Source organism: Phodopus roborovskii, unplaced genomic scaffold, assembly GCF_943737965.1.
Source record: "Phodopus roborovskii unplaced genomic scaffold, PHOROB, whole genome shotgun sequence".
Classification (NCBI taxonomy): Eukaryota; Metazoa; Chordata; class Mammalia; order Rodentia; family Cricetidae; genus Phodopus; species Phodopus roborovskii.
In genome coordinates, this window is record NW_026126599.1 from 1,716,875 (window position 1) to 1,838,770 (window position 121,896).

At 49.7% G+C, this 121,896-nt stretch overlaps 3 protein-coding genes across 12 annotated transcripts; 2 read left to right on the top strand and 1 right to left on the bottom strand.

Annotated features, from left to right (window-relative positions):
- The first annotated feature begins 6,183 nt into the window (after positions 1 to 6,183).
- Positions 6,184 to 51,667, top strand: Sun1 (Sad1 and UNC84 domain containing 1). 9 transcript variants are annotated; one of them, XM_051205417.1, is made up of 23 exons: positions 6,184 to 6,339; positions 20,127 to 20,223; positions 25,714 to 25,905; positions 27,716 to 27,900; positions 28,872 to 28,898; positions 29,001 to 29,180; positions 31,756 to 31,953; positions 32,838 to 32,903; positions 33,196 to 33,306; positions 35,202 to 35,300; positions 35,683 to 35,776; positions 36,358 to 36,416; positions 36,537 to 36,688; positions 37,109 to 37,348; positions 38,375 to 38,461; positions 39,811 to 39,854; positions 40,857 to 40,968; positions 42,764 to 43,018; positions 43,450 to 43,534; positions 46,930 to 47,045; positions 48,626 to 48,793; positions 49,885 to 49,977; positions 50,275 to 51,667. In XM_051205417.1, the coding sequence occupies exons 2-23, from the start codon at positions 20,147 to 20,149 to the stop codon at positions 50,386 to 50,388; spliced, it is 2,754 nt and encodes a 917-aa protein (XP_051061374.1). In that variant the 5' UTR covers positions 6,184 to 6,339; positions 20,127 to 20,146; the 3' UTR covers positions 50,389 to 51,667. The 9 variants fall into 9 exon arrangements, with proteins under 9 accessions (XP_051061374.1, XP_051061376.1, XP_051061379.1 ...); XM_051205419.1 differs by having other exon boundaries at positions 40,860 to 40,968; XM_051205418.1 differs by lacking the exon at positions 6,184 to 6,339 and adding an exon at positions 17,043 to 17,188.
- A 1,911-nt stretch (positions 51,668 to 53,578) lies between these two features.
- Get4 (guided entry of tail-anchored proteins factor 4) lies at positions 53,579 to 72,015 on the top strand. Of its 2 annotated transcripts, none has more exons than XM_051205400.1 (9): positions 53,579 to 53,823; positions 63,983 to 64,061; positions 64,372 to 64,450; positions 65,083 to 65,232; positions 67,185 to 67,323; positions 68,557 to 68,697; positions 68,775 to 68,850; positions 68,985 to 69,057; positions 70,935 to 72,015. In XM_051205400.1, the coding sequence occupies exons 1-9, from the start codon at positions 53,669 to 53,671 to the stop codon at positions 71,021 to 71,023; spliced, it is 981 nt and encodes a 326-aa protein (XP_051061357.1). In that variant the 5' UTR covers positions 53,579 to 53,668; the 3' UTR covers positions 71,024 to 72,015. The 2 variants fall into 2 exon arrangements, with proteins under 2 accessions (XP_051061357.1, XP_051061356.1); XM_051205399.1 differs by having other exon boundaries at positions 53,580 to 53,823; positions 64,369 to 64,450.
- A 1,831-nt stretch (positions 72,016 to 73,846) lies between these two features.
- Positions 73,847 to 121,630, bottom strand: Adap1 (ArfGAP with dual PH domains 1). Its single transcript, XM_051205393.1, has 11 exons — positions 121,268 to 121,630; positions 105,107 to 105,237; positions 99,647 to 99,738; positions 92,408 to 92,490; positions 81,545 to 81,657; positions 80,271 to 80,417; positions 76,540 to 76,623; positions 76,292 to 76,354; positions 75,599 to 75,670; positions 75,184 to 75,412; positions 73,847 to 75,021 (listed from the first exon to the last, which is right to left on the bottom strand). The coding sequence occupies exons 1-11, from the start codon at positions 121,347 to 121,349 to the stop codon at positions 74,993 to 74,995; spliced, it is 1,125 nt and encodes a 374-aa protein (XP_051061350.1). The 5' UTR covers positions 121,350 to 121,630; the 3' UTR covers positions 73,847 to 74,992.
- Positions 121,631 to 121,896: the final 266 nt, after the last annotated feature.

The window sequence follows — 121,896 nt, forward strand, 5'->3', positions numbered from 1 at the left end:
AAGGTTATATATAGCAAGACCTCGTCTCAAAACCCAAAACATAAACTAATATAATATACTGGTGCAAACATCAGGGAAGAAGGTAGGGAGAGCTCTGTTATGAGTCTCAAATGTTATCTGGTGACATTCTTAGCTTTGCATTAGGTGGAAGCCATTTCAAAAGAGTTTACCTAACAGGGTGTTAGGTCAAACAGAGGTGAGAAACAAATGCCTACTAAGGGGCTAAAAAAAAGGACAGATAATTTGGGTATGGATCTGCAACATTTCAACTCTATAATCATGGAAGCCTTGTAGACTCTTCAGCATAGGTGTGACTTTTTCCTTTCAACTTCGGGTCACAGTTTACTAAACTATTGTAGGTTCATACCTGTAGTTCCAGGAACTAGCTTTGCAGACCAGGCTGGGTCTCAAACTCAGAGATCCACCTGCCTCTGCCTCCTGAATGCCAGGAATGTGTGCCACCAGCTGAGTTCTGAATTCCTGACCAGCCTGGACCACAAAGCTAGTTCAAGGCCACAAAGGCTACACAGAGAAACCCTGTCCTGAAAAAAACCCAAAACAAAAACAAAATAAAAAATAAAAACTTGTGCCAGGTGTTGGTGGCGTACTCTTTTAATCCCAGCACTTGGGAGGCAGAGGCAGATGGATCTCTGTGAGTTTGAAGCCGGCCTGGTCTATAGAGCGAGCTACAGGACAGACTCCAAAGTTACAGAGAAACCCTGTCTTGAAGAAAAAACAACAAAACAAAACACAAAACCCCATAAAACATACCTGTAATTCTAGCTACTTGGAAGGTTGAGGTAGGAGGGTCACCTATTCAGGGCCTGCCTGGAATTTGGAGTGAGTTCAAGGCCAGCCTGAGTAACCTAGTGAAACCATGTCATAAAATAAAAAGCAAAGAGAGTTCTGTGGCTATAGCTCCTTGGCAAAGAGACCAACCCAGAATTCTCCAGTGCCGGTGCCTGTGGGACAGCTTAGCAGGCAAAGGCATACAACAAGCCTAGTATGTAATCAGTTCCTTTTTGTTTTGTTTTTGAAACTGTGTCTCAGTATGAAGTCCTGGCTTAGCTAGAATTCATTACACAAACCAGGCTAGCACTGAACTCAAGAGGTGTGCCTGCCTCCATCCCCCAACAGCTGGGATTAAAGGTTGTGCCACCAGGCCTGGATGAATCAGTTCTACTTCTGGAATTCTCCTAAAGGTAGGAGAGAAACAAGTCCAACAGTAGTAGTAACAATAAAGTAATTTGAAAACAAGAGTAGGGTGTGGTTCTGTAGCAGGGCACTTGCCTAAAATTCCCTAGTGAGAGGCTGGGTGTGTGACTCAAGCCATCTGGGGTTTATGGGAGGCCCTGGGTGCCATCCCTAGCCCAGCAAACAAAGACAGCCCCTTGTCAGTCATGATTATTGGCATGTGGGGTTTTGTTTGATCTCTGCTCTGGGTGCTAAGATGGATGAAACCCAGAACCGCTGTTCATGCACAGCAAAGGCTCTACTGCTCATCAGTAACCACCAGCCTGTGTGGGGCTCTGGATCCTGGTTTGGAACTGCTGTCAAGGCTAGGCTTCTCTCAACTTGTTGCTGTGCCCCTCCCTACCACACCCAGAACCACACTGGGACTAGGAAACGCCCTAGACCTCTGCGGGAACCACCGAGGGCAAAAAAGAAAGAAAGTTTAAAGAAAACCAAAAACCCACTTCCTTCGAGATGCCTCTGCCCAAGCCAGCCAGAAGGGAAGTCCAATTGCTTCCTTAAGGGAAAGGGGTTTCCTGGGCAGCTGACCCTCCTTTCAGCATCTCTGCCTGCCCAGCTTTCAGATCCCCATGCAGCCGGCCAGCTCCAGAGGCTGGAATCCTCCAGCTCAGGTTTCTGAACCTCCTCGCTATTGGAGTCAGGTTCTGTTTACAACTGAAACCGTGATCTGGTGCCAACGTTGAGGTGTGAACTCAGAGGGACTACCTTCACCAGTCAGCCGTGCTGGGCTAGGAGAAGCTACTCAAAGGCTGCTCTTCAAGGCAAAGCAAAAGAAAATCAAATACAAAAAGTCAGCTGGATGGTGGGATGGAGGGAGGGTAGTTCTCACTGGCATACAGAAGTCCCAGGTTCCATTCCCAAGACTCTGTAAACAAGGTGTGATGGTGCACATGTCTCTAATCCCAGGATTTGGGTGGAGGAATTAGGAGGATCAGAAGTTCAAAGTCATCCTCAGCTTCATAGCAACTTCTTCAAGGCTAGCCTGTGCTACATGAGGCCTCATTCCAAAAAAAATAAAGTAAAATAAAAATGTTGGTTTTGGCTATGACTATAGGTATGACAGCAGGAAGTGGCAGCTCAGGACACCCACCATTATTGCAGGTCACACTGATGCTGGACAGCAGGATCCTGAGGGCTATAATTATTACAGCTCTTTCTCTTGTTTCGCCTTTTTGAAACAAGGGCTTATGTAGCAGAAGCTGGCCTTGAACTCCTGACCCTCTTGCCTCTCCCTCTCAAGGGCTGGGATTCCCAGTGTGTGGTCTCATATAGCTCTCATATGCTCCTAAGAAGTTGGGGTCCCGCCACCCCCCTGGAAGCAGCTGGGGTTGCATTTTGAGGAAGGTCTGGAAGTTAAGATTCCATAACCCTCAACAGCCAGAATTCTAGCTCCCAGCTTGCGGTGTCAGGGACCCTTGGCCTTACTGGCTTGGCAGCTCTGTGGAACACTTCCTGCTACCGTGGCCTGTGGTTTCCCTTCTCTGGTCCATTGCAGACTTCTATCTTTCAACCTCTGCTCTCCACCTTCCTGGGCTGCTTCCGTCCTTTTCCTTCCTGTGCTGGCTGTACCTTGCCCCGTGGTTCAGGTGCCTCTTGCTACTGCAGCTTCTGTCATAGTTACTGCTGGTCTGGGGCAGTTTGCACCAGTTTCTGCTGCCACGCTACACACTCCGGCTGCCTCAGAGACTCAGTGCATGGCCAGGCTCTCTCGTTACCACCACCCGGTCGCTTCTATGGCTTCTGCGTCTATCATTCGGTTCACATTCACCCTGTACTGTTTAAAGCAGACAAGAAATGATCAGTGGGACACAGCTTTTTACTGGTTCTACTGTGACATCATAGGACACGGCAACACAGGACAGTGTCTTCTCCAGCTGGCCTGCCACAGGGGTCCTACAGCCTACTTGTGTTGCAGAGGAAGGGTGTTTGCACCAATCACAGGAAACCTCTTATGCAGATGAAACACAGCACTGCCATTGCATTAGCACCAGTCACCAGGTATGACTAAATGGGTTGCTGAGATGACAGGCCTGAGCCACCAGATGCAGTTGCTAATAAAGGATCAAAATTGGCCGGTGATATAGAGCTGGTAGAGTGCTTAGCATTGCCTAAGGCCCTGAGGTTAATCACCAACACACTGCTTAAACAGTGTGGCAGAATAGCCCTTTAATTTCAGTACTTCAGGCTGAAGGATAGAGTTCATATCAAATTTAAGGCCAGCCTGGGGAATATAAGACTGTGTTTCAGAAACAACAGGAAAATAAGCTAATTAAAAAAAAAACAAAAAACAAAAAATTTCCAGGTGTAGTGACTTACACTTGTAATTTCAGAACTTGGGAGGTGGAGGCAGAAGGAGGAGGGTCATGAAGCCAGCCTGGGCTACACTTTTGATTCCCTATTTTAAAAAAACAAAACAAAAGGCCAGGTGTGGTGTTGAATGCTTTTAATCCCAGCACCCAAAAGGCAGAGGCAGGTGAATCTTTGTAAATTCAAGGCCAGCAAGGTCTGCACAGCAAGTCCAAGGACAGCCAGGGCTACATAGACACTGTCTCAAAAATGCCAAAAAAAAACCAAATCCAAAAAAGTCTGAGCTAAAGAACATCAGTTAAGAGCATGTACTGCTCTTGCAGAGGACCCACGTTGAGTTCCCAGCATCCACAGGGTGACTCACAGTCATATAGTTCAGGGGGATCTGGTGCCAAGTTCTGATCTGTGTGGGCAACAGGAGCACACATAATGCACACACACAATGCAAATACGAACACACATAAATTAGAAAAAAATAATAAAGCAAGCTAAATAAAAAAAGACAAAGCTAAGCCAAATGTCCACACAGACTCCTGCCTCAAAACGAACAAGCGTTTCATTTATAACAGCTTCTACTGATGAAATCCAGATGTTCAGCTGCTTGCCCAGGGGTCAGTAAGCCATAGAGTCTGGGGCCTGTGGAGCCATCCAGCTGCCCTGCCAAACCCACCTACTTTACTAGTAGCGGACTTAAATGTTTGCCACAAATATCCTTGTGGCTGAAACCCTCTAATGTCTATTACTTACAGAAAAATCCCTCAATTTACCAATGGAGCAAATCAACACAATGTCAAACACTTGCCATATAAAGAAACAAGTGCATGTAGCACAGGTGACTATCAAAAGCCAGCAGTAGGCTGGATGCAGTGCTGCATGCCTGTAATCCCAGCACTGGGACAGAACATGAGGCATTCCAAAACAGCCTGGAAACAGAGTGAGACCTTGTGTGTGTGTGTCAATGTGTGTGCACTAGTGTCTTTCCTCAGGAACCATCCACCTTGCTTTCTGAGATAGGATCTCTCTCTCACCGGGTTGATGTTCCCCAAGTAAGTTACATTGGTGGCTAGCAAGCCCCAGGGATCCCAGTCTCTACTCTCCACTCCTAGGATTTACAAGCACATGGTGCTAGACTTTTTATTTTAAATGCGGATTCTGAGGTTGAACTCGGGTCTTGGATGGTTGCACTGCCAGCACTTTACTAACTGATCCATCTCCCCAGCTTAAAAGTGTAAAAACCAGAGCCTGGCATTGGTGACGCATGCCTATAATCCCAGCACTCCGGAGGCAGAGGCAGGCGGATCTCTGTGTGTTCGAGGCCAGCCTGGTCTACAGAGCAAGTTCCCAGTACAGCCAAGGCTACACAAAGAAATCCTGTGTCAGGGGGAAAAAAAAAGTATAAAAGCCAGCCAGACAGCCAGCATGGTGGTGTATGTCTTTAGTCCCAGAAAGAGGCAGGCAGATCTACATAGCAAGCTCCAGCGCAGCTAGAACTACATAGAGACCCTCCCTAAAAATAAATAAAGAATGAATAAATAAATAAATAGGAAGTAGAAAATCGAAAATCCAGGGCTGGAAAGATGGTTAAGCCTTTAAGAGCTAAGCGTTAAGAGCACTTGCTGCTCAGGAAGGAGGAAGAAAAAGCAAGAAAGAACACTTTGATCGTCCAGAGGATTGGGGTTTGGTTGCCAGCATCCACTTCTGGTAACCTGCAACCCTCAGCTTCAGGGGGCTTGAGGCCTTTGCAGACTGACAGACAGGCAGCCAGACAGACAGACAGACAGACAGACAGACAGACACACACACACACACACACACACACACACACACAGAGAGAGAGAGAGAGAGAGAGAGAGAGAGAGAGAGAGAGAGAGAGAGAGGGAGGGAGGGAGAGAGAGAGAGAGAGGGAGAAAAAGAGGGAGATGCATACATACACTTACATTACACATACATACACATAAACACTATAAAAAATAATAGTCGAAGCGAGCTGGCACTTGGTAGTAATCTCAGTGTTTGGGAGGATAAGGCAGGAGGATTGCTGTGAATTAGAAGTCAGTCTGAGCTACTGGGTCACAGTGAGACCCAGTCTAAAAGGAAAAACAAGTAAGGTGTGGTGGTGTATGCTGGAGGCAGAGGCAGGCTGATTTCAATGAGTTCAAAGCCAGCCTGGTCTACGTAGTGAGTTTCAGGACAGTCAAGGTTACAGACTGAAATTGTCTACAAACAAAACAAATGCAATTGAACAGTGTTTGCAAAACTCGTTAAGTGAGAGAGGTCAGATGGATTCCCCAAGGGAAAGGCCTGGCTTCCAGCCCGCAAGGCAGGGCGTCGGGGGGTTCCTCCAAACACTGCACCTAGGCAGCAGAGGAGAGGAAGGTGCCCGGGAGCCCACCGCATCTTCAGCTGGAATCGGATCTCCTGGGTCCACTGAGGCCCTGCCTGGAACTCAGCGCGAGCGCCTCCGCAGAGAATCCTAATCCTAACGCTACCCAAGAGGAGTAGGATCCTCTCCCTAGGCGTGGCCCCTCCTGTCCCAGCGCGCCCGCCCCGCCCACTGACGCCACACGTCCCGCCCTTTCCCCGCCCCTTGCGGGCCGCGGCGGGGAAGCTGCCTTCCCATTGGTCTGGAGCTTCAGCAGACGCGCCTGCGATTGACGGACATTTGCGTCGCTCCCGCCTCCGATCCCGGCGCGGCGCGCGATTGGCTGAGGCTATGGAGAGTCTTCGGTGCCCGGCCTGGGCGGCGCGGACGAGGCCTGAGGCGGCGGCGCGAGGCAGGTGAGCTGCGGCGAGCGGGCTGGGCAAGAGCGGGGGAGTAGGCGGGGGAGGGGAGGGGAGGGGGGTCACCGCGGTTGCGCCGCGGACATTGGGGGACTGTCTTGGGACCGGCCGGGATGTAGGTGGCAGGGACAGCTCGAAGTGGGAACCGCCAACCGGCCACCACGCACGCGACGCCCTTCGCACTGCCAGGCCGCGCGCCCGAGCCCAGTGTCCCTTGTACCTTGCACTGTAGTCCCACCTGGCCCCGGACCCTTGGCGTGTTGGGTTCCGGGGTCTCCTGCTACCAGTCGGCGCGCAGGCGCAAGCGCCAACCCGGGGGCGCGCCCTCCCGGGGCACAGGTGGTGTAGGTGCGGGGAGGGGCGCGGGCCGAGTACCCAGTACCTGCTGGTTATCCGGAGCCAGCTGCCTTTGCCCCCAGCACGGCGCACGGGACAGTGCCAGGCTGGTCCGCTGGAGCTTTGTAGGTTGGAGCCTGGGGACCCGTGGGCATCAGCTGGAGGAACTTTGCTGCTGCCGGCTGTGGTGTGAAGTGCAGTCCCGCGACGTGCGCTTCGCGCTTGCCGAGGCAAGACTTCCTAATTAGATTTTGCCGGGCATTTTAACTTGACTGTTGCATATTTTAGATCTCTCCGGAACTCTTCTGCTTTCTGAGCTCCAGCCTCATGTTAATTTTTTTTCCGTCCCCCACCCCGCGGCTCCTTTTGTGTTTTTTACAAGACAGGATCTCACTATGGTACTTCTATCTCTAGAGATCCACCTGCCTCTGCTTCCTGGGTGCTGGGGTTAAAGGCGAGCTCAACAAAGCTGTTTTTTTTCTCTCTCTCTTTCTGTCTCTTGTCTATCAATCATCTATTTATTTATGGGTTGGGCCTCAGGTAGCCCAGGGCCGGCCTAGAACTTGCTATATAGCAGAAGATGACCTTGAGCTCCTAATTCTCTGCCTCCACCTCCATAGTGCTAGGATTAGATTATAAGCATGCACAATTGCACTTGTCATTGTTGCTGGGCCTGGGTCTGAACCCAGAGCTTCATGAGTCTCAGCCCTAGCCACATGTTCTTTTTTGTTTGTTTGTTTGTTTGTTTGTTTTTGGTTTTTCAAGAGGGGGGGTTCTGTGTATAACAGTTCTGGTTGTCTGAAACTTGCTTTGTAGACCAGGCTGGCCTCAAACTCACAGAGATCCACCTGCCTCTGCCTCCCAAGTGCTGGGATGACAGGTGTGTACCACCAACAACTGGTTGAGTCACTCTTACAATGTGCAGGCTGTGGTACTCTGCCCAGGCTATGGGTGACATGCTTGAGCCTTTGCTCCAGTCACATGAGCTTCTGAGAGGACTCTCCTGTTTTAGTTACCTTTTGGGTTTTTGTTGTTTTGGCCAGATTTTTTTTTTTATAGCTCGGGCAGGCCCAGAGTTGAAATCCAGATCCTTATGCTTCCAACTCCCCAGGGTCGGTGTTACAAGTGTATACTACCTTACCCTACTTGAGAGTTGTGCCAGAGATTTGGGGAAATGCTTTTAGTTCCTGAACGTTGGCAGCCTCAGTTTATTTGCCCTTTGGTCTTTCTGGAAGAGAACAGAAAGGGGACGAATTCAAGGTAGCAAGCTGCTCTGTGTGTGTGTTTATGAAAATTTCCATTTTAAACTATATGCAGTGTTACGAAACCATCACCATTATCTAGTTCCACCTTTTTATCACTCTAAAGGGAAACCCAGTCAGTACCCACCAAGCAGTCCCTCCCATTTTCCTTCTCTCTATCCGTTAGCTGCAGCTGTGCTCATTCTGGATGTCATATTTAAGGCTCATCCATGCTGTGTAGCGGGTGTCCCTATTCTATTACTTTCTGTGGCTGAATAGTTTCCTACTGCATGGACCTATTAAGTCTTTAAAAAAATATTTTATTTGCATGTGTATGTTTGCTGAGATCAAGAGTACAACTTGCTGGAGTCTGTTGCCTTCTTCACCTGTGTTAAGTTCTAGAGGACTGAAGTCAGGTCATCAAATTTGGTAGCAGACAGGTCTAACCTCTGAGCCACCCTTTGTAATCTTGTTTATCCACATCATTGGACATTTGGGTTGTTTCTATCTGTTGGGTTATTTAACTAGTGTTTCTGGGATGATAGGAACAAGTTTGTACTTGAGCACCTGTTTCTGAATATGTGCATGCTTACATGCATGTAGAGGCCCAAGGTTGATGTTCAGTCATTCTTTTCCTTTGTTTTTGTTTGTTTGTTTTCTTCAAGACAGGGTCTCCTGGTACTGTAGACTAGGCTTCAGACTTAAAAGATTTGCCTGTCTCTTCCTCCCAAGTTCTGGGATTAGAGGTGTGCAACATCATACTTTTTTGAAACAGTGCCTCTCACTAGAACCTAAGACTCACCAGTTTGGAACAGACTGGCCACTAAGCTCTAGAGATTCTCCTGTCTCTGCCTCTCTGATGCTAGGATTACAGTTGCAGGCTGCTGTGCCCAGCTTTTTCTGTGGGTCCTGGGGGTCAGACTCAGGTCCTCATGTTATGTTTCCAGCTCTTTACTGGAGCCAGGCCATGACTCCAGCCCCCAAGCACCTGTTTTTAATTCTTGGAATATAGGTCTAGGAGTAGAATGCTAGGTCACAGGCTTATTCTATGTTTAACTTTGTGGAGAGCATCCAGACTGTTTTTTGCAATGGCTGCATGTTTTATACAACCACCCACAACTCGGGAGAGGCCCACTTTCTCCACATCTCTGCTAATACTTGTTTTCCTTCTGTCCACCCCCCTACCCCTCATTACAGTGGCTGTGAAGTATATCATTGGCTTTGGTCTGCATGTCCCAGTTGACACAAGTGATGTGTGTGGATTGTTGCTTCAGCTTCACTGTCATCTGTTGTCTGTGTAGACCAGGCTGGTCTGGAATTAATGATCACCTGCCTCTGCCTCCCGAGTACCATGGCCCTCACCATCCTTTTGATAGTGTTTTTGTTTTTGTTGTTGCTTGTTTGTTTTGAAACAGGGTCTCACTGTGTGTGTAGCTGTGGCTGGCCTGGAACCCACTCAGGCTGTCTCAAACTTGGGGATCCATCTGCCCCAGCCTCTTGAGTATTTTTAATGCTCAAAGTGATAAAGTCCAATCTATCTGCTTTTTTCTTTGGATGGGCATATTGCAAACCCATTTTACAAAGACTTGTCTTTATATGTTCTTTTAAAAAGTTTGATAGTTTTTGTGGTTTTATTTGGGTCCTTGACGTGTTGTGAGTTCATTGTGGGCTGTGATGTCTGAGGGTCTGACTTCATTCTTCCCTTGGAAGCTCAACTGTTCTAGCACTATTTGCTAAAGGGAACTGCTTCCCTTGTCAATTGGCTCCAGATGTAAAGTTTACCTTTGGCCCTGTATGTCATTTTATTGGAGCAGGATGTCTTTCCAGATTCCAGTACCACATTGGTTTGCAGCTGATTTTGAAATCCGAGCTCAGCTCCTTTTTCCAGACTTATTTGCTCTCTGGAAACTTCTGTGGTTCAGTGTAATTGAAGGATGCTTTATTCCAGGTTTGTAGAAAGGGCCCTTGAGGTTTTGATAAGGGTCGCAGTGCATTTGTGCACATTGCTTTTCAGGATAGTGAGTCTGTTCTTGGACTTTTTGGGCCTTTTTACATTTCCTTGTGGCTAAGTTCTGCCCTTGGGTGGTTAAATTGATTGATTCCCAAAGCTTTTTGGATGCTGTTGTAAAAGGAATTCTCAATTCCACTTGACATTGCTCATTGCTAGCCTGTGGAAGTACATCTGGCTTTGTGTGGCTCTGTACCTTGCAGCTTTGCTGACTTTATTAGCCATCATTCTTGGTAGTGCTTTAGGATATTCTGTGTATGGAATCTTGTCAGCTGAGAGTAAAGGTTACCTTACTGTTACTGCCTTTCGGCCTTTCCGGTCTGTGTGCCTTTTTCTCCCTTTCCTTGAGTAATGGCTCTGGCTCACACTTCAGGACAGTATCAGATAACAGTGCTGCCTGTCCTGTTCCTTTTTGATCTTAGGGAGCATTCTGTCTTTTCACCTTTGGGTGTGATGTTGACTGTAGGCTTTTCATGGATGCCTGTATGGAGTGTTGAGGATCTCATTTGTTGAAGCTGAGGACAACCATTAACTTTTGCTCTTCCTGCTTCTACCTCCTGAGTGATGGGATTACATCTGCACCACCACACCTGGTTTATGCAATGCTGGGGATGGCACCCAGGGCTCTGTGCATGAGAAGTGTGCATTGTACCAGCTGAGCCACACCCACACATTTACATTTATGTGCCTTTTGTTTGTTTGTTTTTGTGTGTGTGTGGGTTTTTTTTGTTTTGTTTTGTTTTGTTTTGTTTTTGTTTTGAGACCAGGTTTCCCTGTGTAACAGCCTTAGCTGTTAGCTGCCTTGGAACTTATTTTGTAGACCAAGCTGGCCTCGAACTCACAGAAATCGGCCTTGTTCTGCCTTCTGAGTGTTGGGATTAAAGGCATGTAGCAACATCACCCTGCTATTTTTATTTTCTTAATTTTTCAAGGTGGGGTCTGCTTTGTACCTCAGACTTGGAGTTCTACTTTCCAAGAGTTGGGGATACAGATGTGAGCCACCACACCTACTTATTGAGTGTTGTGTTATACATGAAAGAGTATGGGGATTCTCCAGTACCCCTTTCTGTACTCATTGCCATGGTCATGTGGTTTTGCTTTAGGGCATCTCCAACAGATTTCTGGTCTAGCCATTTCCAGTCTCTTAGTTTACCTGACACCCTCACTTGGGGTATTAAATGGGTGCTACTAGTTTTTGAGTCTTTAGGGTCCTTCGATGAAAAAACGGGTACTGTTCGGCATTGTTCATGCAGAAGCTCTCTGAGCCTTTTCTGGTTTGAGTTGCCTCTCGTTCATATGGGATCCAAAAGTTCCTTTCCCTTTGGCTCTTCCTTTCTGTTCCATGCATATTTGCCTTTCCATGGAATCTGACATCTGTGTTCAACACTTTATTTATTCCCTGTGTGGGTGTATGTGCCATAGCACCCATTTGGAGAGTAGAGGACAGCTTGCTCGAGTCCATTCTCTCCTTGTTTCTGGGTTCCTGGGATCCAACTCAGGTCAGCAGGCTTTGCAGCAAGTGCCTTTGCCTACTGAGCCATCTTGCTGGCCTTGTGCTCATCTGTCACAGGGACCAGCTGACTGGAGCTTACCGACTGACCTATTTTCAAAGAACACGGGTATTTAATGGAGTGTGCTTTCCCCCTCTGGGTTTGTGAGTCTCGAGTACTCTCTTAGACACTCTGCTCCTTTTGGGGTCAACATCCCTTAAACCAGGTCAGTCTGTATTTACTCCCAGTAAATAGTGGTGCATTTTTAGAAGTCCGCCTCAGGACTCTTGCTCTGCCTTAAAGGTCTCAAGTGAGGTAAGAGAGTCCCAGGGACTGGCAGGATGCCTCCCAGGGCATGGATCCCTCAGGCCGCTGCTTCTAAGTGCCTGGAGAAGGGAGTGCCCTGTTGCTCTGGTGAATGCTCAAGGGGACTGCTCATGGATACTGGCTGGAGGGTTGCCATGCCACCTTCTTGATTGAAAACACTCTCTTGTTTTCTCCTCCCTACTCCCCAAATTTGGAACTCACTGCCATTCTGGACTGCCTACCCCACTAGATTTTCCGATGGTGAATCTGAGAATGCTAGCTCTGCATCTGAAACTAGTCTCTAAACAGGTGACAGGAGCAGCTCTCGCTGTAATGCTGGTCTCTGATGGGCTCTGCTCGTCAGACAACACAGTCTGTGCTGGTCAGGCCAGCACTCCTCATTCTTTTGGAGGTGTGGGCCATGTTCCGTGTGGAGACAAGATCTCTGTGGCAGACACCTCCTGATCTTTGCAGAATTAAGCTGCAGGTCACAGACAGGTGGTGTGAAAGGGCTTGCTGAACTGGTGATTCCCCCAGCAGGAGAGAGGATTCCCTCAGGGCATGTGAGGTTTCAGAGAGCCTCTGTCCCACCTGCCCTGCTGCTGCTGCTTTGTGCTTTGTTCAGGGTTTTCAGTGTTGGGTGTTGAACCCAGGACCTTAGACATGCTTATTTAGTACTTTCACTGAGCTGTGTGCCCTGGTTGTAGTCCCCTTTGTTTGTTTTGTTTTTGGAGACAGGATTTCTCTGTGGCTTTGGAGCCTGTCCTGGAAATCACTCTGTAGACCAGGCTGGCCTGGAACTCACAGAGATCTGCTTGCCTCTGCCTCCTGAGTACTGGGATTAAAGGTGTGTGCCAGCCCCTCTTCCCTTTGTTTTTTTTAAAATACATTTTGAGATAGGACAGGATCTTGTTAAGTTGCTCAGGCTAGCTGAGTACAGGCAGGCCTTGAACTTGATCTTCCTGTTTCAGCCTTTCAAGTAGCTGGAATTACAGACCTATCCCACCACACTGTGTTATGGTACTGATGTTCTAAAATTGGTTTGTTTGTTTGTTTGTTTGTTTTGAGACAGGGTCTCCCTTTATAACCCGGACAGGGCTAGAACTTTCTGTGTAGACCAAGCTGACTTGGAACTCAGATATCCTCCTGCCTCTGCCTTCTGGGCGATGTGAATATAGGTGTTCACCACCATGCCTGGCTTTTATTTTTTTTTAAGATTTATTTATTATGCATACAATGTTCTGCTGGCATGTATATCTGTACTCATCCCAGGTGATGGTAAATCATCGAGGTGGAGATAGAACATATGGGTACATGATACATGTGCTGTGTCTGTGCTTCCCTGGTTCTTTAAGAAGGTCTTGTAGGGATAGATCAAGTGAAGCATCTGTCTGGAAGGGCTGGGGGAATGTCCACTATCAGGGTGTGATGGGGTTTCAGAGTACCACTGAGGATGAGGCCTATGACAGATAGTGCTTCCTGGGAACCTGGAGGAGGGCCTGGCATCCTGTACTCCTCACCCCCTTGGATTGTATTAGGATGAACTCTTAGACCTGAGTCTCTGGGCCTCAGTTGGTATAGAAAGTGATTTTAAGACATGCTGTGGTCCTTGTGATATGTGGTCAAAACTGTGGCATTGCTTGTTGGGTGTATTTTATTGACAGTGCCAGGTGTTGTCAACCCCAACTGCAGCATCCTCCACCTTCCCAGAGACAGAAGGAGGTGCTGCCATCAGTTTTTAAGTTTGCTTTTTAGGGTGTCTCTGAGACCAAGTGCTCTGTATTTTTCACATAGGATTTCGTCACTGTAGGTGCAGATCAAATCCCTTGTGTGGCCAGTAACCTCAGACCCAAGCCAGGCAGTTGTCCCCAGCTGTGACCAGTAGAAAGATTGTGCTTGTTTTTATTGGTGAGGTGCAATTCTGTTCTGTGTTTTAGGTTTGTGTTGTTTGCATGAAATTAATTTTAATTTATTCCTGAAAATTTCCTGATGTGTTTTCTGTTTTGCTGTGAAATAAATACAGGCATTCTAGGTGGCAAAGAGTCAGGTGACAGGGTGAAAGAACTGAAACTCACTTTTGACCAAAACAGACAAGACCTGGGCTTGGTATTTTCATCCTTAGTGTATGTGGATTCCGCAAGGGGAGAGTGGTGTTAAGTGAGAAATCAGTGTGGCTGAAGGATCCTGCTGAGGTATGTCTACTTATAAAAACACTTCAGGGCTGGTGATGTGGCTCAGAAGTAGGACATGTGGAGGCCCTGGGTTCAATCCTTGGTATTAGAGAAGGAACACAAATAGTAGACACTTCTTAGATTGGACCCAGAGCTTGCATCTGAACAGTTTCCTTCTCTGGCCTGTGTTCTCCTGGGCAGCATAGGCACAGGACAAAGGCAAGTCCTCATCTGGATGACTTGGAAAGCAGAGCTTCTTCTGTGTCAGCTTTCTCTGGAGCGCTGGCTCTCCACCTGATGTTCTCTGTGGGCCAGTGTGTTAGGTAGTGCCCTGGAGTGGAACCTGCACTCAGCTCCCGCCTTTGCCCCAGCACCAAGTTGACTTCAAGCAAATCCTTGTTTTAGAGGCCAGAGCACCGGTGAGGAGCATGGGATGAACAAACTCATGTCAGTGGTGACACTGGTTCAGGTCGCCAGAAAGGATGGAAGAGTGACAGGACCTCTGTGACCAACAGGTTCTTTACAGGGTTTTCTGATGCTGTTAAAAACAGTTGCATTTCTTGACGTAGAGTTTTGTTACCCTTTGGCCAATAGGAGCAGATCATTTCCCACCAGTCCCACAGACTGAGGCCCCACAGGAGGCAGACTGTGGTCAGCAGATGAGGGGACCTTGGAGTTGGAGCACTGTGGTTATGCTAAGCCTGTTCTTGGACACCAGAAGGGGGAGCAGCAGATTACATTTGGCCTGTAGGTGGTGGCATGAGCTTGTGAGGGTCCAGCCATAGTTGAGCCATCCATGCTGATCAGTGGACTTTTGAGTTAATCTTTCATCTCTGGGACTGCTGACTTAGGAGGAAACAAATCTTTTTTAAAAATTCATTTATTTTAAACTTATACATTCCTTTATTGTTTCTTTCTGTGTGTATGAGAGACAGACAGACAGAAGAAAGACACTCATGTGGTGGTGTGCATATGTGACGATCAGAGAACGGCTTGTGGAGTCAGTTTCCAGTTCCTTCCTTCTACCATGTGGGTCCCAGGGATTTGAACTCAGGTTGTTAGGCTTGGCTCCAAGTGCCTTGACCTGCTAAGCCATCTTGCCAGCCCTGACTGTCTGTCTGTCTGTCTCTCTCTCTCTCCAGCTGTGAGCTTGAACTAATTTGTTTCTTTTTAAACTGAAATATAGCTTATATTCCTACACAGTAATTGCAGCTAACGTTGTAGTGTGTCTGTCAGGCTTTGCCTTATGTGTACTAATTCATTCTGTCCTCTCTGGTTTGGTTTTTTTGTTTTGTTTTTCGAGACAGGGTTTCTATGTGTAGCTTTGGAGCCTATCCTGGAACTTGCTCTGTAGACCAGGCTGACCTCAAACTCAGAGAGATCCACTTCCTGATGCCTCCCAAGTACCGGGATTAAAGGCATATGCCACCACTGACCAGCTTTGTTTTGGTTTTATGAGATCATCTTACCTTCTCTATATAGCCCAGGCTGCCTATGTAGTTCCTTTCTGCCTCAGCTTCCTGAATAGCATTGATTACAGGTGTGTGCAATTGAGTAAAATAAATTTTAATGGTAACTGTTGTACTATAATTCAAGTCTGCAACAAGCTTGAAAAAGAGTGGGCTGTGCTCTCCTGTCTGCCAAATTTTGTACAGCACCTCCAGAGCCTTGTACTGATTTGACCTGTTGCTCTTTGGAGAGTATGTGTGTGTGCATGCTCATGTATGTGAACCTATGTGTACAGGCATGTTTTCTGGAGTAATTGCCTGGATCATCAGTAGACCACTGAACTGGTAAGTGTGGGCCCAGGGCAAGATGGGTCAGTGTCCTTACTAAGCAGTATTGGGAAACAGGAAGTGTGACGATGCTCTGCACACAGCTTTGTGTTTAGTAGTCTTTCTCTGGAGAATATGATCCCAGGGCTGTCTGGATTCAAGAGACATCAGGTTTAATGAGGGGAGGGTTAGGGTCTGCAGGCTTTCTCTCACAGTAATTGCTTCCTCTTTGTCCTGCCCCAGACCTGGCTGCCTGGATTTAGCTTATGTTCACGCTGATATTCTGTGTGGCATCACCTTTGCATCCCAGTTCATTAAAAACCTTTTCAGAGCCCACCACTCTCAGCTACAGGTCTTCTGCCCCCTTCTGTGGATCTTCCAGCTTTCTATGGGAAGCTGGCCTGTGGCCCCTGGTTTCCTTTGCTCCTGCAGATTTGTGCTCAGAGGAAGTTAGGTTCTCCTTGGATAGTGGCATATGGTGTTCCACTGACAGGGAACTGAGATGAGCTATGCAGGGGCCAGGGTATGCAGTGGATGTGTGGGCTCCTCTGTCCTGGAGCTTTCGTCTTGTTTCATGGATATGAGCATGCTGAGGTATTATCCCAGATAGAAAAGCATATGTTGTCTCTTACATGTTCCTGATCCCCAGCTTTGGAAACCAAGTCATGGCTGTGTGAGACTTCGTTGACGCACACAGGTGGCATGAGTGGGATGACAGGGCTGAGTCTCCCTCTGCTATTACCCCCAGTGATCCCTGTCTTCCATCCTTACCAGGCTTATAGGCATCCGCCATTGGATTTTGGCATTGCTCTGCATGTCCTGGGGGTTGAGCCAGGCCAAAAATGTCCCATCCACCAGGGTGTTTAGACTGCAGTTGTAGAGAACTTGATGAACGTCAGTGGTGGCTTTGGGCTCACGTCTGACCCTGCCAAACATTGCATTTTCCAGAAGACTGGGTAGTGAAAAGTCTCTTTGGGTTAGGGGCCCACTATTTTCCTTATCCATTAGACCACTGGAGCTTTTGATGGTTCAGCCAGTAAAAGCACTGACTGCTTTTCCAGAGGACCCAATTCAATTCCCAGCACACACATGGGAGCTCATAACTGCCTGTAGCTCTAAGATTTGACCCTCACACTGACATACATACATAAAATAAAAATACATTATTAAAAAAGAAAAGTCCCTTTGGGGAATGAAGGTAGGAAATTTGTTTTGATGTTAAGTGAATTACGGGATGACAAGAAGGAGTTGAACCACCTGTCCTGAAGAATGAAAATAGGAGTGTTTGCTGATGCTGTCACTTGGCCCAGAATGTTTTGGTTACCTGCTCAGAATCCATTGTTACATTCTACCAGGGCGGGGCCTGTTGGTCAGAGGTTGGGAGGCAGTGTTCGTGAGGCCCCCGAGCCAGCCAGGAGGTCGGAGCCAGTGAGGTGTCAAGTTCTGTGCCTTGACATTCTCCTTTGGGTCTCTTCAAGTGCCCCTAACATGCAAAGAGGGGGATGGAGAAGCTAAGCAGGTATCAGGAATTATTGGATTCAGCAGTTACTGTTATCTACAAAAGGTTGCCCACATGTCCCCTCACCTGCCAGGAGTGTGGCTGGCAGGCTGAAGTGTTTTGTCAGACACAGGTGTGCTGTGAGGTTCTTAGACCTGCTGGGTGTGTGACAAGTGTCTGCTGTCCTACCTGCTCAGGAAGCTGAGGCAGGAGGGTTTCTTGAGCCATGGGTTGAGGACAGCCTGGAAGACACCGTGAGACTTCTTTTCTTGGAGAGAGAGAGAGAGGTAGAGGGAGAGAGAAAGGGAGGGAGAGAGAGAGAGAGAGAGAGAGAGAGAGAGAGAGAGAGAGAGAGAAAGAGAATATCAGTGCTGTAGTAGCAGCAATGTATAACACAGTCTTACATCCTAGGCTTTCCTAGAACTCCTGATCCTCCTGCTTGTGTCTCCAAGATGTTGGGTTGATAAGCATGTGTCACCATAGAGATACCATATAGATATGGTAGCCCTAATGAGTGTCTTATTTTTAATGGAATATTTGGGCTATTTTAAGGAAAATAGTGTTAGGGCTCAGTGGGTAAGACTATTTCCTGCTCTTGCAGAGGAAGGACCCAAGTTTACTTACCAGAACCCACAGCCATGTGACTACAGTTCTATGGGCTACAACACCCTTATCTGGCTTCTGTGAGCACCAGTCATGCACATGGTGCCCATACATATATGCAGGCAAAACATTAATGCTCATAAAAAAATTAAATCTTTAAACAGAAAAGAAAATGTCAGCCAGGTGATTGGTGATAGCACAGGCCTTTAATCCCAATACTCAGGAGGCAGAGGCAGTCAGATCTTTGTGAGTCCCAGGCCAGCCTGGTCTACAAGAGATAGTTCCAGGATAGCTAGGGCTATACAGAGAAACCCTGTCTTGAAAAACAAAAACAAACAAACAAAAAATGACGTAATGACAGTGCTTTTCACTGTCATTCATATATAATGTAACATTTTATCATTGTTCAGGATAGTGCTATTTTCCATTTTATTTATTTGGTTTTTCTTTTTTTGTTTTTTGTTTTGAGACAGAGTTTCTCTGTAGTTTTGTAGACCAAGCTGGCCTCAAACTTACAGAGATTCATCTGCTTCTGCCTCCTGAGTGCTGGGATTCAAGGTGTGTAGATAGGGTTTTATCTGTAGCTTAGGCTGGCCTGGAGTTCACAGCACTCCTGCCTCAGAGTGCCAGGGTTGGCAGGTATCAGCCACCATTTCATTTCCCTAGATTTTCAATGGGTTATGATTCCCATTACTATGAGGAGTTGTTTCATTTTGTTTTGTTTTTTAGTTCTGGAGTAGAACCTGGGGCCTTGTGAATAGAAGGTGTGCAGTCTTAAGCATAGTCCTACTAAGCTGCCTCCCACCTTTACGAGAACTTTGAGTACATTCCATTAAATGTGTGTGTGCTTGCACACCTGTACTTTGTATTTTTAGCCAGAGGAAGATTTGAGTCATTATAAAGAATTGAAGATGAGAACTTGAGAAACAGTGAGCTCCCTACAGTTTTATGTTTGCCTAAGGGAGGAGGGTATAACAGTCTCAAACTTCTGTTTATTCCTCCCATTCTTTGCTGTTGGGTTTTCTTGTTTGGTTCTGAGATGCTTGTGCAGACATCAGCTTTGCAGCATAGTTTGGCATGCTGCTGTATGACCATAGGATTAAAGTTAGTCATCTTATCCAGAAGACTGAGAACATATGACACCTTCAAGAAATGGAAAGTCACAGGCCCAGTGTGGTGGTGCACACCTTTAAACCTCAGCTCCCAAGGAAACTGAGGCAGGGGGATCTTTGTGAGTTCCAGAACTACATAGAGAGACCTCTAAAATAAAATAAAAATCTTTTTAGCCAGGTGTTGTGGCTCACACTTTTCATCCTGGCACTTGGGAGGTGGCAGAGGCAGCAGATCTTTGTGAGTTCAAGGCCAGCTTGGTCTACAAAGTGAGTTCCAGGACAGCCAAGGCTCTGTTATACAGAGAAACCCTGTCTGGAAAAACAAAGGAACAAACAAACAAAACAGAGGAGGAAGAGAAGAAAGAAATGATGGCACTGGGTGGTGGTGGCACATGCCTTTAATCCCAGCACTCTGGAGGCAAAAACAGGTGGATCTCTTTGAATTTGAGGCTAGCCTGGTCTACAGAGCAAGTTCCAGGACATCTAGAGCTGTTAAATAGAGAAACCCTGACTCAAAATACCCAAAAAAGAAATAAAGAAAGAGATAGTCACATTTCAGCATTTCAAAAAAGGGCTTTGGAGTCACTGTCAGGTTTTCTTGGAAAGTGCCCAGTTTATGTCATTATAATCTGACCCAAGACTTCTCTTGCTAGTTTTTTAGTGAGGTTCTCACATGGTAGGCCTTGTTGGCTTCAAACTCAAAATTCTTCTGCTTCAGCCTCCCTAGTGTTAGGATTATAACCATGCCTCACCCACTTGTTACCTTTTGGTTTTGGTGGGGTGGAGGGGGTGTATATTTTGTGTGTGTGTGTGTGTGTGTGTGTGTGTGTGTGTGTGTGTGTGTACGTGCACGTGCGTGCACAGGTGTACAAGTGTGGATATCAGAGGACAGCTGCAAGTGTTCATGCCTTCCACCTGGAGACCGTGGTTGTGTACACCAGGCTGGCTGACTTACATACTTGTGGGAATTTTCCTCTCTTACCTCCCATCTCACCATCAAAACACTGGCATTACAGATGCACTTCTGTGTCTGGCTCTATGGGTTCTGGGATCCAGCCCTGGTGGAGTATGCTTGTGTGGCTGGAGTTTCTTTTTATGTGCACATTTGGAGCTGACACATGACAGAGCTTTTTGACTTGGGACTAAGAAAAACTTATCTGTTACAGTCAAAATGGGGCTGCTAGCTCTGTCTCTAGACCTCTGCTAACCCTTTAACACCTGGTCCTCTTCTGTTCCCTCTGCAGCATGGTCTGAGGTGGTGAACATGGACTTTTCTCGGCTACATACATACACTCCACCCCAGTGTGTGCCGGAGAACACCGGCTACACCTACGCACTCAGGTGAGTGAGTGTCCTGTCGTGGTCCAGCACCATGAGGCCTCAGAGCACACAGCTGTGTGTTAGTGTGACAGTCACACAGTGTTCTCTACAACCAAGTGGGCATGGAGGCTGTGAGTGGCTCCTAGGACTGTGGGCTTCTGAGTCACATCTTCCAGTGACTCAGGTGTTAGTCACTTTGAGTGACTCACTGTTTCAGGCTCTACCCTGTGGTCATGATTGGGAGCAAGTCTGAGAGTGTGACCAGTGTTTTGTCAGTAGTTTGGGCATCCCTCCGGAGAGACCCTGGTCTAGGGCCTGCCTTTGGAAGGCCAAATTCCAGGAGCATGGTCCAGACAGGATGTTCTTACTCTTTGGGTCCTTTGAGCCTTAGTAACTGCTTGCTGCTTTGTTCCTTTCCAGTTTGCCAAATGGAAAGGAAGATTGCAGAGGGTCTCACTGCAAGCTGTGGTATGTGCTGAGGAGAATCAGTTACTAGGTTAGGGCATGACTGGCAGGTAGGAAAACTTGGATGCGTGGCAAGACGTAGGAGGCACATGGAATGTGTGTGCTGAGTCATTGTTCAGTGGCTTCACTTATAAGGGTAAATCCACAAGAAAACCTGTGTGTGTATGTGCATATTTGTGTATGTGTGGGCATACCTGTAAGCTGGTATGTGTATGTGGAGACCAGAGATAGACAGTGGTTATCTTCCTTGTTTGTTCTTACCTGTTTCATTAGTGCAGGCTCTCACCAAGTTCAGAGTTCACCAGTTTGGTTAGTCTAGCTAGCCTGTTTGCTCCAGGGGTCTCTGTCTCCTGAGCACTGGGATTACGGACAGGCTTCCATGCCTTTCTCATGCCATGTTGGTGAGCACTTCTGAACAGTCTCGCCAGCCCCAAGAAGGTGCTTTTGGACAGCAGTGGTCAGCTGTGATGTGTGACAATTCTGTTTTCCATTCCCATCCTCAGTCCAGTTGCACTTGCAACTCAGTTTATGTTTTGAGACAGGTTGTCCCCATGTATCTCAGGCTGTCCTCAAACTCACAGTGTTTTGGCCAGAAGCCTATAGTATGTCAGAAGTAAATGAGTGGCCAACTCAGGTGACTTCCTTGAGCCTGTCTGGGAACATAGAAATAGTTATTCTTAGTGACTTATTTTTAGCCTTTATGACCTATTTTAAGTACAGTGTTAATCCATGTGTTCGGGGAAAGCTGTGCTTGGCTGCAGTGAAGTTTGACACCTTTGCTCAGTTAGGCTTGTGGGGCCTGTGGACAGTTGATGTGGAGAAATGGTGCAAGGTGACAGTGTGTTAGGTATGTAGACTGGGGTTCAGCTGAGGATTTAAATCCACAGAGCTGTGCTTATGTAGGGCTGAGTAGGCCAGACCTGTCTGGGAATACAGAGGCGGAGTCAGAAGAGACATGTGACTGTGGGTCTAAGCCAGTTACCAGTGGGTAGCAGCTAGACCCCGAAAGTAAACGAGATTGCCATAGGCCATGGATAGCATGGCCCAGCAGAGTAGAGCAGGCTTGGAACAGAGGAGCCAGTCTGACAGAGGTGAAGGGGAGACCCAGTGGTGACGGTCAACCTAGGCACAGCCATGGCACAGGCAGCCTGTGGGTACAGTTCTAGGCTTCTGGTCCCAGCTTCTCTGAAAACTTGTCATAGTGCCCAGCCAGATGCTCAGTGTGGCAGGAGGCAAAGCAGCTGCACCCTACTCTGTTCTGGTAACACCTGCTAACCCATTCCAGTGCTGGTCCAGCAGCTTCCATGTCTGAAATCTTTGCCATGTCAGTGACTGTTCAGACACTCCATGGGTTTAAGTAAAATGTCTTTCTCTTGGAAGATGCACTGTGAGAATTTGTAGGATGGAGAAATTGGTCTGCTGCCACCAGCTCCATCCTGCAGTGACACTGACTCCCTCATGCCTAGTTTTGGTGGGATGTGTTGACACAGGTCTTTAATCTCAGCACTCAAGAGGCAGAGGCAAATGGACTAATGTTTGAGGCCAGCCTGGTCTACATAGAGAATTAAAAAAAAAAAAAAAAAAGGTCTCCCAAATCTGTCTCCTTTTGTTCATAGTGAGTTTTCACATCACCCAAACATGTGATGTTTGAATAGCTCCTTTCTTCCTTGAGTGTTCCATATTTCCTGTGAAATGGTACTAGGTCTAGAAGTTTAAGCACTTATTGTTTGTGTGTGTACATAATACACGTCTGGGTTTTCATATTTCTGTGTCCTCAGCTGTATGTCTGTGTTGAGGCAAATATCAGCGTCAGGTATTATCTGCCTTTTTTTTTTTTTGAGACAGGATCTGAACGTGGGGCTCACTGACTCTGCGAGACTGTCTTCCCAGTGCTGGGGTTACAATCACAGGCCACCCACACTTGTTTATTTTTGTGTGTGTGGGTGCTGGGGATTGAACTCAAGTCCTTCCGCTGTATTTCAAGCACGTTAATAACTGATTTATCTCCACAGCTACTGTTTCTCTCCCCCTCCCCCCCAAGAGAGGATCTCACTAGCTTGGCACCGAAGTTCAGTTTTGCATCACCATACGGGCTCTCTTCGCTGGCGTGGCTTCATGCCCAGTGGTGTGATGGAGTCTTGTGTTGTAGTCTAGAGAGACTCGAGGCTCCTCTTGGAGATTTGAGGTAGCTTGTGTTGTTCCTTGATCCACCTGTTGTCAGTCTGGTCAGCTGCTCACAAGGGTCATGACAGCTGTTGATGGCTTTTGTCTCCCTCAGAGAGGAAGCCTCACCCAGAAATCCTCAGGCTTGGAGCTGTTTGCTCTGCCAGCAGTCACTGCTTTTTTTTTTTTTTTTTTTTTTTTTTTTTTTTTTTGTCTGTCAGGAGGGAGGCTACCTACAGGGTGAGAGGTGGCTGCAGTGAGCCACCCTCAGTGTGCCTGGGAATCAGGGGTCTGCAGCAGGCCAAGTGCAGTGGAAAGCCAGGCCTGGTGAGACGGAACATTGTTAGTCAGCTGCTTAAAGCCAGGGTCCTCAGGGAGTAGCTGTTCTGGTGGAGTTGGGCGTGAGATGGCCAAGTGTGCTTGTTACCTTTTGCTTTGGGCCCCTGCTGAGAGAGACAGTTTGGATGCTGTGGTGAGACCTAAGAGAGAATCTAAGGTGTGGAGAGTGGAAGAAGTGACTAAGAAGGAAAGGTCCCTGGAGGTTGGGAGGGACTCAGTTCAGGGCATAGAACATGGCTTCAGGAAGGAAGGGTGTGTGTCAGGCTTCCCTCTTTAAGGAGCTCTGTGTGTGTGTGTGTGTGTGTGTGTGTGTGTGTGTGTGTGTGTGTGTGTGTGCACGTGCACGGTGTGCATGCACACGCAGATGTTACTCAGGAGAGCAGAGGCAGTAGGTTTGAGACTTACCTGGCCTACATAGTGAATTCTAATGTCTGTGGAGAAGGCTTAGTGGGTTTATTCATGTGTTACCACCAAGCCCAGTGAACTAACTCCTATCCCTGGGACTCAAATGGTGGGAAGAAAGACTGTCCCTCATAAGTTATCCTCTGACCTGCACATACAAACCATGTGTGTACACAATGTTTATTATATAACTTGAGGCATCATGTAATATCCAAGCCACACACAGTCAACAGTTAGTGGAGCAGTTTCTGTTTTCTCTTAGCTTCTATGTGGTAGGCCCCATTTCTCTGGCTAGACAGTTCTCAGTTCTGGTCCTTTGCAGACAGAGTAAGCAGACAGCCTGTGCTCTGCCTGGAATCTGAGGCAGATTTCTTAGTCAATGTTCTGTTGTTATGAAGAAACACCATGACCAAAGCAACCTTTTTTTTTTTTTTTTTTTTTTTGTCTTTTTGAGACAGAGTTTCTCTGTATTACTTTGGAGCCTGTCCTGGAACTAGCTCTGTAAACCATGCCCAGGCTTGCCTGGAACTCACAGAGATCTACCTGCCTCAGCCTCCTGAGTGCTGGGACTAAAGGCATGTGCCACCACCACCACCCGGCTATCAAAGCAGCTCTTACAAACAAAAGCATATAATTGGGGCTTCTTAAAATGTCAGAGGTTTAGTCCATTATTATCATGGCAAAGCAAGGCAGCACACAGGCAGATGTGGCTCTGAAGAAGTAGCTGAAGAGTTCATCCTGATCTGAAGGCAGTGGGCAGAGGCTACTGGGCTTGGTGTGGGCTTTTGAAACTACAAAAGCCCATTCCCAGTGACACACTTCCTCCAACAAGGCCACACCTTCTCATCCTTCTCAAATAGCTCCACTCCCTGGTGACTAAGCATTCCAGTATGAGCCTCTGGAGACCATTCTTTTTGTTTTGTTTTGTATTTTGAGACAAGGCTTCATTGTGTGGCCCTGGATGCCCTTGAACTCACAGAGATCCTCCTGCCTCTGCCTCCCAAGTGCTGGGGTTAAAGGCTGCCTGACTTTGAAGATCATTCTTACTCAAACCACCACAATGCTGGTCCATGTCATAGATCAATTCTGATGTGAAATGTAATCTTTGTAAACTGAAGCCATAATTGTATATAGTACTCTGCTAGAAGGAAGCTGTCTAATTTTAGGGTTCACTTAAATTGGCTTGGCAAATGTTCTTATTGAGTACCCTGCTGTCAGCTCTTACCTCATCATGACCTGGCTTATTTGCTGGTGCACTCTGTCTCAAGCACCCTTGACACCCTAAAGTAAAGGCCTTGCCTGCTGACACTGCTTGAACTGCCTTCTGACTTGGTGTCCCACCTGTGAGATCTTACTTCACCCATGCCCTTGAGGCCACAGACCCTTGTGTTAGCAGGGCATGAGCCTGGAAAGACACTAGCTCCTCCTGGCTCCTGGATTGCCTATAGAGCCCAAGGTATCTGTCATTCCCCTGTCTACTTTGTCTTCTTTCATGTTCTTGTGAGGTGCCCAGCTGACATCACTCTCTTTGCCTCTTTTCCCAGGATGCCTCATGCTCATCTATTGTCACCTTTACCATGTGCAGCTTCTTTTCCAGGGTGACTGGGTTACTTGTGTCTTGATGAAGAGGGTTGCCGCAAATGGGGTTAGCATAGCCTCACCCTCAGGGTACCTGAGAGGGGAACCAGCTGGCTTCAGGCCTGAACAAACTGAATACACACAGAATGGTGTATCTTTCTATCCATTGCACTGATCTGACATTTGTGAGGGGGGCATTGGAAGTGACTGTCTTTGCTATGGCTCAGAAGGATTTTATGTTCATCTAGCTTCATTGTATGAAATGTGTGTTCTGGGGCTTTCCATTTTGTTCTCAAGAACATATTGCTGACCTCACTTTCAGTCCCTGTAGTGTCTTAGTGGCCCTGTCAGGATTCTAGGAGTCTTGGCCTGCCCTAAACTGTTCTCAGATGAAGTTCCAGGCCTCCCCACCTGGAGACCGCAGGTGAAGGGGGTTGGCAAAGGCCCATGCACAGCTGCCTTACTGACTGATGCCTGCCTTTGCAGTGCAATAAAGTTATCATATAGGAGTGTTTGGCTCCTGGCCTGGCAACCAGTGCTTCCTCCAGCCCTGTCTCTCTCCAGTTCTAGTTATTCTTCGGATGCTTTGGATTTTGAAACTGAGCACAGGTTGGAACCTGTATTTGATTCTCCGAGGATGTCCCGCCGCAGCTTGCGCCTGGTCACAACAGCAACATATAGCAGTGGGGACAGCCAGGCTGTTGACACCCACATCAGTACCAGCAGGGCCACTCCCTTCAAGGAGAAAGAAACCAGGTGAGCACCATGTGGCTTGTCTTCACAGCTTCCAAACCCACTGGCTTTCCAGCTTGTCAAAGCAAGCTGTTTCCCCCGAATTGTGTGTGTACACATGTGTTAATGCATAGATCTGTCCTGTGAACTGACTGAAATTGTCTTGGAGTGCTCAAAGTATCTGTTGTCTACCCAGGAATTGAGCTGATATGCTAATGTGCATGAGATGGCAATGTGGATGAACTTGTCATGGTCACAGACATAAGCTGCCTCATCCTGGGATGAGCTGAGCTTCAGTGGCCTACCAAATGTGGAGGGATGGAGTCTTGCTGCTGATCTGTCACAGCTGACTGAAGCCTGTCTGTGACTTGTGTCAACTGTGTACCTATGCACATACAGTATACTAGGACTGCCTAGTATATTTTGTCTCTCTACCTTCCATGCTTTAGTCTTCACTGTAGCCAATGGCAAAAGTTCCCACCATCTTGCCTTTCTGAGACACTGTATATTAACACTGCCTTTCACCACACCAGGTTCCTGGAGGCAGTGGTTTGATGCTTTGTTGTTTTTGTTTTTCAAGACAGTGTATCTCTGTGTAACAGTCCTGGCTGGCTGTACTGGAACTTGCTTTATAGTCCAGGCTGGCCTCAAACTCATAGAGAGCCACCTATCTCTGTAGTGTTGGGATTAAGGATATATGCCACCATGCCTGGCAGAAATGATACCCTTTAGTTTACTTTGTTCAGGTAAAAACTGCATTACCCACAAGGGGGCCCTATGGTAGTGTGCCTCACTCTGAAACCTGCAGGCTATCACATACAATGTCAGACAGCTATTAAGTTGTGATATAGTTTACTGTGGAGCCACCCTAAGGTGTCGAGGTGCCCAGAGGCTACAGTTTCCCAGACAAGAGAAAGCAGGCTTTTGACTGTGCTGTATATTAACGCTGCCTTTCACCACACCAGGTTCCTGGAGGCAGTGGTTTGATGCTTTGGCCTGTATGTACCCACTCACATCACTTATACAAGATGTATACAGGACATTTGGATTTTTGTTGTGTTTGTTTATTTTGAAGCAAAGTCACACTGTAGCCAGGGCTAGCTGGAACTCACAGGGATCTGCCTACCTCAGTCTCCTGATTGCTGGGATTAAAGACGTGCCACCACATTCAGCTGTCATTTGTTTTTGGGCTCCTTGTGTTGTATGATACGAATGTAGATAGAAGTTCCCTCAGTTAACCACTGCCTCTTGCTATGCTTGGCAGCTGTTTGTAGATGCACAGTAGGGCTGCTGGTGTGTGTACTGTTACTCGTTCAGAAAAGAGAATGGCATGATTGGGTATATAAGCTGTAGTTTTTGTTTTAACTTTTAAGTCATTTTTTATTTTTTAGGTTATTTTAAGTTTGAGCCAGTATTGAATTGTTGGGCCCAGAGTAGTCTGAAATTATTTTGTTTACAGTTTTAGAACAAGTTCTTGGACTCCAGCTTAAAAAAAATTCCTTTTTTTAGATTAATGGATGTTTAGATTACAGCAGACAAAGCATAAGAAAATGACTAGTCTTAAAATGCTGTGTGTGTTCTCTGGCACAAATTTTGTGTGGTAAAATTTAGTGATTTGCTAGGCAGTAGTGGTGCACGCCTTTAATCCCAGCATTCGGAAGGCAGAGGCAGGTAGGTCTCAGTGAGTTTGAGGCCAGCCTGGTCTACAGAGTGAGTTCCAGGATAGCCAGGGCTAAACAGTGAAACCCTGTCTTTAAAAAAATAAAAAAATAAAATTGAGTGATTCTGTATTTTTAAAGGCAAGTCTAAAAGTGCTTTTCTTTCTTCTTTGTAGGACAGTCAAACAGCGCAGAAGTACAAGTAAGCCAGCTTTTAGTATCAACCACCTGTCAGGGAAGGGAGTGTCCTCCAGCGCCAGCCATGAAAGCTCTTGCAGCCTGAGGAGTGCCACGGCACTGCGGCATCCTGTGCTAGATGAGTCTCTGATTCGTGAGCAGACCAAAGTGGACCACTTCTGGGGTTAGTAACCAGAGACTCATACATCCTCACCCCCAGCATGGCTGTGTCTGTAGTTGTTCTGGGAGGGGCAGAGGCTGGCCTACAAATTATTTGTCACCAGTGAGGTTAGGCTCTTTGCAGGTTCCTGGGGGCCATGTGGATGCTGCCTTTATCTGCTACCTCAGTGGCTTAGGTGAGGTGTGATTATTTACTGCTCACTACAACATGACCAATTAAGTGAGCAGGTAGCATCCTATGACCATTCTCAATATGGGACACTTAAATGTGGTGTAAAATTCCTGGTATATTCTAGAAAACTCTGAAGCAACTAGACAGTAAAGACATTTCTTAGTCATTTGAAAATACTTGTTATAAGCTGGACATGGCTGCATATTCCTGTAATCCAAACTTTCAGAATGTGGAGGCAAGAGAATCAGGAGCTCAAGCCAATCCTAAGCTAATTAGTGAGTTCAGGGCCAACCTGAGCTCCGTAAGACCCCTTCTAAAACAAAAGACTTGCTGTGAAGGAATCAGTGCTAGAATGCAAGAGGCAGTGCCCTGATTCAGATAAGGTGACCTGTGCCATCTCACCAAGGCTGATCACACAGACACAGCTCCTCTGCTAAGAGCCACAGAGCTGCCTGCTGAGTTCAGCTTATGTTCTGAAGTCCTGAGCGCTTAGTTTGGGATGCCTCTGCTTTGTTCAGCCATAGAACAGTTTCAGGCCCAGGGCCATTCATGCTGTAAGTTAAAAGCCAAGAGGCTTCACAAAGCTGGCTAGTTCTTTCCTCTTATCTGTTCTTGTGGGCCAGAATGTGCAGTGCAGGGCTCTTTCCATGCCAATGCCTTTGGGTGATGGGAGGTTCGGCATTTTAAAAACAGACCCCCAAAATGCCACAGCATAGCACTGGCCTATCATCTGGTACAGTTGTGGTGGGCATTGGTTGTATTTCACAGTGTAATATGTGTGTGTGTGTATGTGTGTGTTTCAGGTCTTGACGATGATGGCGACCTTAAAGGTAATTACTTTGGTACCTTGTATACTTTTCAAACCAGAAGCCATAGTTGGGTAGCCTGCAGAGAGTGATCAATGGCTTTCATTTGCCTTTTAAAAACCTCAGGTGGAAATAAAGCTGCCACTCAGGGAAATGGTGAACTGGCAGCAGAGGTGACAGTCAGCAATGGCTACACCTGTCGTGACTGCAGGATGCTCTCTGCGCGCACTGATGCACTCACAGCCCACCCTGCTACCCATGGGACCACCTCGAGGGTTTATTCCAGAGATAGGACTCTAAAGCACCGTAAGTCTCCTGCTGCTGTAGTTAATAAAAGGGTCTGCCCAGCTCTTGTAATTCTTGAATATGGGCCAGGGATGTGGCTCATGGAAGAGCACGGGCCAGGCTCTGTGCTCCATCCATTGGTGTCTTTCACTGTTTCCTGTATAGAGTTGAACTCAGAATTATTCTTGCAGAGTTAAATAGACCCAAATTAGCTCTGTCCTACTTGTCCCTTCCCATCCTGTGGTTCTGTGGTTAGTATTTTTGTACCGAGAAGTAGTTCAGATTTGGTAAATTTGGACTTGACATGAACAAAAGAAAGTTCTACTTCTGTGCCTTCCAACTTGGGTGCTTTTCTGTGTCACTCTAGAACAGCCCAGATGCCTGGGTAGCTATAGCACCAGAAGTCGGTGCTGCCCAAAGTGGGGTCTCTGGTGTGATTGTATATGATAGGGGTGCTCTGGGAGTGTAACTTGGAGCCCAGCATCTGGGTGGTTGTATCATTGGACATGAGACAGGTGGCCAGCATCCTGACCTTCTTATATGATACAGAGGTCTTCACAAGTAGCTGAGCAGGCAGGTTGTTTTGAACTGCCCAAAGTTCCTCCTGGACCACATTGAGAGTACCACAGACCCTTCTGTCTTCCAGGCGTGATGCTGGGCCTTCCCCACCATGAGTGCCAGGAAGGCCAGAGCAGCACGGAGAATTCAGTCAGTCCTTATTGCTCATGTCCAGTTTCTTCTGTTTCCATAGTCCTGTTCTTGTGTCTAAGGCTTTGTCTGTTGTGGTGTTGTCAGCACTTTAACATTAATGTCACAAAGTAAGAATTATAGAAGGGAAGGGGAGAGGTGGCTGGACCAGGTGATACTGCTTTTCCTCATCAGATCTGTGAGTGTGAGGGCCACAGTGAGCTTGGTGCCTCCCTCTGGCCTTGCATTATAGAGCTCTCACTGGGCCAGGGCTCATCCCAGATGCTCCCAACCAGCAGCTTCTTTTGCACAGCTGAGCCCCTGATGCCTGTGGGCCGTACAGGTATCCCCCTTACCACACTGGAGTTTTGCTGCACTTTGCCCATCAGCACCAGGTGGTGCTGGAGTATGCTTTCTCGCTCAGTCCTCAAGTAGCTTCTGCTTCTGCATAACGGACCAACACTTGTAACAAAAGGACCAACTGCCAGCTGTCTGCAGGTGAAGTACGCCACCCAGCAGTTCACACTGTATACTGAGCCATGCAGATGTGCCTAGGTATCTGCTTAGCCATAGCCCAGGCTGTGCAGCTCTAAGAGTTTGCATGCTAATTGAGATGATTTTGATGCCTGTGATGTGTGTTGTTTCAGTGTAAATATATCCTTCAAGGTGTCTTTGATAAAGGCTGGCCTGCCTTGATATCCCCTGTAGCAGATATGGGTTCCTTCCCTTCTTTTACTTTTTGGTCCTGGGGATTAAGCCCAAGGCCTTACACATGCTAAACACATGCTCTGCCACCTGCCTTCTGCCTTGGAACCCTCCTACTCTTGCCAACTCAACATTTTTCTTTTGTTCACATCTTGCCAGTGTGATGCGTGTTTTGATTATCTAGGAAACTGACATGCATGCATGTCTCTAGCTAAACCTCTAAAGTTCTCTCACTTGTGAGGGGTATGTGCACAGGTGGCTGTGGAGCCACTTGATTTTGGGGCTAACTGCTCAAGTTTGTGATTTTGCAGTACAACCTTCCAATTGAAAAATAGCCCCTTCACTACCCTTTTGTAAAAAATTCTTAAAGCTTAAAAATAATGTTCATTATTATTTTATGTGTATGGGTGTTTTGCCTATATATATGTTTGTGCACCATGTGTATGCAATGTCCTGCAGAGGTCAAAGGAGATCAAATCCCCTGACACTGGAATTATGGCTGGGTGGCTGTGAGCTGCCATGTGGGTACTGGGAACTGTTCTGAATCCTCTGGAAGGGCTCCTTCATGCCGAGCTGTCTCTCCAGCCCTCTTCTGAAAATTTTAAAGCTGTAGTATATACTTTCAAATCATGCCATCCAGACTTCACTGATGCACTCTGGCCTCTTACTCGAGCTCTGAACATGCTAAGCATTTCGGGGCTTAGAAGTAAATGGAAGAAATACTTCATGGGCCATGGCTCTCCAGCACCCCACAGATGTCTGTGGAATGGACAGCATGCACGTACCCACTTTACTCCATACTCCATGAAGAAACTTGTCCAAGAAGTTTTCCAAGACCATGAAGACATACATGGCTTATGGCGGGTGCTTCCCTCCACATGCTAGGCTCATAGGAAAGGCCTTCCAAAGCACAGCCAAGGTGGGAGCTAGGGTGCTCCCCATCCTCACAGGGGGAGACCTGTAGTGCTCATCCACTGTGCCAGAGCCTGAGACTTCACTTGGGAAGAGGCCATCACTGTACTTCCTCTATATCCAACTGGCTCACTGGTGGATGCTCTTCTCAGGTGGTCTCTTCCCAGGTGTCCAGTTTAAAAATGCTTTAAAAAAGCTTGACTTTTTTTTGAAAGTAACAGTTTGGCCATCTGGTTCATTGGGTGAGCAAGTCTGTGGGAAGAAATGACCTGTGTTCATGGTTTTCTACTAGGCGGTGCATCCTTTTACCTGGATAGGACTCTGTGGCTGGCCAAGTACACCTCCTCGTCCTTTGCATCATTCCTAGTTCAACTTTTTCAAGTGGTTTTAATGAAGTTCAGTTTTGAGTCAGAAACTTACAAATTGAAAGGCTATGAATCCAGAGCTAATGAATCACAAGGCTATGAGACAAAGAGCCATGGGTCAGAAGGTATTTGAATACTTTCCCTCCTTTTTCCACCGAATCATGCTTTCAAGGTGGAGGAAGCCCTTCCTCTGAGGCTCTTCACTGTGTCTCTCCTGTGGTCTCCACGCTGCTCTCTTATGGCTGCTTTCTGTGGGTCTTCTTCCTGTGGGAGCTTGTCAAGTGCTAATGGAACCTACGTGCAAGTGGCCAGGATTTAGGTTTTAGAAGTTTACTGTTATGTGTATAGGTACACATGGACAGTAGAAGACAACTTTGTGAAATTGTTTTCTCCTTCAGACTCAGATGGCAAGTACTTTACCAGCTGAGCTATCTCACTGGCCCAAATTTAATATTTTCAAAATAAAAAGTTCTTTTTTTGTTTGTTTGTTTGTTTGTTTGTTTGTTTTTAAAAAGTGGGTGTGGGGGCTGGAGGACTCTCAGCAGTTAAGAGTACTTGTTACTCCTGTGGAAAACCTGAGTTGGGTTCCCAGCATCTGCATTGGAGCCTTATACCCTCTTAAACTCCAGTTCCAAGGTATCTGACATACTCTTCTGGTCTATTACCCCCCCAACCCCCATACACAGACAAGCACAAATAGTTAAAAATAAATGAAGATAAAAAGGTAATGAACTCAATTTTTGATTCTTGCTTATTAAGCAAAACAAGTTCATTTGCATACTCACTCTTCAGAAACCTTTTAGGCAAGCCAGTCTTCACCTGTCATTACTGATGCATATTAAGAGCCCAGAGCTTTCTGATCTTCCTGTTGCCCATGCTTACCTATGTGGTGGGAACTATCAGCATCTCTGATACTCCTGGGGCGTGGTCTTTGGTCAACTGGCTTTATAGGGCATCTGGCACTCAAGCTGGCTGTGAGCTTTCTCAGCCCCTTCTGCATGTGTTGCAGCCCACCTCGGTCACTGTGGGAGGATGACTGCCGGAGAACTTTCCAGAGTGGACGGGGAGTCCCTGTGTGAGTACAGCTTCTTCTTTCAAGGTGGTGCTGGTCTTGGAGGGCCCCAGCTCCATTGTAATACTGGGGCTTCATTCATACAGAATGAACAGCCCACCCTAGCGTATTGCTTCACTGGCCAGCACGGCTAGTCTGGCTGCCAGAAGCCCTCAGTACTGGAATGAATCATCCCTAGACCATGCCTGGTGTGATTTGGGGTGATAGTTTCTTAGGTTTTTGAACATTCTGTGCAATAGTCTGATTGAGGCTTGCATATTAACCTGTCACTCCACTCCTTGTCACCACACCGCAGGTGATGACTGTAAGGGGAAGAAGCATCTTGAGACACACACAGCCACCCACTCGCAACTGCTCCAGCCACACAGGGTGGCTGGGGCCATGGGGCGCCTCTGCACCTACACAGGTTATGCCTTGTACATTATTGTGTTTGTTTGTTCTTGTCAAAAGTGCTGCTGTATTTGTTTGGTTTATTTGCAATGCCAGTGTCACAGAGCACTAAAGAAAGCAACAGGAGAAGAACAGCTGTGGTTTATAATGTAGAGAGCCAGTTGGGTGTGTTGTTGCAGTGCTGGGATCCCAACACTCCAGCGGCTAATGCTGGAGGACTGTGCACTCATGGATGGCCTAGGCTGTATGGTGAGACCCTGTTTCAATAGTAGTAGTGAAAAAAAGTACAGAGACTCTCTTGGAATGCTATGTGAATTTTTTTTTTTTTACCACGGGCTTGTTGACACTTGGTGTTGGCATGAGCCAGTACCCAGACCTAGGAAGTACGTGTAGAGGGTATGTGCTTTCCAGGCCATGCCTGTTACTTTTCAGATACCTTTTGGCCATATATCTAAGTCAACTGTTTTTTTGTTTTCTTTTTTTTTTTTTTTTTTCAAGACAGGTTGTCCTGGAACTTACTTTGTAGACTAGGCTGGCCTTGAACTCATAGATTTCCACCTGCCTTTTGCTTCCTGAGTGCTGGGATTATAGGCATGGGTTTTGTTTTGTTTTTTAAGCTGGCTTCAGAAATAGTTGTCTCAGCTGGAGACAGAGGCAGGAGAATCACACCACAAGTTTGTGGTCAGCCTATTATATATAGTAAGAAAGCTCCAGGCCAGCCAGAGCTATATAGTGAAATTCTATCTCAAAAGATCCTCCCCACAAACAGTTGTCTCATAGATTTAATAAACACAAAGCAATGTGCCATTTAAAAAATCTTTCTGGGCTAGAGAGGTGGCTCCATAGTTAAGACCACTGGATGTTGCTCTTTCAGAGGACTGGTTCCTAGCACCTCTGTTGTGGCTCACAACGTTTCTGACTAGTTGGGGGATCCAACACTTTCTTCTGGCCTTCACAGGCAGCAGGCATGCATGTCCAAAAGATAATACATGCAGGCAAAACAGTTATACATGTAAAAGAAACATTCATTTTTAATTGTCGTAAGCCACACTCTCATGTCACCGCTATGTTGAGATAACAGAATAGTTACAGAGTTAATATGTAGAGATCAAGTTAATGTAAGGGTAAGAGTCAGCAATCACTCTTGGAAAAAAAAAAAACAAAAGCATATGGTTGGTAACATGTACCTGTAGTTTCTCAGGAGGCTGAGATAGAAGGATTGCTTGAGGCCTGCCTGGAAACATAAAAAGATCTTGTCTCTAAAAATGGGGCCTAGCAAGAGGGAGGGATGGGTCTTCTGCTCTATGTAATGAAATGTTGGGTGCCCGTTCATTTTGGTACTTGTCCAGTGATGCCATAGAACTTCAGTCATCTTAGAAGACTACCTTCCCACTGTGGATCTGCAGGCACCACACACCTGCATTTTTGAGTACCTTCTAGACCTTTTGATAGAGTGTGGTGAAAAGGTACCTGCCTCTGTTAAGAATCTGTGGGTAAGCTGAGCATGGTGGCACACACCTTTAATTCCAGTACTTGGGAACTTGAGATGTAGAGGGAGTGGATCTCTTGTGAATTTGTGGCTAACCTAGTCTACATAGTGAGTTCTGTGACAGCCAGGATGAGCTACATAGTGAGACCCTATATCAGTGTACCCCCTCCCCAAAACAAAACAAAACTTGAGAAGCTGGAAGTTTGTCATCTTTGGCTGTATGGTGAGTCTGGGATACAGGTGACCTTGTTTCAAAACATAAAGTATATACAAGGACAGCAAGGTTTTCTCAAGAAGATTTGAGGATCCTCCTGGGATACAGGAAGGGCAGAGTATACTGGCAGCCTTGCTCTCTGTACTGTCAGTATGTGCTGGCCCCCTGCAATCTGACAGTGCCCTCTGCCATGTCTTCTCTGCCACAGGTAACCTTTTGGTTCAAGCACTACACAGGACCAGAGCTGCTGGGTGGTCTGTGGCCAAGGCCCTGTGGTCGGTGCTCTGGCTGGCTCTCACTGCTCCAGGTGGTTATGTGGCTTCTGTGTTAGTACTCTCATAAAGTTTGGGGCAGCCATAAGCAATGTACAGGACCAGCTTGGAGCTTCATGTTAGGTTCCCAATGTGACATGCTTGTCTCTGCTTCAGGTGCATGGCATACTGTTTATCACATGTTGGCTGTGTGGACCTTAGTCCTCATAATACATGGTTTGAGTTGCATGGCAATGGTGCTTCCCCTTGTTTCATCCTGTGTGTAGCTGGGGTTGCTCACTGTTCTCTTATCCTAATATCTAGTGTTATGGGCCCATTGTCCCCCAAGCAAACATGCCTGTGTCTTCCCAGAAACACTCATCTAGGAGCAGCTTCTAAAGCATGCTTCCTCAGAACACTTGTTCTCTTCTCTTGTAGGGAAGGCAGCCTCTGGAATCTTCTGGTGGCTAGGGAGTGGATGGTACCAATTTGTTACTTTGATTTCTTGGCTGAATGTGTTTCTTCTTACCAGGTAAGAAACTGTCAGTGTGAAGATCTCATGTCAATATTGGGGGCTCTATTGTCACAGTCAGAATGCCATGTCAGCATTTGGATGGAGCCTATGTTTGCATGGGGTGATAAACCTCTGTTCTCTACCAGTTGTAGGCATTTCTGTAATGGCTCAAATATATTTGCAGTGTCTACATCAACACATTTTTATATGTTTTACAAAGGACTTTCATATTTTTGTTTTTCAAATTAATGGAGGTGGAAAAGGCAGCTGCCATTGTTAGGTACATTGGATGAATGTAAAGCATCCAGCTGGAGGGCCCAATTAGGGCCTATGCTTGTGCCCTAGTGCAATTCTATAGCCACCAGCTTCCCACAGTGGGTGCTACCCCCAGGACAAGGCCTCAGGCCTCTGGATCTTTCTTGTGGTACCAGATAGCACCTTTCAGATTGCTAGCAAGCTTTGTATAAAGGGCCTCCTGTGGGTGTGGCCAAGCCTTGTAGTTAAAAACTTTAGCCCAGTGTTTAGCATGCATACAAGGAGGGGCAGAATGGCACTCTGCCTCTGTCTTTCCAAAGTTAATGGTTTCCTTTCTTTCTTAGGTGCCTTCGAAATATTTGCAAAGTTTTTGTCTTGCTCCTCCCACTCCTACTTTTACTAGGTAAGATGTAGCATGGTGACCTTGAGAGACCAGCGCATGCCCACGGGTAACAGTGTGGGAGTGGTATCTGAATATGCTGGAGCACCTGTACTTGTGCACACAGCTATCTTCTTTCTTCAGGTGCTGGCCTCTCACTGTGGGGCCAGAGCAACTTCCTCTCACTCCTACCAGTGCTGAACTGGATGACCATGCAGCCAGCACAGAGGGTGGACGACCCCGAGGGCGTGCACAGACCTGGCCCTGGCCCTCTTCCCCCAAGCCCACCTCTGAAGGTAACCAGCAAGAGAGGTCTTGACACCACAAACATGTGCTCCTTAGAGCTTTTCACACTTCTTGTGACCTTGGATCCTGCCTTAGGGGGAGAAAATGTTTCTGAGATTGGCTTTTACTTTGTAGACTAGGCTGGCTTAGAACTCACAGAGATCTACCTGTCTCTGCTTCGCAAGTATTGGGATTAAAGGCATGTACCATGCATGGCCCTAAAATTAAGAAAACACAAAGTAACAAAGTTTTATACCTTTTCAGATGTTCTAAAATAGTTTAAATAATGCAGAATTATGTATTCCATTCTCGGTTATGAGTATGAATGAATAGCATTTTTGGACAACGTGAAAGTAGAAAGGAAGAACTACAGCCTAGGCTGCAGTGTTTGTCCCTTTGGTTTTGACTTCTGTCTCCTGGTTTCATCTCAGGTCGATTATGAGGCTTCCCAGTGGCCTCAGGACAGTGATATGGGGCAGAAGGTAGCCTCTTTGAGTGCACAGTGCCACAACCATGATGAGAGACTTGCAGAGCTGACGGTCCTGCTTCAGAAACTCCAGATGCGCGTGGACCAAGTGGATGATGGCAGGGAAGGGCTGTCGGTGTGGGTCAAGGATGTGGTTGGACAGCACCTACATGAGATGGGTGCCACAGAACCACTCGGTGCTAAGGTAAGACCCAGGAACTTCTTTGGTACTCTGTGTGTACAACATTGCTCACAGCCTAAATGGTGACTCTTATCAGTATACATCTTGCCACTGTGATAAACCGCTTCATGGCACAAATGAGGCAGAGAGGAAGGGATAGGACATGATCTGCCCTTTGGGCACATCCCTGGTGTCATACTGCCTCCAACAAAGCCATTCAAGCATTGCTACCGCTGCCCAGTGGTGTCAGCAGGTAATCCATCTTTGGCCTACTCTGTGCATAGGGTAGAGCCCTCCTGACCCAGCAATCTGGTGATCTCAGTGATTGGTCCCACCAGGCTGAGGACCAAGCCTTCAACACGAGCCTTTTGAGGTGACACATCCTATCCATAGTGTAACACAAATAAAAAGATTTTTTTTTTTTTTTTTTTTTTTTTCTTTTGGTGTGGTACTAGGGATGGAATTAATCCAGGACCTTGTGCATGCTAGGTCAGTGCTTACACTTAGCCCATGGAAAGAAATCCCACTTGATGCTTTTGTTGATTATGGCCTCACTGAGCCCCCAAAAGGTTGGGCTACAACTCAGAATCTTCCTGCTTCAGCCCCCTGAAGGCTAGGGTGATAGCCCTGCACCACCATGCTGGCCCTAGACACCTTCTGACTAGTAACCTAATGGAATGATGGAACCTTATTGTAAATAGGGCTTCTGGATGTTGCCAATGAGTGTGGACATAACACATATGGGTAAGAGATGGTAGATGGGAATGAGTATGCCCATAGGGTTTTATTTTAGAATTGTGAAGATCACAGTACCCAGTGGGTCTGTGAGTGGCTATGAATTCCTTTTCCTCTTATATAGAGGTCACAAAACAATGATTTCTGTCGGGTTTGAGACCTCCAGCCAGAGAGGGATGGGCTGTGGCTAGGGGACGAAACCCCCAGAGATGCTGTACTATCCCGTTAACTGCAGTAAGAATTACTGGCCTGCCCTGATGGCATGCGTGTGCTGCTGAACTCTCTTAGCTGTTCCTTCTGCGCTTTCATTGTCAGACTGACTTCATGACTTTCCACCATGACCATGAAGTACGTCTCTCCAACTTGGAAGATATTCTTAGGAAATTGACAGAAAAATCTGAGGTATTTATTCTTTTACTGTGGTTTTGTTGTTTGTTTGTTTTTTGCTTGATGGGTGCACATGTGTGGGAGTGAATGCACGGAGACAAGGAGGGCATTAGGGACCCTGCTCTTACTCTGCCTCTTTTCCTTTGAGAAAGGGTCTTTTCACTGAGCCTCTTTCCCCTGCTCCTCACAGCACTAGGGTTGCTGATGTGCACAGTCACACTTAGCTTTTTACACGAATGCTGGGGTTTTGAACTTAAGTCCTTACTTACCCTTGCACAACAAATGCTTTTTACCCATTCAAGCCTTTCCCCAGCTGTGAGGCATTTGTTCTTGCCTTTATAATTGGAGTGCCCAAACACACACACACACACACACACACACACACACACACACACCACACAAAAAGCAAATTGGATGTGTATGCACGCCTCAGGGGTGGGTGTGGTTTTCTTGTGCCTGACTGTGGGGATGGAACACAAAGCCTCACACTTGCTAGGTAAGAGCACATGCATGCACTGTGCATGTGGGAATCAGAGGACAGCTTATCCAGAGTCATTTCTCACCTTTTACTCTGTGGGTCCTGCACTGAACCCAGATCATAAAAATTAGTACAAGTGCCTTCTCCCACCGAGCCCTTCGCCCTTCCCCCACACCAGTTTTTAAATAAAGATCAACTGGCAGCCAATATTTTCCAAAATTGTATCCAGGGGCTATGGTGTTTCAAGGTCTTGTTTTTGATCTGTACAACTAGAAGGACTATGTCTTGTGGTTTTCTTTTCTGGGCATTTCAACTCTGTTGCTTAACTGCTTGATCTATGAACATGACAGAACAGAGGTGGCTGTGCTGGCTTCAAAATCCAGTCACAACCTGCTCACGAATCCCTATGAGCCCCTCATATCACTCAGCTTCCACCAAAAAGCACACATTGCATAGAATGGGTGGCTCACTGTTGTATGATGGGAAACTGGGAGTTGATGTGGGTCTGCAGTCAGACCATGTGACTGTTGGGCAAGGCTTAGCGTTTTTAGGGCATAGCATACAGCTAGACATGGCAGATTCTTGTGTGCTCACCGAACTGAACTAAAACATTATTTTACCGAGTGAGGGTAAGCAGAATAGCCCTTATACTCATGGGACCAGCTCCTACTTCCTGATTGTTGGTGTCAGGAGAGTTCAGCTGATCAGGAAGAGGGGCCTCAACTTGTCAGGAGACCCAGAATACACTTGACCCGGGTCAGGAGGTGGCCCAGTCTTACACACCTTGATGCCTTTAGAGACTCAACTTTGAATATGTGAAGTTTTAAGTTCCTGAAACATTTATGAACTCAGGGTGTAACTGTTTACAAAGTCTCTTGCTTCTCAGGCTATCCAGAAAGAGCTGGAAGAAAGCAAGCTGAGAGCAGGCAGGTAGGTGACCTCAGGAGTTCTGACTTTTGTCTCCCATGGTACTGTGCTCATATGGAGTATGGGTGACCAACTATTTTCTTGCTGCTAAGGTTCAAGTTGTCACTTGCCACCACTACCATCTTTTGGTATCTTTTTGGGTATCAACATGGGACCATGCAAGGGGCAGAGGGCCCTGAGGAACTTGGGACTGTCTTTTCAGGCAATGTATAGATAGGCTCCTGCTTGGCCATGGGGAACCATCTGTGCCTTTGGGGAACTCCCTCTGCCAGGAGCCTCTCTCTGTTCCTGGCCTCATTGACTCCATTGGTGTCTCAGAGCAGCTACACTAAGGCCCAGCCCAGCCTTGGGCTCAGCATTCATGCATCTTCTTGTGGCTGTCAAACTTTATGTACCTGAAGCTGGTGGCCCTTGTGCCACTGCAAAGCCCTGGTCCCTCGGCAGCTCTTCTCAGTTCCTGCTAGCTTTTTCCTTGTCCCCAGCACTGTATCATCTTTGCACACTCTGGGTTTGTGTGTACTAACCTTTGTAGTTCCCGTGGTAGGTGTGGCTGGGGAGCAGCTTTTGCTGGCTAATGGGCCCTCTGCTTGTGGGGTGGGGTAGGTGGGAATGTGGTGCACAATGCTCTTCCCAGGCCTGGTTTCAGTGAATACTGACTCAGCATGTGAATGTATAGATACAGAACATTTATCTGGAGAGCTCTTTTTCAGCTGGCCTTGTTAACATTCCTTGCAAAGCTCTGTGTTCATGGGTGGCTAATAGCCCCTTCCCAAGGTCAGTCACTAATCATACTATGATCTCATCTTCAGTTGTGCTGTCTATTGCTGTCTATCCCATAAGCATAGAATGCAGATTCAGCCTCAGGGCTGTGGATAGACATCAGCTCATTCCTGGTCTTATTTGTAATTTTGAGGACATAGACATGCTGCTTTGTTTAGGGTTGAGGCCTCCTCTGAGTGGATCTGGGCCCTGACCCCTTTCCCCTCCCTGGTTGATGGCTTCCAGCAGGGCTGAAGAGCAGCCCCTCCTAGATCGTGTGCAACACCTAGAACTGGAGCTGAACCTGCTGAAGTCTCAGCTGTCAGACTGGCAGCATCTGAAGACCAGCTGTGAACAGGTAAGTGCTGGTGTTAGGAGGCCTCTACCTGAAGAAAGCTCTCCTGACTATGCCAAGTTGTTTCTCAGTGGCTGCCTTCAAAACTTTTTAAGAAATAATTTTATGTGTGTGTCTGCATGTGCAGACAGATGCAGGAACATGCAGGACCAGAAGTAGCAATGAGGTATCATTCCCATCATTTTGAGCCCATTCCCTCGGAGACAGGGCTGGTCTAGTGTCTTGGCCTAAATGGAAACCAGCAGGCCCTAGAAGTTCTCTTTGTCTGCTCCCCTTAGAGCTGAGGTTACAGGCATTTGTGGGAACGTGACTTGTTATGGTGCTATGGGATCTGTGTTCCAGTCCTCATGAAGAGCTCTTCACCACTGAGCCATCTCTCTAGCCCCACCTTTAAAAAAATTATATTTTAAATATTTCATTTATTATGTGTGTGACTGTAGAAGCACATGTATGTCACAAGAATGTGACATATGCCTTTAATCACAGAATTCAGGAAGCAGAAGCAGGTAAATCCCTGAGTTCCAGGAACCCTGTCTTGGAAAACAAAACAAAGGGTTATAAGAATGTGGAGGTCAGAGGACAGCTTGGAGAAGCTTTTTCTCCTTCCACCATGTGGGTCCTGAGGATCAAATTCAGGTGGTCAGGTCTAGTGGCACCCCATCCATACTTGGAGGTTGTAAATATTTTCAAGTCACACATTGATGACTCCTAAGTGTCCCAACAGCATAGTACACTCACACTTGAGCTTACTGCCTATCTCTTCCTGATCACACAGTACAGCTGATACATGTTGGGGATTATGAAAGAATGAGTGTGTGTGTGTGTGTGTGTGTGTGTGTGTGTGTGTGTGTGTCTGTCTGTCTGTCTGTCTGTCCACAGTAGGACCCAATTTTGTCACTTAACCCATCTATGTTACAATGTGTCACAGATGTTGCATGGCCCGCCATCCTTGTGTCTGTTAAGATTGCAGATAATTTGTTGGCAGTCACATTCAGACCATAGATTAGAGAATTGATTTGTGGCATGTCTGATAAGTTATCTGTATATAAAGAGCTCCCAGAGCAGGTAGGAGGAGAGATGGGTGGGGACAACAAAGTGCATGACTAGGAATCTGTCTCTTTTTTGCTGTTTAAAATATAAACCCCTTTACTACATGTCCTGGGTGCTGCCTAGTGGCTGGCAGGCCTACAGTCTTTGCTAGTATCCAGTTACAAATGCACTCTGGGGTATTGACTTGTGGAAATGAGTAGAGATGGGTAGGGATCAGATGGGAGACAGAGGAAGGATGAGTGGAACCATTTGTGAGGACAGAGAACAGGGTTGAAGGTATGGAGTCAGCTTTGTGGTAGGTGGATGCCTTTCCTGTACTTTGCCCTTGATTGTTTGCATGGGAAGCAAAAGAAGTTTGTATATAATATTTAGGGACCAAGTCCCTATATGACTACACCTGGAGCTGTTTATAAGCAGCAGTGAGGACAGGGGACTGCCTATGCCGCAGCTGTGGAGTTGTGTGGTGGGATCTGCTGAGTAGACTCAGTAGGAGTCAGAAAACCCATATCTTCTTTCTGTAGTTCACTGTGTAAATAGCCTTCATGCAGCACTCTAGTCCATTCCTAGTTGGTTTAGAAGACTCCAGTGGTTTGGGAAGAATCCTTAAATTTAATATGAAGGGGACAGTTATGTCACAGTTGTGCCCTGTCTTGCAGAGATGTACTTCTGGGGTATCTGAGACTGTGTTGGAGCAGTTTGCTACTGTAGGTGCTGCACACTTAAGCCATTCTTTCCTCTGTCTTACCAGGCTGATGCCCGTATCCAGGAGACTGTGAGACTCATGTTCTCTGAGGAGCAGCACAGCGGCTCCCTGGAGTGGCTATTACAGAAGCTTTCTTCTCGGTTCGTGAGCAAGGATGAGCTGCAGGTGCTTTTGCGTGACCTTGAGCTAAAAGTGCTCCAGAATATCTCACACCACATCACAGTGACAGGACAGGCCCCGACATCTGAGGCCATTGTTTCTGCCATGAGCGAGGCAGGGATTTCAGGAATTACGGAAGCGGTGAGTAAATAGACAGGTTCAACCTCCACCATATTCATGTGGTTACATGGGTGTCAGTGTTCTGAGAACACAATGTATTTAGCCTTGCCACAGATGATGCATTACTGCTGTTATCACTTGGAAACACTCCTTAGCTTTGCACTCACTGAATCCTTTTGTCCAAGAGCTCCCATGTACCTCTTTGTAGTTATATAGCTTCCAGCCCTGAAGTCCAACCTCCCCCCCCCCACTCCCATTGATGGTGACAGTGCCCGGGATACCCTGGTTCTGGTACTTGCTGTGAAGTGTCATGCCCTAATGTTGAGTGTCTGTCTGGACCCATCCCACCCATGACTGAAGTGTAGCATACTTGTGTTCTCTAAGTATACTTGTCCGAGGTCCCCAGCCTTTGCTTGCATCATTGACCCTCATTCTTTCTTCCGGGCTACCAGCAAGCACACATCATTGTGAACAATGCTTTGAAACTGTATTCCCAAGACAAGACTGGGATGGTGGACTTTGCTCTGGAGTCAGGAGGTGAGTAACCAACAAACAAGAGTCAAGCATGAGCATGAAAGACCAGGCTGGGAATTCAGGCAGGCCTACAGGACAGTGTTACACTCCTCTCTCCTCTCGCCCCCCCTCCCCCAAGATAGGTTTCTCTGTGTAGTCCTGGCTGCCCTGGAACTCCCTCTGTAGACCAGGCTAGTCTCAGACTCGGGGATTAAAGGTGTGTGCCACCATCACAGGCTACTGCCACACTTTTAGTGTGACAATAGAGTATTACTCTGGATGAGGCTCAAGTGCTCCTTCTTTCTGGGAAGTTGCCCATTGGGGTGCATGTAACTGGGCCCACATATTCACAGAACACACCCAGGCTTAGCCCCAAGGGTGAGGACTGAGGGTTGGTTGCTGAGACTGAATGCCCAGCAGAACAGGAGCTGCCTTGCTTCCACAAAGCATGGTCTGTCGTGGTAGAGACTGTAGGGCCCTCATGTGTGCAGTGGGTTTGGAATTGCACACCTGGATGTGGCTGTGAGCCTTTTCTGGAAATGTGAGAATGTGGACACCACTGGGAGGTATGGGGCACCTTAGGAGGCTCCGCTACACAAGCCACTTTTTGAACTTCTAGAAATTAGGAACTACAGGTGAGATGTAGACTGACACCATCTCTTAAAGAATGAGAAGTTTTTAAACTCCCAGAGGAGTGTGATGAGCCTAGTCCAGTGGAAGCAGTGTGTTCCAACTTGAGCAGCCTGTAATATGGGTGGTCAAGAGCCTGACTGCCATCACTGCTGGGCCATGACACACTGAATCTCAGTGTGACAGAAATCTACTATTTAGTGTGGGAACAGCCAGTTTGTTAAGGCCGGGTGGGGTTAGCAGGGTTGTTCTTGCTTCTCAGCTTCTCAAGGAGCCTCTGGCCTAAATGACTTAAAAACAGAAGACTGATTTTAGTTTAACATTGTGAAATGAAATGACATCAGGAATTGTATTTAGATCAGAGGCATTGAATGACATTTTAGCCAGGCTGTTTGGGCTGGCAGCTGTCACTTGTTCTGGGGCCATGTTGGTGCTTGTGGATTTGTGTCACCAGCTTAAATCCCCTGGGGCTCCAAGAGGTTGCACCAACAGTTGTTCTTAGGCGATGGAGAGGATATTTAAGAAGTTGGCCAGTTTCCAGGAGCTTAGGGCTTCATCTGCAGCCTCAAAGCCATGTTAACTGCCTGTTTTAGTATCCTCTGAACCACACCCCCAGTGCATGTCAGAGACAGCCTGAAGTTTGACTGAAATAAATAGCTGGATTGCATCTGCTCTGAGGGCTGGGAGGGACTTGCTGTGTGTCTCTGTGGGATTTTAATTCCCCGACCCCGCCTCATTTTAATGTGTTATATTTATTTTATGTGTATGAATGTTTTGACTGCATTTATATATGTGTGTACCACATACCTGATGACTGGAAATCAGAAGAGGGCATCAGGTCCCCTGGAACTGGAATTGTGAATGGTTATGAGCCACCGTGTGGGTGCTGGGAACAGAACCTGGGTCCTCTACAAGAGCAACAAGTACTCTTTAACTACTGAGCCATTTCTCCAGCACTAACTTGTCAGTTATTTCTTGTTAGCATTAATGTCCTATCTGTCTGCTCCCCTGAAAGGGCAAAATGATCATCCCCACACTAGTTGTTGTTCTTTCGTACAGTTATAAGACTAAAAGCTGGAGAAGGGGTGGTGGTGAGTGGGGTCCCAAGGTAAGGGACCCCGTGGGAGAGCATAGCAGGTTGCATAGCCGGTGAGGGTGACCAGGCGGGAGGGAATAACATGACAGGCAGATAGAGCTTAAATGAGTTTATTTAGAAAGGGGGAGTGAGAAGGGAAGAGACATAGAGGCGCCGGGAACAGGAGAGGAGAGAGGGGGAGAGAGAGAGAGAGAAGAGGAAGAGAGGGAGAAGAGATAAAGCAAAAGGGAGAGAGGAAGAGAAAGCAAAGAGGGGGGGAGGGGGGTAGCTGGTGGCTAACCAAAAGCCGGAGAGAGAGAGCAAAAGAGAAAGTAAGTGGGCAGGGGTCTGACTTTTAAAGGGGTCCTTTACACCTGCCTGCAGACTAGTACTCATGGAACCCTGAGCTGAGCAGAGTATTGCCTGAGTGCATTCTGCCAGGTGACAGGGGCAGACCGGCATAATGCCTGAATCCTTAACACTAAACACTCTTGCTCCCCATGATTTTTGGCTAGTGGGCATTTGTCACAACAGTCCTTCCTGTTGGTCAGTTAGGTGCTTGTGGGACTCTATCACCCTTACTTAGGAAAATATGAACAGAGCTGTGAGAGCCACTGTCCCTAGTAGTCACATACTCAGACACTGTTGTGAAGGGGTGAAATGGACAGATGTCAGAGGCAACCTGCTGAATAAAAAGTTGAATGCTCAAGTGGCCATTGGGGGTTACTGAGCTAAGACGAGAGGAAAGAGGGTCCTGGGTGTTTGCACTGGAAGGTTGAGGCTGTGCTGAGTTCTTAAGGTATGCTCAGTCCGATCCCAGTGCATGTGCCAGCCCCAGAGATAGGGATGATATGTGTGTTATTACTTACAATTTATGGGTATAAGTGGTCTTCCCTGCGTATATATCTTTCTACAGTGTGTGTCTGGTGTCCATGGAGGTCAGAAGAGAACAGTTGGATCCCCTGGAACTGGAGTTACAGATAGTTGTGAGCCACCATGTAGGTACTGGGAACTCTACCCAAGTCAGTAAGTGCTCTTAACCACAGAGCCATCTACTAATTTTTGTGTTTTTATGCATCAGTTAAAAGGTAAATGCAGGGGCTGGGAAAATGGCTCAGTGGTCAAGTGAGAACAAGAATTTAAATCTGAAAACCCACATAAATTCTGGGTAAGCATAGCAGCCCTATAATTTCATTGGTTAGAAGGCAGAGACAAAATGCCCAGAACAAGTGAGACTAGCCAAAACCTGTGAATTCTGGGTTCACTTGAAAGATTCTGCCTTGAAGGTGGTGGGTGACCTAAGACTGTCAACCTTAGGCCTTTAACCCATACCTGGACACTCACAGATGAAAAGAAAGAGAAGAATCCAATGTTTAACAAAAAGTATAGGGCTGACCTCAGAGTTCAAGGTTGTTTTTTACAAGTAAAGCAGGTGCTGTTAAAAGTACTTTGGTGGGGAAGTACTCATGACTAGAGATGGCTCAGTGATCAAGATCATTGGCTGTTCTCCCAGAGGACCCAAGTTCAATTCCCAGCACCCACATGGTAGCTCACAACTGTCTATAACTCCAGTTCCAGAGGATCTTGCTCCCTCACACAGATATAGATGCATGTGAAAGTAAATAAATCTTAAAGAAAAAAATACTGTTGGCCTCTGGCTCTCACTTCCCAGCATGTTGCCATGAGGTATGTCGTAAGTGTCCCTGTGTTCCAGGTGGCAGCATCCTGAGTACTCGGTGCTCCGAGACCTATGAGACCAAGACAGCACTGCTGAGCCTGTTTGGGATCCCACTGTGGTACTTCTCACAGTCACCTCGTGTGGTGATCCAGGTGAGCTGCTGTTTACAGGGCCATTAGCCCCTCATGAAGGTAAAACAGACACACAGGGTTGGTATGACCCTAGCCCTCTGCAGCCTCGCTGGGGGCACCAGGCCTTACTTGCAAACTCAACTCTGGCACTGGATGCGTACTGCTGGGTTGGGCCATGTGACATGTAGCCTCTCCATGCTATCTGAGACCCAGGTGGTGTGAGGCTGCCTGGCCTGCTGTGACACTATATATAGAGGGGAGCAATTTCCAGTATGGTTTTGTTTGTTTGTTTGTTTGTTTGTTTGTTTGAGACAGGGTTTCTCTGTATTGCTTTGGAGTCTGTCCTAGAACTCACTCTGTAGACCAGGCTGGCCTCAAATTCACAGAGATCCACCTGCCTCTGCCTCCCGAGTTCTGGGACTAAAGGTGTGTACCACCAACGCCTGGCTTCCAGTATGTTTCTATGAAGCACTCAGTGAGTCTATCTTTGGCCTGGGTACACAGGCCCAGCCTTTGCAAATTCAGGAAATGGAGTGTTGCCAGCAGAACTGAGATTGAGACCCCCAGTGCAGAAGCCCACCTTGTTTTCAGAGTCTTCTAGCCCAGCCTGGATTCCAGAGGACCTTGAATTCCTCATCCTAGTAATCTCCCTGTCTGTAACTCTGTGTCCACAGTTATCTGTAGTCTAAAAGTTAAATGGGAAATACCAGAAATTGGGGAAATTCCCCAAATTCAGGAAGGTATGCTATGATGTATGACAATAAAAGAATATTGTACCAGTGTACTTAGGTTTGGAACTGGGGAAAACTTAAGACATCTGTCACCTTGAAATGTGTCTGGTGAGTAGTGTTGACAGATGACTGTGTGTGGCCCTGGTAATAACTGCAGACTGGTCTTTGAGGCTTAACTGGCAGACACTGGGCTTTGCTGTGTCCCATTCACCTGGTCGTAGGCAGTGTTGTAATTTTTGAGTTTTCTTTTTTTCAAAAACTGGAAAGATAATATTTTCATCTTTTCATTTGTACCCATGGAGAATCAGAGGGCATCATAGGTGTGCCTGGCAGGCAGTGTGGTATAGACAGGCCTCTGGACTGTCCACTCCACTCTGCTGTCCTTTTGGCTTTTATGGAAAAATAGTTGCATGGGCACACTTGTACATCTCAGCTATCAACCCCTCTGCTTTTCCTGGAATTCAGTATCTCAGTCCTATGATCCAGACTTGACTCTGATGACAAGCCCTGTCTTGAGCTATCTGGGGCTTAGCTTAGGTGGCTCAATACCAAAGGCCACCTTGGATAGACAATGCCTAGGTCTCAGCTGTTTTCCAAGGTCCTGGGCAGGGCCACCCCCTCTCAGGCTACCTGCATGTTTTGGTAATTGAGTGTAGGGCAAGGCCTCAGGAAGGAGCAGCATGTTGCTCCTGCACTCAAGGCTGCTGCCTTTGTAGCTTTGGATCCCTTGGCTGTGAGACTCAGGGTCAGGGAGAGTGACTTTGACACAGAGGCTTCTGGTTTGCTCATGATGGTTTGTGAAATCACTTTGGTTCTTATAATTGTTGAACTTGTCCCAGCTTGAGTTGTATTTTCTTTTTTTTTCCCTAGCCCGACATCTACCCAGGGAATTGCTGGGCATTCAAAGGCTCACAGGGGTACCTGGTGGTGCGGTTGTCCATGAGGATCTACCCAACCACATTCACCATGGAACACATTCCAAAGACGCTGTCACCCACTGGTAACATCTCCAGTGCCCCCAGGGACTTCGCAGTCTATGTGAGTGCACCACTGCTGGCCTCCTGGAAATAGCCTTCTCCTCCCCACCCTTAGAGATGTTTACCCAGAGGCTAATGTTCGGGGTGGATTTCCTGGGTAGCCCTTGACCCTATCCCTTTACCCTTCTAAGTCAGTAGCAGTGGAATGCCGTATTGCAGTGGTAGCGTGATGGTGTGTTTGCTGTCAGTTCATGCCCTGATAACAGATCAGGTTAGACTTGACTTTTGAGGATTGTATTCATCACCTTCATCTGTCCAATTACATTCTGACAACTGTGATGTATTGAAGTGAAAAATGCTAAAAGATAAAGTACGCTTTCCTTTTTGCTTTGTTGGGTATAGAACCCAGTGCTTCATGCATGTTAGGCAGGGACTCTTTTTAAGTATTCTCTCTCTCTCTCTCTCTTTCTCTCTCTCTCTCTCTCTCTCTCTCTCTCTCTCTCTCTCTCTCTCTCTCTCTCTCCCTCTCCCTCTCCCTCTCCCTCTCCCTCTCTTTCTCTTTTTGCCATATTGCTTCCTTGTAGCTTCTGGAACTCACCACCTTTCTTAGTCATGTGCCATTGTCAGAGTCCCATTGTTACTCTCCATTTTGCTCATTGCCTGTGAAGCCCTTTCCCATTATAAAGTCCTTTGTATTTCCTCTAGTATAGAACCCATCGTTTTACTATATCTCAGTGACACATGGTAGCCTCAGGGATGGTCACTCTTGCTCATCCACACAACCATCTATCCCCAGAACTTTCCACACTTCCTACTTTGCTCTAGCCTGTCTACTGCTCACATCCTGCTTATGTCCCTTACTTGGGGCACCTAGAATCCACACAGGAGTTCTCATGAGGGCATCTGGGCCCTGAGGGTGCTGAGCATGCTCATGGCCATCTTGAGCTGGTCCTCTGTGTGGCTCTGTGCATGTTTCCCTAATGGGAGTAACCACACCTGCCCTTGGATGGTTGTGGGTTATAGAAAGCCAATGTCGGTGTACCTCTCCAGGGAGGGCCTCTGTAGGCCTCTCGGGAAATGGCTGTCTGTCACTCAGGGCAGCAGGGCTGGAGTAGTGACTCTGGTTATCTCTGCTATACATTGTCATTGCAGGGGCTGGAAACGGAGTATCAGGAAGAGGGGCAGCCTCTGGGACGATTCACCTATGACCAGGAAGGGGACTCGCTCCAGATGTTCCACACACTGGTAAGCACGAGGATCCTGCCTCCCTCATTCATGCCTTTGTGGGACCAGGCATGTGGAGAGGGTAAGAGGATCAGCCATGGCTCACCTCTGTGCTTCAGTAAAAGGCCAAACAGGGCAACCAGCCTTTTCTGTCACCACTTATGCCTCCAGTCCCAACAGCTAGCAAGGCTTTTTTTTTTTTTTTTGGGGTTCGGCTGTATCTTATCATCTATCCCGCAGGGTCGAGGGATTGGTTCGGGGTTGGGGTGGGGGGGTGTCTGACTGCTAATGCAAAATAACTTATTCCCTCAACTTCAGGAAAGACCTGATCAAGCCTTCCAGATAGTAGAGCTTCGGGTCCTATCCAACTGGGGCCACCCTGAGTACACCTGCCTCTACCGTTTCCGAGTCCATGGAGAACCTGCCCAGTAAAGGACTCCAGTCTTGTACATGTCTGTATATACCAAGACGCCATAACACTGGAACCCTTTGGGGAAGAGAGCATAGGAACCTGTCACCCTTCAATAAATGTGCGATGGCCATGAGGACATGTTGAATCCTCTGAGCCTGGTGGGCTCTGTGGATTCATTTGAATGTATGATTCTTAGACACTTCCTTTGGTTTAGGGATTTGCTTCGATGCATAAAGTCAAAAAACAGAGAAACTGGCAGGTTCCAGGCTTCTGACGTGTAGAGCCTGAAAGCTCTGTACTGGCTGTCCTGGATGTCGGGAAGGCAAGTCCCATCTGATAGATCTACACATTTCTTTCAGGGAAAATTCACTCCATCTTCATCTGACCCCTTCCAGATTCCCTGGTGGGGAGAGGTGTTCCGGGCTGTCTGCTCTTGGCTGGGACTCCTAACGTTCCCCAGAAGAGTAGATCGGGCTTTGCTGAGGGCATGACCCAAAAGGGCAATGGGGTACACGCACTTACGAATGGCACTCTTGGGTCTCAGCTGGGCCATTCCTGACGGGATTCACTCACAGTATGGATAGGAACCTCTTGAGCTCTGCTGAAGGGGGAACACTAAGGTGCCACCCTATTAGGTGGCGCTGATGACTGCCACTCTTGGTCTTTCCCACAGTAGCACTTTCTGCTGCTCTTGGATTTGCCTCTGCACCATTATTGGCCCTTCTCACCTGACTCGTTTGGTTATAATTAATATTTAATATTTAGACTATTTTGTGAGCAGACTTTATAATTGATACATCATCTGGACACTTGAAATGTTCAGATGTTTTACATAAAGAACTGTTAAGTTTCATTGGTTAGACACTCTTGGCAGAACACAAGCTCACCTGCTGGGGCTTGGAGTTGGGATTTAGTGCATGTTGCAGGCAGTCCTTGAGACAGTGGCCCAAAGCAGCACATCCCACTCCTTAGGGTTAGAGCCACTGCCTATGTGGCTAGGTTGGGTGATGTGCACACATTTTTGCATACTGCAGGTTACACACAGAAGCAGAATTTCCTATATTAAACTAAATTTGGGACTTGGGGGGTGGAGATATTTTGAATATTTATTTTTAAAGATGCAAGATAGGACTTTGTGCAATGTATTTTTGTAAATGCTTTTCAGAACATTTGTCTTTGGTAGTACTTCTACTGCCACCAAATTAAGATGCTATTGAGATGTTTAAATAAAAGAGTTATAATTTTTAAAAGTGCATGTGCTATTTCAAGTGATAATAAAAGTGTGTATTTCTTTTCTCAGCTTGTCTTATCTCTGCCCATGTGGGTGGGGAGGGGTTGCTAGGTTGTACGCTTTGAGAGTGCCTGCTAAGTCTTACAGGCACTCCCACTATGCTCCAAAGCCTCTGTCCTCTTCCTGCTTAGGGGAGTTTGCTCCCTAAGTGCAGCCTAAAAGGGGGTGGGCACAAGGCCCTGGGTCTCATCTTTCAGGGGACCATGCCCCCACAGCATGCCAAATACATTTTGGAGCATTTTCATACCCTTTAACAGCTAGCTCTACCCTCCCCCTTTCCTCCTCTCTCCCCTCTCCTCTCTCAACAGGTTTTTGTTTGTTTGTTTGTTTGTTTTTTTTTTTTTTTTTTTTTTTTGTCTAACCCTGGCTGTCCAGGAACTCACTCACTCTGTAGACTAGGCTGGCCTTAAACTCAGAGATTACCTGCCTCTGCCTCGTGAGTGCTGAGATTAAAGACGAGCACCACCACTGCCAGACTGTTTTCTTTTATAGAGGAGTCCTGTTACCAGGGCTTTGCTCCCCTACTTGGGTATCTGCTGTCATTTGGGATCTAAAAATAATAGAGAATTTCAGCCAGAAGTGGTGGTGTACTTACAGGAGGCAGAGGCAGGTGGATCACTCTGAGATCAAGTCCAGCCTGGTCTATAAGGCAAGTTCCAGGGCAGCCAGATAGAGCCACATAATAGAAAGACCCTGTCTGGGGAATAATTCCAGGAAGAATTTATGAAACTGTACCACTTCATCCCATCCAGGCAAGTTATCCTCTGGTAGCACACTCATGCTGTGTGCATTACTTGCCCCTCTGTCAGGCAGACTGACCCGGTATTGTATTGCTGAGCCCAAGTGGCCCTTATGTGGTAGTGCCCACTGCGCAAAATCTGTCATCATAGAAGAGTGAGCATAGATAGCCAGAGATCACGTACAGACTTGTTAATCTGTTAGCCTGCTCCCAGCATGCAGAGTTATGTTCATAAAATGCCAGTCCGGACTGGGGTGCGGGCATAGAACCATCATAGTAGGGAAGTTGAGGCAGGAGTTCCAGGGCCACCTTGAGTAACTCAGAGCCTATCTCAAAGTAAAATGAAGGCTGAGTGTGTAGTTCAGTTGCTAAACAAGAATGGAGGCACTGAATTTGATCTCCAGCACACAAAACCAGTTTTTAAATGTTCTGTGTAGTGTTCTGTAACATGAGTCTTTTTTGTTTTGTTTTTCGAGACAGGGTTTCTCTGTGGTTTTGGAGGCTGTCTTGGAACTAGCTCTTGTGGACCAGGCTGGTCTCGAACTCACAGAGATCCGCCTGCGCCGCCGCCGCCGCCGCCACCACCGCCGCCGGCTTTATGATATGAGTCTTAAAGGATGCTGTCAGATGAGGACTCTGACCTTGTCCGATGCTCCAATTAATCAGGGCCAAGCCTCCCCTTCCCCGCAGTCACCTGCTCCAGATAGGTCTTGGTCTCTATCATATTTCTAGCCTGAACATCCTGCCCAGTCCGATGTCACTCAGGATGACTGCCACCTGGAGGAGAGCGGGTCTAAGGCCGGTCAAACGTTCTAAAATGTGTTCACGTGCTCAGAGCAATTTCAGGGGCGGGTGAATAGCAGCGGCCTCGGGCCCCGTTTATTTGCGCAGTCTCGGCTAGTACCACGAGCACCACAGATGACCACCGTGTATCCCCGCCCAAGACCTTGGTCCCACCCACTCTCGCGTGACTACGCACGTTTCTTCCAGGACGCTTGGTAGCTCGCGGGCCACACCCCGTCCGCTTATTCCCCGCCCATGCTCGCAGGGTTCTTTGCGGACCCGCCGGGGGCGTGGCTTCGCGCGGTTCTGGCGGATCCCGCCAGACTCCGCGGCTCCGCCTTTGGTCACGTGCTGCCCGCGGCGCGCCCGCCCTCGCGAGGCTCCTCGCGGCCACCGTAGAGGGCGTGCGGTGGCTGCACGGACGGAAGCCGGGAGGTGCCGCCGACCGCGCCTGCGACAGCGTCAGCTCTGCGCGGAGCGCCGGCCCATGGCGGCGGCGGCGGCGATGGCAGAGCAGGAGGGCGCCCGCAACGGCGCCCGCAACCGCGGTGGCGTCCAGCGCGTGGAGGGCAAGCTGCGTGCCAGCGTCGAGAAGGGCGACTACTACGAGGCGCACCAGATGTACCGGACCCTCTTCTTCAGGTGGGCGCGGGCGGTGGCTTGGCGCCGAGGCCCCGCCTCCGCTGCTGCCCATTGGCTGTGCTGCGGTGCCCCGCATCCTCACTGGCTCGCGCAGCTGCCTGTCGCGGGTCGGAGCGGGGGCGGCGGGCTTGGACTACTCGGCAGGGCCTCCTCTTCCCTGCCTGCCTTCCCCCTCCTCCCCTCTCGGCCTCGTCTTTCTGGGTCTCTGCTTTCCTCGTTTTGTTGTCCTTTCCCCGTCCTTCTCTCCTTTCCCTGGCGTCCTTTCCCAGCCAACTCCTCTGGCCTCCCCTTCCCTGGGCCTCTCTACTCTCTCTTAGGCCTCCTCACTCCTTATAGGCCTCTCTTCCCGCCATTCCTTCTTCGTTGCCCACCCTCTTCCTTTCCTGGCCTCCCCTTCTCTGGAGCCCGCTGGTAGTCAGGTCCTGTTTGAGAGTAGTTTCTCCTGGTCCTCCTCTCTGTGGCCAGTGACTGGAGTGGCACAACCGGCTTAAGTGTGGTCAGATGCAGACACGGTGGGCCCCGGTGGCCATCTGCAGGATTGATTCCAGGTTCCTGTCTGTGTGCATCTGCCTGCTGATAATCCCCACTTAGAGCTTCATTCCTGACTCCTCCGTGTCCGTTTAGCCTCCGCGCCCCTCATATCTACTCTTTGTTTTAAGCTGCTTTGTTTTAGGTCTATAGTAAATGAGTGGGAAATGGTTGTATTGTGTCTGCATAGAGGTGCAGTACCAGTTGCACGCTTTCAGTTACCCATCACTGTCACCCAGGGTCTCTGTGCACTGTGGGACACCTCCCACAGTCACCCCCTCCAGCTTGATCCTGGCATGGTGCGTTCCTTCTGTGGGCTGAGTGAAGGTGCCATGACAGTGGGTGACACTACACCGTGGCCTCGCTGCCTTGAAGCCCAGTGCAGGGCTGAAGACTCATATTAGCGGTCATAATTGTTTACATTTGAGGACAATTCCCACTTCCTCCCCACGTGCCCAGAGTGAGCCTGGCAGATAGCCAGAAGGACATAGTAGGAAAGGACATGTGATCGAGACCACATGTGGGAGTTACCAAGCCATCAGGGACCAGGCTGCAATATTTCCCTCCATAACACTGCACAGTCCAGGGCTGTGGGGTGAGCCCTGGCATCCTTGGTTTCAAAGACTTCCAATTTGCTTTACCTGCTGGGTGGCCTGGATTAGGAGCAGGGGTTTAGTCACTGGCTATCAGCTTAAGGAAGACATTAGCCCTCACTTTAATTGCAGGTTACCTAAAGGGCAGTCTTGTTAGGGAATTTTCTGTGTACTAAACCGAACGCCATAAATACAAACCAGTCTAGCTACATCAGGTTTCATCACAGTGTCCTTTGTGCCTTTTCTTTTCTGTAAACTCTGTAATTATATTGGGAAGTCACTTCCTTTATCCTTTAGTCAGAAATCTGTAGCCAGGCATGGTGCACAAGCCTTTAATCACAGCACTCCCGAGAGGCAGAGACAGGCAGATTTCTATGTTCTAAGCCAGCCTGGTCTACAGAGTGAGTTTGAGAACATTCAAGGCTATTATAGAGTGAAACTCTCTCTCAAAAAACAAACAAAAAAAGATCTGTTAAGTTTTTTTATGTAGAAGTGTCTACCTAATGATTGATATAGTAGCTGGTTTTAGTTTTTAGGATTTTTTTTTTTTTTTTTTTTTTTTTTTTTTTTTGTGCTACTGGGTATGGAACCCAGGACATCTCACATGCTAGGCAAGGGCTCTACCTTTGAGATACATTACAGCCCTTTTTTAAATTTAGTCTTTTGAGGCAGTATACCTTCAACTCACTCTGTAGCCCAGACAGGCCTAGAATTCTTGATCCTCCAGGCTCAGCATCCTAAGTATCTGGGAAGACAGGCCTATGTCATCAGGGCAGCTGAAAAGTTAGTTTTTCCTGAGTTGAGCTGTCTCACTGGACAGGATCGGCCAACTGGCTCAATCAGTTCTTGACTGAGCAAACAAAGGAGCAGACACTGGATTGCAGGGGTTCCACTATGTAGCAGGCCAATCACTGTCTATATACTTCTACCACATTGGAGGTACACCCTGGTGTCTTACCTTTTTTTGTTTGTTTGGTTTGGGTTTTTTGGTTTTTCAAAACAGGCTTTCTGTATAGCTCTGGTTGTCCAGGAACACCCTCCGAAGACCAAGATTACCTTGAACTCAGAACTCAGATCAGCCCACCTCTACTAGGTGCTGGGATTTAAAGTGTGTGCCACAGGGCTAGAGAGATGGTTCAGTGACTTAAGAGTCCTGGCTGCTCTTCTAGAGGGCCCAGGATCAATTCTCGGCAGCTCCCAACTGTCTGTAACTCTAGTTACAGTGGATCTGACACCCTCACACAGACATACATGTAGGCAGGACTCCAATGTACATAAAATAAACAACCAAAAAAAAAAAAGTATATGCAACCACTGCCTGGTACCATTTTTTTTGTTTAATCAACAAAAGAGGATTTCCCAGAATAAACATGTTCTTCTTTTGAACTAGCCCTGCTGTGACGACATTCTTGTTAGTGTTATGTGACCAATAGAATTCCCTTGTTCAAGGTGAACTATAGGTGGTGATGGGCAAATTCTGCCTTTTCATTGTTTGAGGTCACGTGCATATAAGGAACCAGCCATCAAGAGGACTGGCGTATAATATGTTCCAGGGACACAGCATTCTCCTGGGGCCCAGTATTCGTTACAGAACTTAACTGGACCTCAGTTTCCCTGAGCCACTTGAGAATAAGGGAAACTGAGCCCTGGTTGCAGCTACCTCACCACTGTAGCCCTGGGGACCCAGGGGTTCCTATGGATGTCCACATAAGCTCATGGTCATTCCATGGGGTAGAACTGCTAGAGACATCATAATGTCCAGAGGCACTGGTTTTTAAATCTCTGTGCCATTGCATACACACGTTAAGGTCTGGACAACTTGCAGGAGTCAGTTCTCCCCTTAAGGGTCCTGGGGCTTGAACTCAGCTAATCAGTCTTGGTGGCAACTATGCTTACCTGCTACACCAAGTTATCTCACTAGCCCTGGTTTTTTCAGCTTCTTTGCATGGAAAAGTGATGTTTGCGTATTTAAAGTAAGCATTTGCATACTTTTTTTACTTTGGAAACTCAAAGATGGTAATGTGGAAGATGCCCATGATCATGATCCTGATTCCTTTTCTTATGGTAGCATTCCCAGGCAACTTGTCTGTTATCCAACAATCCAGCAGTTACTTTTACTTTTTTTTTTTTTTTTTTTTTTTTTTTTTGTTTTGTTTTGTTTTTTCTTTTTTGTTCCATACAGTTGTCAAGGAGTTCTCCATATGTCTGGCTTTCTAGTTCACTCAACTAAGTGTTCTGAGTCTGATCCATATTTATAATGTACTCTGTCCTATGAATGTGTCATAGCCCCATTTTAACCTCGCCACTTAGCCTGTGTGGCAGAGGAGGAGCCAAGTAGTTCACAGAGATTGGACCTTGATGACCTCAGAGCCCCTGACCTAGACATGGTCCTGTTGTGGTAGGCTGGCTACTTTGTCTCTCCAGATGTCCTTGCCAGGAGAAGGAATGAGCTTTACAGGCCTGGTTGATGGTGTCTCAGGAAGTTAGAAGCTGTTTGGCTTTCCCAGTGTGACAGCACCGCCATGCTGTCCTCCAGGGCCCCAGTGTTGGTTGCTTTGTGTGGGTAAGGAGCCTTTCTGCTTTCAGCCTGCCCAGTCCCCCACTACTTTTCATTTCCTGTCCTACAAAATGGTAGTTCGACAGTGTCCCTGGGGAGGCATGAACACCACCAATAGGAATGACAGACAGGTGTACAGATACCACCAAAGTCTAGCTTGGTGAACTAATGAGCTGTATTGGGGTTACTTAAATGAGTATAAATGAGGGGTTACTTATAGGAGCAGAAATGATTCAAAGACAGCTGTATCACCAGAGGCCTACCCTAGCATGGCTGACAGTTGACAAAAGCTAGAAACCTGGAGCACATTGCACAGCCTGTAGGCAGCTCAACAGGTTGGAGAATTCCCTTTTCAGGCCATTGGGGCTGAGCCTCTTGAAGGCAGCTTTCAAGCAGCTGGTCTTGTCCAGGAATTCAGCACTCCTGCAGCTTGTAATGCTTGGGCCTATAAAGCTAGTGGACTTCAGGCTTCCTGAAGCTATGGAGATGTGTTCTTCCTGAGTTTAAGGAGCTTCCTTTAGGTTAGAAGATTTCACCTCCCCTGGACCATCCTGTTTCACCTCCTTTTAACATTCTATGTGTCAAGGAGCTTCCTTGCAGGATGGAATCTGAAAGTGCTCCACAACAAGCCCTTCTAGGACCTGTTTGAATAGCCAATAACTGCATTTGCAGTCACATGAAGAAATTTAAAAAGAAACCCCTGCAGTGCCTGTTGTGCAACCATAGCCTTGCACACCACCACCAAGTCCTGGTAGTGTGTTCCTTATCCTTGTTCTGGATGAACATGTTAGATCATCACCCCCTCCCTTTGTGTTGTATGCATGTGTATTTGTGTGCTTGCATATTTGAAGGCCAAAGGTTGACTTTGGGTTACTTCATCAGTTGCTTTCAACATTTGTTTGTTTGTTTGTTTGTTTTTGTTTTTGTGAGACAGAGTCACTGAACCTTTAGTGCTTGCTTTTGCAGTTGGGCAGACATGCCAGCAACCCCAGCACTAGCGTGGGTTACAAGCACACAGCCACACCAGGTTTTTTTTTGTGTTTTTTGTTGTCGTATATGTATATATGTACTTGTGTGTGTGTGTGGGGGGGTGTTTTGTTGTCTGCATGAATGTCTGTGCTCTGTGCACCACATGTGTGCTTGGTGCCCACAGAGGTTAGAAGAGGGCATCAGGTCCTCTGGAACTGGAGTTACAGTGACTGTGAAGGGACATTTGATGCTGGTGATTGAATCCAGGTACTATGGAAGAGTGGCCAGTTTCTTAACCTCTGAGCCATTTCCCTGGCCCATGGACCAGAGTCTGTCCAGTTCAATTTCCTGTCCTTAACCAACACTACATGAATCCTGTAGTTCAGGCTGGCCTCAAACTCTGCATGTAACCAAAGATGCTCTTGAACTTCTGCCCTTCTTACCTCTACCTTCTAAGTGCCACGATACAGGTATGTACAGCTATACCCAGTTTTTGCAGTGCTGGAGATGGAACCTGGGCCTCCATACATGCCAAGCAGGCACTCTACTGAGCTCTGTCCTCAGACCCCCCACCCCCACCACCAGGTGTGACTAGTGTGCCCAGCCAGTAAAAGCAAAATCAGCTAGAGTCCTGGCATAGACATTCCTTTGTGGGTTAGGTGAGACCTTGCTTCTGTGAGTCTCTTTGGGGCCAGCAGAGCTTGTCCCCTGCTGCGCAAAGCAACCTCTGTGTGAAGAGGGTGATTTTGAGTGTCACAAGGGCCTTGTGCATGGAGCTGAATGCCAAGGAAGGCTGACTGCCTTAGCCTATCCCATGGCCTTGGGCACCCAGTCTGTGTAGTCACCCAGGAACACCCACCTCCCATCCCCCTGCTCCAGGAATTTTGTGATGAGAAGTTTGTTTTCATTGTTGACTGGAACTTTTATCTTTGCAAGCTTTCCTTGACCTGGCAACAGGTGATTTCAGTAAGGTAGGACATGGTCAGTGGGAGGTTCAGATCTCGGGAATTTGGTGTGTCATTGAAGGAATACTTCCTTTGGTTTCTATGAGTGTTTCTCTTGCTAAGCCTAAGCTAGAAGGCCTTAGCACATGCCACCCTAGACCAGTAACTGTCATTAAGAACGGTACCTGTGGTCTCTGTTCATATAGATAGCAATATGAGGTTGCTTGCCTATGAGTACAGCATTTGCTTTTCTAGAATGCCTTTTTGAAGTACCAGTACCTTTCCTCAGGAGATGTGAACAAACATCTCTTCACCCAGCAGGGCACCAGCAGACCAAAGCTAACAATTTTATCAAGTCTAGCTTAGTGCGAACAGTGAGTTTATTGAGGTTACATAGAGGAGCATGGGTGACCCAAAGTCAGCTGCATCGTTGGGAAGCCGCCCCCCCCCCCCCAGTATGGACAATGACTGTATCCCTGGATTTCTGGTATAATCTGCAGGCAGCTTAGTTGGTGGAGGTATCATCTTTGTCTGGTAATTGTTACTGTTTCTGTCACCTTGTGGGGAGAGCCTTCCTGCATCTTTCAAGTTGCAGGAACTTCTTGAGACTTATGATGCTTATTTACTTCTTTAGGCTTGTTCGTTCACTTCCTGAGTTTTAATGTGCACCCCCTCCCCCAAGGAATGTTTCTATTCTGGAAATAGCTACAGGGCATACCACTCTACTGCTTTTAGTCTTTTCCATCCCCCTCATCTGTGGTGTTTGCTGAAAAGCTTGATCTGTTATTAGGCTCTACACTACATCTCCCATTGCAAAAAAGGAGACTTCCTTCCCTGACCAGTTATGGGGCCAGCACAGTTGAGAGATCAGCAGCAGTAATCTATGAGGGAAATACGAATGTTTAATTTGACAGGCACAATCTATCCATTTAACAAAACAATACCAGTAGTCCTCCCAGAGGGACCTGTGACCTTGTTGGCTATGGACTTTTGCCCAGGCTTACCAGGTAAGAATTTTGAAGGGCTTTCAATCCAATCAGAAAGTGGTTGGTTGCACCCTTAACAGTTGTGTCACTTTGTACCAATGGGTCCATCTTCCCTGGCATGTTGATACCATAGCCTGCAGGGTCCATAACCTTTCAGGGCAGTCAGGAACAGTTATCCCCCACCAGCCTCGGTGCCCTTTGGCACTACAAAAGCCTGTAAGTAGGGACAGATCTTTCAGTTGAGTTCTAGCCTTATTCCTCCATGTCCTGCAGCCAAAGTATGTGGTGTCTTTATCAATAGGGACTTAGCATCTGCTTCGAGCATGTAGCCTTTATGGTTTGTGGGGCCTCCCTAGCCAACAACTTAACAAGAGAGTTCACACCTGGCAGAGCAATATTCACCTGACAACCTTACTGCTTCTGAGTGCCTTTCTCATTCAGGCAGACTGTCTTTGTTTAAACTCCTTAATTTCTCTATTTCCTGTTTCAGGCTTTTACACATCTACAGGGTACTTAAAGGGTCAGCATACTATAGTAAACCTTTTTAGAGAGAATAGGCAAATTCTCTGGAGGTGTATGGTTACCCGTTCCAAATAAGCATTCATGGTCTTGATCAGCTAAGAGGACCCTGAAAAAGAGTTAGTAGCAAGCCTGGACCAGCAGGAAAGATCTCCCAGTTCTGTTACGAGAAATGTTGGAGACAATAGGCCGATACCATGGTTGGGGAACAGCACCCCATCTGGCCCTCCAGAAGCCACAGGCATTTCTCATGAACCATCTGACATCACCTGGGCTGCTGGTCCCCCAGGACTGTTGTGCATTTCTGTTCCTGGGGTTCTGTTGGGCTTACACTGCTTGCCTTGGCTCAGGCCCAAGAGAGGCAAGAATTCCTGGCTTACCTCTGCACCTGGTTCCCCAGTTTTGACAGGCACCCTAACCCTTCCAGACCACCACTGCTGAAAGGGGTCCCAGTCTGAGCAATCTATCCCAGTATCCTTTGCGCTAGAGGCAATAACTGCCTACCCTGTTGTAGCATTCATGTCTGCGACTATTGCTCAGGTTTTAAAGTCTCTGAGGAGGTTACTAGCACAGCACTTGACTCTGCTAATATTTTTGTTTTTGTTGTATTTTCCCAGTAACTCCAGTTCAGCAGATCTTGCCACATTTGCCTTTGAGTGGCCTGTGCACACCCTTTTGTCACCTTCACTCGCCTTTTATCCCTCTTTGATGGCTTTGTTATTTTCTGAACCTGGTTTACATATTACCCTTTCAGATCTGTCAGAACTTCTCCTACCTCATGAAGATCACATCTCATCCCAGTCCATGGTCCCTATTCTGTCAGCCTCTCTCCCGACTCTTCTGTGAACACACTTCTGTCTGACTCAGTGAACTGAGCATCAGACAGTAATTCTCTCATGTGCATTGTCCTCAGTAAGGCCTGTCCTTTCTCTGCTTTTTCCCAGTCCCTGATACTGATGGGGACCTCAGTTAACAATAACCAAGTATCCCTCCTAGCTTTATGAGCCAGTACACCAAGGCTGATTTCCCTCCAGTCACCTTGTGATCTTGGTCTCAAGGGGTAGTGGATAATTGTATTACTTAGTTTCTTTACTTACACTACACTCAGATTGGTCCCATCAGTCACTGTGTTCTATAGTCTCCAGAGCAGTGGCTATGACAGGCCCTTTGATTATGTTTTAAGTCTTTCCCCATCAGCAGTTCAGATGCTAAGTGCTCTGTTGTTGTAGTTTCTTGGCCCGTCTGCTTGTTGAATCATGAACTTCTCTTTTAAAGGTTGAACTTGTGGACTCTTTTCTGTAATTTCTACCATGTTCTCTTCCTAATCTTAGTTTCTTTCCATAGATTTCCAAGTTTTTGTGTCTCACTCTCTTCATCACTTTTCTCTACTTTTTCTGCCAGTTACTAAGGGAGACTATAGTGGGAGGCATCCTTTGTTTTTCCTACAACAAAGGCTATGCACCTGATACTGCAGCTTTGTCCTTTATGGACACAATTCAAGGATTGTGGTAAATTCTCTAGTCCCTCAGTGGTTTGGCTAACATCCCTATGATATCCCATACCAACTACAAGAAGATGGCCACCTAGTGATTCTGCCTAGGAATGCTCCACTCTGAGATAGCTTGGCTTTGGATGCATGTCTTGTGACCCATGGCCTGGACTATGCATCCACCACTCCATTCCATCCCACATGGGAAAAGGAAAACATAATGGGATTGCCTCATAGATATTCTGTCCTCACATAGATCACCACTCATATTGAGCCAGGCAACCACTCTTCCTCAACACATTGGTTCCTGCTTGGGTACCAGTTGTGTTGTGTGACTATTCCTGCAGACACATGAACAAATATCTATTCACTCCAGATAGATCACTGCCAGAATGATTGAATCCACATCTGATTTACTGAGCCTTTGAGCTCATAGGGCTAATAGAACAATGGATGACTCAAAGGCAGCCATATCTCTGGAGTTCCCTGCTCAGCTTTCAGCTTGTGGGTGGGTCTGTTCTCCCCACCAGTTTTTACTGTTCATATAACCTTGGGGAGAGGCTATGTGAGGTTTATAGGTTTCAGGGGCTGACTAAGCCTTGTATGTTTACTTCTCCGGGCTAAGAGGGATTATTACAATTTGGAAGAAATAGCTATACAACAGTCAAGTTATCTGCCTGTCAGGTGATGGGACCCCAGAGTGCAGTGTGACTTTGTGAGGCCACTGCCCTCTAGTGGTGCGGACAAGGCCTAAGGGTTGTCAGTGACAGGTTACTTCCATCTTGTAATGTTGGCTTTCATATGTTAGCTTTACTATTGCTGCAGCCACAAGGTGTTTGAGGACTTGTGCCCCATTGAGGGTACAGGTTGTGGAACGTCCTGTGACTGAATATACCCCTAAGAGACATTTATTCTAGTGATGTCACATCATACCCCCAGGCTTGATTTGAGTGTTGCCTGCACTATTAATGCTTTTGTATAGTCATCTTAAACTCCAGCTTTGTCCATGGGGCCATGGCTGTATTCTTGGGTGATGGGGCAGGGGGCACTCATCACACCTGCTGAATGTAAGAGTGAGGGCATCTACTGGCCTGTTCTTCAGCAGATGGTGAAGTACACAGGTTGTGTGAAGGATGAGGACTGAAGTTGGGCAACTTGGGCCTAGTCAAAGTTGTGGCAGTCACTATTGTCATCATCTCCAGGGAATCTATCCTCAGTTGTTCCCTACATGCAGACCAGTCCTTCTGTTTTAAGGGGGACAGTGCTCATCTCCTTGCCCCATCTTAGAAGCTGCATCTAAATCTGCTGGGTTCTGACTTCTTCCTGGGTTGTTTGTTGGCCTTGGAGTGACGGTACCCTACATGTTCTGGTGGGTATGTTGCTACTAGGGCCTGTGTCCCCAGAACCTTCCATACCATACAGATGTTCAGAGTAACTGGCTGAGGTAGTAGTACAGTTCTCTGATAAGTTTTACCTTGGCATTTGTAGCCACCCAAGGCAGGACTAGCTGGCGCATAAAAAGTCAGCACCCCTGAATGGCTCATGGCTGGGTTTCCCTTCTTCCCTGTCTGCAGGTACATGTCCCAAAGCAAGCATGCAGAGGCCCGGGAGCTCATGTACTCAGGAGCATTGCTCTTTTTCAGTCATGGCCAGGTAAGCACTGCCAGTATCAGGAGAGGCCTAGGGGATGGGGGTGGGGGCACATCAAACTCTCCTGTGCTCTGGCCACCAATGGCACAGGGTCTTAGTCTCCAAGGCTGTTGCTGTGGGATCTTTGTGACTGGAGCTCCAGATTTGGTTCTGTATGTTTGCCAGTTGCCAATGACCCACTCATTGTCCTAGCTATGTGTTTGCAGGCTGCCATCTGCAGAGCCTGCAGCCACCTGCTTTATCTCAACTCTTCTGAAGGACTGGAGGGGCCTGTTGCTAACCGTGGTTTTGTACGTTGATTGTTCTGCAGCAGAACAGTGCAGCTGACCTGTCTATGCTGGTCCTCGAATCCCTGGAGAAGGCAGAGGTGGACGTAGCTGATGAGCTGTTGGGTGCGTGGTGTGGTGTGTAGTAGCCTGTCATCATGGGCTTCTATGACTGATCTCCAGAGTTCCTTTACCACCTCCAGTCCCACTGGGAGACAGGGGTTGGTCTCTGCACTCCAGGACTGATTTTGTCATGGGTTGGTCACACTGGCCATGCCCAACTGAACCCATGGGCACACAGCACAAACCTGTTGGCAGCTAATCCCACTGAGCCAGCATGTGGCTGCTAGAGCCTTCCTGCAAACTGCCCTGTGACCTCTCTTGCTCTTAAAGAGGAGGAAGCTGCTCTCCACTGGATCCTTCCTGCTAGCCTCCACTCCCACAGAGCTGCCTTCCAGCATGGCCCACCCACATCAACATAGTCAGCAGGGCAGTGGGCAAGCCAGCCAGGGGAGGCCTCAGACTTTACAGTGCATGTGGAACACCCAGTGGCACTTAATGAGTTCTGGGCTTTCTTTTGAAGTTATATAATGGGAGGGGGTAGTTGGGAAAGGCTGAGACAGAGTCCAAGTATTGTAGCCCAGGCTGGTCTTAAACATACAGTACTTCTCCAGCCTCTTCACAGAGTGCTGGATTTTTTGTTGACGTGTGACACCTCATGTGTGCCTGTAGTAAGGATCTGATTGTGTCATTTGCAGAGAATCTGGCTAAAGTGTTCAGTTTGATGGATCCAAACTCTCCTGAGCGAGTAGCTTTTGTGTCCAGAGCCCTGAAGTGGTCCAGTGGAGGATCTGGGAAACTGGGCCATCCTCGGCTCCACCAGCTGCTGGCCCTCACGCTGTGGAAAGGTAGGCATGGGATCCCATCTAGCCAACGGCCGAATCCTCTGTGTACCAGCTTGCTGATAAATGGAAAGAGGCCATGGGGAAAGCACATCGGCCTGTCTTTTAACCAGCTAAGTCCAGTATTTCTGCTTTGGTAGTAGACTGACCCTGGCTAGAACCTCAGCAGCTCATAAGGACCCCTGGCTAGAGGTGCTGTCTCCTTTCCAGCCTTTGTCCTGATTCTCCCATCCAGTCACATGTACCTTTTCCCACAACCTCCCACTCTTCCTCAGTGAGCCTGCACACCCCGTCCCTTTGGTGGCTCCCTGCTCCATAGTTCTCTTAATGCTTATCCCAGTTTTGGGGTGAGCATTTGTTAGGTTATTTGGCCATGGGGTGGACTGCAGATATGCCTGGTTTTGACTCTTGAGTTGGTTTGGGCATAAGACACATGCTTGGTAAATGTTTGCCGGGACCTGAACGGCTCCTACCCAGTGGCATTCCTGGTTGGAAGCTGGTGTGGGGCTATACCCTGTGAGGGTGGCATTCTTACTGCAGCTCTCCCAATGGGTGGGCTGGGCCTACTGGAGCTTGGGTGAGAGAGACGATGCTTACAAGTGCACAGTGAACTGTGGGGGCGGTGTCACCTTCCTTTGTGTCTTAAGAATTCCAAAGATCTGAGCCAGAGGTATGTCTTCCAAAGTTGAGTGTAGACTAGTTCTGTGAGCAAGACCCGCTGCTGTGCCCCCTCTGGCTGTCGCCATGTCAGTCACAGGATCAAGTTCTGTGAGTCCAGCAGGTGTCCACCCAGAGGTGCGCCCACCCCCATATAAATGTGCTGGGACAAACTTCCATACATCCTGTGGGCTTATGATGCTTCCTCTTCCCTCCCTCCTGGACTCTATGCACTCTGCCTTCACTTCAGAGCTGCTACAGTGCAAGCAGTCCGGACTCTGGAGATTGAAAGATCAGAAACTTCAGGGAAACTCAGAAACTCCCCAACCCCCAGAGCTCAGGGGTGCAGGTGTCATGTGTGCCTCAGAGCTCTGCCTTCTTCTTGAGGGCTGCTCCATCCATCCTCCAGCTGAGAGCAAGCTGCCTGTCGCTTGTGGGCCAGGCCTGGTACATGGTCTGGAGACATCCATGGTGCTGCCAGCAGGGATTCTCAGATGTACTCAGTAGCAATGTCTGAGAGAGGTTGTAGTGACTGTGTCCCCTGGAGATGAGATCCTGAGCCCAGGCCATAGCCATTCCAGAGACCATGACTCCCTGGGGAAGAGGGGTTTCCCAAATACTACCACTCACTTCCCAGAGTACCCTGCCCCATGGGGGTTTGCTGAGGCAGGAGCAGGCTGGGGATGAGGGTCTGCCTTAATTACCGTGCTCTCCCTCTTTTCCCAAAAGCTTTAGGCAGAAAAGGTCTTTGTGGGTGGGTCAGGGGCTGGGAGTTGTTGGTGTTGAGTGTTGAGAGGTCCTTTCTTCTTCCTGCTGTCAAGGCTCCAGGAGTAGAAGGAATCTCAGGTTCCTTCTGGATGCTACTCAGGATTCCCAGCATGCTCTGCTGTTAGGGCTTTGGGTTAAAATGCTAGGCAGGTTTCTGCATTTAAGCATAGCAGGCAAAGGCACCTCCCTCAGCTAGAACCCTCTGGGTAGATAGAAGGTCAGAAGTACCTTGTTGTGGACCCAACTCTTGCACACAAGGGTTGGGCAGACATAGCAGTTTCATACACTTAGGACAGGGAGAAGGGAGGCTGGGTGACTGTGCCCATTGAGCTGTTTGGTGTTGGGTCTCAGCCCAAGGAAGCTGGGAACAGGCAGTATGAGTAGCTGTGCAGACAGCTCTTTCCAGGGTTACTGTCTTAGCAAAGGCAGCAGGTGTGCCCAGGGCAGATGGGTTGGTGTAGGGAAGGAGGAGTGGGTGGCTCTGTGCACCCTGTGCTCACTCGTGCCCATCTGCAGATTCTTTCCCTTCACAGAGCAAAACTACTGTGAGTCTCGGTATCACTTCCTGCACTCCACTGATGGTGAAGGCTGTGCCAACATGCTGGTTGAGTACTCCACTGCCCGAGGCTTCAGAAGTGAGGTGGACATGTTCGTAGCCCAAGCTGTGCTACAGTAAGTGCTCATGAGGACTTTGTAGGGCCTTTGTGCAGCTCACAGACTAGAGCAGAAACAGCCCTGAGCAGACTGCACGGTGCTGGAGTCCCAAGTCCTCAGGCCCAGGGCTGTCTTTTAGATAGCACAGCGTCCCCAGTTGCATTCTGCTGTCCATCCTGCTTAGGAGTCTGCAGCTTGTGTTTGCCCATCCTTTCTGGAGGATTGAGGCACAGTCACAGCCAGTGGGACAGTTCATCCCCACCTGCCCAAATCAAGAAGGCACTGCACCTGGGCTTATTTTTTTAAACTAGGTCTTTTAAATTATATTTTTATTTATTTACTTAGTGTATGCAGAGAAGGGAGTTGCAGGGACACAGATGCTGTGGTGCGCACGTGTAAAGGTGAGAGAGGGCAATTTGTTAGAGTCCTCTGGCTCCACCATATTGATGCTAGATTGAGCTCATCATTGGACTTGATAACAAGCGCCTTACCTACTGGGCCATCTCCTTTGCTTCTTCAGGCCTCAGCCTCCTCTTCCTAGGGAACAGTGGTCTCCTGTGGTCATCCACGAAAATGCCTTTCTTTGTGGATAGTGGCAGGAGGGTCTGCTGTGGGGACTCAGAGCACCTTATTTACTCCTGAGACAGGTTCTCACTGTAAAGCCTCACCTTCTGAGTGCCGGAATTGCAGGCATACGGCACCACAGCCAGTTATGATTTTTGCAAAGGAATTGTGTAACATTTCCAGCTCGCCAGCCTGACTCTGGGCGTGTACTGCAGCTGTTGTCTCTCCACTGAAGTGCTGGGGACCATGTTTTTCTTGACAGATTTGGGACTGCTGGGGTAACATTCTGGGAAGAGGCCAAGGCTCCCTAGAGCCCAGCATAGCATCAGGGTCAGTTTCTTACTCAGCTGCCTGCACCATGTGCTCCTATAACAGATGCAGGCCAGTATGGAGAAAGCAATGGCTGTGGTTGAGTGAGTGCCCACCTCACCCCCATATCCTAGCTCTGTTGACCTTCAGAGCTGTTCTCAGGCTTAATCCCTTCTCCATGCCCCATACGCCCCCAGGACTCTCCCTGGCCTCCCAGGTGCCATGCACTCCATTAGGCCTGTGGAAATACCAGGTGTCCAGATAGAGCGGGTGCTACTGTCAGGCAAGGTGTTGTGTGTTGTATTGGCCACTTGTGGGCATCTGTGGAAACCTGAGTCTACCTATGGGATTTCACTCATTGACTATTCTCACATGTAGGTTTCTCTGTTTGAAAAACAAGAACAGTGCACTGGTGGTCTTCACAACGTACACACAGAAGCACCCATCCATTGAGGATGGGCCACCCTTCGTTCAACCCCTGCTCAATTTCATCTGGTTTCTGCTGCTGGCTGTGGATGGGTGAGTGAGCTGGATGCTGGGTGTGTATCTCTGTGGCCATAGGTCTCACTGAGAGTCATCTTTGGTTCTTACTGCAGTGGCAAGCTGGCTGTGTTCACAGTGCTGTGCGAGCAGTATCAGCCGTCCCTACGGAGGGACCCCATGTACAACGAGGTGAGGTTCTTGCACTTGGCTCACGCTCCCCACCTGGGCAGTAGCCTAAAGGCGGGAGTGGAGCAAGCAGCCCCAGCTGGGCCCTGAGGCGGGCACTGTTTACCTACTGACCCACATTGCCCTGCCTCTTGCAGTACCTCGACAGGATTGGACAGCTCTTCTTCGGTGTGCCGCCAAAGCAGACATCCTCCTATGGAGGCTTGCTAGGTGAGCCTTGTGATCTGGTCCCAGACAGGTGGTTCCCTCAGTCCTTTCTACCGTGTTTCCGGTCTGTGTGCATGGACACAGGTTTCTAACCTGCTGTGACTCTACAGCTCAGGTTGTCCACTGGGTACCCCTTGATGGGTCTGAACTCCAAATATGAGTACCTCCCCACCACGGCAGGGCCAGTGAGTGTAGTCCTCTCTACATTTGAAGTATCCACTCTTCTTTTTCTGGTGCTAAAGACTCAGGGAGGTCCTTGAATACACCATACAAGTTCTTTACCACTGACCTGCATCCTCTCCCCAGCCCTTCCGAAAAGTTTGAGTTGGTTTTGGTTTTGTTTTTGAGACAGGGTTTCTCTGTGGCTTTGGAGGATGTCCTGGAACTAGCCCTTGTAGACCAGGCTGGTCTCAAACTCACAAAGATTTTCCTGCCTCTGCCTCCTGAGTGCTGGCTTTAAAGGTGTACACCACCTCTGCCTGGCCAAAAGTTCGTGTTTTAAGTAGTAAATCCACTTCAGTGTTCGAATTCTGTCTCCACTGCTGGCAGGGGTGACTCTGCAGGCACAGTGCATGGCATGAGCTATACCATGCTATTATCTGCTGAGTATGGAGCCTCCGTCAATGTGGTATGAACAAACACCCTGTGTTGTGGAAGGAAGTAAAGCTGGGTGGCCATGAACAAGTCCACATGGGCTCCCTGGGCATGGGCTGTGCCCTAGTGACTCGGTGTAGACTATGACAGTGTTTCTTTAGTTTGTTTTTTGAAACAGGGTCTCATTATATGGTTCTGGGTGGCCTGGAATTTGCTATGTAAATCAGGCTGGCCTTGAACTTCAAGAGACCTTGTCTCAGCCTCCTGAGTGCTGGGATTAAAGGCATGTCTATCACCATGCCTAGCTGTTGGTATTGTTTGTGGCAAGGTCACTATCTGTAACTTGTGTTAGTTTCAAACTCACTTTGATCCTCCTGCCTCAGCTTCCTAAGTGCCGAGACCATGGTGTGAGCCTGCACATCTGGCTTTTCTTATGATGTTTATCTCTTGAGCCTGTTGTCTTTGGAGTCTGTGAGCATTGTTAGCTGTCTCCAACAGTCTCCAGCAGAGTACTACTGCTTTCTCTTGTCTGAGCCCTCAATAGCCTAAGCATCTCAATAGGCTAAGCTATTTCAAACTGAGATATGTGCATATGCTTCTGGGAATGCCAGTTTGAAATAGCAGTCCGGGGTTGTTAGGATGTGTGCTCGTCCATCTCAGTTTTAGAGCCAGCAGCTCCCGTTTTCCCCAGAAATGCCACCAAGTACCCAAGGGGCCAGAGGGAAGTACAAGCAGAAGAGCATCTACATCCTCACACCCAAACATCCTTGCAGAATACCCACTGTCTCTGCCACTCTCAGGGATAGAGGACTTGGAAGGGTTGGCAGGTATATATATGGTCAGTGTAAGTCCCATATGTTTGAGATATGCACATAAGAGGTGGTTGTAAGCATTTCATTCAGATGGTCTGCATGCTATGCAGATTTCTCTAGTAGCCATGGGACTTGGGCTGCTCCTTCATGACTACCAGATTCCCCTGCTGGTGGAGGTTTTAGGTCTGTCTTGCCCCATCAGTAATTATCAGGGACATTCCTAGTGTGCCCCCTGAGAGCTGTTGCCAGCTGGGCCTCTGGTCTCTGTTTTTCCTGCAAAGCATGGCAACCTGGACATCAGGCTCCTCAGGGAAGGTGGGGCTTCCAGAGCAGCACTGTGTCGGAGCATTGACAACAAATGGCTGTGTGTGTCTTCCTCTAGGCAACTGGGCAGTGGGCTCCTTGAGGAGGTTGGGTTTCCAGGGCAGCATTACCTTTGTGCATTAACCATCACTGGCCGGTATCTCCCTCTAGGGAACCTGCTAAGCAGCCTCATGGGCTCCTCAGAGCAGGAAGAGGGGGAAGAGAGCCAGGATGACAGCAGCCCCATCGAGCTGGACTGAAGCTGCCTAGCCAGCATGGAGATGCCCATGGCCGGCACCGCTGGGACGGATTCAGTGTCAGGCTGGGCACGAGGCCCCTTACCAGTGGGCTTCTGCTCTGTGGCTGGAGGGGCCGCCTGTGCGGAGTCTGTACCTATTTATGTATGGTGGCTGAGGGCTGTGTGGCCAGGACCAAGAGCAAGGCTCAGCTCCTGCTGGCCAACCGTGTTCCTTCAGATCACCCACAATAAAGCGCAGGCCTTGCTGCAGCACCCCGCTGCCGTCCTTGTCTCTGGTTCCTTGGGGAGGGCTGCAGGGTGACAGGCAGCCTGGCGTCAGCGACTGGTATCCCTTCTCCTGTGTCCAGTGCAGCCATGGCATGCCAGAGGAGTGGTGCCACTGCTGTGAGCCAGGCAGGACCCTGAGTCCTGCAGATGAGATCGGGTTTCTTGTTTGTTTGAATTTTGTTTGGACAGAGTCGTTTTGCAATCATGATGAGCTTCCCAGGGACAGAGCACATGCACTGTGGTCGCCAGTCTCCTTGGAGGTCGCAAGCAACTGGCCTGGGCAATGTCCTGTTGTCTATAGGGCTGTGGCCCCAGCCGTAGTCTGTGGGCTCGTCCGTTCAAGCTGCAGCCCCACTGGTCCCCATGAGCCCCACACTGCTGCTCTGGAGGTGTTTTTAAAGGGTGCCGTAGATTTTATTGTCCTTCATGTCGCAGTATTTATTTTTACTGGGTGAGGGATTTTTCAACCTAATGTTTTAGGACTTAACCAAATAACCGGTCCAGGAATGAGCAGCCCCATCCATTACCACAGATAATATCCACGCTACCAGTCTGATTATAAAGGGAGACACTTTATTTTTTCACAATTAAAATAGAGTTGTAGATTAATACACCTCTATCTTGCATGGGAAGGAGGGAAATATGCGTTATTTACTGTAAAAAAAAATGGAATTTAAAGGAGGGCTTGTGTCACCTGTTGACTATAAATAAATCCTTTCTACTGGGCTTTGCAGTAGTCCTTTCTGGGTGAGCTCTGGGCCGGGCATGGGGCTGGCTTTGGGCTTGGCATTGGGCCCCCACCTATGGGTGCCAAGGCCTCAGGCAGGGTGGGAGTGGCTATGTGTCCAGGCTGAACCTGGGAAGCTTGGGAGGAAGCACACCCTACCCTGTGCTGTCTGTGCCCTTTCCCTGTGTGTCCAGGCTTCTGTGTCCACCAGAGTGGCCAGCGTCAGCAGTGTCCAGATTCACTGATTGGGACTTAGAAATGAACCCTTTTATTGAAATAACCTCCCCCACGGTATATGTCTTGGCCTCAGAGCAAGAGCAGTAACTGGTACATGGAAGGCTCAGTACAGGGGTGATAGACACAGGGAGGCCCCAAAAGGTGGGACATAGTTGGACATGGCCACAGGAAGGGAGCCATAGCCTGCTGGGCACAGGACACAGCTGCCCCATTCAGTGTGACACTTGCAGGGTCATGAGTTGGAGTCCATGTCATTGAAGTATTTTGGAACAGAGCAAAATTCAGATTTTGTCTGTGTGTATGGTTGGCTAGGATTAACCCTAGCTGAGTTCAGAGGAAAGCTGGCATTTGTGTAGAAATGTGAGAAATGCAGGGGATCCTCCCCACAGTATCCCTTACACATGTAGTGCTCCACACACACACCCCAGTGTCCCCTGCGCACATACTGTTTACACACCCCCGTGCCCCTTACATACACAGTGCTCCTCACCTACAGTGCTCCTTACAGTGCTCACACACCCCCTAGTGCCCCTTACACACTCACACCCCCAGTGTCTCTAACACACAGTGCCCCTTCTCCATGCATTCCATTCCTCAGGATTTCACGGCAGCAGTTACTGTGCTATTTACGTGCCTGTCATTGCCAGCCCAGGAAACACCATCATCCTCTTAGCCCTAGTGCAGGCTGGGTCCTGGCTGAGCTGTGCTCCATCACCCCTTGCTATAAGATATCCAAGGATACAGTGACTTTTCTTGAGTTGCCAGTTTCCCGTCTAGTGAAAAATCTTCCCCACTGATTGATTATATTCTGTGGTTACTTGGACAAATGTCAAGGTGGCCAATGTTTGTAGTATACACTGGTAACCACATGCAGCAGTCCCTTGATAGGCCCATCGGTAAGGTGACACTAATAAACCTGTTGGTTCTGGTGAGGGAAAGGGAGGGGACCCTGGGGTGTCATCACTAGCCCAGCTGCTACGGGGACCCTAACCAGCTAGAGAATCCTCTGCTTCCCCAAGGCCTTAGCAGTGGGAGGACAATGGCCGAGTGCCTGCCTAATATGTTCAGGGGCCTTAGATTCCTTGTCCAGTGCCACATGCAAACACAGTTCCATGAGGGAGAACAAGAGAGCTGAGGGGACCTAGCTGAAGCATGGGTACACATCTGGGCTAAGCACTCTAGACTTGACCAAAGCTGAGCAGCCTTGGCTAAAGATGTCTGCTGGGCTGAGCATTCCTGCAAGCTAGGCACTTGCCAGGAGTGTGCAATCTAGGGTCTGTCACAGCCCACAAAGGTTAGCAGCAGTGGTCTGGGAGGATCTCAGTGTATAGACTGTGGTAGGGGGGGCCAGGGGCCCCGCTGCTGTTGGACAGTCCAGGGGCTGGGCATTCATGGAACTGTAACATCACACTGCACAGTGGCTGGGGACTGACAGGACACAGGCCATCTGTTGCAGTCAGGCCAGCTCTGTCTCGGGTCTACCATGGAAGTGCCATGGTGGTTCTTCTCATGTCCCTTTTCCCAAAGGGAGGCTGCCAGGGCAAGGGGTTGCCAACCCTCTCATCACCACTTTAGTCACCAACACACAGAAGGGACCACGCCAGAGCCAAACTTTATTCCAGGGGACATAACACAGGGCAGCAGAAGCCCAACTAAGGACCCCCCTCCCCCAGCTCCCTGGGGCACAGCTTTGGCAAGGACCAGGTCATTTACAGATGTGCCCCCCCACTAATGCTCCCCAGCTGTCCAGCGGCCAGGACCTGCCCTTTGGGGGTCCCATAGGCGGGAACCCAGCTGATGGGGTGGCCAGAGGGCAGCAGGGGAAATAAATACAGGTGGCTTTAACTACTGGCCTGCCAGCAGTAATCAGGGCTGGGGCAGCCACTCCTGCCCCTGGCCACCTCTTGGTTTGGGCTTTTATTCATCAAGGGCTCAAAAATTGTGAGGGCATGGATTACAAAGCGGGGACAGCACCGAACTGGGCACTGACGCCCAAAAGCAGATGGGGGGACCTCCCTGGCTCCCAAAGAAACTTCTGCTGGGCTCCATGCACAGCACCCTGCAGGCTCCCTCCCAGCTGCCCCAGCCAGCTATCCCAAGGGCATTGGGCGCTCCAAGTAGATGGGCCCAGGGCCTGTGCACACAGTTCTCTTGGGGGAAAACAACTGCCCCCCGGTAAAACTACCCCCAGTGCCCTAGCTGAGTCAGCCCTGGGAATGGAGAGCTGACCCCTGACCTTTGATCCCTGACTGACACACAGCAGGTGCTCAATAAATACTTGTTGAGGTGGGGGAGGGAAGGGGAGGCATGCGGCATGTCCCAGAGTGAGTCCCCAGCAGCCAGGCCAGCCCACTGCCACAGCTGTCCATGGCTGTCAATAGCAGCCCAGCACCGAGTCCTGCCCTGAGGCCAAGGTCCTCTCAGGCCAGGAGAGTTAGTAGGGACCTGCTCAAGTTGGGTGGCAGGGCTTCCAGCAGGAGGAAAGTGGGTGGGTCAGCTGGGCGTGGCTAGGAGCAGCATGACAGGGCCAGGGTCAGGTGAGGCCCAGAACCAAGTCTGCCTTCAACTTCAATGAGGTTCTGAAGAAATGCCTCCAACTGGCTTGCCTGAGCCCCACCTGGCCATGCCTGGGCTGCACCCAGGAGCAGGGTGTGGGCCAGGAGGCTGGGCTCCCCTACTGTCCAGGGCCGCCTGTCCAGCCACGTAAGTGCAGAATCCTGGGGCCTCCGGGCTCTCTTCTTAGGGTTTATGCTTGAAGTGGGCTTCCACTAGAAACAGGAACGGTCCAACCTCAGGAGCTGCCAGCTCACTCAACCTCCCTCCACAGGCCTCAGCCTCCCCTCCACAGCCTGCCTGGGGCTCAGGGTGCAGACACAGAGCCCACCCATGACCCTTCCAACACCCTCCTGCCCCGCACCCACACCTCTAACCTGCGTACTCCTGAGGCAGCATGGGTCTGTCCACCACCTTCTGGAAGGCCGCAATCCACTCCCGCTGATCTGCCTCTGTCTCACAGGTGAACAGAAATTTGCGATCAGGGGTGACAATGGTGATGCCATGGGGCCAGTGGTGGCCCTGGGTAGATGGCGGGAGCCCCTCCAGCACCGTGTAGCCACTTTCCTTGCTGCCAATGAAGACCTCCCCTCGGGCAAAGGCATCCTGTGGGTGAGAAGAGGCAAGGGCATGAGGGGGGAGTCCCCTCCCCTGAGGCTGTCCTCCCTGCTTCCTCCAAGTCTAGCCAGGTGAGGCCCTAGACTTTAGGACCCTGTAGAATCCCAGCCCCATCCTCTCCCTAGTTACCCCTGAAACAGGTCAGTCAGGGGACTGGAACCAGATCTTCCTTACCAGGGGGTCTTTGAAGTACATGAGCCTCCGGTCATCCATGGTAAACCAGCGCTTTCTGAAGCCTTCTGTCTGCTGTGGGTCAGGGAGGGTAGGGAGCAGTCAGCAGGCCCAAGGTGTACCGTGCCTCTGCCCCAGCTGAGCACTACTCAGCACCCAGAGGCCAGGGCCTCACAGGGCACCACTTCGGCCAGCCAGTGTGTGAGGGGCCCTGATCACGCCTGAGACCCAGGCTAGGGTCCAGACCTTGAATGTATTCTACCATGTTGCAGAAACAGATAGGAGAGTCCCTACTAACGAGGGGCCTTAGGGCAGGAGGGAGGCTCAGGCTGACCCAAGCCCTAGTACCTGCAAACCAAGTCACTAGTCTGGATCCTTGGTCCTCATGCCAGCACCAGAGGACAGACATGGGGACTCAAGGACCACCCTGAGGCCTAAGGCAACAGGACAGTGGCCAGCCAGCCCCAGGATACTTGGGATACACCTGAGAAAAGACTGGCACTCCATCTGTGTCCATTGAGTCCAGTGACCCAACACACACACACACATACACACACACACACACACACACACACACAGGGTGACCCTCTACTCACCTCAGCCAGCCACCCAGCCTGACCCCAAGCAACCCCCAGACAGACAGAAACAAGATGGCTGACCTTGAACAGGCCTAGAAACCTGCTGCTTAGCACCTACCTTGGGCCCTGTCTTCTCCATGTAGCCTTCCTTCAGGTAGTTCCTAGAGAGCTTGGGCACCAGCTGGGGCAGAACAGATAGTGGTGAGGCTCAACCCAGCATGGATCCCTGTAGCTGGGTTCCAACCCCAGAATGAAGAACTGCAGTCAACCCTGGTACTTTCTAGGGGTCTATGTAGCTATGGCCCAACCTCAAGGGCTGCCTCCCCACTCCCCGACCCAGCGGGTGACTCTGGGGCAGCCACTCACATCTGCATCGCTGGCTCCTGGGAAAGCCACCTGCAGGTAGTGGAAACGGGCTGCTCGCAGCGCATTGAACCAGTCCACGATCTCCTGAGGGCCGAAGCTGTGGTGAGTGGTGACTCCCGAGCCTCTGTCTCCTCCACAGACCCCTCAGCTGGGCTGGCACTCTGAGCAGCCTCACTGAAGGATGGGAGGAATCCCCATTGCCTACCCCTCATTGTGCCAAAATGGGGCAGTCTGGTGACCAGGATCAGGGAACAGGTTAAGGCAGGGGACTGAGTGGGGTTCTGAGCTCTGCATATCACCAATAGCTCTCTGCACCCAGCTCTTTTCCCTGCTGGTCCCCTCCCAGATCCTGCACACATCCGGGGTCTCCCAGTCCTTCCTGACAGGTTCACGGTGTCCTGGAGCTGTGACCATGTCCCTATCTTTTCACGCCACAGGGACCCACGCACACCACTCGCCTCACTCAGAACCTGTCCATTTTTGTCTCCCCAGACAGCCAGAGCCCAGTTTGTGTCACCTACACCTCTTCCCTGGCCCACTGGGCTTCTTGGTGGCTCAAGACACTAGCTTCACAGCTCTCACAGCCCTGCCCTCATGTCTCCACCCACAACTGACCCTACCCACTTCCTCATTCGGCCCCACCCCCTCCACCTTCTCCTCAATACTAATCTCTTCTTCCCTCCATCTTGCCCTTCCTGTCCAGTCCACCCCATGCTATGGGACAGATCAAAGCTTCCTGTTGCCGATCACCCTCCCCCTGCTTGTAATGGCTCACACTTAATCGAGCATCAGCCCTCCCAGGTGACCCGGGGCACCACAAATTCAGCCTTGGGCCTGTCCATTGCTCCCACCTATTCTGCCATGTCCCAGGCTCCTTCTCCCTCCTGGTTCACACTGGGTTCAGGGCTGGGGCGATGGAGTCAGTAAAATGTGTGCTTTGCAAGCATGAGAACCCGAGTTTGAGCTCCAGAACATACATCAAAGCCTGGTGTGGGGACATGTGCTTGTAATCCCAGCACTGGGGAGGGGGAGGCAGGGGATCTCCTGGGGCTTGATGCCCAGCCAGCCTGGTTTAACCAGTTAAATCCAGGGCAATGGGAGACCTTGTGTCAAAACAGAAACAACAACAACAGAAAGGTAGGGCTGCACAGATGACTCAGTGGGTAAGGTGCATTTAGAACTGAATTTGAATCCCCAAAACCCTTGTAAAGCCAAATACAGTAGAACCAGACGCCTGTAATTCCAGTGCAAGATGGGAAGAGGAGACAAGAGAATCCCTGTAAGTCCGCTGGCCAGCTAGCCTGGAATGCACAGTGGTGAGTGACAGATGAGACCCTGTCTCAAAAGCAGTGGAAAATGAAGACTGATAGCCAAGCTTGTCTTCTGACCTCCACATGGTACCAGTGTGTCTGCATTCACATACACTGCACACACACACACACACACACACGGCTTTAAAAATGGACCTGACACTCCCATAGCACCCCAATGGCACCCTAGAACCTGCACCTATCTATGTAGGATCTCACTTCTTCCTGCCCCAGGACCTTTGCACACACTCCCTCTGCTCTTTGGAATATTATCTTCCCCATCACATGCTCCCTAGTTATCATAGTTGGGGTTCTAACCCCATGATGCCTCTACCCTCCCCCGGAATGCTGAAGGGCAGAGCATGTTAACAGGCTCAGCACAGCAGGTGCCACGGTTGTCCTTGGAGAGTGGAAAGGATGCTGAGGTCCCCACTGTGAAAGAGCATAGTGTCTTAGTGGTAGAAGGTCCCTCATGTCCTTCCAAGGAGCCTAAGGTGGAGGCCTGGAGTAAAATGACTCCTCTCAAACCCTGAGCCAGGTCTTAGATCTTATTGGAACCAGCTAACACCACTTGAGACTTCTTTGTTTTGTTTGTTTGTTTGTTTGTTTGTTTTCTTTTCTGAGACAGGGCCTCACTGTGTTTCCTTGTCTGGCTTGGAACTCACTGTGTAGACCAAGCATGGCCTCAAACTCATAGAGATCCACCTGCCTCTGCCTCTGCCTCCCCAGTGCTGGAATCAAAGGCAGCCCAGGCTTGAGAGATTTTTGTTTGTTTGTTTATTGTTTTGTTTTTTGAGATAGGGTTTCTCTGTGTAGTTTTGGAGCCTGTCCCAGAACTTGATCTATAGACCAGGCTGGCCTCGAACTCACAGAGATCCACCTTCCTCTGCCTCCTGAGTGCTGGTATTAAAGGTGTGTGCCATCACCACCTGGTAAGAGATTTTTTATTAAAGGCCTAAATCCACAAGACACAGAGAACAACCATAGGCTGGAAGCTAGCCAGTAGATGAGGGGCATGAGTGGGCAGGAGTCCCAAGATAGCTACATGCCAGCTGCACAGGCTGTGTGTGGCCCACTGACGGATGCATCTAGGTCACTTGGGGTCTTCTGGTGGCTTCCCTTTAATCCCAGAGACAGGATCCCCAGAGCAAGCTGGCTGCTAGACTAGTCGAATTAGTGAGTTCTGGGTTCCACTGAGAGACCCTTCCTCAATGAATTAGGTAGAGTGTGATTGAGGAAGACTCCCAGCATGAAGCTTGGGCTACCATATGAATGAAGGTATACCTGTGCTTTCTGCTATTGTTGATGCTTTTCCAGACGGGGCTTCTCTGTGTAACAGCTCTGGCTGTCCTAGAACTCACTTTGTAGACCAAACTGGCCTCAAACTCACAGAGATCTGCCTGCCTTTGCCTCTCAAGTACTGGGATTAAAGGTGTGCACCACCACTGCCCAGCTGCTTATGTACCCACACATGAAAAAGCATACTCGTGCTATGACACACACACACACACACACAAAGGAATAAAGAAAAATGTATGAATGAAAATAAATGAATGCAAGAAGGGGTTTCAGTACTAACAGCTGAAACACAGGACTTCCAGAAAGAGAATGGAAAGAAGAAAGGGAAGAAATCATTAAAGAAAAACCCAGCTGCCTTATGGACATGAGCCACTAGGCAAGAGAGCAGAAGCCCAGTGCTGGGAAATCCTAGCCTGACATCCCAGAGAGAGGGTCTCAGACCATTTGCCTCCCTAACACATCTCAGAAAGCTACTGCAGGGTGTATTCCAGCCAAAATAGGGCATAAAGCATCATAGACTGCACCAAGACAGGGCAGGAGAGGGTGAGGTCCAAAACAGTCCATCCATGTCCCTTGACATCCAGATAGCCCTAAAGCTTGGATGGACACAGACCACTACAGACTGCACTAGTGTGTTTATGTAGTCACTGGACACAGGCCCTGAACACAACATGACTAAATGCCTCACAGGTATGATGATGGCACAAGAGGACAATGGTAGGGGAGACCTTTAATTTTCCAGGGGTCACCAAATCAGACAGCATTTTAGAGACCCGTGGCGACTTCCTGAGGGACCAGCCCAAACTCTAGCTTCCTAGGTCTTGAGCAGACATTCAGCCCTGGAAATGCGCACGCGCGCGCGCGCACACACACACACACACACACACACGCACGCACGCACGCACGCACGCACACACACTCATGCACGTACGCTTTGATAAAGTATACATCAGAGCTCCAGCCACAAGATGCCGGGCCCCTTGGCCTTGCGGTCTGGTCCCTCTGTACATGGAAGTATAGACTGTAGGGCTTGCCTGTGGCATCCTTTTGCCCATAGAGAGATGGCTGCAGCATGGAGGGCAAGGCTGGATGAGTGCCCCACCCCCACCTAGTGGTGCCCACCTTGCCATCTTCATGGTAGATAAAGATGTTGCGTGTGCTGTTGTCCTTCAAGTAGGTGACCTGCAGGCCATGGGGGTGGCCAATCTTGGCTGGTTGGAAGGTAGCATTCAGTTGCTCAATCTTCATGACAGCCTTAGGCTCCTTGGCCTGTGAAGGAAGCTAGTTGAAACCCTAGACAACAGCCACTGCCCAAACAAGGGAAGCTAACAGTACCCCTGCTGTGCAGCCTTGGGCAAGCTCTTTAACCTTTCTGACCCTCAGATTCCTAGCCTGTGAATGGAAGGTAAGTTTCTACTTCCTTGAGTGTTAGAGACTAAATGACATCTTCAGGAAACACTTGGTATCTGAGAAACCTTCCCCCTCATCAGTGATACTTCATGTCCTCTGCCCTACTCTGGCCCAATTCTTGCTTGCCTGTGCATCTGGAGCTTGCAATTTGGGACTGTTCACCAAGACCCCAGGATCCTAGCTATTGTTTACTCTTCCCAGACCAGTCCATCCAGGTCACCTGCAGGCAAGGAGGGTCTTTCTGTGTGACTAGCCCCATTCCCGTCCCTCAGCCAGACCTTAGATCACTTTTCCAGGAATGTGTTCTAGTGTCCTTCACCCCAGAAAGTGACCCCTTCTTGGTGCCAAGGGTCTCAGAAAAAGGGCCACCATATCCTTAGCTGTGTGGCCCCAGGAAGGTTGCTATGTATTTCTGAGCCAGTACCCCATATACAAGGCAGGTGAGGAAGAGGCCATCTTGGATGAGCTTCCTCTCAGGCTGCCACACCTCACCTTCTATCCCTTTATCCGGTTAGTTCCACAGCAAAGCTGCAGCCTTCCACCTCCAGGTGGGCCCCTTGCTGCAACCACACAGGTGACCTAGAGCCAAGAACCTCACAATTCCTTACAGCTGACTCAAGGCATTATCCCTGACTGTTCCTGAGAGCATCCACCAGGGGGAGCCTCAGGCTTCCCAGGACCATTCCCAGCAGGCCCACACCAGGCCTGGCTCCTGGAGGTTTTAGGAAGGGATAGGGGTCAGTCCTGGATGGGGGGGAGGGAGGAGTGGGGAATGTGGGGGGGGAGGTGTCAGAGGATTAGTGTGTGGGTGCATACACTATGGCATTTCCCCAGGGGGAGCCATCATGAGGGGTGTCCCCTGGGAAGACTGATGGAGCTGATGGAAGGCAGCCATGCTCCTGAAGGGCTAATACACAACGCTGCAGACCCCGGGGAGGTCAGGACCCCATGTGGAAAGGTCACCCTTCGCTCCATGCCACACTCACGTCGTTTTTGTTGAAGTATTTCAGGGCACCCTCTCGTTCCGTCAATACAAATTTCCGGCTTAAGAACTGCCCATTGTCCCGGCCACGCTTCCAGAGAAGCCCCTCACGGTATCCTGGGGAAGAGAAAAACAGTCAAGAAGCTTCCATCTAGTCCACTCTATCCCTATCCTAGAGGCCCTCCACTGTGGGGTGGACACAGATGAGGCTGCCTGTCACTGGCCTGAGGTCCACTGCCCAGAGACACCTTGATGTTCCAGCCAGACCTTTGCCCACTCAGATCCTGCCACCTAGGCAAGCCACCCAAGAGGTAGGATCTAGGGGACATAGTTGGGGACATTGGGTTTGAGGTGGCCCAGGGCTGCCAGGTGGGTCTAGGGCATGAGAAGGCACAGAAACACATTGAGTCACTGGCCCTATGATGCCAGGGGCCAGAAGGACCCTCCCAGAGCCCTACGCTTACGATGTTGCAGTTGGCTAGCTCTGGGGACCCTGGGACAGTTCTGCCCCAGGGTAATTATAAGTTACTTCAGTGTTGGCGAAAACAGGCATCCTCAGAAAGATACAACCTCCCTGGTGCCCTCGGTTCCCTTCATATCGCCCAGCTTTGCTGTGTTGGGCTGGTCCCATTCACTTATAAGGAGATGACATCATGGGTTTTTGGCATTCCACTGCCCCTTCATGGGACACTTGGTGCATTTGCTTGTGAGTTGCTAGGGGATGCCTACATTGCTTGAAGCTTCTGGCTGTTACAAGCCTCCCTGTCGATGTACCCCCACCTGGTGGCCATTTCTCTTGGATGGCCATGAGCTTTGCTATCTCCCTCTTTGCTGGGTATCAGAGTGACTTTCTTTGGCAAAGAGGGTCCTGGAAAATCTTGTCTGTTAGCAGTGTGCTCAAGGGTGGGCATGCAGCTCCTGTGACACCATCTCCAGTCAGCCAGGCCCTGACAGTCAGGCCAGCTCAATCCTGGCCATCAAACTCCCTCCCCCCAGCATCTCCTCTGCCTGCTGTCTGCTGCTGGGCAGCCCTGTCCCTGTCACCAAACACAAGGGGCTATTTTCTGTGCTCTCGGAGACATATGGCCATAAAAAGGCAGCAGCCTGGCGTCAGGGAGGGGGCAGCTGGCGCCCTTGAGACTATCGCTCTCAGGGCGTGCCAGAAGGAAGGGGCCTGCTCCCTCCCCCAACTTCTCAAGGGATGGGGCCTCTCTGAAGCTATGGGATGGCTGATGTGCCTTGCATCTCTTCCTTGTCATAGCCTCAGCAGGCAAGTCTCTCTCTGTCCTTGGATACTGGACCACCAACATGTCCCACTAGGTCAGGCAGGACCCACTTAGACTGTTTGTTGACTGATTCATTGAACACCTAGCCTAGCTGGGTATTAAGTCAGCTTGGCCTTCCTTCAGCTTTAGAGCCCAGATTATCTAGGCTTGAATAGCTGACCATGTAATCCAGAAGTGGAGTGTCGAGGGGTGGCAAGACTGGTTGCAATAGCTCCCCATACCCCCACCCCTCCAGAACCTTCCAGCCTTGTTTTATGGCTAGTACCAAGGAGCCAGTAGGAACAAGTCTCTAGCCTGTTGTTCTCATAGTTGCCAGCAGGTGGCGGAGCACATCAGGAGGAAGCGTTTCTGTGCTGGGCCAGACTGATAGTGGTTGACCTTTGAGGTTCCTAGACGGCATCAGACTTAGTGCCCTGAAGCAGTGGGTCCTCCAGGTCAGGCCAGGCCCATGTCCAAAAGATATCCTGTGGACCCAACCAGCTTTCCCAAAAAGCCGCCGCCACGCCTGTATTTCAGGACCATGATGGCAGCACAAGGGATGTTTTGGGAATGATGATACCAGCATCCCTGGTGTGGCCCTGCCAGAGTCCAGACCTTTCTCAGAGCTCTGCTTCCCCCTTGGTACCATGGAGATCTGGCCAGCTAAGGGCTGAAAGGAGGTAAACCTTTGCCCAGCCCCACAGGCCTGGTCAGATGGCCCCTGCCCACCCCAGCCCAGGGTCCTTAGCAGCCCTGCCAGGCTATCCTTCTGGGTACACTTGACACTGGGCCAGGATCAGGAGTGACCATTCTCCCTGAAGGAACAAGCTGGCTCTGAGGCAGAGGCTGAGGCTGGCAAGTTCAGTCAGCATTAATTAGATACCTATGGTTTGGGCTGTGACCAGCTGCAGAGGTTGGGGAGACTCGGGCCACATTCAACAGGGATTGCTTCTAAGTAAGGCACAGGACACACACGCACACACAGAGGCGCTCAGTGTCACACATGCCCCTGAGGAGGAAGTCACCGTTTCCTGGCATCACAAAGCCCATCACAGATGAAGCTGACCTTCCTCAGGGTGACGGCAACACAGAGATGTGGGCTCTTTCACAAGGCTATGGCCATATAATGGCATAAACAGTCAGCAATCGGGCTGGAGGTTTCTTTTTGTTTTTGAATCAGGGGGTGGGGAGGTGTCTCACTATATAGCCCAGGCTGGTCTTGAACTCATGATCCTCCTGCCTCAGCCTCTGGAACGCTGGAGTGCCAAGTGTGCACCACACTTTACCTGGGGGCCTCACTCTTGTTTAGTTTTTGTTTTTTGAGACAGGGCTTCTCTGTGTAGCCCTGGCTATCCTGGAACTCACCCTGTAGACCAGGCTGACCTCGAACTCAGATCCACCTACCTCTGCCTCCCGAGTGCTAAGACTAAAGGCATGCGCCACCACCTCCAGGTTTGGGGGTTTCACTCCTGATCCTCACAAACCGGAAAAAAAAACCCTCAGCTGTGGGAGGGACATTTAAGCAACTGTGATGTCCCATGTGTCAGGTAGATGACCCTGCCACCCACAGGATGAGCTCCAGGCAGCAAGGCAGGATATGGGAGCCAAGCCAAGCCCTGAGGCTCACTGCACTGTGCATCTCTACGGAGTACACAGGCAAACTGGGCTACAGGGGCAGGGGAGGGCACTGCGGCATTTTATGCACTCACATAGTTTCATAACCTGCAAGCTCCAAGAACTACATTTCAAACATAATTTGCAAAGTGTATGTAAATTTGTGGTATATATGTAAACTGTGCATTTGTGTTTAATTCAGGGCAATGAGCATGTGGTCTTGCTAGGAGTGTGACAGGAAGCTGGCTAAGGTGTGAGCCAGGTGGGTGTTCTACACTCGGGACTGCTGTGGGACGTTCCTGAGTGGGAGAGGCAGCCACATCATCTGGCCTCTCCCACTGGGGTATTACCAATGGAAGGTTGGGCACAAAGCAGGCCTCAGAGGCGCCAGAGAAACTGAGGCCCCACAACCTTACCCACACTGGGCCAATTTTCGTCAGCTTCTGGCCTTGTGGTTCCGCCTACTTCTGCTGGCAACCATACCCATCAGAACTGTAACTCCAGTTCTAGGCATCTGATGGCATCTTCTGGTCTCCAGAGACACTGCACTCGCATGTTGCATAGACATACATGCAGGCAAACACACCGAGGGCGTACAGACTCCTAGCGTTCTTGGGGCCCACCCTCTTCCTGACCACTGCTCTGGCCACTTGGGCTGTCTGGAAACTCTCTGGGTCCCTTCTGCACCCCTAAGAGAGGCCAAGAGCAGGCTTCTGTGTGTGCAGGTTCAGATTCTGCCTTGCCAGCCTGCTGCCACTTTGCAGGGGCACTCAGATTCCAAGGAGGACAGAGGGGCCATGTGGGTGACAGGGGCTGAGGTCAGAGCTTGTGAGTCTCTGTGCTCCGAGTACCGGAGCGCCTCCTCAGCATACGTGGCCCCCAATGGGCCTGCTCCCAGGGAGCCTTGTTTTCCATTTTAGGAACCCAGGTACCAGCAGGAGGTAGGCACCAGGTGACCACCATCCACTTAGCTCTTATTGCTTCTTCCTGTCTTGGCTCTAGGAACAGCCCCCCATTCCTCCCCGATGTGTCTCCTCTGGAGGCCTTTCCTCTGATTGGCCCCCACAACCCTCTGCACTGGCCCAGCTGGGCTCCCTGACCTGAGGTGGAGTCAGGCAGGATCCTCCTTCAGGACAAAGTGACACCTCTCAAGTACTGGCTTTTTAAAGGGTTCCACACCATGTGTCCCCAGTATGCAGTGTCCTGGCTTGAGGTGACCCTGATGTTCTGGTCATAGGAACCCTTCAATGTGAGTATCCCATGTTCCTTCCTGGTTATTTCTTTGTTTGCTCAGTAGCCAGAAGGGCACAGCCTTGTGGGGAGAAGGCGCTGTGCAGCCAGCTCGTGGCTCTAGGCACTGAGGTTCTAAGCTACATCCCATCTTGAACGTAAGTGACCGGAACCCTGGAGATACTGTTCACAGACTCGCACAACAGCCAATGGGAAGCTCTGAAACAGGGACCTCACCAGCTGGTCTCATAGACAGGGTGGCAGGGCACCCTCGCTGCCACCCCTCTCTGGGCCTCATTTCCCTCATCTTCTAAAGGGTCAGGACCGAGGTGAAGCTAAAGGGAACAAGATGGTCCCTGTGGTCCAGCAAGGCCACCAGACCTGCCTACTGAACTCAGAGTGGCTGAGGCATGAGACCCAGAAGAGGCTTGGTACTTGTAGGCAGGCTGGCTGACCTCACCAATTACCCCCTTATGTGGGGCCCATCACGTGGACACGTCCACGGGCACACTATAGGCACCAAACATTGAGGCCTACACATGGGACAAAGCCTACCCAGCATGGAAGACACAGCCAGGAAATGTGGCCTGAGTCCAGGGATGCCCTACCCAGCTTCCACCATCACTTCAAAAGGTCTGACCCCTCTCCTTATCAGCCACCCTGGGTGCCTCACCCAGGCCATGTGCCCAACACATGTCATGATTTAATGATTTCCCCAAGAACACTGGCTTTACCACACCAGGAGAAACTGAGGCCAGGCAGAGCTCTGCCACTTAGAGAGCCTCACCTCTCTCCCTCCTTATTTGCATGGTGACATAGGACAAAGGTCAGGGAGGCAGCAGCACTGGGAAGTCCCTGCCTGGCACAGCCAGGCACCCCGTAGAGGAAAAGAACGCTCCTGGAGAGACCCAGGCAGGAAGCCATGGCTGTTGGAGGGAGATGGTGGCCTGGTCCTGGACAACAAAGGCCATTGTCTGCATGCCCTGTCTCCCACCCTACCCTGTGAAAGGCAGCCATTGAGGCTTGGTTGGAGGCTGAACAGTCCCAGGCAGGAGCCAGGGCAGCTGTCACCCAGTCACCTACAGGGCAATGCTAGGGAGGGGCAGGTATAAAGCAAGGTGAACTCAGGTGTGAGGGCACACCCACACCCTGACATCTCCAAGCTCCAGAGGAGAGTTTAGGGACTCCAGCCAACTGTGGCCTTGGCTGAGGGATGACACACAGAGGAGTGTGGCAGGGTCCTATGGTCACACGGCTCCATACAATGCTTGTCCCTGCTGAGCAACAAGCATATCTGTAACCCAGGACAAGTCCTCAAAGCCTTGGGCCCCCAGACATATGGAAAAGTCCGGGCCACCCACACAGAGGCCTGCCCCTCACCCCCTGCTTCCTTAGCCACACAGCCAGCACAAGCATTGGAAAGGATGGCCATCTTGACCCAGCAGCCCCTGCCACTGGCAGAACAGAAAATGTGACGGAGGCTTTAAGTGACCCACTGGCACCTGCCTGGTCTGGAACTCTGGGGGTTGTTCCCTTCCTCTAGCCCTGGATGACACTGCCCAAGGACCTCACCTAAGCCCAGTTCCAAGGGAGCATATGCTCAAGTCCCCATGTCTTCCCTGCTCAGCCCACTTGCCCCTGTTGGGAGAAGACAGCCAGTTATCCAAGTGACTCCATGGACCCAAGAATGTCATCCTGGAACAGATGTTTGGTCTCATTCTACAGGACTCCTGTGCCAGGCCTGAATAAGAGACAGACTTGATGTCAGTGGACACCTCAGTGACAGGGACTCTGCCGTCCATACTGGTCTCTAGAACAGCACTTCTTCAAAACTTCTTTACACTTTAAGATATTTGCAAAAATAGCCGGGCAGTGGTGGTGCATGCCTTTAATCCCAGTACTCCGGAGGCAGAGGCAGGTGGACTTCTGTGAATCTGAGGCCAGCCTGGTCTACAGAGCTAGTTCTAGGACAGGCTCCAAAGCTACAGAGAAACCCTGTCTTGAAAAACCAAAACAAGGGAGAGAAAAAAGAACTTTGCAAAAATAGTATAGGCTCTGCTGTGGGCATGCATGCTCTGTGACAGAAGTCTGGCGCAGAAGGTCACTCATCGAATCCAAGCCGGTGAATAGCAGAGAAAGACAGGAGCAGAAGGTGTTGTCTGCTGGCATAAGGAGGGCTGTTGCAGAGCATGGTCGCTAAACAGGGACAGGGTCTCGGTCCTGGGGTGGAATGTCTAAAAGAAGCGTGGTGTTGTGCAATGAGGAGGGTGCTGGCTGGGTGGGGCGGGCCTGTGACAAGGGCATTTCCCCATACAGAGACTTCACACAGATGGCCCCTTGGCCTCCTGCTTCCACGTCCCTCAAGCTGGGGGTGGGTGGGTTGGATATTGTCCCTGATGATGTCCCTGAGGCTCCTTGAGCATTGTGGAGGAAAATGGGGCAATGTCCTTGTTCAGTGTCCGTCTTGGCACACGGCTCAGGGTACTCCTTAGTGTCTAGTGTGACTGTCACCACCCTGTCCTCCGTGTCTCTCAGCTCTAGCACACTAACTTTTTTTTTTCAAGACAGGGTTTCTCTGTGTAACTTTGGAGGCTGTCCTGGAACTCGCTCTGTAGACCAGGCTGGCCTAGAACTCACAGAGATCTGCCTGCCTCTGCCTCCCGAGTGCTGGGACTAAAGGTGTGCACCACCAACGCCTAGCTTGCACACTAGCTCTGACTCCTCCATCTAAGGCTCCTGCTGAGTTATGGAGACAGGGGCCCTGAACAGGTGCCCATAGAACTGCTGTCAGCTGGCTGCCTCACCCTCTGGCCCTGACACCTCTCAGTCCCCCAGTGATCATGCCGGCCTCCTTGTCTGTGCATGCTCATGGCATCTAGGAAGTAGCCTCTTGGAATCCACACTTCCGGTTCATTCTGGGCAGACTTGGGGCCACTCCTCTGAAGAGTCCTGGGCCTCACCTCTTTTGGGGCCCCACATTTCCCCTTTCTCCATCTGAGGGGACTTCTGCATTTCCCAAGGATAGGCAGTGGGAAGTGTCCTTGCCCTGAGTGAGAAAGTTCTCTGTGGTAAGAGGAGGGGACAGAAGTGCTGGGGACTGGTATCAGAGAGGGGTAAAGCACCTGCCTAGGATCCCCCAGTGAGGGGCTGGGGTGTGGCTCAGTGATAGAGCACCTGCCTAGAATCCCCCAGTGAGGGGCTGAGGTGTGGCTCAGTGATAGAGCAGCTGCCTAGAATCCCCCAGTAAGGGGCTGGGGGCGTGGCTCAGTGATAGAGCACCTGCCTAGGATTCCCCAGTGAGGGGCTGGGGTGTGGCTCAGTGATAGTGGATTTATCTAGCATTCTTGAGTTCCAGTCCTAGCCCTGAAAACTAAAGGAGGGAGAGGAAAAAGAAAGAAAAGAGGAAGTAAGGCTGGGCAGAGGCACCCTGAGGTCCTGTCGCCCTATGGTAAGCCATGAGGGGTACATACATTGGATGTGATGGAGGCATTTGGGGACCTGAGCACAGAGCAGGGTTTTACTGTTTACAGTTCTGTGTGCTGTGTGCTGTCCATAGTTTTGGCTGGCCCAGAACTCACTCTGTAGACCAGGCTGACCTTGAACGCACAGGCATCCACCTGCCTCTGCTGAGTGCTGGGATTAAAGGTGTGCACCGCCACCACCCGGCTGGAGCCCCCCTTTTTTTTAATGTGAGTTTTGGGGACTGAACATGTCCTCATGCTTGCAAGGGAAACACTTTTTTGGCTGAGTCATCTCTCCCCACCCTCATTCTTGCTTTTCTTATGAGCGTCTCGCTGTATCCCAGGCTGGCCTTGAACTCATGATCCTCCTCCTCTGTCCTCCTGAGTGCTTCTCCACCAATCCCAGTGCTAACAAAATTCTGAGTGGACCTTGGTGCCGGGGAAACCCTGAGTACCATGATGTCACCATCTCTTGAGCCCTCTGTATGTTTGACCTGGAGAGTCCCAGGCCTCACTGACCCAAGCACCTGGCACTGAGACCCAAACACCTGCAGGATGCCTGCCAGTCCTCCAGCCTGCCTTCATTCTGTGGCCCGCATGCACTCCACCTCTAAACTCCAGATCTCAGTTCAGCCAGGACCAGCCCAGGTCCAGAGGCAGGCAGGTGACATGGGCACCCCATCTCCCCAATCTTTGTTTTTTAAAGATAAGGTTTCTCTGTGTAGCTTTGGAGCCTGTTTTGGAACTGGCTCTGTAGACCAGGCTGGCCTGGAACTCACAGAGATCTACCTGCCTCTGTCTCCCCAGAGCTGGGATTAAAGGTGTGCACCCCAACACTGACTTTATTTATTTACTTACTTACTTAGTTATTGGTTCCCCAGTCATAATGACAGACAAACACATAATGAGACTAGTGATGGTCCACACCTTTAATCCTAGCATTCAAGAGGCAGAAGCAAGCAGAGATCTCTGAGTGTCAAGCTAGCCAAGGCTGCACAGTGAGATGCTGTCTCAAAACAAACAAAAATAAAAAACAGGTAGATAGGTGGGTAGATAGACAGACAGACAGACAGACAGACAGACAGACAGACAGACAGACAGATCAATAGCTAAGGTGTTTGTGATGAGGAGGAGCACGTGGGCCAGGGCTCCGAGTCTCACTGGCTCTTGTTCCCTCTCACAGACCACGAAGTGTTACTAGGTGATGGAGGCTTTAGTGTCTGGGACAGACACGCCACTGAATCACAGCCACGTGGGCTGAGCACTGAGTGGGCTGGGAGTGAGGCGTGAGAGGGGAGCCAGGTCCAACATTCTGTGCCGAGGGTGGGGAAGACTCCCACTGCCACGCACAGTGTCCCTCTTGGTTGGCCTTTAGGTGGACCAGTATGGAGAGGGGAGCGGAATGCTCCCATCTAGCCCTGCTCACAACCGACTTGCTAGAGAACAAAACCAAACAGAGCCTTGGAGAGCAACTTCATGACAGGTGCGAGGATGGTCTGAGCCAGCAGGCACTGGGGTCCCACCTATGCAATGCAGGCAATGAAGCCCCTCCACCTTCTCTCCTATAGTGGTAGACATCATGTCTTTCTACTAGTGTTCAATTCTCCAATACCATCATGGCATGGGTACAGTACAGTGGGCTCCATGCCTTTATCTAGTTCTAGAACATTCTGCTCACCCTAAAAGGGAGCCTGTGTCACAGAACCGTAAGCCTCTCATGCTTGTAACATGACAGTGTCCCACCCCTCTTCCATGATTGACAGGGTTCTATTTGGATGGGGCTGTAACATTTCTCCCCTCATAGATGACAGCATCTCAGGGCATCTCAGCCACAGGGGTTCCAATGTGGACATCCATGCTTAGGGCTCTGCCTGCTGTCCCCAGCCCATTCCTCTGTGGCTCTGTGGGGGACACTGAAGAGTTGAGGGATCTATTGTGACACACAGAAGCTTGTTGCTCAACTGTTTCAGGGCACATTTCCTGTACACAGGTGGACACAGGTTCTGCAAGTGTGCTTGCATCAAAGGTTCCTGTAATGGCTGTTCTTGATTGTCAACTTGACTACACTTGGGATTAACCAAATCTCAAGATGCTGAGTATACCAATGAGGGATTTCACTTGACTGGATCATTCAAGTTCAGAAGATCCACCCTAAATCCAGATCTCTGGGCTGGGAAAACCCACCTTAAATCTGGGCCACACCTTCTGCTGGCAGCCTATATATAAAGGACACGGAAGAAAGGAGCTTGCCCTCTTTGCTTATTGCCCTCACTCTCCCGTGCAAGTCCATCTCTTCACTGGCATTAGAGCCTACTTCTTTGGGATTCTGGTGCATACTGAAGGCCTTGTGAGCTGAGCAACTACTGAATTCTTGAGCCTTCTATTGGTAGACAGCCATTGCTGAACTAGCTGAACCACAGCCTGCAAGCAACCCTAAAAAATACCCTTTAAATAGAGAGATTCATTCTACCAATTCTGTTCTTCCAGAGAACACTGAATAATATAGCCCTGAAAACAAGTTTGAGGCCCCACACACCAATGGGGCTCCTCATGCACAGTGGGGAACCTCAGGGCAATGGAAGTTGACAAATGAAGGCTTCTTCTCAGCCAGCCCTACTGTGGGCCTCAGAAAACAAAGTGGCTGTGCTGGCCCTATGCCAGGGCAGAGCCGCAGGAGCAGCCCACCTTTGAAATCCAGGGTCTAGTCACCCAGAAAAGGCCAGAAGAAGGACCTGGGAGATAAACTTCAGGAAGTCCTCCTGTGTAGAGTGATAGGGACTTCTTCAGACTTGGAGAGCTGTCCAAGAGATCATGGCCCAGGCCCCAAGCCCAGTGCCCACCCCATATCAAATATATAGGCATCAAGATGGCCAGCCAACCCAGGCTGGAGGTCCCACGGAAGCATGCCAGAGGTTAAATGACACATGTTTAATAAATAGGAGATAATACTGTTCAGTAACCCACCAAATGAGTGAATGATGGGAATTCTGAACTCCAGAACTCTCAGACAGCCCTATCCTTTATACATGGTCCCCTTAGTCCCTCTCCACAAAGCCCCCGAACCCATTGGAACCAACAGCACCGGGCAGGCCCAGGGGAGGCAGTGGCCATTGATTTGGCTGTCCACTCTGCCAGTGTGGTGCTGGCCCACAACAGTCCTCTTCAGCTACCCACATAAGCCCACACCCGTCTTGAGGTCCCTGAAGGGAAGAGGGTGGTCTAAGGCCTGGGATCTCTACAGGTTTGAAAGACGGTGCCGGGCAAGTAGAGAGAGACACAGGAAAGGGCATAGCTCACCTGCAGAATATGGCTCCTGCTTCTCCACATGAAGGAACTCTTGCCTTTCATACTTGGCCCGGATCCACTGCTCACGTAGGAGTCTACAAAAAGAGAGAGGATTCAGATGGCTACCTGGACCCCAAGTGCTCTGCAGAGAGCCACCATGATCCTGGCTACCCCTGATAACTAGCTTCCAGGAGCCCAAGGTCAGCATGGGTGCTGCCCTGCTCAGGTTTAACTGTTCACAAGGGATGCTCGCCATTCTACCTTCTCAGGGGTCCCTGCCACTCCTCCTGGCCCTCTGGTTCCCCCAGATCCTGATTCACAACCACCCAAGCAGCCAAGTTGGCAGGAGGGGAGCCTGAGCTCTGTCCACCTGAAACACCTCATAGCCTCCCACTTGGTTCTGCAGCTGACTTCTGTGTGATGGCTAGTTTTTTAATTGTCACTACAACATACCTAGAACCACCTGAGAAAAGAGTTTTCATTCAGGGATTGTTTAGATCAGTTTGACCTGTGAGTGTGTTTGTGAGGGATTGTCTTGATGGTTAATTGATGCTCAAAGACCTAGCCCACTTTGGGTGACACCATTCCCTAGGCAGGTGGTCTTCAGCTGTGTACGAGAGGAGCAATTAGGCTGAGAGTGAATATGTGAGCAAGCATGCATTCATTTCTGTCTACTCTTGACTGCGGCTATGGCATGAATAGCTGCTTTGAGCTCTTGTCATTGTGACTTCTGTGCTTTGATGGCCCGTAACCTGGAATTGTAAGCCAGATGGTCTTAGTTAGGGTTGTTCTTGCTGCAATGAAACATTATGACCCAAAGCAACTTGGGGAGGAAAGGGTTTATTTGGCTTATGCTTCCACGTTACTGTTAATCATTAGTGCAAATCAGGACAGGAACTCAAGCAAGTCAGGAACCTAGAGGCAGGAGCTGATGCAGAGGCCATGGAGGAGTGAGTGCTGCTTACTGGCTCACTCAGCTTGCCTTCTTATAGAGCCCAGGACCACCAGCTCAGGGGGAGCCTCACTTACAATGTGCTGGGCTGTCCTCCATCAATCACTAAGATCTGTCTTGCCTACAGCCCTAACTTGTGGAGGTTATTTTCTCAAATGAGGTTCCCTCCTCTAAGATGACACTGTCTTGTGTCAAGTTGACATAAAAAAAAAAAAAAAAAACTAGTTTTAACCAAACCCCTTTCTCCCATAAGTTGTTTTCTTTCAGGGTATTTTTATCACAGCAACAGAAATGAAACTGGGATACCATGTGACCCTACTGTGGTTCTGGCCACATCTCCACCTTCCCAAGCCTTAGCTACTGCGTGGGACTTCCCACCGTCAAGCTCTGCTGGACATCCCCTCACAGAGGTCTCAAATGCGGTGACAGTGACATAATCCCTTCAGCCTCAGTCCCTCATGGTGTCTCTCTATTATCTGGTTTTGTGAATATGAGTTCCCAAGCTCATGGCAGCACCATCTTGGCCTTCCTGGGTGCATGGGTGGCTTAGCCCCACACTCCTGCCATCACTGCCATTCACTAGTCAGGCCTCCAAGTCAATCAAGGGCAGTAGCTCTCAGAAACACAAAGGCAGGGCTGCGGAGATGGCTCAGTGGGTAAAGCACTTGCCTTTCAGGCCCTGAACCATTAAAAAGCCAGGCACATGCCTGTGATCCCAGCACAAGGAGGTAGACGGCAGGGCAGTGCCTAATGGCTCCCTGCCCTGTCAACCCAGTGGAATTGTTGAGTCCAGGCCAGGAAGAGATCATCTCAAGAAATAAAGCAGACAGGGTCTGAGGAATGTTAGACAAGGTTGTTTCTATAAGCACAAGTGCACATGCACACACGCAGATACACATCTCTCGACTACTAGAAGTCACTGAGGTCTTAGGGGAAGCTGAGCCAGAAACATGGCTCCATCACCAGGGCCATGACAGCCCTTGTCTGCCCCTGAAGCACTGATGAACAGGAATGCCCCTTAGAAAAGGCCATCACTGGCAACCAGTGAGCTGGGCGTGGCCCTAGGCCTGTGGCTGAAGGGAGGAGTGTTCTGTGGGGAATGGTTACTCAGGGTACAAGATGGGATCATCTGAGATCACCTAGGGCCAGATGGTCAACCTGGAAGTAAGTGGGAGGCTCAGAGTTGAGCCTGAGGGAACCTCGTGTCTTTCAACCAGCATTGCACCTTGGACTGGGTTTCTGAGAGGGACAAAACTCCCATGGCCACTATAACAAGGTACCCCAAACCAAGGCCTGACATCAGACACAGAGCCACAAGATTTGGAGCTTGCTCTGCTGGGTTTGGGACTTGCTTTGGGCCATTATGTCCTTACTATGTCCCTATCCCTCCCTTTTGGAGCAGTAATGCATGTTCCAAAAGTGCCTTTGTATGTTGGAAGTGTGCACTTTGCTTTTGATTTTATAGGGGGTTACCATTTAGACATTGCTTTGAATTTCAGAGATGTTGAACTTTGAACTTTAAAATGTTGTTGAGACTGCAAAAGGCTATGGGGGCTTTTGAAGCTGAACTAAATACTTTGCATTATGATACGGCCACAAGCCTCTTGGGGTTAGGGAATGGAATATAGTGGCTTGGATATCAATGGCTCCCATAGGCTCATATGTTTGAATGGCTGATCCCCAATTGCTGGGACTGCTGGTGGATCAAGATGTGAGTTCTGTGCTGCTGTTCCAATGTCTTCACTCTGTCTGAAAACCCTAACCTCGCTGGGGATGGGGGGCAGATGGGGGTAGCCCACACCTTTAATTCCAGCACACAGGAGGCAGAGGCAGGAGGATCTCTGTGAGTTTGAGGCCAGTCTGGTCTATAGAGTGAGTTCCAGGACAGCCAGGGCTACACAGAGAAACCCTGTCTCAAAAAGGAAGAAAGAAAGAAAGAAAGGAAGGAAGGAAGGAAGGAAGGAAGGAAGAAAAAGAGATGGAGGAAGGAAGGAGTGTGTGTGTGTGTGTATGTGACAGAGAGAGACAGAGAGGGGGGGAGAGAGGGGGGAGGAAGGAAGGAAAACATAATTACTCCAGCCTCCCAGGGTGCAGTTCCATGAGGGGACAAAGGACAAAGCCCTGCTTCCCTGCCAGGGCTGCTGCCTTGCTCAGAGCTCTAGGGCATGTCTCCCTTCATACCCCCTCCCTGAGGCTCCCAGATACTTTAGCAACCCTTGGAGACTCTCACATCCCTAGGGATAGATCCAGCCAAGGGCCTGAACTTACCCCATGAGTGTGGTGACCAATATGACTTGGCATCACTTTGAGCTTCTGTTTCCCTCCAGATGCTAACCCTTCTTAAAGGTAGTTGGATTGTCAAAGCCACAACCAGGAAGCAGAGCACACTCTAGGAATCTTCCTCCAGAGCACCTGCCTAGAATCCCCCAGTGAGGGGCTGGGGCGTGGCTCAGTGCTAGAGTACCTGCCTAGACTCCCACAGTGAGGGACTGGGGTGTGGCTTAGTAGTGGAGCACCTGCCTAGATCCCCCAGTAAGGTGCCTGGAGTTTGGCCCAGTAATGATTTCTTGCCTAGGATCTGCCAGTAAGTAGCAGAAGATGTGGCTAAGTGTGTCTACCTAGCATGTATGAGGCTCTATGTTGCATTCTCAATAACACACACACACACACACACACACACACACACACACACACAATTGACCTTGTTGCCCAGGTACTCTGCTTTTTTTTTTTTTTTTTTAAACAATCTGTCTAGGTAGCTCCCATTTTCCTTTTTTATTCTGGGAACACAAGGGCATGCTAAGCTCATAGCCTCATCTCTACCCATCCCAGGCTGGCCAACTTGAGTGATTTCTGAGACTGCTGTGGTTGAATTACCACCAAGCCCCAGATCTTATGATACGGTCCTGACTGCCCCCCATCCCCAAGACCACTGAATCAGATTATTCAAAAACCCATCAAGTCTACATGAGGCCATCCTATGGCCTTGGCCCCAATGCAGTACAATCCATGACTCAGACACTCACAGAGGGACCACCACGGGAGGACTCAGAAGTAGGACCTAGACAGCGGCAGATATAGGATGAGCTGACCCTGGACCTCATGTTTGTAGCTGAAATAACTGGAAGAGCGGATAATTATTCATTTCTGAAGTGCTCAGTATTGGACCCAGCTCCCCACATTTGCTAGGCGAGTCCTCAAAGCGCTACTCTCACGCCCACGGCTCCAATTTGGATGCTTGAGGAAGATTCAGCAGAGCACTGTCTGGATGCTGAGGGCCACTATTGGGGAACCCTAGGATTTCACTGTGGCCACTGGGTTTCCCCAGTGTGTGGCCCTACCTCAGCCCACACAGAAAGTGGGGTCACCTTCCACACTAAAGCGGCAGAGGACAGGAATGTGCTTAGTGACACAGAGGTCAGAACTCAAGAGCACAGGGACAACACATCTTACGGGGGACCTTCTGACTAAGCTCCTGGCTCAGAGCCTCGGGAAGGAAGGCAGGAGGAGTCACCCTGGGCACATGTGCACCTTAGACTTAGCTTATTGGGGATGCAGTGGAGAAACACAGAACAGCCCCTGGAACTCTCTGCAGACCAGGCTGGCCTTGAATTCACAGAGATCTGCCTGCCTCTGCCTCCCGAATGCTGGGTTTAAAGGCGTTTGCCACCACCACCACAGGGTGCCCGGTGTCCTTCTCAGCATGGACCATTTCAGCTCAGGCCAGGAAGTGATGGCAGCAGAAATGCAAATGACCCTGGCCACAGAGCAGTTGGTGACAAAAACCATGCCTAAGAATAGCTGCTAGCTGCCTGGGCTTCCTGGCTTGTTCTGTGAACCTGACAGGTTGAGGGCCCATCCCTGTAGGTGAGGGCTGGACACCCTGGGCAGCCCCATGTAGGGATGAATGCATGGGATAGGGGGCCTGAGACCCAGCAGGGCTCTACCTTCTCTCTCCTGAGACTCTGGTGAGACACAAGCCAGACACTCATGCCGAGAGCCTTGGACCTGCCAATGATGGTGTAAAAATGCACCCTAGGGTTGCCTGTCACCTGATACACCCAGCTTCTCTTCCCCATAATAGTCCCAAACTGGACCCAGGGCATGCTGCCAAGTGACCCTCCCTCCTCCCCTCTCCCCTCACCCTCTTCTTCCTCCCTTTTCTCCCAACACTCCCTTTTCTCTTCCCTCCTCCCTCTCTTCTCTCCCCTCCCTCCCTCCCCTCACCCCCTGCCTCCTTCTCTTCCTTCTTCCCTTTTCTCTCCCTCCTTACCCTCCCTCTCAACCCACAGTCCTCCCTCCCCTCCCTCCCTCCCCTCTCTTTCCTGTCTCCCAGTTTGTATCTCTCCCACAGTCCTGCCTCCTCTTTCTCTCTCCTTCCTTGTCTCTCTCTACTCCTCTCCCCCTCCCTCTCCTCACACTCCTGACCCTTCCGCCCTTCCTTTCTCCTTTCCCTTGCCTTCCTCTCGCTCCTCGTCTTCCTCCCTCACTTCTTCCTTCTAAGTCACCTGTCACCCTGGACACCTGACCTTCTCTCTGCAATCAGGAGATCAGGCCTGAGACTCCTCCTCCCAAGCAGTTTCTTCCTTCCTGCCCCCCCTTCCCCCTCCACTCTCCTGCAGATTCAAGGAGGTCCCCTCCCCTCTCATTGTACTGGGTCAGACCCTGCAAAACCTAGCGCAGACACACTGATGATCGGGGCACAACCATAGTCCCCACCAGCTTATCCCGGGATGGGGGGGGGCAGGCTACTCTGCCCCAAAGTCAAGGCTGCAGAGGTGACCCTGGGAACCTCACTGGGGAGCAGTAGCCTTCATCCCATGCCAGGTGTTTGGAGCCTTCTCTGCTGGGGTGTGCTGGGTAGGTCACCCCAGGACCTTGGGTTTACAAAGTGAGTCAATCCAAGAAAAACGCTGAGCAAATATGAACCTGGGTGGGGTTCAGGTGGAGTCAGAGCTAAACCACCCCAGGCCTGGGAATGAGGGGCAGAGGTGGGGTGCAGAGGGAGAGTGGGGAGGGGTCGCTGCACTCAGAGAAGTGGGGTGGGGTCAGGCGGGGTCTTCAACCTGTTTCCAGGAAAGGGAAAGTTCCTCTTGAAAAGTTCCAGAAGGGTGAGCAACTCGCACAGCCATGCAGCTAGCTCAAGGCTGTCCTCTCTCTGACCCAAGTCAGGGTGGCCTCTGCCTGCCCACAGAACGGGGATTTCCAGCATGGATCCCTGCCCCTGTCCTCCTGGAGCTCTCTTAACCCCTCTGGGCCCCAGAGGCACTCATCAGGGGTTGGAATGGAGTGGATTGAAGAGTGGAGTAAAGGCTTCCTGTCCACAAGTTGGATCTCTGACCTCAGTCACATTCTGCTTAGAGAAGACCGTGAGCTATGGTACCCTGCTGGGGAAAGACAGAGCAGGAGAGCCAGGCCCAGAGGCTGTCCAGACGCTGCAAGGGGACAGATGGCCAGTGTGGAGATCAACACCAGGCCGAATGGGCAGAGCTGGGCCTCTGGCTGGGCTCAGCCACTCTGCCTGACTTCCTGAGCCCTCAGGGACAGAGCCAGAGGGCGTTCCATGGAGGTGCACCCCAGGCAAAGGCCAAGAGGGATCCAGCTCCCCCAAGCCCCTCACACAGAGAGCTGAGGCTGGGAACCCACGGGAGGGGGGAAGGGGAGACAAATCCCACAACTGTCACGACTTCGTTATCCCTGCTAGCTTGGAAGATGGGGAAATGAAGGCTGAGAAAAAGTGGGTAACCAGCCCCTTTGCCCCTCTTTCTTCAATTTGTTGATACCAGGTAGCTGGTCCCGTCAGGCAGCCTCTTACACCCAGTCCATTAGGAGTATCCAAGAGGCCCAAGGCCCACTTGAGACCCTGGGGAGAGACCCTGATGGCAAACAATGCACCCAGGTCCACCCAGACACTAAAAGCCATAAAACCAAGATGGTGGTTCATGCCTGTTCTTAGTACGCAGGAGGCTGAGACAGGAAGGTGAGGAGTTTCATATCGGCTTGGGCTACACACAGACCAAGACCCTTTCATAAGAAAACAGACAGACAGACAGATCATACATACATACATACATACATACATACATGGATACATAAACGGATACATAAATGGATAGAAGCCAGGCAATGGAGATATCCAGGGCCCTTCTTGCTGGGCTCCTGGGGTACTGTGCCATAACTTTCCCTAAAACTCAAAGTCCCAGGCCCTGCTGACTGCTCCATATGCCCCGCCCAGTGCCACCCAGGGCCAGGCCCAGCCATGTTTACCAGCACTCTGACAGAGCCCTTTGTGTACTCACTGGCAGTCGGAGAACGTGGGCCGGTAGTAGAAGGGCGGTACTTTGGACTCGAATGTGGCTCTGGAGGCCTCGTTCCCGTGAGATGCCATGAACTGCAAAAGAGGGGGGCAGGGTCAGAGCCAGGGAGGGCTGGGTCCAGGGACGGTGGAGGCTGCTGGGCCCTTTAGGCCACTGCAGGGTCAGGATGTTGAGAGCATAGCCAGTCCTTGGGCTAGGACTCTTGGACCCCTTCTGTCCCAGGGACAGGGGCTCCCAGTGAGCAGGGAAGGACAGCATATAGAAGGAATGCCCTAAAGAACGGTCCCTGAGGGGACAGTGGCTCAGCAGGTTAAAATGCCTTCCCCACAAACCAGACTACCTGAGTCTGACCCCCTGGGACCTACGGTGAAAGAAGCCAACTGCGGTCTGACATCTATCCTCTAATGGCCATGGCACATGTGTGCCCACACTTGTTCATACATCATACACAGACTTATGCACACAATAATATAACAAACTAAATTTAGAGGCCAGGGCCACCAAGTCTAACGACTGGAGTTTGATCCTTGAGACCTACATTTATAGGGAATCACACAGGCCATGGCACACAAACACACAAATAAACAACTGTAATAACATTTGTGAAAGCAAGTCATGGGCCTGCAAGATGACCCAGTAGGTAAAGGTACTTGTTGTTTATTAAATTAAAAATCAAAAACATGGGGTGGAGATGGAGCTTAGCAATAGAGCCCCTGCCTAGAATCCCCCAGTGAGGGGCTAGTGATATTAGACTCCAGGATTCATATCTGTTACTGAAATAAAATAATTAATTCTCAGGGCCTGAGATGATTCGGTTGGTAAAGTTCTTGTCTCACAAATGTGATGGCCTGAGTTTGATGCCAGAACTCATGTAAAAAGCTGATGCAGAGACATTCTCTTGTAATCCAGCTATGGCAAGATGGAAGGCAGAGACATGGAAGCTCAATGGCCAGCTAGCCTAAACTATCAGCAAAGTTCCAGGTCAAAAAGAGACCCTGTCACAAACAAAAAGTGGAAGATGCCTGAGGAAGGTGTGACACCCCAGACTATCCTCCGACCTCCACACACACTTGCACCCATCCACACATGCATACAAGGAGACAAACAGCCAGCTCTCAGGACCATCTGAGTACACTGTAAACCACAGCCAAAAAAAAAAAGTTGATCAGTTTGACTAAGCCAAGATTAAAAAAAAAAAAAATTCCATGATAAAAACCACCATGAGTAAAACCAAGACCCCAAGAGGGTGAAAGCAGTGAAGAGAGTGACGCCATCAAGCGAGCAAAGAGCAGGCTGAGGTGAGAACACTCGCTCCAGTCTTCAGCTCGACACGAGGAAACTCCCGCCTCCCTGGGAAGGGTGCCCACAGTGTCAGGTCAGCATTGGCCGGGTGTCAGCTGGGATGTGGGGCAGCCTCCTCCAGGCTGGATCCCTGTAAGCAGCCATGGTGGGATCAGGCATGACTCTCGCAAGCTGTCAAGCCTCTCACCTTACACCCCCCTCTCTATAAATTTAGGCCACTGATGAGTTAGAAGAAGCACAAATTCATAACGGGAAGCGGCTTAGGCGACCCCATCATCACAAAGAGAAAGGACTGAAAGCAACCTAAGGCATGCCATCCTAGCACTCAGGAGGCTGAGGCAGGCGGATCCCGAGTGCGAAACTGCTCTGGACTAGAGAGAGAGACTGTGTCCCAAAAACGAAAGAGAAGAAGTGGGGTATGCAGTGACACACGTGTAATCTCAGCACTCAGAGGTAGAGGCAGGAAGATCCGGAGTTCAGGGTCAGCCTTGGCTACAAAGCGAGCTAGAGGTCAGCGTGGCAGGCTACATGAGAGCCTGACTCTGAAAACCACCCTGATAAAAGTGTGTGTGTGTGTGTGTGTGTGTGTGTGTGTGTGTGTGTGTGTGAGAGAGAGAGAGAGAGAGAGAGAGAGAGAGAGAGAGAGAGAGAGAGAAGAGAAACAGGAAATAGAAGAGGAAAGAAAAAATAACCTAAGTGTTCATTCAGAGGAAAATGGCCAAGGCCATGGTGGTCGGTGGTCTACATACGCTAGAGACCATGGCAGACTATAGAAGACAGCAGTCCCTCCCTGTGTGTAAGTTAAAGACACATGCATGCTCATACAGGTCAACACCTCTCCAAAAGAGGCACAAAACCCTGGCCCCTGGTGGCCCTTGGGGTGGGGAGTGGGTGAGAGGCCACAGTCAGGAGAAGGACCGGCTCCCACACCACCCATGCTCTGCTGGTCTGGTGAATGTGTCCTGTGCATAACAGCAACACATTATTAGAACACACAAACAGCAGGCTCGGGTGCATGCCTGTCACCCATCTACTCAGAAGACTAAGTACCAGGCCAGCCTGGGGTACCAGTGAGGTCCTGTCTAAAGAAAATAAAATTCCACTTATATTTATTTTGTTTTATTTCACTTTTTAAAAAAAAGTCAAGGCCTCCCTATTGTAGCCCTAACAGTCCTGGAACTTATGTAAATCAGGCTGTCCTTGAACTTAGAGCTGCCTACCCAAAAGCTGGGATTAAAGGTGTGCATCACTTTGTTCAACTACATCTATCTATCTAACGTCTATCATCTATCTAACATCTATCATCTATTATCAATCTAGCTATTTAACATCTATCATCTGTCATCTGTATTCTATCTACCTATCTATCTAGCTATCATCTATTATTTATCATCTATCTAATGTGTGTGAGTGCCCATGTGCCACAGCACATATGTGGAAGTCAGAGGCCAATTTCAGGAGCCAGTTCTCTCCTTCCACCATGCACAGGGATTGAACTCAGGGTATCTGGTTTGACAGTAAGTGTCTTTTTTTTTTGTCTGCTAAACCATTGGACTGGCCACAGAAAATAACTTTTGCAAGATTTTATACAAAAATCTTAAGGAAAGCAAGTCAAGAGAGTGATGACATATGCCTGAAATCCCATTACCTGGGAGTCAGAGGCAGGAGGATCAAGAATTCAAAGTCATCTTTGGGCACATAGGCAATACCAGGCTAGCCTGAGCTACACGAGACCCTGTCTCTGAAAACCAAACCAACACCAAAGAACACCGAGGTCAGCATCCAGTCCTTGAGATGTGAAAGACTACAGAGAGTACAGGATAAGGAGAAGTGCCCTGCTCAAGTCCAGATTCCTCCAAGAGCCTGTGAACTGCTCTCTGCCCTAAGCTGATTGCTCCCTTTTCTAGTTCTAGAGTCTGGCATGACCAGAGGCAACAGTGCCTCACCCTCATGTCTCTGCCAAGATTGCCCCATGGAATCACTGGATCAAGGCCAGCCTGACCTTCATGCAAAGTCTGAGGCTCTATAATTGGCTGCCTCCTCTAGGATGGGGTTCAGAGGGTGACTTGGAAGATTGCTAAGCCTGGGATCCCCCAGTGAGGGGCTGGGAGTGTAGCTCAGTGGTAGAGCACCTGCCTAGGATCCCTCAGTGAGGGGCTGGGGGTGTGGCTCAGTGGTAGAGCACCTGCCTAGGACATGGGAGTTCCAGGCTCGCTCCATCTCTAGTGCTGGGGAAAAAGAGAGGGAATTGGAATGTTAGGCAAAAGCGTTCCTACTGCAAGCCTAATGTCCTACTTGAGGTCCAAGACAATGAGTCCACCAGGTACTAGGACCTCACCCTACCATGGTCCCACAGGACCGAGAACATCCTCTTATACTTGCTACAGGAGACCTCTGTGTCTACTGGTCTGATCTCAGCCCAGCTGCTGGCCTGAGCTGAGCTTCCAACAACAACCATGGATGATGGGCAGCAGACTCTAGCATCCTACTAGCTACACCTAGGCCTCTATCCTGATGTCCTTCCCCATTCCCATAGCAGCTCTTAGCCCTACTCACTTCCACCTGGGCCAGTGGTTCTCAACCTGTAGTTCTAGACCCTTTTGGGGGTCAAATGACCTTCTTACAGGGGTCACTTAATACTATCCTGCATATCAGATATTACATTATGATTTCTAACAGTAGCAACAGTTATGAAGTGGCAATGAAAATAATTCTATAGTTGGGTCACCACAACACGAGGAACTGTATTAAAGGGTCACAGCATTAGGAAGGTTGAGAACCACTGACCTGAACTCTCACCTCATAGTCTCTCTCATTAGCAGCCAGGGGCTATCAGCATATTCATCAGATCTATCACCAAGCTCATAACCCTGCCACCACAGCACTATTGTGAGTTGGTAACGCACCAGCCTAGAATCCCCAGCAAAGAGATAGGAGCATTGTTTAATGAAGGAGCACTTGCCTAGCATCCCCCAGTGAGGGGATGGAGTGTGGCTTAGTAGTGGAGTCCATCATCCCACGCTGGGAATGTGCTTCCCCAGCCTGTCAGAGTCTGCTCACACTCCATGTGGAGATCTGTGTTATGCTGGCCCCATGCTCTGCCTAGCAGTATCATAGCAGCTGCCCTGTGTCCTGGGCTTGTGTTCACACCCATCTCACACCCCTGCCTTCTCAGAGGGCAGCAACATCTCTGCCTTGCTCAGTTCCCCCTGCCTGGCACACAGTAAGTGCCCATATGCTTCTGTGAGATGAATGGACAGATGTAAGTATATATCCATACACACATGCATGCATGCATGTATGTATGTATGTATACATGAAAGTATGGGGATGGATGGATAGGCAGGTGGGTGGGTGGATGGATGGATGCATAGATGTATGATTGCATGATAGATACATATGTGGTGAGTGAATGGATGGGTGGGTAGGTGAATATATAGGTGGGTGGATGGATGGATGAATAGGTGGGTAGGTGGGTAACAGATAGATAGATGGATATATGGATAAATGGATACATGAGTGAGTGGACAAGTAGATGGATGGATAGGTAGATTAGTAGAAGGATAGAAAGATGGATGAGTGACTGGTTGGCTGATTAAATAAATGGATGAGTGGATAGGTAGATGGATGAATGAATGGGTAGATGGATGGAGGGATGAGTGGATGGATAGATTGATAGATGAATGGATGGATTGATGGATGGGTGGGTGGATGGATAGATGAATGGATGAATGGAAGGACAGGTGGATGGATGGATGATGAATGAGTGCATGCATGGATGGATGGATGTGTGGATGAGTGGATAGATGGATGGATAAATGAGTGGATGAATAGATGTATAGATGGATGAATGGATGGAAGGAAGAAAGGAAGGATGGATGGATGGATAGATAAGTGACTGTGGGTGAACAGATGGGCAAGTTCTTTGATTTTTGTCACCACATGGCTCCCCAGAAGGATTAGCAATGAAACTGTCAGTTTTAGCTGGCCCAAGTGCCCTTAGAGCAACAGGACCCCCAACAAGTTAGACCCCCCAAGGTACCCATTATCTAGAAATGAGGGACCTAGGGTCACCCCATATATGACCACAGGGTTACCCATGCCCCTCACTCCATCCAGTATCCCTCTCCTGACCCATACCTCAACTTGGGCCTCATCCCAGGCATCCAGACGGACTGACTTCACCTTGCTGACCTGGGGGATGTTCCGGTGGATCCCAGAGCAGCTCAGACAGATGAATACGCCCAGGGTGTAGGATGCCCAGTCAGGATCTAGAAGGGAAGGGCAAAGGTCAGGGAAGCTTGGCCAGGACTCCAAGGCATGCCCATGAGAAAGTTCAGTCTGAGACCAGAAGGGGCAGACAGAGAGTCCAATAGAGGGCCATGGCAGGGGGTGGTGAGAATGGAAATGAGTACCTTGTCCACAGTAGGCAAGAGCTCTACCACTGAGCCACACCCCAGCTCCTCACTGGGGGATTCTAGGCAGGAGCTCTACCACTGAGCCACAGCCCAGCCCCTCATTGGGGGATTCTAGGCAGGAGCTCTACCACTGAGCCACACCCCAGCTCCTCACTAGGGGATTCTAGGCAGGCGTTCTACCACTGAGCCATACTCCAGCCTTTCACTGGGGGATTCCAGGCAGGTGCTCTACCACTGAGCCATACCCCAGCCCTTCACTGGAGGATTCTAGACAGGTACTCTAACACTAAGCTACACCCCCAGCCCCTCACTGGGGGATTCTAGGCAGGTATTCTAACACAGAACCACTCTCTCAGCCTCTTACTGGGGGAATCTAGACAGGTGCTTTACCACTGAATTATCCCATCCCAGACTCTCATTGAAGGATTCTAGGTAGGCCCTCTACTGCTGAAGTACACCCAGTCCTCTTTACTTTTTATTTTGAGACAAAGTGTTACTAAATTGCTGAGGCTGGACTTGAACTCAGTTTGTATCCAGGGAGACATTGATTTTTTTGACATTCCTACTCCAGTCTCCTATATTGCTGAGATTACTGGCCTACCCAGTCCTGATCCAGCTAAGGAGCTCTAAAACAGGTTTTAATTATATTCATTAATTTTAATTTAAAAAATTTTATGTGTATGGGTGTTTTGTCTGCATGTATGTGTACCACGTGTGCTTAGTACCCAAGGAGGACAGAAAAGGGTATCAGGTACTGGAACTAGAATTACAGATGGTTGTGAGCTGCTATGTGAGTCCTTGGAATAGAAACAGGGTCCTCTGGAAGAGCGGTCAGTGCCCTTGACTGCTGAGCCATCTCTCTAGCCCCTCACTAATTGATTTGTGTGTAAGTACATAAATGCCTGTGAGTGTGTGTACCGTGGTGTCCTCTCACAATGTAAACCCCAGAGAATGAAACTCAAATCACCAGGCTTGGCAACAAGTGACACACCAACGGAGTCCTTCCAAGTGCGTAGCTGAGATAGCCTGATAGCTGGACCACACTGGACCAAGAGCAGCAAGAGTGGGCAGCTCGAGGCTGGAAGATGGAGTCCTGTCTCATTGATGCACCAGGCTTTTTACATGGGTGCTGGGGATTCAAACTCAGGTCCTCATGTCTGCATAACTGTGGCAGTTAAATTTGATTTTCAAACTGATTTGATACTAGCGAAGCCCACTTTGGTGTGTGTGTGTGTGTCTGTGCTAGCATCTTTTTTTTAGGATCTTGAGGGCTCTGATCCAGGCAACAGATTATTAATTCCTTGTTGCATCCATAACATGACAACATTACTGGAAGGCAGTAAAAAGCAGGAAATAGTGTCTGGCTAGAGGAAGCAGGTGACTCAGGGTTTGGCCTTGGGGGCATATCTCACTCTGGCACCTTCTGGTATTCACCTCTTTCCTGTGTTTCCTGCCTATCAAGATGTGAGCTGCTCTGCTCCTCCATCCCTTCCCCGTGTGATGGACTGACACTTCTGAAACCTGGAGCTGAGGAACTTAAGATGTTATCTTTTGGGTATTTGGTCACACAGCGCCTGACTAACTCAGTATCCAATGATACATAAATAGCATGATATATCATAAACCACGTGGACTTCTACCAGGAGTTCAAAGCTGGTTCAACACTTGAAAACCAAGCAGGATAGCCAGGTGGTGGTGGCACACACCTTTAATTCCAGTCCTCAGGAGGCAGAGGCAGGTGGATTTCTTTGAATTTGATGCCAGCCTGGTCTACATAGCAAGTTCCAAGCCTGTCTCAAAACAACATTTTTTTTTTTTTTTTAGTTTTTTGAGACAGAATTTCTCTGTATTGATTTTGATTTGAAGCCTGTCCTGGAACTCGCTCTGCAGACCAGGCTGGCCTTGAACTCACAGAGATCCACCTGTCTCTGCCTCCTGAGTGCTAGAATTAAAGGCGTGCCCCCCACAATGCCCGGCTAACAAAGACATTGGGATAACAATGACAACAGATGAGAAAGACAGGTACATAGACAACTATGAAATATTGTGAATGGAAATTGATGATCTGTAGCATGGAAAGAAGCCATTTCTTGGTTGGGAGAGGCAAGATTGTCAATATATAACCTCTTGGTAAATTAATCTAGGGGCTTACTGTAGTCCCCACAGCATTTCCAACGGGAATCCTAATGAAGTAAAGTTTTAAATGAGTCTAGAATTCACATGTGTGCTCAAAAGGCAGAGACTTGAGGCTGGGACATGGCTCAGGGGTAAGAGCATTTGTAGTGAAAGGGTGACTTGAGTGTAGATCCCTAAGACACACACAAAGCCATTTGCATAATGTGAACATCTGTGATCCCTATGGGAAGATGCAATGCAGAGCCACAAGAACCCCTGGAAGCATATGGGCCAACTGCCTGATATATACTGCAGAAGAAAAGCAAAGAGACAGGCCACAAACAAGTCAAAGGTGAGAGACACCAGAGGTTGTCCCCTGACCTCCACATGTGTACCGTAGCTTGTGCAGAGCCGAAAGCTACACAGGGAAACCCTGTCTTGTAAAACAAAACAAACAAATACAAAAAAAAAAAAAAAAAAAAACAGCCTAGAAAAGAGACCAAGACAGAACCCAACAGCACTTCTTTTCAGAACTTAGTATTGGACCTATGTGTGCACACGTGCATGCAGACACATACACACACACACACACACACACACACAGAGAGAGAGAGAGAGAGAGAGAGAGAGAGAGAGAGCATGCACACCTTTAATCTCACAACTTAGGATGCAAAAGCAGGTGGATCTCTGAGTTTGGGGCCAGCCTAGTCTACATAGTAAATTCCAGGCCAGCCAGGGCTATATAGAAGGGCTCTGTCAATCAATTAATCAACCAATCAATTTTAAATAATTATATGTATATTTTAAATTCTATTGTATGTGCATTGGTGTTTTGCCCACATGTATGTCAGTGTGAGCATGCCAGACAGTTGTGAGCTACCATGCGGGTTTTGGGCATTGAACCTAGGTCCTCTGGAAGAGTCAGTGCTCTTAACTGCAGAGCCATCTCTCCAGCCCAAATAATTTCAAAAGATACATTACTAGAGGGTCTAGGCTGGTAAGTGTAGTCCTCATCCTTCATTAAGGTAACTTCTCTTTGCACAGATGAAGACCATTATAGAAAACCACAGTCAACCAAAACCCAGAGTTGTGGAGCCCAGCCCCAATGGACACATCTACAAAAGACTCCCTACCTAAGGCTCAGGGAGCATCACAAAAGAGGGATGGAAAGTTTGTAAGAGTTGAGGACCAGGGAACTTGCTGTGAGATTATGTTTCCTGGTAACGTCAGAAGCTACACCCATAAAGTCTCATCAACATGGCTGTCCAACCGTGAGCTGAACGAGGATGATGCTAGCGAACATGCCAAACTGGATGGGGAAAAGCGCATGGGGCCTCCACCCTACACTACACAAAGAACTACGGGAAACTGAGGAAAGCTGGGAGCCCGAGAAGGGGTCCTCCCCAGGGAAGAGCACACCAATTGGTTGTCCAGTGCCAAACAGCCCTGAAAACATACATACAAGTACCATTACATGGACTCCACAGGTTATACTTAGGGATATATATGCATATAGAAATACATGTATGCACGCAATAGCAATTGATGGAAAAAAAGAGACCGTGTATTTGAAGAGTGGGGAGGGATATATGGGAGGGTTTGAAGGCAGGAAAGGGAGAGGGAGAAATGCTGTAATTAAATGACAGTCTCAAAATAACCAAGAGGTGTATTTCTAAAAGCAGACTCGGGGGAAGAGGGACATAAGTTATCTTGATGAAATTAAAAAGATCTGCTTGCTCTTTGAAAGCTCTTGTCAAGAGAAGGAAAGGTTAAAGGGCAGCCACACCCGGAGGAGGCTGGGCGGATGAAAGCATGGCTGGAGCTCAGCGACGCAACAAAGAACAGATGACAAAAATAGGCAAAGCAGCAGACGCTTGTCCTAAGGGATTTTGTGGATGGAAGCCCCCTCAGTTACGGGGCCGGCAAGTCACTGTGTTTTGAGGACAACCTGAGGGGGTCATCTCTCAGGCCCCATCCACCTTGGTGTTGGCTTTCGAGTCAGGGTCTCACTGTGTAGGCTGGTCTCAAACTCATAGAGTGCCTCTGCCTCCCGAGTGCTGGGATTAAAGGCGTGCAACGCCTCACCTGGATTCCATCTTGATTTTTTTTTTTCCCCCGTAAAGACAGTCTCCCCAGGGATGGAATTACAAGCACATGGCACCACTCCTGGCTTTTTCATTTGGGTTCTGGGGATGGAAATCAGGACCTCATGCTTGCACAGCTCGGGCTTTACTGAGTCATCTCCCCAGCCCCTGAGGATGTTCTCAGGCCATAAAAATGATTGGCAGCTGATAGTCACTTCCTCCAGATGGAAACAATGGAGTCACTGCAGTGTGTAGTCTGGACAAGGACCCCCCCCCATTGGGACAGCAGGAATGCATGGCCTCCCCCACTTGCATCACCAGCCCAGGGAAGACAGCTTGCCCAGGTGCTGGCCCTGGGATCAGGCCTTAGGTTGGGCTTTTGTGGAAAAAGTACTTGTGTGGCCAGTAGGACATGTACAGGGTCCCTGCAGACCCAAGAGGCTCCAATACAGCATCCGCTAGTCTTCTGGGTAGAGCCAGCACCTTCCTCCCCAGCCTGCCCCTCAGCCCCTCCCCCACCACATACATGGGTGCTCACTGGAGCCCAACACTGAACCAACCACATAGCCTCACTCCATCTCCATGTGACTTCCATGTACATGTGTGTGTTTGTGAGCACGTGTATATTGTGTATGCCTGTGTACACATATTTGTGCATGATGCCAGATGTCTTCTTAATCACTCTACCTTATTGAGACAGGGTCTCTCACTGAATACAGAGCTCGCCAACCCAGCTAGCTAGCCATCCAGCACTGCTCAGAGACCCACATGTAGTATTTTACACGGGTTCTGGGATCTGAAGTGAGGCCCTCCGGCTTGCACACCAAGCCAAGCACTTTACCAACTGAGCCATCTCTCCAGCCCCATCATAACCTTCAAAGGTGAAATCTGTTATCACTTCAGTTTATGGAATAAAGCAAATATAACTCAGATAGAGTCGGACACCTGCCTGGGGTCACACTGTGGTAGATCTGGGACTTGAGTGCCAGGGTCCATCACTGTCCCTGGTACCTGCAACTGGTCCTATTGGGAAGAGGGAAAGAGAACAGAGATCTGGGGTAGAAGCAATCCTCTAGCTGAGTGAGCCCTTTGGCCTGGTTACCTGGAAAGATTTCCTCTCACCTGTGATCTCACAGGGGCCTGGAAAAGGCCACCAGCACCTGGTCCAGGCAGATCTCTTGTTTCAGTTCTGACTAGACAGTTGGGTGACCCCAAGCCTCTGAGTTCTTATCACCTCAAAGAGTCTAATGAGGAATGCCTAATGTGTCTGAAACCCCTGATGTGTCCGAAACCCCAAGCTTGAAATGGAAGGTGACAGGGCCTGTGACTGGTTGCAGGCCAGGCCCTGCTGGGATTCCGGCCCAGCAATATCCACTCCCTGCCTTCCCCCTCAGGCAGCCCTAGGCCTCAGGCAGACAGGGCTGAGCCCAGCAGAACACAGTGTCCTCCCAGTCCCCAGAGGTGGTAATTTTACCCTACTCTGAACCCCTGGCTCCCTGGGGTCTGGTGGGGAGTGGGGTAGAGAAGGTAGAGGGAGGAGGTACTATGACCAATGCTGTATCTAAACAGTCCCCAAGATCACTTGGTGCCAGGACTTAAGAGTCATGCTCATGAACAAATGGGTCCTTGCTGGGAAAGCCTGAGCCCAAACAGGCCCCAATCCCAGGATGGGCCACAGGAGGGTAGCTGTGATGTGACCGCCTGCGAACCAGCAGTGGGAGGCAAGCATGCGCAGGAAGCCAGGAGGCCTTCCTGGAGGAAGAGCCCAGGCTCCAGCGGGGAAGTTGGGTGGCACTGGCTTAGAGGTATAGAGCTCAGTGGGGACAGACATGTGGGGACAGACATGCAGACACTGGCAAAGGACAGAGCTTGGCCAAGCCCGGGGCAGCAGCTGGGGCCTCTTGCCTTGCCTCACTCTGAAATCCCCTCCACACTGACCTTGTACTCTAGGACTTGCAAGATTCACCCAAGGGAAATGGGTTGGCCTGGAGCCAGCCAGGTCAGTCAGGTGGGTTCCTGACTCCAGCATACAGCTGGCCTGCCCTAAGCTCTGTGCCAGCCATGTATGCCTTGGAAACTGCCATGGAAGGCATCCCAGTCTGGCAGTCCCTGGCTCTGTCAAAGGCTTTCAAATCCACTACAGAGCCTTGACCCGGCCTTGGAATCTTCCCAACCGAGGCTCTAAGTGCTAGTTTTGAGATGGGGTATCCAGATGTAGTCCAAGCTGGATTTGAACTCAGGATTCTTCTATCTCCCTAATGGTGAGATTTCAGGGGTGAGCCACACCTGGCTTTAAGGCTGGTGTGTGTGTGTGTGTGTGTGTGTGTGTGTGTGTGTGTGTATGATGGGTGTGTGGTGTGTGCATTTGTGTGTGTGTGTGTATGATGGGTGTATGGTGTGTGCATTTGTGTGTGTGTATGATGAGTGTGTGGTGTGTGTATTTATGTGTGCGTGTGTGTGTGTGTGTGTGTGTATGATGGGTATGTGGTGTGTGTATTTGTATGTGTGTGTGTGTGTTTATGTGTATGTGTGATGGGTGTGGTATGTGTATGATGGGTATGTGGTGTGTGTATTTGTATCTCTGTGTGTGTGTGTTTATGTGTGTGTGTGTGATGGGTGGTGTGTGTGTGTGTGTGTGTGTGTGTGTGTGCGCGCGCACTTATGCACAGTCCAGATGAGGACACTGAGTATCTTGCTCTATTGCTCTCCACCTTACTCCTTCGAGACAGGGTCTCTCACTAAACCTGCAGCCAGACTGGCAGCCAGCAAACTCCAGCGCTCCTCCTGTATCTGCCTGCCCCCTGCCCTCACCCCTAATTCACACACACAAAACTGAGGTTACAAGTGCAGGAAGCCATGCTCAGCTTTGTACATGGGTGTTGGGATTTGAACCCAGGTCCTTGTGCTTGTGCAGCAAGCACTCTTACCCATCAAGTCATTGCCCCAATTCAAGGCTATGTTTTAAAATGTCTTGACCATTGTGGGTGACCTTGAGCAGTACAACCCTGGAAGCCACCGATACAGAAGTGGACTCCAGCCAGATAGCACCTAGCCCAGCTCTGAACTCAACAGCATCAAGGATTGTCTCCTGGACAGCCGAGTGTGTATATTACGCCAACTCTATCCCAACTACTTGTGCCCCAATGCCTCGGGCACTCACTGTCTGCCACCTCCACACCCTCCTCCACGCCCACCAGAACAAAAGGCTCAGCAGAATTTTGGCCACTGTGACCTGTTACTGGAGATCCTGGATGGGTGCCACAGCCCTCCAGGGTGGGCCTGTGAGTAGAGGAAAGATCAGATTAAAATCTGTGCATAAACGAAAATGGCTAGGTTCCTCAGGAAAGCTGGCCAGGGGCCCCTCGGGCTCTCCAGGTGGTCCCTACATGGATCCTGGCTCCATCTAGATGCACTTTCCCTACAGGAGCCAGAAACACCTGCTCACTGAGTCTCTCTTCTGTCCAAAGCACTTCTTAGCCACCCAGGATCCCAGAAGTCTCTGCCCAATGGCAGGAGACCGTTCTAGGGCCCGTGGTCATCCCAGAATAAGCCACAAAATTGCCCTGGGTTAAGAGTGACCAGGGATGCGGAACGGTGAGTCAGAGATCACCAGTAAGAGGCTAAAAGTTCTCAGCACCCACCAACACCCCAGATGTTCAGTGCTCACTCCAGCTGGGGCCACCACTCTGACTGCCGAAGGCCTTCACCCTCCCACTCTGCTCTCCTCCTCCTGGCTCCCTAAGGCTACACACCCTCTCCCTGCCCTTCCTCCCCTGGTCCCTTCAAGGTGACTCAGTCCCTCGGTGCTTCCTTCCGGGAGCAGCTCTCAGGCACGGGAGCAGGTCAGGCGTGTTCTGGGGCTGAGCCAGATAGGACAGGTGTGTCCCCCTTGGCCAAGGCCTAGATGGGGGAGGAGTAGTGCAGTGGACCCTATCAGTGGAATGTAGCTCTGGCAGAGCCCTGTGGCTCAGCTTTAGAGACCTTTGCTCTTCCAAAGGCTGATGTGTAGCTGAGATCCAGGCCAGATAGCCCATCTACTACCCAGGCCTGAGGCAGGTGGACTAGAGAGTAGGAACCCCTCAAGAGGATAGAATCCAAGCTGGGCAGTGATGTTGCACACCTTAAATCCTAGCACTTGAGAGGCAGAGGTAGAGGGATCTCTGTGAGTTCAAGGTCAGCCTGGTCTACAGAGCTGTACAGAGAAACCCTGTCTCAAAAAAAGGGGGGGGGGAGAATCCAAGGTTCCGGGGGCAGGGGAGCATATGCATAGCTGCCCCTAGCAATTCACCTGCATGGAGGTCCTTTCTCCTGAATTGCCATTAGCTGTTTTGTTTTGTTTTTTCCTACCCCATTGGGATGGGAGTACCCGGAGAGAGGTGGCTGCCTCTAGATGCTGCAGAGTCCCAAAATGAGACTATGCTTCTTGTATTTGGTGCTCAGTCAGCTTTCGGATCTGGATGCTGGAGGGGTTCAGGCTCTACTCTAGGCAAGGCCCCTACCCATGAGTGAAGCACCCCCTCCCCTTGTAACTGCCCCTCCCATTCAGATAAGGAGACAGTGCCCACCTCCCCATACCTCACAGTTCGCTCCCTGACCCCTCTCCTTTGGGTTGTCAACCTCTTCCTTCGTCGACATCTCCCTCTGTCCCCACTACCACAGGTGCTCAGGCTCCCTGCTCTGTATCTCAGCTGGTCTCATGGATGCTAAACCTATTTTAAGAGCTAGCTAGCAGTGATGACTGGGTTTTAAACGCCACTGTGTTTTCTTGTAATCGGTTAATTTTATCACACATGGATTGCGCTGGGAGAAAAGGAGAAAGAAGTGTTTGTGTGCCAATGCCGCCCCAGGTCTGCCTCTCTTCAGAGGCACACCCAACCCCACCTACACATCCCAACACCCTCCCAACCCCACCTACACATCCCAACACCCTCCCAACCCCACCTACACATCCCAACACCCTCCCCACATCCTGAGTGGAGTGCCTTACAACACCATCCAGGTCAGTCACTCTCAGACTATTTATTAATTTGGGGGATTGTTTATTTACATATATATATATGCATATATACATAAATAATTGGGACAGGGTCTCACTATGTAGCTCTAGCTATCCTGGAACTCACTTTGTAGTCCAGACTGGCCTTGAACTCAGAGATCTGCCTGCTTCTGCCTTCCACTTGCTGGGATTAAGGGCCCAAGAAGTATGCCCAGCTAATAGTATTTTTGAAACGAGGTCTCACTTTGTAACTCACACTGGCCTCAGACTCACAGCAATTCTTCGGCCTCACACACACCCTGACTTCTGGGTTACAGACATATGCCCCCCACCTTGGTTCTTGGATGCATCCCGTCTACAACATCAGCTGTCCACCCTGCTCACAGTCAAAAATTGGGACACTTCTTGGTTTCAGGGTTTCAAGGCTCCCACTGCCCCAGGTAAAGCCAAGCCCTCCCACATTCCCGGGCCTTCTGGCTTCTTCAACTCAGAATCCCAAATACAGAACTAACACTCATGGCTAAATTCTAGTCCTCTTTTTACTTACTTCGAGACAGTTTCACTAAGTTGTTTAGGTTGGCCATGAACTTGTTCTGTACCCTCTATGTTTAGGACTGAATCTGAGATGCTCCTGCCTCAGCCTCTCACACTAGGATTATCAACCAGCGGCTGGTACCAACTACATACCACATATCAGGGACTGTAGGTCAATTTTGCCACACCCACCTCTCTTGTAGGCTGTACCCTCCCTGTGAGCATGATATCCGGGATGGAAATTCAAGCCACTGGAGTCCTCTGTTATCATGGTAACTCCTGGGTTCTCCCTACAGGAGGGATGCTCCAAGAACCATGAATTAGTGCTCTGTGAGGAAACCCTTCAAAGACCATCTTTAAGAGCTGGGCATTGTAGTGCAGACCTGTCATCCCAGCACTCAGAAGACTAATGCAGAATTGTGGCAAGCTCTGGGCCAGCCAGGGCTACATAGTGAGACCTTGTCTCAAAAACAACAAACAAATGAACAAAAACCAAAAAAACAAAACCAGGCCTGAGGTCATAGCTCAGTTGGCAGAGTGCTTGCCTAGCATGTACAAGGCCCTAGGTTCTATCCCCAGCACTGCATAAAACAAGGATGGTGGTGCATGCCTGTAATCCCAGCACTCCTTCAAGATCATCCTTAGCTACAGTTATACAGTCAGTTCTAAGCCAGCCTGAGCTACAAGAGACCTTGTCTACAAATAAATAAATGCAAGGCTAGTGAGATGGCTCAGAGGTAATGGTGCCTACTGACAAACTTGATCTAAATTTGATCCCCATGACCCACATGGCAGAAAACAGAACCAACTCTTGCAAGTTGTCCTCTGACCTTCACATGTGTGCTGTGACATGCGCGCGCGCGCGCGCGCACACACACACACACACACACACACACACAATAAATAAGAGCCATAAAAAAATGTAATTAAACCTAGACAAGCCAGGAGGTGGTGGTGCAAGCTTTTAATCCCAGCACTTGGGAGGCATGGGCAGGTGGATCTCTGTGAGTTTGAGGCAGCCTGGTCTACAAAGTGAGTTCCAGGACAGACAGAGCTGTTACACAGAGAAACCCTGTCTCAAAAAACAAACAAACCAACAACAAAACCCTAGATGATCCTATCTCTCTGCACTGTTATTCCAGAGCCTTCTACACACCAAACTTGCCTTTTTCTTGTTCCTCTACCTCTCCAAACTATAGCAGGCCCCTCCATCGGCTATTCCAATGGTGGCATTCCCCCAACTTCTTTTTTGATGTTGTTATATGCTAGTTTTTGTTGGTTATTTATTTATTTTTGAGACAGGGTTTTTCTGTGTAGCTTTGGAGTCTGTACTGGAACTCACTTTATAGATCAGGTTGGTCTCGAACTCACAGAGATTCACCTGCCTCTGACTCCCAAGAGCTGTGATTAAAGGCGTATGCCACCACCACCCAGGCCTCCCTAACTTCTCACGGGTACTGTTGGGTAATATCAGAGTGTTGGCTCCCCTACTCCCTGCCAACTATGTGGCAGTGACAGTCCCCCGCCAGCAAGTTCCTGCCTCCAACCCCACCCACGGCACCCTGTGCCTGCCTGCCTCTATGTGAAGTCCCTGCCTGAGCCCTGCCTACCTCAGCCTCCCCACCCTGGGAACCACATATGTGCACAGAGCTGGGGAGAAACTGATCACAGATCCCATCACAGAAAGCCTCCACTCCCTGATCTGTGAAGAGCACACCCCTCCCACACCCATAGCCACACTTCTCACACCTTCTAGCCACACTGTACAAGAGCTACCCTCTGCCACCCTTAGACAACCTTCCTGCCCAGCCCCAAGTAAGAGCTTAGAAAATGTCCCTAAATCTAAAGTTGCCAGTGGCCTAAGAGTCAGGGGCCTAGGTTTGAGGCAGTGTCACCAATATTCACAATGCAGATCGTCCCGGTCACAGTGCATGCATGCAGAGAGAAGCCTGTGGGTCTTGTGGCTAGCTCAGCAGCCCAAGAAGTCCACTCTGGGGTAAGCTCAGCCGATAGGCACAACCGGGTATACTTCATGGATGAAGGGCAGAGGGACACTGTTTAGCAGGAAGAGAGGCTGGTCAGAGTTGCAGCAGAGACAAACCTCCAGTCCTCATCCCCCGGTTCACAGCCGTGTCCATAGTGAGCAGGCCTGACAAGCCCACACGGGGAGACAGTGGTTGTTAAGCAACCATTGTTCCCATAGGCAGGTGAATGGATACGCACAATATGGACGCCACAGTGTGGAATGCTATTCTGCTCTAGAGAAGAAGGCATTCTGCTGACACCTGCTCCAACATAGACAGATGGACCTTGCAACCACACTGCCAAGTGAACCAAACCAGACCCCAACCAGACAAACGGGGTGAGTGGGAGTCTGCTCAGAGAAAGCTCCTGGCCCATCAGATTCCTCGAGAAATCAAGGAATGGTGGATCTCAGGGATGGGAAAGCGGAGGGACAGTAACTGTGTAATGTGTAAAGGAGTTTCTGTTTGGGAAGAAGAGAAAGTCTGGAGAGTGGATGGCAGTGATAGTTGCACAGAATTGCAAATGCCTCCAAACTGCACCTTAAAAATAGTTAAATGGTCAGGCGTTGGTGGCGCATGCCTTTAAACCCAGCACTCAGGAGGCAGAGGCAGGTGAATCTCTGTGAGTTCAAGGCCAGCTTGCTCTACCCAGCTAGGTCCAAGACAGGCTCCAAAGTAATTCAGAGAAACCCTGTCTTGAAAAACCAAAAAAAAAAAGTTAAAATGGTGTGTGTGTGTATACATACACACACATTTATATTTACACACACATACACACACAAACCAAGCAGGCCTGGCCATACATGCCTATAATCCTAGCTACTTGGGAAAATGAGCCAGGAGGACTGAAAATTCAAAGCAAGCAAATGTGTGGCCAGGCCAGGTAACTCAATGGACTGTCTGAAAACAAAAAGTTTAAAGTTTAAAGAAACGGTTATGGGCTGGGGAGTGAGGGTGGTGCATGCCTTTAATCCCAGCACTTGGGAGACAGAGGTAGAGAGATCTCTGTGAGTTCGAGGCCAGCCTTGACTACAGAGTGAGTTCCAGGACAGGCTCCAAAGCTACAGAGAAATCATCTCAAAGAAAGAAAAAGGAAAAAGAAACAAAGGATTATGAATGTACTTTAGAGATAAAGACCTTGCCTAGAGTGCCCCAGTGAGTGGCTGCCAGTGTGGCTCAGTGGTAGAGCATCTGCCTAGAATCCCCCAGTGAGGAGCTGGAGGCATGGTACAGTGGTTAAGCACCTGCCTAGTATACCCAGGACCCTGTGTTCCATCTGCACTACCACAAGGGAAAAAAGAAGAAAAACCCTGCTGGGATGCTGCTCTAGCCACAGCATGGCTTGCCAGGCCCAGTTTTTGGCCCTGAATACCCTCAGCCCCCATCCTACAAGCATGCATACATGCATGCATACACACACACACACACCGACCCTCTCCTAAACTGAGTCATATTCTAAAACCTTTTGTATTGAGGGCTGGACCAGAAGCAGTTTCTGAAGGCCCTCAAAGCCTCCAAGTATAATGAAGAGCCCAGGCTTTGGGTCCACCCTTTACTTCAGGGCTGGCCTAGGGTCATTCTCACCTAGCATGTGTCTGGGACGTCAAGAAGTTTGCCTTTGCAACTACAGGGGCCATGTCAAGCATCAGCTCCTGATGTAAGTAAGCACTTCTTCCCTTTCCCTCACCCTTCAGAGCTGCTGGTCAGGGCTCCTGGGTGTCCAGATTTGACCGGCACCAAAGCAAGTGTGAGTGATTCTAACCTTCCAGACCATCAGATGGCCAGACACTTGCAGACTTCCATGGACAGCTTGGGGACACACCAAGCACCCTCCTTTGACGGGACAGAGATGCCAATGGCATCTTGCAGGAAAAAAGGCCATGCCCTGCCAACATCCCACTATAGCTGGGGTGGGAAGGTACCTGTGGTGGGTGCTGGATGGACCCCAGGTTCAGTGGGTGCTGCAGAGATCCTAGAGACGCTACCTGTCTCCCTCCCCAGCCTCCCACAGCCACAGGAAAATTGCTCAAGTCTCCCCCAGGCCTGGTGGTCAGAGGTGACCTGGGCCTGCCATGATGTTGTTCTGTTGTCCAGGGAAGATGTCATCACTCCTCAGGTTCCCTTAGTTCCACTGGTGTGGTCAAGAAGGACAGCCATGAGCCAGTCCACATGACAATGTGGAACACACATGTCTCCCCCTTCAACAAGACCACCTACAGGGCAGGAGACTGCAGAACTCCACAGCATGAAGAACATAGGAAGACCAATTCCCCCACTCCCCACTGAGCATCAGAGGCCTGGGGGGGGGGCATGCCACAGGGGGCATTGGCTGAGCCCAGGGTCTAGGTAAAGATGGCAGATTTGCATAGACAGTGTGGGCAGGCCCAGACTGGGCATCAGGAAACCTGGTCAGCCTTGTGGGCCTGTGAGACAGTTCAAGTTGTTGAGGCCTCTGTTTCCCTGGTTGTAAAATGGAAACAAATTTCATCACTTGTCTGTCTCACAGTTGGGTGGGGGAGCAAGCCGCTGTTATAGGTCAAGTCTGAAAATGGGTGGCTTGGCCTACAGCCAGCAAAGGCTGTGCCCGGCGAAGGCAGCAGCTGCAGCAGCCAGTGGCCTGGGACCAAGGGGTTGCCAGAACACCAAAAAGGTAAATGGTGTAGGGTAGTTCTCACTGTGGGTTCAGGAAGCCTCTTCTTCCTCCTGCCAGACCAGAAGATCTAAGACTGTCTAGAAAGTACCCATGTGTTCTGAGAAGCTGTTCTCGGGCTGGGTAGCCAAAGAATATGGGGACATGCCAGCTCCCCTTTCCACCCACCACTGGGGCCCACCACTCTCCAGTCAGGTTTGGAAGATGAGCAACCCATCAGCCTTCCTTACCAGGGACTCCAGCATAGCCAGCTTTCCAGAACAAGTGGGAAAGCAGGCCTCAGAGAGGGAGGTGGGGGAGGCCCCACTGAGCCAGGCCAGCTGGCAACACCAGGGAGCCACTACCCCACTGCATCAGCAGCAGGGCCCCCGCGGTGCCTCGGGAGACCAGGGAAGAGCTATTTCATCTTGTCTGGTTTCCTGCTGAAGCTTCGTCAATGTCTCCTCTAGGGACAGCAGAGCCTCAGGAGTGGCATGCACTACTCTTGACTTGCAGATTCTCAGGCTAGTGCTGGCACTCCTCAGCCCAGAGGCGGGAGTGGGGGCGGGGAGGTTGGGAGCGAGGTCCTATTTACAGTTTGTGGGCCTTTAGCATGCATCTTGGGGAGCCAGAGTGATGTCTCCAAGGAACTCTAATACCGGGCATGTACGTTTAGAGGGACTCAGTCTAGGGTCCCCTATATCCCAGAAATGTCTTCAGGTCCCTCCTCACCTGCATACCCAGAGAGGATCAGCCTGGGAATGCCAGCTCCAGGGACCTGCCAGCAGTCAGAGAACTCAGCCCTTTCTTCATAGCCCATGCTGAGCCTCTGTGTGTTCTGGTTGCTACAAGTCCCTCCAAACCAGGGCAACCAAGGGACAAAGTCTGGGAGATGCCAGGCAGATGTGTCTGTGGCTCCCACACGTCCCCCACTGTCCTGGCCCCCAGAGAAGCTAGGTATAGAGAGCCATAGGCACATGGCCATCCTGTCCTCACAGGGGTCACCCAAGGCTCAGCTTCCTCGCCACCAGCCTTGAGCCTATACAAGACGTGGCCCCAGGAAGAGATGCCATGACGTCACCTCCAGGTAGCTGGGCGCCAGGTGGACCCCACACTCCCCTGGGTTCACTGCCGCTTTTCCTACAAGCCAGCCGCCCCTAATGATTTCCTCTTTTTTTTTTTTTTTTTTTTTTTTTTTTTTTTTTAACTGAGACGCCGAGGTTTCGCAAGGCTGGGGAGAGGAGGCGGCCGCGGGTGACAGCGTGACACGCAGCCCGGCGGGGGAGGGGAGGCGGAGGTACCGGTCGCGCGGAGCCCACGAGGTGCCCTCCGGATGCTGCGCCCTGCCACCGCCAGTGCCGGCCTCCGGCAGGTGCACCCGGGCCGCACCCTAACCCAGCCAGGACCCCGCCAGGAGAGCATGCCTCATCCCGGTCCCCCGCGCCCCACGCAGTCCGGTCCACCCGACCGCACCCCGTGTCACCGCCCGTCCCGCACCTACCCGGGGCTCCGCAGTCAGCGCAACGCGCGTTCCCCGGCCGCGTCAGCAGCTCCAGCAGCGCCCGGCGCCGCTCCCCGGCCATGGTTGCGCGGCCACCGCGCCGTCCCGAGCGCGCCCGCCCGACTAGGGCTCCGCGCCGCGCGCCCGCCTCCCGCCCTGCGCCATCGCCGCCTCTCAGCCCGCGCGCGGGCCCCGATCGTGTCGCCGCGCGGGGCCGCCCTGAGCGGAGCTGCGCGCGCGGGGACCGGGGCGCAACGCACGGCGCGTTCGGGACCGCACGGCCCGCGGGCGGCCCCCAGCGGCGCGGTCAGGGAGCGGCCTCTTCGGAGAGCCTGGCCTCACCCGGTCCACCTGGGGCGGGGTCGCTGGGAACAGGCTTAGCGGAAGAATGGACCACCCCACACACAAGCGATGTCTGTTGGGTTGTAGCTGAGGACGTGGTTAGCTCAGGCAAGCCCTGCCTGGGAATGACAAACTCCAGTGCTTCGGAGGGCTCCACCCTCACACGTGTCCAACCAAGTCCCATACCCTCATCCCCAAGAGATAGGACAGGAGCTGGCCACACCCCTCTTGATCTCCAGAAGGCTCGATTCCAGAGCTATGTGTCTGTTTCTTTGCTAGTCCTAGCA

Excerpts from the sequence above, each read along its gene's own strand:
- Get4 (XM_051205399.1), top strand. The coding sequence starts at position 53,669 with ATGGCGGCGGCGGCGGCGATGGCAGAGCAGGAGGGCGCCCGCAACGGC. Across the intron at positions 64,062-64,368 it reads TCTTTTTCAGTCATGGCCAG|CAGAACAGTGCAGCTGACCT; the intron begins GTAAGCACTGCC and ends ATTGTTCTGCAG. Across the intron at positions 67,324-68,556 it reads GTAGCCCAAGCTGTGCTACA|GTTTCTCTGTTTGAAAAACA; the intron begins GTAAGTGCTCAT and ends TCTCACATGTAG.
- Sun1 (XM_051205417.1), top strand. The coding sequence starts at position 20,147 with ATGGACTTTTCTCGGCTACATACATACACTCCACCCCAGTGTGTGCCG. Across the intron at positions 25,906-27,715 it reads TTCAAGGAGAAAGAAACCAG|GACAGTCAAACAGCGCAGAA; the intron begins GTGAGCACCATG and ends TCTTCTTTGTAG. Across the intron at positions 47,046-48,625 it reads CACCTCGTGTGGTGATCCAG|CCCGACATCTACCCAGGGAA; the intron begins GTGAGCTGCTGT and ends TTTTTTCCCTAG.
- Adap1 (XM_051205393.1), bottom strand. The coding sequence starts at position 121,349 with ATGGCCGGGGAGCGGCGCCGGGCGCTGCTGGAGCTGCTGACGCGGCCG. Across the intron at positions 105,238-121,267 it reads CGCTGACTGCGGAGCCCCGG|ATCCTGACTGGGCATCCTAC; the intron begins GTAGGTGCGGGA and ends CTTCCCTTCTAG. Across the intron at positions 75,671-76,291 it reads TGGAGAAGACAGGGCCCAAG|CAGACAGAAGGCTTCAGAAA; the intron begins GTAGGTGCTAAG and ends CCTGACCCACAG.